At 36.0% G+C, this 128,108-nt stretch overlaps 7 protein-coding genes, 2 long non-coding RNA genes and 6 pseudogenes across 17 annotated transcripts; 12 read left to right on the top strand and 3 right to left on the bottom strand.

Moving 5' to 3' along the window:
• The first annotated feature begins 1,687 nt into the window (after nucleotides 1–1,687).
• LOC145061002 (uncharacterized) lies at nucleotides 1,688–5,482 on the top strand. Of its 7 annotated transcripts, none has more exons than XR_013687082.1 (8): nucleotides 1,690–2,534; nucleotides 2,636–2,734; nucleotides 2,833–2,985; nucleotides 3,077–3,206; nucleotides 3,311–3,435; nucleotides 3,532–3,585; nucleotides 4,406–4,460; nucleotides 4,877–5,482. It is a non-coding gene; the product is annotated as an uncharacterized LOC145061002 (long non-coding RNA). The 7 variants fall into 7 exon arrangements; XR_013687086.1 differs by lacking the exon at nucleotides 3,311–3,435 and having other exon boundaries at nucleotides 1,691–2,157; nucleotides 2,293–2,534; XR_013687085.1 differs by lacking the exon at nucleotides 3,311–3,435 and having other exon boundaries at nucleotides 1,694–2,312; nucleotides 2,470–2,534.
• Nucleotides 5,483–6,305: 823 nt separating this feature from the next.
• On the top strand, nucleotides 6,306–7,551 carry LOC145061001 (xyloglucan endotransglucosylase protein 1-like; annotated as a pseudogene).
• A 24,203-nt stretch (nucleotides 7,552–31,754) lies between these two features.
• LOC145061657 (xyloglucan endotransglucosylase protein 1-like) lies at nucleotides 31,755–33,000 on the top strand (annotated as a pseudogene).
• Nucleotides 33,001–57,201: 24,201 nt separating this feature from the next.
• LOC145061371 (xyloglucan endotransglucosylase protein 1-like) lies at nucleotides 57,202–58,456 on the top strand (annotated as a pseudogene).
• Nucleotides 58,457–63,803: 5,347 nt separating this feature from the next.
• On the bottom strand, nucleotides 63,804–64,996 carry LOC145063016 (uncharacterized). Of its 2 annotated transcripts, XM_079010619.1 has the most exons (6): nucleotides 64,900–64,996; nucleotides 64,705–64,824; nucleotides 64,566–64,623; nucleotides 64,385–64,486; nucleotides 64,172–64,298; nucleotides 63,804–64,055 (listed from the first exon to the last, which is right to left on the bottom strand). In XM_079010619.1, exons 1-5 carry the CDS (start codon nucleotides 64,947–64,949, stop codon nucleotides 64,185–64,187), a joined length of 444 nt encoding a protein of 147 aa, XP_078866745.1. In that variant the 5' UTR covers nucleotides 64,950–64,996; the 3' UTR covers nucleotides 63,804–64,055; nucleotides 64,172–64,184. The 2 variants fall into 2 exon arrangements, with proteins under 2 accessions (XP_078866745.1, XP_078866744.1); XM_079010618.1 differs by having other exon boundaries at nucleotides 64,705–64,985.
• A 530-nt stretch (nucleotides 64,997–65,526) lies between these two features.
• LOC145064437 (uncharacterized) lies at nucleotides 65,527–69,241 on the bottom strand. The gene is made up of 7 exons (XM_079011890.1): nucleotides 69,082–69,241; nucleotides 68,116–68,409; nucleotides 67,820–68,020; nucleotides 67,496–67,738; nucleotides 67,050–67,403; nucleotides 65,644–65,901; nucleotides 65,527–65,538 (listed from the first exon to the last, which is right to left on the bottom strand). The coding sequence occupies exons 2-7, from the start codon at nucleotides 68,368–68,370 to the stop codon at nucleotides 65,527–65,529; spliced, it is 1,323 nt and encodes a 440-aa protein (XP_078868016.1). The 5' UTR covers nucleotides 68,371–68,409; nucleotides 69,082–69,241.
• A 3,646-nt stretch (nucleotides 69,242–72,887) lies between these two features.
• Nucleotides 72,888–74,450, bottom strand: LOC145064436 (uncharacterized). Its single transcript, XM_079011889.1, has one exon. It carries the CDS (start codon nucleotides 74,448–74,450, stop codon nucleotides 72,888–72,890), a length of 1,563 nt encoding a protein of 520 aa, XP_078868015.1.
• Nucleotides 74,451–75,842: 1,392 nt separating this feature from the next.
• On the top strand, nucleotides 75,843–78,696 carry LOC145061155 (uncharacterized). 2 transcript variants are annotated; one of them, XR_013687117.1, is made up of 6 exons: nucleotides 75,843–76,230; nucleotides 76,441–76,831; nucleotides 76,952–77,027; nucleotides 77,123–77,208; nucleotides 77,394–77,464; nucleotides 78,368–78,696. It is a non-coding gene; the product is annotated as an uncharacterized LOC145061155 (long non-coding RNA). The 2 variants fall into 2 exon arrangements; XR_013687116.1 differs by having other exon boundaries at nucleotides 77,123–77,251.
• A 1,447-nt stretch (nucleotides 78,697–80,143) lies between these two features.
• LOC145061154 (xyloglucan endotransglucosylase protein 1-like) lies at nucleotides 80,144–81,393 on the top strand. The gene is made up of 3 exons (XM_079008553.1): nucleotides 80,144–80,444; nucleotides 80,573–80,766; nucleotides 80,858–81,393. The coding sequence occupies exons 1-3, from the start codon at nucleotides 80,172–80,174 to the stop codon at nucleotides 81,252–81,254; spliced, it is 864 nt and encodes a 287-aa protein (XP_078864679.1). The 5' UTR covers nucleotides 80,144–80,171; the 3' UTR covers nucleotides 81,255–81,393.
• A 6,293-nt stretch (nucleotides 81,394–87,686) lies between these two features.
• Nucleotides 87,687–88,942, top strand: LOC145061468 (xyloglucan endotransglucosylase protein 1-like; annotated as a pseudogene).
• A 6,295-nt stretch (nucleotides 88,943–95,237) lies between these two features.
• Nucleotides 95,238–96,493, top strand: LOC145061513 (xyloglucan endotransglucosylase protein 1-like). The gene is made up of 3 exons (XM_079009015.1): nucleotides 95,238–95,544; nucleotides 95,673–95,866; nucleotides 95,958–96,493. The coding sequence occupies exons 1-3, from the start codon at nucleotides 95,272–95,274 to the stop codon at nucleotides 96,352–96,354; spliced, it is 864 nt and encodes a 287-aa protein (XP_078865141.1). The 5' UTR covers nucleotides 95,238–95,271; the 3' UTR covers nucleotides 96,355–96,493.
• A 6,288-nt stretch (nucleotides 96,494–102,781) lies between these two features.
• Nucleotides 102,782–104,035, top strand: LOC145061462 (xyloglucan endotransglucosylase protein 1-like). The gene is made up of 3 exons (XM_079008940.1): nucleotides 102,782–103,086; nucleotides 103,215–103,408; nucleotides 103,500–104,035. Exons 1-3 carry the CDS (start codon nucleotides 102,814–102,816, stop codon nucleotides 103,894–103,896), a joined length of 864 nt encoding a protein of 287 aa, XP_078865066.1. The 5' UTR covers nucleotides 102,782–102,813; the 3' UTR covers nucleotides 103,897–104,035.
• Nucleotides 104,036–110,325: 6,290 nt separating this feature from the next.
• Nucleotides 110,326–111,575, top strand: LOC145061415 (xyloglucan endotransglucosylase protein 1-like). The gene is made up of 3 exons (XM_079008874.1): nucleotides 110,326–110,626; nucleotides 110,755–110,948; nucleotides 111,040–111,575. Exons 1-3 carry the CDS (start codon nucleotides 110,354–110,356, stop codon nucleotides 111,434–111,436), a joined length of 864 nt encoding a protein of 287 aa, XP_078865000.1. The 5' UTR covers nucleotides 110,326–110,353; the 3' UTR covers nucleotides 111,437–111,575.
• A 6,305-nt stretch (nucleotides 111,576–117,880) lies between these two features.
• Nucleotides 117,881–119,135, top strand: LOC145062108 (xyloglucan endotransglucosylase/hydrolase 2-like; annotated as a pseudogene).
• Nucleotides 119,136–125,425: 6,290 nt separating this feature from the next.
• On the top strand, nucleotides 125,426–126,685 carry LOC145062037 (xyloglucan endotransglucosylase/hydrolase 2-like; annotated as a pseudogene).
• The last annotated feature ends 1,423 nt before the right edge of the window (nucleotides 126,686–128,108 follow it).

The following is a 128,108-nucleotide window of genomic DNA, read 5'->3' as shown; positions in this document are numbered from 1 at the left end:
GTAGGTTTCCTTCCTATATTTCTTTCTTCAATACAAGTAGAGTTGCGTTTGATCCATTTCTTATAAATCTCTTATTCGTACAAGTGATGCTTTCATTTAAAGGGAAAACCGAGGAAGGAGAGGGAAATCACAATTTTAGATTAATTGGTTGAATTTAGTAATGAAACTTAATGAAAACGAAGATGTTTGGGGAAATTTGCATCCGGTTTTACCATCATTAAGTGTTACCACCGAAATAGGTAAAAAAGTTGGAAATTTACATAGATTTCATATGTGTTTGTCGATGAGATTGTTACTTGAGGTGTCTGGTGTTCATTTCGACTTCATGGTCGTTATAAAGACAAAGTATGGACTCCTGTTGCGGAGTGGCTACAAGGAAAAACTTCACAATAACTTTAGGTGTAAGTTGTACTAAAACGCTAAACAAGTACTATTTGTGTTAAAACTTTAGTCCAGAATTTTAACTTTGTTACAGAAGATGCGAGCAAATATGAAAACTAAAACAAAATACAATAATTGCATATTGGGCTCAAATAGACATCAACATATAAGTGTTAACACCTAAACAGGTACAAATTTGCTATATTAGTGAGATTTTATATATCTTTGTTTACGATCTTTACTAAATCGTTGATCAATTAGAAGTCTATCATTATTGGTTCCCTTCACCGATGGATATATAGGTATATATTTATAGATACCAGACATATGTAATTACTAGATGTCGGTTTGACACTAAATATCATGTTGTTTTCAGACTAATGTAATGTTTTGTTACGATAATTTCAATCCTCGTGTAGATATCCATTATGTTCGCATGGTAGATAAATGTTCATCCCATTCATGATACCATTTTTTTTCTTGATTTCTTTCAATGAATCCATGAAATTTAAGAAAAAAAAATCTATAAAATATATAAATATTCAATTATCAACATTACAAGGTTATGACTAAGACAAATTGTTTTAACTGCTATTATTTCCCTATAAACATGCATTTTAGATTGCAACACATTTGAGAACTCAAAAAAACCAATAATTGTAAATTTCTAAATTTCCCTCTTTAAGGAGTGTGGTCGACCTCAAATGTCATCTTCGGTTTCACACCTACAGTAAATTATAACATCTATGTACTTGTTCAAGCTTATCACGAATTTACATTCCTTCTAAAAATTGAAGAACTCAACCAAGATCTCAACCTTTCTAAAGAAATCAATATATGACGACATTTAATAAAGTTTAAGAACACTACAAGAAAAGTCATTTTTAGTGACGATTTTTTAGTGACCAACTAAAATCTGGTCACTAACATCATCATTTAATGACCATATATTATGTCGTCACTGAATTTTGGTAATGCTATAAGTTTAGTGACCGGTTCTATATATGTCGTCACTCACCGGTCACTAACGATAAAGTAAAAGCTCTATTGGATGCTTTAATGACCAAAAAAAGTGGTCACTGCATTAGAGGCTTAGTGACAAAAAATAATAGTCATTAATTTTTTTTCTTTATTTGAACCCAACTAAACGTCATGTAGTGATGACACAATATGGTCATTGAAATACAAACTAAAAAAACAATCAGTGACCACAAAATAGTGGTCACTGACCAACATATGTTAGAAGTAGATAAGTTGGATCAAATAAATACATGTCATCAAACCACAAGGGTGAAAATGTGACTTACCCTAAACTATGAGTGATAGAGTAACAAAACACGCTAGACCACATTGTATGCAAACAAACCTCTTCCGTCGTTTCACCACCATCTCCAAGCCCTAAACCTTCCCCAATCTCCAATTCATCAACTCCAAATCCAATTTCTACTGCTTAGGGTTTTTTGTCAGCCGAGAGTTTCAAGGATCTAGGAAATGGCAAGTTCGATGACTACTTCTGTCGATATCCGAGTCATCGACGATGTCATTAACAAAGTCCGAGAAGAATTCGTCCTGGCGAGGGAATTCCTTCATGTCGATGCCGTCGCCACTTTTTACTTGCGGTGAAAGCACAAAAACGACAACATAGCTGCCAGTGGTAAGGTTCGTCCTCCCACTGATTGGCGCCGTCTCCTCCTTCCCTATATCCTTTCGTATCTCTCTCTCTCTCAATCGATCAGCCCTGGTGATTTCATCTACTGGATTAAATTTCGAAAGAAGGTTAGATGGACAATTGAATCTATGTTATTATGAGCAGCATCAATTGACCTAATTTTATTTATTTTGTTCTTGTTATTTTCTTAATTTTGACAATTGAATCCATGTTCTTATGACCAACAAACTTGACGTTCATAGGGAACGGTGGCTTTCTCAAGGTGTTTTATTCTTGCTTTGATTATTTAGATTGTTGATTGTTGATCATTATTTTACACTTAATCAGTAATTACCTTTTGGTTTAGAGTTCCAAATCCATTTGAAGTTGATAATTTAACCATTCACAACTCTTCTGTTGTACTAAAATTTCTACACTAGGTGTCTCTTATGCTGAAGACTGTGAAGCATAGATCACAACTCTTGAAAGTGTCTTGGATTCTCTGGTAGTAATATACTAATATGTCCTTGTTATATTAAGGATTTATTTTAAATTTATTTGGAATATGAAAATTTATTGATTAAAATTCGTTTTGTGAATGTGAAGGTTTACACGGTAATGAACAGGATAAAGCTGGAGAATGTCACCCCATCTAAGGTTTCTCATTCCGAGCTAAAAGCTAAACTGGAATCCTCAAGATTCAAGGTGAACATTATAAAAATACGGATGTTTTTTACAATAAAAACTGAACCTTGAGAATTCAATCATTTCATTTTCTTTTGTTCCCCTGATTTTTTTTATAGTTTGAAGCGCAACTGCTTGAGTTGTAAGTGTCACTGCAAAGTAATTACAAATATACGGATGAAAAGCCTGAGATTCTTAGAAAGAGATTGTTTAATGATTACACTAAGATCATTTATTTTGTTGATGAGTTAGACCTTTTGGGTGCTTGTGAGGTATGTATTTTTTATGCAATTTAAAGAGTAAATTTCTAGTAAGGAATATTGTTCTTATGACTTATATCATCTATGATTTGTTACTTGATAGGCTGTTAAAATTTTTATAGAGCATTCCCCAAAAGCCATTGAAGAATGTGATTTCTTTTAGCAAATCTACTCAAAGTATGTTTATTTTCTTGAGGAAGCGTTGATTATCACCGGGGAATCTTTGCCAAATGGTATATGCTATTTTTGAACCTTTTATTCATTGACTATCATTGTTGGAAAAATTCAATTTTTTTTACAAATATATGTCTGACAATATTGCATTCATCCTTGAAAGGTAGAAAAAATATTTTTTTATCTTGCAAAAACAGATGGTTGCTTAAAGTAGAAAAAATGTTGAAAGTGGTTAACTTAAGGTTTTCATTCAGCACACCTGATATAACAACAATCCTAGATAGATGGGTAAAATAGTCATTTACTGTCTTTTAGATTGTTCATTTAGCACACAAAAAGAAACAACAATTTTCATCTAACAAATCAATTGCCTTGTGTTTGTAGATTTTTGTCTTTTTAGTAGCAGAGTATGAAACCCCATAGAATTCTCTAAATCAGGTAAATTTGTTTTTTCTCCAACCATAATATCTTCATTAAGTTATAATTATATTAAAAAATCTTTACGATTATCACTTTAAGGGTTTTAAATGGTTTTCTAAAATCGAACTACATAATAACTAAAGGACAAAAACGTAATTTACAATTGCAAACTCCTTGTTTCTTTTTGTTTTTCCCACCGATATATGGATAAATGAGGGCAAATTTGTAAATTGTTATGAGTTATGTCTTGTCTCCGTTACAAAGAGAATGAAAATATACTTTATTTGTAACATTTTGTAATTACAAGAGATTTCATCTTGTTGCGTTTGTAAATTTATTGAATCTTTGAAAAAGAACCAAGGTCTTGTTTGCTTTTGACTTAAGTGGGACATGAATTGGGTGGTGTTTGTTTTTTTTGAGAAAGATTTTATTCATCACTTATGTTTTTCTTGTTTGCGTGCGGGCAAAAATGTGAAAAAAATTGTTTGTTTTCTAAATTTTTTACGGAAAATGAATGTTTTCTTAAATTACAAAGAAGTTGGAAATTTTGGAAAAGCAATAATTATTGTTTTCCATATTTTCTAATTCCATATTTACTAATAACATAATTTAAAATGTGAATATATGACAAAATGGTCATTTGTAAACTTGGCTAAAGTTGATGATGAATATTATGAGATTTGTTCTTTTGAATATAAGGGTAAAATGGTCATTTGGTCTCATTTAGACAGTTTTTCATCAAATTATTTTTGTATGTTTTTTATTGTGATACGAGAGTCTCTTCTATTGTTTTTCTCAATGCTATTATGCATTATTCTAATGAGAAATTCTTTTGTAGGTTGGGACATGCCAAGAGATGAACTTAAATAAATGGGCAACTTGAAAGAATCAAGGTTTGTTTTTGAATTTTTTTTTATATATAAATATTTAACATGGTTTAATGAGGACAATAAAGCCTTCTTTATGTTTTTTCCCCTCCATTAAATTTTATCAGTAGAAATGATCTGTGAAAAATATTTTGAGGAAACAAAAAGAAAATCTATGTTAATGTTGAGAGCTTTGTTCCCACTTTCTCAATTAAGCCGTTCTTTCTGTGTTAAGTAAAAAAGAAACATGTACACCAATAGATAAGGTGTATATATGAGTAGTTCTTTTTTCAATTAATACAGATAATAACAACTTTATAAAGAGATTTAGGGAATTGAGTCTTTCCCCATTAAGACCTAAATTTTTACAATTTTTTCGACATTAATAGTTAATAGTCAATACAGAAGCAACTATTTCACTTATCTTTAACTTGTTTTTTCAGGTAAAAAAAAGGGTCCATCTGTTCATGAAGATTCTCAAAGCACTATAATTTGATGGTCGTGAAGACACTTGAGAATGTTTATTTTTATTTTGATGTCTTTTAATTTTAAAATATTTTTTTTTGTAAAAATTCGATATCTATTTGTAAGAAATAGTGACATACTTTTGATGGTATGTTATTTATAGCATTCTACTTCTATCATTAGCTATGAAAATTCTATCCAATTATATCTATGAAAAATGTATAGCAACTCAGTTATAGTGTATTGTCTTTCTCGTAGTTTCTTAAGCAGTGACCACTTTTTTGGTCTCTAACAACATTTATTTAGTGACCACTTTTTGTGGTCATTAATTATATAAATTAGTGACGACCTTCACTGATTAGTGACAAGATTTAGTGACGAAACCGGTTGTCACAGATTTAGTGACCATTATATTTTAGTCACTATTCAGTGACCATATATATATTTGGTCACTAAATCACTTTTGTGACGGACCTATAGTGACGAAAAGTGACGACTAGATATTTGGTCACTAAATCACTTAGTGACGACTCTTTCTCTTGTTAGTGACCATTTCACTATAGTCACTAATTGGCATTTCTTTTGTAGTGGAATGTGATACTTAAGAAATATAATTGTACATAATATAATAATAGAGAGTGTTGAATGGACTAAGAATAAATTAATAATCTCAAAGAACATATTGTAGCTTTCCTTACCATGTTTCTTTTTTCAATGTAAATGAAGTTGAGTTTGACCCATTTCTTATAAATCTCCCATTCCGTACAAGTGATGCTTTCATTTAAAGGGGAAGCCGAGGAGGGAGAAGGAAACCGAAATTTTGGATAAAATGGACGAATTTTGTAATAAAACTAAATGAAAAGGAAAATTTTTGGGGAATTTGCGTACGGATTTATCATCAATAAGTGTTAACACCGAAATGGGTAAAATGTTGATAATTTAGCAAGATTTCATATGTGTTTGTCGACGAAATGTATTAAATGGTTAATCAATTGGTAGTCCGTTGCTGCGGATGGTTCCCTTTACCGACATATATATAATTAGTTTTTTTTTAATAGTGTTAAATGTGATTGATAAATGTTTTAAATGCGTTTTGAAAGATTTGATTTTCCCAGCTTACAAATTATTAAAACAATTTTATTTTACGTATGATGTCAACCACCGGTCCAAATATGACAAATTTGCATATTTTGAGTTGCCAGGCGTATAGAAAAAAAAACCCACCGCTCCTGCCCATGTCCAGAAGAATAATGTGAGTTGGCACGCGTTAATAGATGTTGATGCATCCATTAGCCACCATGACATCCTTCAGTAAGAAGGATGGTTCCTGTTGAAAATTGTCAACGTAGCCACACCTACATATATAAACGATATCAGTACTACTTCCCACAAACATAACATCTCTCTCTCTCTCTCTCTCTCCATACAAACAATAATGGCAAAGTCGAACTCTAATCTTTGTGCAGTTGTTCTTTTAATATCAATTCTAATAGTAGCAGCATCAGCAGGGAGTTTTTACGATGACATGGACATCAGTTTTGGGGGTGAACGTGCTAAAATTCTGAATGGAGGTCAGGATCTTTCACTTTCACTCGACCAATACTCTGGATCGGGTTTCCAGTCGAAGCACGAGTACCTGTTTGGAAGGTTCGACATGCAACTCAAACTAGTACCAGGCAATTCTGCTGGCACCGTCACCACATTCTACGTGAGTACCATCGATCGGTTCCAATCTTGAATTTCATATCTGAATTAAATATATATATTGTGATCACTCATTTGTATTAATCTTTTAAAGGCTGATAATAACCATGTCTTTGTATTAAATCACATTAGTTGTCATCACAAGGTGCGGGTCACGATGAGATCGACTTCGAGTTCTTGGGCAACTCCACGGGAAACCCTTACACAATTCACACCAATGTGTATTCACAAGGGAAAGGAAACAAAGAACAGCAGTTCCACCTTTGGTTTGACCCTACCGCAGCCTTCCACACCTATACCATCGTATGGAACAGTCTAAGAATTATGTAAGTCACGCATCCAACATAAACATTAATTGGTTCTCTTCCTTTCTCATGTTTTTCTGCTGTTCCTATATAAAGCTCTTTGTCTCTTCAGTTTCTTGATAGATAACATACCAGTAAGGGTGTTCAATAACAATGATGCTGCTGGAGTCCCATTTCCCAAGAGCCAACCCATGAGGGTTTATGCCAGCCTGTGGAACGCGGATGACTGGGCAACCCAAGGTGGGCGTGTGAAGACCGACTGGACTAATGCGCCTTTCACTGCGTTATACAGGAAATTCAATGCCAATGCCAAAAAAGTTGGTCCCAATTCAGTATCTACAAGCTCAATAAATGATGACCAGTCATGGAGTACCCAAGGACTTGATGCAGCTGGCCGAAATAGGATCCGATGGGTGCAAACCAAGCACATGATCTACAACTACTGCAACGACCGCAAACGGTTTCCCAATGGTATTTCAGTGGAATGCAAGACCTCTAGATTCCTTTAAGCCTGCTTACTAACTTGATATCCATATTTTTTATTCTTTATTGATCGATTTCTGATCTTCATGATTATTTATTCTTTGATTCATTGTAAACATTCAAATTGAAAATACAAATAAATACACAAGTATAAGATTCCATTTACACTTTAAAAACGCATTGTCTAACAGCACATTACAATAATTGAAATATCTTTTTCGTTCATATCTAATTATATAGTTTAGTTGGTCAAAATCGAAAGTCATTAGTAAAAACATTATAATATCTAAAATCCTTTTTTTTCGACACTACATACAAACTTCATTATGTGTAGAATTAACAACAAAAAATGATCCTAGTGGTCTATCATTGTTTTCGATAGGAAACATTGTATGTGGAAGAAATGGCTAAAGTCTCGTATGCCTTAGTTAACTGTAACTTCATGTATGATACGTTATGCACTAGATCTTAAATTGTAATGTAGTGGGAGGCAGTAGCAGGTTATTGTCAAATACAAGAAAAAAAATTAGGAAGGGATGAAGTGGTCGTTATGCTATTTGAAAAGCACTTATGTGGTTACCTTACCTTTCAGAAGAAAGAAACTAGTCTTAGAAGGCTTCTGTGATGTAGATAAGAGATGTTTTAGATATTTAGGGAAAACCATAACGGTGATGTAGATAAGAGATGTTCTAGATATTTAGGGAAAACCATAACAGGGTTTTTGTATACCATTGCGGGTATAACCATCAGTTGGATATCCACACTTTGGAAAGAGTATTCATCTATTAACCATAGAAGCATAATGAATGGAAATTGAAAAAATTATCCTTAGAACTTATTTGGTTGAAAATATTCATATATTTGGGCAAAAAAAAGATTGTGTCCTACTTTATTAAAACCATAGTGCATTTCACCTTTCAAAGAATCTAATCATTCATGATAGAACAAAATATGTGTAGATGAAGTAACAGTTTATCAAACAATCAATAAGCCATTGGACTCGGAACCCGAAGAAGATCCTTGGTACTAAGAATCTAGTAGACATGTTTTCCAAGGCAATCATGCTACAGAAGTTGAATCTATGTAAAGCTTCAATTGGTTTCCAAATACTTGGAAAGATAGTTGGAAAGAAGGAAGGCCTATAGAGAGATGTGGTTAACAAAGATTAAGTTTAGGTGGCAGAAGATTGGTTGATTATTTTCCACCTGGGATATTGTGAGTTGAGGAGCCTGATCTTTCTTTCAACCACATTGTCGCTATGAAGACAAAGGAAAGGGCTCCTATTACGGAGTTGCTACAACGAAAGACTTCTCGGTAAAAGAGTCATGAAGAATGTAACGAACATCTGCTGTCTCCACATTATTGGATCAAGAACAGGGTCAGAAGGATCAAAAACTGCTAATTCATACAGGGCCATAGAAACCGCCCAACCAGCAACCAAAGCTGTATGCATTATATGAACAGAAAGCAAGCGTCTGGGACCATTCAATACAACGGTATGAACACGATACGAAGGGAAACCCATGAAAATACCCCTTTATGAAAGAAAAAAGACACTACGTAACTTTATTGCATTGGAAATATACTATGGCTATGTTATGGACCCCCTCTTTAGTGGATTATTTCAACGCAAGGGTTCAGCTCTCCCAAAATTTGAAGCATTTAGGAGACACATTTTTGTGTGCCCTAAAATTAATGTCACAAAAAAACATTGAGGGTACCTATCAAAAAAAGTATGTCGTATAAGCGTGTCATTCTGTAAGTTTTCATGAGGAATGACACACGTTTCCCATCCTTTTATAACTAGCGGGGGGGGTTGAAATCCCGAAAATATTAAAAAACCTCGGCGCCTTGTTCTCTAATCATCTCCCATTCGTCATTTTGATGTCTATGATGCGTCTCCTCCTTCTTCTGTACAATCATCTACCGAAGAAAACCTAATGACATTTCGCGGTTGTGCATCTCCCTTTCATCTTTTTGCAGCTCTACAAAATGTTTAGGTTTATAGGGTTCATTAAATCTCGTCCTTTACACACATCATTTCTTATTCTCACTTTCTTATTCATTAACACTCGTTCTCTCATTACTCCTCTGACTTGGCCGCCTAAAATCTTCCCTCCATTGTGCAGCTGTCTTTGCCGAAGTACATGTCGTTACTGGAGACTAGAGTGAGTATTGATGTCGCCTAAGCCTCAACGAGTCTCCAATGTACCCGATCTCTGTCTCTCTCTCTCTCTCTCTCTCTCTCTCTCTCTATATCTTGGTAATAACTTATTCGCTTTATAAGTATATTATTTTTTAAAACTTTTTAGGTTTGAAATATTGATTATGATTGGAAATTGTTTTCATTTGTTACAAAATCCGATTGTTACTTTGTAATTAGTTTGACGATTTTTTTGATGATTTAGTGTTAGTGTTCTTAATTTTCCTTTAGGTTTGTGCTTTCTAATACGAAAAAGACTATAGATAGTTTATTTTCATGGAATGTTTGCTTTTGCTTGCTAAATTTTATGTAGGGGAGTTTGTACATGTATGGTATTACTATGCATTTAGCAAATCGATTCTCCATTTTATTACCATCCTGAAATAGAAGATAAAACTATCTAGGTTGTTATACATGTTATTTGTATTAATAACAGTTGTGATAACTTAGAAGATGAATCCATGAAAGCTAAAATGGTGACTTTTATGTAACCCATTAAAGAAATAAGAAACCTTTTTTTTTTTTTTTAATAATCTTGTTTTATTTAATTTGCAACCATTTGGATTCTTGGTAAATTAAATGAAAGTGGAAAAGAATCTTGGAGCAATGAAGGAGAAACACACGTGACTGTCATTGATGGAATCTCTAGTCGAATCAAACATTTATTCATTTAATATTATATCACTTGCTATTAGTTTTTGAGTATTGTTTTTTTTATAGAGAGGAGGCAACTGGCGTAACTGGATCTCTTGCAATAGGTGTAGCATACTTTGGTGTCATAGAATCGACCAAAAAATGGATTGAAGAAACACATGTGAATCTTAGAGGTCCCTGGGCTAATATGGAAAGATAAAGGACCCAAGGGACTATATAAAGGATCGGTTGGGTCTCATGTTTCAATTGTTGCGTTTGAGGTAGGTGAATTGGTCTGAATACAAGTCTTAATCGGAGATGGTGTATTGTTAGGGGAATTGATAAGATATGATGAAATAGTTTTTGTATTACATTTATTTAAACATTGGAATGATTATTATTATTTGACATACTATATATTTTTAAATGGATTGTCTTTTTTTTTTAATGATATGCTATTTTATATTTTGAGACAATAATTGTCATCTAATTTGGAAATTATTAAATACATTTAAAAAAATATTTTTGTAAAACCTTTAAAATTGTCTTTCTTTATGACACGAGCTTTAATGATACGCATTGTGTGTTGTAAATGCACGTCGTAAGGTTACGACACATAAATGCGTGCGGTCTTCTTTTATGATAGGCCCTTCACTGACACGCATTTGCGTGTCATATGTATCCTTCTATGACACGTAATTCTTGTCATTAAAGGATATTTTTCTATTAGTGTATTTATCTAAAAATTAAGGTCCAGAATTTTAACTTTGTTACAGAAGATGCAAGCACAAATGAAAACTTAATAAAAATACAATAATTGCATATTAGGCTCAAATAGACTGCAACATATAAGTTTTAACACCAAAATGGGTAAAAATGTGCTAAATCAGGAAGATTTCATATATATTTGTCGATGATTTGTATTAAATCCTTAATGAACTGGAAGCCAACGTTGAATAGCTAATATATGCTTGTATGTATTTATACATTTGAGACATGCTTAACTATTAGATGTCGCTTTGAAACTAAATATCATGTTGTTTTGAGACTAATCTAATGTTTTGTTACTATAGTTTCAATCTCTCTTGTAAATATCTATTATGTTCACTGGTAGATACATGTTCATCCCATTCATGATACCATTTTTTTCTTGGTTTTTTTCAATAAATCCATTAAATTTAAGAAAAAAACTATAACAAATATAAATATTCAGTTATCACCATTAAATGGTAATTTCTTATGTAGCCTCTTTAAAGCGGTTCCTCGTCCTCAAACGACATCTTCAATTTCACACCTATAGTAAATTGCAGTCACAACATCAATCCTATGAGGAATTTACTTTCCCTTCCAAATTTCAAGAACTCAATCAAGATCCCAACCTTTTATTTTTATGATAACTTTTAATTAACATTAAGAATGTGATTGCTAAAAATATAATTGTACATAATATAATAATGGATAAAGTATAATGAATTAAGAATAAATAATCTTGAAAAACAAATTGTAGGTTTCCTTCCTATATTTCTTTCTTTAATACAAGTAGAGTTGCATTTGATCCATTTCTTATAAATCTCTTATTCGTACAAGTGATGCTTTCATTTAAAGGGAAAACCGAGGAAGGAGAGGGAAATCACAATTTTAGATTAATTGATTGAATTTAGTAATGAAACTTAATGAAAAGAAGATCTTTGGGGGAATTTGCATCCGGTTTTATCATCATTAAGTGTTACCACCAAAATTGGTAAAAAAGTTGGAAATTTAGTGAGATTTCATATGTTTTTGTCGATGAGATTGTTACTTGAGGAGTCTAGTGTTCCTTTCCATTTCATGGTCGCTATAGAGACAAAGCATGGACTCCTGTTGCGGAGTGGCTACAAGGAAAGACTTCACAATAACCTTAGGTGTAAGTTGTACTAAAAAGATAAACAAGTACTATTTGTGTTAAAACTATAGTCTAGAATTTTAACTTTGTTATAGAACATGCGAGCAAATATGAAAACTAAAACGAAATACAATAATTGCATATTGGGCTCAAATAGACATCAACATATAAGTGTTAACACCTAAACAGGTACAAATTTGCTATATTAGCGGGATTTTATTTATCTTTGTTTATGATCTTTACTAAATCGTTGATCAATTAGAAGTCTATCATTATTGGTTCCCTTCAATGATGGATATATAGGTATATATTTATAGATATAAGACATATGTAACTACTAGATTTCGGTTTGACACTAAATATCATGTGGTTTTCAGACTAATGTAATGTTTTGTTACGATAATTTCAATCCTCGTTTAGATATCCATTATGTTCGCATGGTAGATAAATGGATACATCCACCGATATTAGACATGACCGACTATCTTTGCTTCGTATGGAAAATGTACTGGTAAATGTTTCATGGAGTAAAAAAATACCAGGGACAAAGATGGTCTCTAATTTACATAGTATTATTGGGATCTCGGTTTCAATCATTTCCATGTCTTTTGCTGTGATTGTTGTTGCTGTTAATGTTTTGAAGAAAATACTCAACTCTGTTAATGCTTCCCACACTTGTTTTGGCAACATCTCACGGAATGCAATTGGCATCAATCTTTGCATAAAAACATGACAATCGTGGCTTTTCATTCCGAATAGTCTACACCCTGTTAAAGCAACACACCTCCCCAAATTAGAAACATAACCATCGGGGAAACACAATTTCTCCACCCATTGGCATATGGCCTTCTTTTGATTTTGCTCCAGAGTGTAGTATGCTCTTTCGTTATCTTCGACTCCTTTTCTCTTCCTACAATAGAGCTTCAGATCTCTTCTGGCTGCTACATTGTTCTTCATCTTCCCTTTGACATCCATTACAGTGTAAAAAAAGTTTCAAATAAAATTTTCACAATATGCGTAACATCAAAATTATGTCTAATGAGATTTTTTTTTCCAATATGGTAAATCCCAAAATATGCTTTTCTTTTTCCAACCATGAGCGCCACATATTATGTTTACATCATCAACATTTAGTTCAGCCACTTTTACCAAACATAATTGTTCAATCTTCCTTAAATTTTGTTCACCATTCTTACTTGGAGGAGGACCTTCTATCATTTCACGATTCTTCTTGAACTTATTTTTATCCTTTCTATATGGGTGATTCACCTGTAGAAATCTTCTATGGCAGTCAAACCATGACATCTTATTACCATTCTCTAGTCTGAATGCTTGTGTATGTTTCCCACAATGAGGACATGCTAGCTTACCTACTGTAGCCATCCGGACAACATTGCATATGCTAGAAAATCACTTATTGTCCATATCAAAGCTGCTCTTAGATGGAAATTTTGTTTTAAGGATATATCATATGTTACTACGCCTTCTTCCCATAATTGCTCCAACTCTGCAACAATTGGTTGCAAAAATACATCTATTTTATGCTTAGGGTTTGACGGTCCTGTCACAAGGGCAGTCAAAAACATGTAAGGCTCTTTCATGCATATAGAAGTTGGCAAGTTATAAGGTGTTATAATAATATGCTAAGATGAATATTGCTTTCCAAATGCTCCTTGTGGTGCAAACCCATCTGTACTTAGGCTTGATCTTACATTACGTACTTCTGCTGCAAATGAAGGATGACTTTTGTCAAAGTGCTTCTAAGCTTTTGAACCGGATGGATGACACATTACTCCAGCATCATGTCCATGATTCTCAGAGTGCCATCGCATGGAAGTGGCTGTGGCTTCTGAAGCATATAGTCTCTTCAACCTTGGAGTCAAAGGAAAGTAATGGATTTTCTTGAAGGATACGCGAGAACATCTGGCCAAATTTTTTGACCGTTTGTACCTATCTGCATTGCAGAATTTGCACCGACAAAGATCTTTGTCTTGACTCCAATATATCATACATCCAGACCTGCATCAGTCAATCATCTCCATGAGCAAACCTAGTGCTTGTATTAACTTTTTGCTCTCGTATAAACTACCTACCATATTATTCTCCTCTGGTAACACATCATTTATCAACTGGAAGATACTGTCATAACTATGCTCAGGTATGAGATACTCTGATTTTAAATTCAATAGTCTAGCTACAGCAGATAGTTGTGTCACTTTTTTTACATCCAGGCCATAATTCTTTATCGGCTGCATCTAGCATATTAAAGAATTTTTTTTATCTAGTGCATTTGGCTCCTCTTCAGGATCAATATTATTTAAATCAGGAGCCATTGTATCTATGACCATTTCTCTATAAGAACATGCACCTTCTCTAAAATTTGTGTTTGAATCATCAACCCCTAAAAACGTATTGTCATCATCAATTGATGTTTCGCCATGTTTATCCCAAAACCAATATTCGTCAACAAAACCAAACTTGTACAAATGATGTTTAACAATATCAACTTATGTATATGGTATGTTACGACATTTTATGCATGGGCATTTGATTTATCTTCATCCATGAACCTATGTTGAGTGGTAGCAAAATCTATAAATATTTTCACTCCTTGTATGAAAACAAGCGATATACAACTACTATTATCTTTTCTTTCATACATCCATTTTCTACTTGAATTGTTCTTTGTCTTAAATTTGTAAAGTATAAATTTCAATAACACAATATTAATTTTATGTTCATTAATGTTGATTTGAATTCATATATGACATTTGAAGTAAATATATAGTTACCATACAAACATCGCAAAGGTACCTTAACAACGACTTGTTTCACAAAGCTAATGACCAAATGCTGAACAAATCCTCAAAGTTTTCTAATTTGAATGGTTGAATAACTTTTATTATTGGATAAAGTCTTAGAAAATTAGTAGAATGGTTTAATTGAGATCGACACTTGCAGAACACATATTCAAACAAAGTGTGTATCGATTAAAGAACCTTCGACAACCCTTGATTTCAATGTGTTGGATGGATACTAGGTCATATTAGTGGGTCGATATTATTCAGTACCAGGTTAAAACCCATGTAGTATACGGGTAATTATAAATTTAAATAACATTCATAATAAATATAGATATAGATCTACTTATAATATAAATTCTATATATACAATATTTTCCTTTTAATAACGACTTGATTAATTTTTTTTTTATTTCCATAGCAAAAATGGCGCCTTCACTTTAGAGATTGCAAATAGACCAAAGTGCCCTTGAAATCTATATCAAAACTAGGTCACAATGAACTTTTAGTTAGTAAAATGAAAAAGACAAAAATAACATACATATAAAAACTAACATATATATATATATATATATATATATATATATATATATATATATATATATATATATTAACATTTAATAAAGTTAAAAATATGTATTCCCATTACACCAAAATAAACATAAAATATGCATCACTAATTGTGTGAATCAAACAACAATCATATATGTAACTACTCCAAACTAATGTCAAACATCCTAGCAAACTTAACAAAACATCCATCCCACAAACAACCAACTGCATTGATACATAAAAGTTGAATCATAACTGCTCACATAAGGATGCTTTGCACAGCTTCTATGTAAGCCATGGAATTTTATCTGCTTTGATCTCCTTGCCAAGTGGTTTTGAACCTTGTTACAGGTATGCCTTAGATTCCAACTTCTTCTAGTATTAACGTAGGCATTATTTAACACGATCAGAGCTTCTTGCTTCCTTTCAATACCTTCGGCCATCAACATCATTCCCAGAATGAAGATAGCATCCAACTGCCCATGATCAACTGCATCTTGAAGCAACTGTTTCCCTGCTAGTTCTTCCCCTACCGTAAAATACTTCGCCTGACATACAATAATTAATCATACAATTATAAAAATACAAATATAAAAAACTAATTGAATTCTTAATTATCCGATTGCTTAAAAGAAGAGTACCATTCCATCGTTGAAGAGTATGTGTGGGCTGTTCAACTTTTTGCATTTGCTTATGACTTCATATTGTTGAATACTTAATGGACGAAACCTTAATCGATTTGTGTCTATGATTTTATATATTGCGTCTGATGTTATAGAATCCCTAAAGAGTTTGCAACTATAATTCACAAATCAACAAAATTAATCTATTAAACACTAAATTAAATATGTATATAAGTATAATATAAGTAATGCACATCATACTTACACTAACTGGCACTTAAAAGCATCGATTGGTGAATTTCCTCCAACCGTAGTTACTATTTTTTCGATCAAGTACGACAGCAAAGCAGTAATTCTTTTTCATTGTTGTCTTGTTTGCATTCTTTCTGATGAACATCTCGCTGCCATTATGTTGAAATGCGTCTAGTGTAATTCAAATTATATAACAACAACGATTTTAGGGTTTATTGATCAACGTGCCAGAATTTTGATTGTTGGGAATGGAATGTAGATGATCAATTGCCGATAAACTTAAATGACGGGATAAGTCTGACTACAAATTATGGCGCCTAAGTGTTTAGACTATGAATTGACATAATTGCCCTTTAACATACAAAGGTTACTACGTAAATGGTTAGGGTATTTTTGTCAATACCTACTGGCATTTTTGTAAATAAATTGACATTTTAAATTTAAAAAGATGAAGCTAAATAAAATTATTGATTAAATTTAGAGGGACGAATTTAAATAAAATTACTGACATAAGTAGGATTTGAACCTGCTACTTCAGGTAGGAAGTAAGACGTGTGTGCGAGCTAAACTAAATTAACTTCTGTTTCTTCTAATTAAAAAACCATAATATTATGCTCATTAATATTGCAACCCATATGTTATCCATGGACACCATAAGCCACTACTATGTTGACCAATGACCCATATGTCATCCATGGACACCATAAGCCACTACTATGTTGACCAATGAACCAAATGTCATCCATACGTCATCCATGGACACCATAAGCCACTACCATGTTGACCAATGGCCCATATGTCATACATGGACACCATACGCCACTACCATGTTGACCAATGGCCCATCTGTCATCCATATACACCATAAGCTACTACCATGGTGACTAATGACCCATATGTCATCCATATACACCATAAGCCACTACCATGTTGACCAATGTCCCAAATGTCATCCATATGTCATCCATGGACACCATAAGCCACTGCCATGTTGATCAATGGACCATATGTCATCCATATACACCATAAGTCGCTACCATGTTGACCAATGACCGATATGTCATCCATATACACAATAAGCCACTACCATGTTGACTAATGACCCAAATGTCATCCATGGACACCATAAGCCACTACCATGTTGACCAATGGCCCATATGTCATCCATATACACCATAAGACACTAACATGTTGACCAATAACCTAAATGTCATCCATGGACACCATAAGCCACTGCCATGTTAACTAATGGCCCATATGTCATCCATATATATCATAAGCCAATACCATGTTCACCAATGACCCATATGTCATCCATTTACACCATAAGCCACTACCATGTTGACCAATGACCCATATGTCATCCATATACACCATTAGCCACTACAATGTTGACCAATGGCCCATATGTCATCGATGGACACCATAAGCCACTACCATGTTGACCAATGGCCCATATGTCATACATATACACCATAAGCCACTACCACAGTGACCAATGACCCATATGTCATCCATATACACCATAAGCCACTACTATGTTGACCAATGACCCAAGTGTCATCCATGAACACCATAAGCCACTACCATGTTCACCAATGGCCCATCTATCATCCATGGACACCATAAGCCACTACCATGTTGACCAATGACCCATATATCATCCATATACACCACAAGCCACTACTATGTTGACCAATGATCTATATGTCATTCATATACACCATAAGGCACTACCATGTTGACCAATGGCTCATATGTCATCCATATGTCATCCATGGACACCATAAGCCACTACCATGTTGACCAATGGCCCATATGTCATCCATATACACCATAAGCTACTACTATGATGACCAATGACCAATGACCAATATGTCATCCATATACACCATAAGCCACTACCATGTTGACCAATGACCCATATGTCATCCATATACACCATAAGCCACTACCGTGTTGACCAATATCCCATATGTCATCCATGGACACCATAAAGCCACTACCATGTTGACCAATGGCCCATATGTCATCCATATACACGATAGGCCTCTACCATGTTGACTAATGTCCCATATGTCATCCATATACACCATAAGCCACTATCATGTTGACCAATGACCCATATGTCAGCCATAGACACCATAAGACACTACCATGTTGACCAATGACCCATATGTCATCCATGGACACCATAAGCCACTTCCATGTTTACCGGTTGACCAATGGCCCATATGTCATCCATGGACACCATAAGCCACTTCTACGTTGACTACAATTTTTTGTTAATTTTTAAGCAAGAAAGATGTTGAACTCGAAAGCAAAAGGAGCATCCGGTGTGAAGCCAACTAAATTCATTGCACCACAGGTTATGAAACACAACAGGATATCAGCTGCAAAATCTGTAAACAGACAATTACAAGATGAAGAAATCGACTTCCCAATACCAACAACCACATCCAAAGCACCTATAACATCTACCATCAAAAGCCTTAAACCTATATCATTAACATAAACAATGACTACCACTTACTCGACATCACTTACAACTTCCACTTCGCCCTTAGAAAATACATCTAAAACTTTAGTAACTGGAACAATACAATCCTTAATACTTACATCAATAACCAAAACTTCAACACCTATATCATCTAAACCGTCATCAACACCGACACCCCCTACCACATCATCAACACCTATATCTACTACCACAACCTCAAAACCTGCATCTACACTACCATCCTCTCTACAACTACAGTAACTACCACACCTGTAACAACGCAAATTTTCAAACAAATTTTTCATTTTTAAAATATAATTATTTCCATTCAAAACAAGGCATAAATAGTTTAAGTATTCTGTCAAATATAAATATTCAAAATCCCAAGATCATAAAAGCATTCTTCAGTGTGTATCGATCACGCCGGCGCCTTCCCACGGTCCTCACTAGTACCTGAAATACATACACAACAACTGTAAGCATAAATGCTTAGTGAGTTCCCCAATATACACTTACACACATACGCCTTTCCAGGCCCTGACCTTCCGGTCCTCAACACAATGCCTTCCGGCCCATAACATAATCGCCTTCCGGCCCACATAACATACATAGCTCACAGATAACAAATAACTTATCACATATAGCATACATATCACATATCATATCCGACCTTCCGGTCACACAGTCAAACCCTTCCGGGTACAGTATAGTGAGAAGACTCACCTCGTAGTATGTAAGCTATAAACTCTTGAAACTACTCGCACTCGATCCGCCAAACTGCAGACTCCCTATAATACCATATACCCTTATTAATGATCTTATCGAACAAGACAATGGACCCTACGGAATTACATGCAGGTCAATTCTGATCAACGGTCAACTTGACTGGACTCGTCGAGTGCAAAGGCGACTCGGCGAGTCTAGACGTCCTCCCCAACTTCCCTGTTGCTCCCCTTTCTACCCGTCGAGTATCCCTCCTGACTCGACGAGATCCTCGTGGAAGAATCGCGGGGCCACCCCGACTCCACTCGCTGAGTCTAAGGAACAACTCGGCGAGTCCCAGTGAACCTTCAAGCTACTCGCCGAGTCTGAAGAACAACTCGGCGAGTCCCAGCGGATCTTCAAGCTACTCGCCGAGTCTGATCATTGGACTCGGCGAGTCCATGCCATGCAGTCGATCAACTGCCTCCTGTAATCCGCATGGTTCCGAAATATATAAACATGGGACTTCCTGGACTTCTAAACATACTATTACTGGGACTTAAACGCTCGGGAACAACATTATAATCTATCTAATCACTAAATGGGTTTCATGAACCCTAGATTCGTGCTCACCACCAAAACAACAGAAATGGGCCGAGTATTACCTGAAAACGTGATCTCTGTGTCCCCAACCTTCAGAACTCAATCCTCTTGATCTTCCTTTGACCAAAACCTTGCCTCTTCTTGCCTAACAATCTCCTCAAAGTCCCCAATAGCCTTCCCTTCTCCTCTAGTCGTCCACAGATGCTATGTTCTTCACAATCGGCCAAAAAACGTACAGTGACGGCTCAAGAGGCATTATATACGTTCCAAACTAAACGGCTAGGGTTTCTGCTGAACAGCGTCGACTCGCCGAGTCCGTATCTGGACTCGTCGAGTCCAGTCGCGCATCCGCGACCAAGCCTGCGGTCCTACTCGGCGAGTCAGGCACCAACTCGCCGAGTCCCTCCCTAAAATGTCCCAAAAATAGATTTAAAACAATACCTGAAAATGCCCTCGAAGTCTCACTCTGCGAATAACTCCGGATGTTGCTCCCACATTTCACGCTCCGGCTCCCAGGTCATCTCCGATCCCTTCCGATGTTGCCACTGAACCAACACCAGAGGTATCTCCTTGTTCCGCAGAACCTTGATCTTCCGATCCCTGATTGCTACTGGTCTCTCGGCGTAATTCAGGCTCGCATCCACCTGAATATCCTCTAACGGAACCACTGCCGATTCATCAGCTATGCACTTCCTCAACTGTGAAACGTGAAAGGTATTATGAATCTGTCTCAACTCTGCTGGCAACTCTAGCCGATAAGCTACCCGACCTACTCTTGCAATTACCCGAAATGGACCTATGAACCGGGGCCCTAATTTGCCCCTCTTTCTGAACCGGATCACTCCCTTCCAGGGAGAAACCTTCAGGAGAACGAAGTCACCAACCTGGAATTCCAGCTCGGACCGGCGTCTATCCGCATAACTCTTCTGTCGACTCTGGGCGGTCAATAACCTCTGCCTAACCTGCTGAATCTGCTCGGTCGTCTGAAGTACGATCTCTGTACTGCCCATCACTCTCTGTCCCACCTCTCCCCAGCAAATGGGAGTCCGACACCTCCTACTATACAACAACTCAAAAGGTGGCATACCTATGCTCGAATGATGGCTGTTGTTGTAGGAAAACTCAGCCAAAGGCAAATGCGTATCCCAGCTACCCCCGAAGTCTAACACACACGCTCTAAGCATGTCCTCCAATGTCTGAATCGTCCGCTCGCTCTGACCGTCTGTCTGGGGATGGTATGCGGTACTAAAATGCAGTTTAGTACCCAGCTCCTCATGGAATTTCTTCCAGAACCTGGAAGTGAAACGTACATCGCGGTCTGACACAATCGAGATCGGCACCCCATGCCGAGATACCACTTCTTTCACATATATCTCTGCCAACTTCTCCGCTGAAGAACTCTCACTGATGGAAAGGAAGTGTGCACTCTTTGTCAACCTATCCACAATCACCCAAATTGCATCAACTCCCCTGGCAGTCCTCGGCAATTTGGTGATGAAATCCATAGTGATTTGTTCCCACTTCCACTCGGGGATCTCCAATGGCTGTAACTTGCCATGCGGTCTCTGGTGCTCGGCCTTAACCCTACGACAGGTCAAGCACCTCTCAACGAACCATGCGACATCTCTCTGCATACAAGGCCACCAATATTCCTTCCTCAAGTCCAAATACATCTTCGTAGCACCGGGATGAATCGAGAATTTCGATCTATGAGCCTCCTCCATCAAAGTAGTACGCGTACCGCCCACAAACGGTACCCAAATCCGACCCTGAAACATCATAAGCCCTCGCCCATCCTTAACGAACTCTGAAATTATTCCCACGACCCGCTCTTTCTTCTGCATTTCTGGTCGCACAGCTTCGGCCTGCGCCCCACGAATAGCATCCATTACTGGAGTCATCACAGTCAGTCTCAAGCATACATCTCGCAATGGAGTGCTCTCCGCCCTGCGGCTCAACGCATCAGCTACCACATTAGCCTTGCCTGGGTGGTACAGTATCTCACAATCATAATCCTTGACCACATCCAACCACCTCCTCTGACGCATATTTAGGTTGGGCTGATCCATCAAATACTTCAAGCTCTTATGGTCCGTATATATCATACATCGAACCCCATACAGGTAGTGACGCCAAATCTTGAGAGCGAACACTACTGCCCCCAACTCTAAATCATGCGTGGGATATCTCGCCTCATGAGGCTTCAGCTGCCTCGACGCATACGCTATCACATGACCCCTCTGCATCAACACTGCACCCAGTCCCGAAATCGACGCGTCGCAATACACCACAAAATCCTCTATCCCTTCTGGGAGAGCTAATACCGGGGCTTCGCACAACCTCTGGCGAAGTGTCTCAAAGGAGGTTTGCTGCTCGGGTCCCCATGAGAATGCAACACCCTTCCGGGTCAATCTGGTGAGCGGTACCACGATCTTGGAGAAGTCCCTAATAAACCTCCGATAGTACCCCGCCAACCCAAGGAAACTTCTGATCTCGGAAGGTGACTTCGGTGCCTCCCAACTCATCACTGCTTCCACCTTGGCTGGATCAACCAATATCCCTGCCTGATTAACAACATGTCCTAGAAATTGGACCTCCCGCAGCCAGAAGTCACATTTGGAGAACTTTGCATAAAGCTTCTCCGACCTCCCTCAAATGCTCCGCATGCTGCTCTCTAGATCTAGAATACACCATAATGTCGTCGATAAATACAATCACTGACCAATCCAACATCGGTCTGCATACCCTATTCATGAGATCCATGAACACAGCCGGAGCATTGGTGAGCCCGAAAGGCATCACCACAAACTCATAATGCCCATATCGCGTCCTGAATGCTGTCTTCTGAACGTCCTCATCCCGTACTCTTACCTGATGGTACCCTGATCTCAAATCGATCTTGGAAAACCAAGATGCCCCTTGCAACTGATCGAATAGATCATCGATCCTCGGTAACGGATAGCGGTTCTTGACCGTCACCTTGTTCAACTCCCGGTAGTCAATACACATCCGGTGTGAACCATCCTTCTTCTTGACGAACAGAATAGGTGCTCCCCATGGCGAGCTGCTCGGCCGAATGAATCCCTTCCCCAACAACTCCTGGAGCTGTGAGGACAACTCTTGCATCTCTGGAGGTGCAAGACGATAAGGCACTTTAGCAATAGGCGCGGCCCCCGGAACTAGATCGATACCAAACTCTACTTGCCTCACAGGAGGTACTCCCGGCAACTCCTCGGGGAAAGCATCTGAAAACTCGCGCACCACAGGAACCTCCTCAACTGATTTCGGTCTCTCGGAAACCTCCCGCGTATCCATCACATACGCCACAAAACCCTTACAGCCCTGCTGTAGACACTGCCTCGCCCTAGCGGCCGAACAAAAAGCTGATCCCGAGCGGGTACCCTCGCCGTACACCGAAAGAACTCCCCCGCTAGGGTCTCGTATAGTCACCAGCTGATGCTCACAGTCGATGACAGCGCCGAATCGGCTCAACCAGTCCATGCCCACGATGACACAGACATCACCCATCGCAATAGGAATCAGGTCAATCGGGAATTCAACCCCGAAAATCTCTAGTACACATCCCCGAAGAACCTCCGTAGCACAAATCACTTTCTCGTCAGCTATAGAAACTCTCAAAGGTCGACTCAACGACTCACGACTAACGCTGATATGCTGACTAAAGGCTAAGGACACAAAGGACCTACTCGCACCCGAGTCAAATAACACTAAGGCAGGCATAGAGTTCACAAGGAAAGTACCTACGCATATAATAACATAAGCATAACATCTCGACATTTAAAATAAATACATGAATTACAACATACCTGCCATGACATCGGGCGCAGCGCGGACCTCCTCCGCAGTCAGCTGAAAGGCTCTCCCACGAGCCCTCGGGGCCTCGACCTTCACCGGTCGAGTCTCAGTAGTCCTAGCAATAGGTGCAGATCCCTGACGAAGCTGCGGACACTCGGCCTTTCGATGGCCGGTCTGGTTGCAATGAAAGCAAACCATAAACCCCTTGGGGCACTCCCTAGCAATGTGCCCCTCCTTGCCGCACTTGTAGCAAGCACCGGCTCGACACGCCCCATCGTGACCCTTGCCGCACTTTTCGCAAGTGCGGCTCTCCTCCCGTCCTCGAATCGGCGGACTTGATCCGCTTGGCTGCCGGCTGAGACTGAGCCGGCCGCCGGTCTGCCTGCTGAGACTCGGCCTCCTCCCTGGCCTGAGTCTCCAACTCGATCTCACGCTTCCTGGCATTCGCCTGAAGCTCAGTAAAAGTATGATAAGTGGAGTTTGACACAAACTCCCGGATCTCCCTCCTCAGAACACCCAAGTACCGGCTCATCCGAGCCTGCTCTGTGGCCACCAACTCAGGGCAAAACATCGCCCTCTCATGAAACTTCCGCGTGATCGCCGCCACCGAATCAGTACCCTGCTTGAGGGTTAAGAATTCCTGAACCAATCTTTCCCGTTCCACCGGGGGAACGTACTCATCCCTGAACATGGTAGTAAACCCCTCCCATGTCACCGCTGTAGCCTCTGCCATAGTGAAGTTCGCTGTCACGAACTTCCACCAGTCCTTCGCTCCCAGACGGAGCTGGTTCAAAGCGAACCGTACCCTCAGGTGCTCCGGGCATGAACACGTGTAGAAGCACCCCTCTATGTCCGCGATCCACCTCATCGCAGCAATCGGATCCTGCGTCCCATCGAACTCCGGTGGCTTCGTGTTGCTGAACTCTCGGAATAGCAACGAGTCACCTCCCTGTGGCCTAGCAGCGGCCACAGCTGCGGTAGGTGCAGCGGTTGCAACCTCAGTCAACGCGGCGTACCGCTCATCGAATGTCTCCATCAGGGTGGTCTTAATAGACCCAAACATCTCCGGGATCTCAGCCCGGATCGCGGCCGCCACCTCCTCGTGAATCATCTGACGAATATCCTCGTCACTCACACCGCTCGTACTCGCTCCGTGGCGTGGTCTAACCATGATGTCTCTGAAATACAACATAAAACTATCAGAGACTCCACCGAGTATAATTGTACTCGATACGCAACCCTACTCAGTCCCCGATATCCAGGGATTCTTACTTGGGCCTCCCACTGACCCGGTGTCTTCGGTAGTACGGGCCCAATACTACCGACCACACCGCATCAGCGTTCATCCCAAGTCCTCCTCCCCAAACTCCGGATAGTGAGTACTCTACTTCTGATATGCACTATCTACCCGCATACTAGCAACGCATCTCATATAGGCAAACTTCCCTAGACTAAGGCATCACAAATCAGGCCACTCTAGTCCTATCATGAATACCTAGTCTTCTAGCATGCATAACAATTCATATCATATAATATTGTAAGGTATTTTGGGGATCTTTACCGTTCGGGCGCTGACTGATCGTACACACTGCTTCTTTCTTGCTTACCACAAAACCATTTACAAAAGTTTATGCCTTTATTTAAAAAGTTTCCTCAAATCCTCGGCTTGAGTTCAGTTACGCCCGAAGGTGCACCCGAATCCCTCAAACCAAGGCTCTGATACCAATTGTAACAACGCAAATTTTCAAACAAATTTTTCATTTTTAAAATATAATTATTTCCATTCAAAACAAGGCATAAATAGTTTAAGTATTCTGTCAAATATAAATATTCAAAATCCCAAGATCATAAAAGCATTCTTCAGTGTGTATCGATCACGCCGGCGCCTTCCCACGGTCCTCACTAGTACCTGAAATACATACACAACAACTGTAAGCATAAATGCTTAGTGAGTTCCCCAATATACACTTACACACATACGCCTTTCCAGGCCCTGACCTTCCGGTCCTCAACACAACGCCTTCCGGCCCATAACATAATCGCCTTCCGGCCCACATAACATACATAGCTCACATATAACAAATAACTTATCACATATAGCATACATATCACATATCATATCCGACCTTCCGGTCACACAGTCAAACCCTTCCGGGTACAGTATAGTGAGAAGACTCACCTCGTAGTATGTAAGCTATAAACTCTTGAAACTACTCGCACTCGATCCGCCAAACTGCAGACTCCCTATAATACCATATACCCTTATTAATGATCTTATCGAACAAGACAATGGACCCTACGGAATTACATGCAGGTCAATTCTGATCAACGGTCAACTTGACCGGACTCGTCGAGTGCAAAGGCGACTCGGCGAGTCTAGACGTCCTCCCCAACTTCCCTGTTGCTCCCCTTTCTACCCGTCGAGTATCCCTCCTGACTCGACGAGATCCTCGTGGAAGAATCGCGGGGCCACCCCGACTCCACTCGCCGAGTCTAAGGAACAACTCGGCGAGTCCCAGTGAACCTTCAAGCTACTCGCCGAGTCTGAAGAACAACTCGGCGAGTCCCAGCAGATCTTCAAGCTACTCGCCGAGTCTGATCATTGGACTCGGTGAGTCCATGCCATGCAGTCGATCAACTGCCTCCTGTAATCCGCATGGTTCCGAAATATATAAACATGGGACTTCTTGGACTTCTAAACATACTATTACTGGGACTTAAACGCTCGGGAACAACATTATAATCTATCTAATCACTAAATGGGTTTCATGAACCCTAGATTCGTGCTCACCACCAAAACAACATAAATGGGCCGAGTATTACCTTAAAACGTGATCTTTGTGTCCCCAACCTTCAGAACTCAATCCTCTTGATCTTCCTTTGACCAAAACCTTGCCTCTTCTTGCCTAACAATCTCCTCAAAGTCCCCAATAGCCTTCCCTTTTCCTCTAGTCGTCCACAGATGCTATGTTCTTCACAATCGGCCAAAAAACGTACAGTGACGGCTCAAGAGGCATTATATACGTTCCAAACTAAACGGCTAGGGTTTCTGCTGAACAGCGTCGACTCGCCGAGTCCGTATCTGGACTCGTCGAGTCCAGTCGCGCATCCGCGACCAAGCCTGCGGTCCTACTCGGCGAGTCAGGCACCAACTCGCCGAGTCCCTCCCTAAAATGTCCCAAAAATAGATTTAAAACAATACCTGAAATTCCGGGCTGTTACAACACCCTACTTAAGTAAAGGAACTACCACAGCCTCAACATATACATCTATCCCAACACCTACCCGAAAATATACCCCATCAACAACACCTATCCCAGAATCTACCCCATCACCAACACAACCAACCATGAATGAATATGTAGTGGAAAGTGTAGAAGGTGAAACAATTCTTCTGAAGATTGTGGACCAGATAGATGTTTAACAGTTCATGTTTGGAAAAAAAATGTGAGTTACCAATCAAATCTTAATTACAATTTTTTCTATGTATAACCTTTTGGTTTACACGGACATATCAATTCATAACTAAACACATCACATGATTACTTGCAGGCTAATGCCACCGGGTGCTTGTGCACACTTTATTAGTCAGTCATTTAAACAAAGGGTAAATCCAAAAGGGTACGTTTGGGGACAAGTAAGCAAAGAAATGCGCAAATTATATTGGGAGGAGTTTCCTGTAATTAGCTATATGTGATAAAATTTTGTTTGGTAAACATTTACACTTAAGTTATGTTTGTATTGTTAATGTGTAGAAAAAATGTTGTTGGGATGAAACAATAGACTCGCTAGTGACGCATGCTTGGGCAAGGAAAGAGGCACAAAGTTATGGCCAATATCTCTTCAGCATGCGGAGCCCAAAAAGAAACAAACATGGCTTTAAACCTACTCATATTCCATAGGAATTCTGGAACTCCTGGCAATTAAAATGGAATACAAAAGAATATAAGCTAAAATATGAGCAGAACAAGAAGAATAGGCGTAAAGGTGTGGCTGATGGAGTAGCAAAACCAGCACATAACGTTGGATCCGCAAGTCATTTAAAGATAGCTTCTGATTTTGGTAATTTTTTTTAATGGTACATCGTATCAATGTTTATATATGTTTATTTGTATATTTGATATTTTATATGGTATTTATGCAGAAGAGGAAATTAGTACATAATCCACCCCATAGTGAATTGTTCCTGTATACACACACGAAGAATCACGATGGACTCACTTTCACAAATGAAAAAGATAGACAAATTCATGTAATATTCATTTCAGTGTTAAACTTTTATATTGTAGCTACTCCATAATATCATTCATAAATTTGATATCTTTTAACTTATAATATTTTTATTTTGTAGATGGCCTATACAGAAAAACGGGAAGAGTTGGAAGCTGAAGGTGTTGAATTTGAGGAAAGCTATTTTATGTTGTTGTTGGTGGTCATGATAAAAAAAGAAAGACTTTATGGATTAGGCTCTTTTGCAAAGGCGGTTCCCAATAGGAACGGTAAAACAGATGTATGTTACATTCCGGAAAAAATGATAAAATAGAAGAAACGAGGGAGCTTGTTGCTAAACAAAAACAGGAAAATGAAGAGCTAAAAGAAATGATGAACGCCCAACAAGAGGAAAGCAAAGCAAGGGTCGGGCATCTTGAAAAACAACTTCAAACGACATTGGATCTTATTAATGTCTTTACACAACAACAACAATAGTAGGTTGATATATGTTTATTTGCAGATTATGTATTTTAGAGTAACAACTTTCTTAATTTTTTCCATGTAATAAATAATTATTGTATTATTTTATGACATAATGGTTTTGATTTTTTTGTTTTTCATATATTACTACAAAATAATTAGGATATAATTTATAAATCAGTTATCTATCGGTCCATATGGAATATGGTATATAATATACACCACAAAAATTGCTAGGGATTCATGACCACAGAATTTGCTAGGAAGTCATCAAACGGAATTTACTAGGGATTCATGACCACGAAATTTGCTAGGGATTCAGCACGACGAAATTTGCTACGGAATCACCACCATAGAATTTACTAGGGAATGGCCACCATGGATTTTTCTAGGGAATGACCACCACGAAATTACTAGGGAATCACCACCACCGAATTTGCTAGGGATTCATCACCACATAATTTGCTAGGGAATCACCACCACGGAATTTGCTAGGGAGTCACCACCATGGAATTTGCTAGGGAATCGCCACCACAGAATTTGTGATGGAATAACTACCACGGATTGTGCGATGGAATCCTACTACGGAATAAACGACGGAATACCACCTACCACGAATTTCATTATGTTGTCACATTTGTGACAAAATTATCTTTTCTGTTGCAAACCCTCGCTATGACGTTTTTAGGGACGAAAATAGGTCATTGCAAATTCCGTCGCTATTCGTCTTTTGCAACGGAATTGCAACTTTTCACGACGGATTCCTTCCGTAGCAAAAACGTGTTTTTCTTGTATTGTGATACGTAAAAGTGTTTCCCCTAAAAATAATTTCAACTCTCCCAAAATATGAAGGATTTAGAACACACATTTTTGCATGCCCTAAAATTAGTGTCACAAAAAGAAAAACACGGAGGGCACGTAATCAAAAAAGCATGTCGTACAAGCTTGTCATTTTATAATTTTTCACGAAAGAAAGAAGTGCGTTTTCCATCCTTTAATAACTAGCACGGGGGGGGGGGGGGGGGGGGGGGGGATGAAATCCCCAAAAATTAAAAACCCGGCCGCCTTTTAATTAACATTAATTAACATTAAGAACCCTTGCCAAATTCAAAAACTCAATCAAGATCCCAACCTTTTCTTTTTATGACAACTTTTAATTAACATTAAGAATGTGATTGTTCAAAATATAATTTTAAATAATATAATAATGAATAGAGTATAATGAATTAAGAATAAATAATCTCGAAAAAACAGATTGTACGTTTCCTTCCTATATTTCTTTCTTCAATGCACGTATTTGACCATTTCTTGTAAATCTCTTATTTATACAAGTGATGCTTTCATTTAAAGGGAAAACTGAGGAAGGAGAGGGAAATCACAATTTTAGATTAATTGGTCGAATTTGGTAATGAAACTTAATGAAAAGGAAGATGTTTGGGGAATTTGCATCCGGTTTTATCATCATTAAGTGTTAACACCGAAATAGTAAAAAAAGTTGCAAATTTAGTGAGATTTCATATGTGTTTGTCGATGAGATTGTTAGTTGAGGAGTCTGGTCTTCGTTTTGACCTCATGGCTGATCGCTATAGAGACAAAGCGTGGGCTCATGTTGCAGAGTGTCTACAAGGAAAGAATTCACATTAACTTTAGGTGTAACTTGTACTAAAAAGATAAACAAGTACTATTTGTGTTAAAACTATAGTCTAGAACTTTAACTTTGTTATAGAAGATGCGAGCAAATCTGAAAACTAAAACAAAATACAATAATTGCATATTAGGCTCAAATAGACATCAACATATAAGTGTTAACACCTAAACTTATAAGTGCTAACACCTAAACAGGTACAAATTTGCTATGTTAGCAAGATTTTATATATCTTTGTTTATGATCTTTACTAAATCGTTGATCAGTTAGAAGTCTATCATTATTGGTTCCCTTCACCAATGGATATATAGGTATATATTTATAGATTTGAGACATATATATGTAACTACTAGATGTCGGTTTGACACTAAATATCATGTTGTTTTCAAACTAATGTAATCAACTTTAACAATGTGATAGTTAAGAAATATAATTGTACACAATATAATAATAGAGTTCTGAATGAACCAAGAATAAATAATCTCAAAGAACATATTGTAGCTATCCTTCCCATATTTCTCTATTCAATGTACATAGAGTTGAGTATGATCCATTTCATATAAATCTCTCATCCCGTACAAGTGATGCTTTCATTTAAAGGGGAAGCTGAACAGGAAGAGGGAAACAAATATTTTCGATAAATTGGACGAATTTGGTAATAAAACTAAATGAAAAGGAAGATGTTAGGGGTATTTGCGTACAATTGTATCATCAATAAGTGTTAACACCGAAATGAGCAAAACGTTGATAATTTAGCGAGATTTCATATGTTTATCGACGATATGTATATGTATTAAATCGTTAATTAGTTGGTAATCCGTAGGTGCTGATGGTTCCCTTTACCAACATATATATAACTAGGTGTGAGACCCGTGTATATATATATATATATATATATATATATATATATATATATATATGATATTTAATACTTTACATATATAAGTATATTACTTTAATTTTAAAAAATAAAACAAACCAAAAATTGACTATTGAATAATATTTATTTCAAAAATACCACAAAATGACAAGTGCCAAAACTTATGAGAGATTGACATGTGGCAAAAAAAAAAACTTTATTTATTAAGGAGGATTAGTTTTAATAGTGTTAAATGCGATTGATAAATGTTTTAAATGCGTTTTTAAAGATTTGATTTTCCCAACTTATTAACAATAGAAACAATTTTATTTTACGTATGATGTCAACCACCGGTCCAAATATGACAAATTTGCAAATTTTGAGTTGCCAGGCGTATAGAAAAAAAAAACCCACCGCTCCTGCCCATGTCCAGAAGAATAATGTGAGTTGGCACGCGTTAATAGATGTTGATGCATCCATTAGCCACCATGACATCCTTCAGTAAGAAGGATGGTTCCTGTTGAAAATTGTCAACGTAGCCACACCTACATATATAAACGATATCAGTACTACTTCCCACAAACATAACATCTCTCTCTCTCTCTCTCTCTCTCTCCATACAAACAATAATGGCAAAGTCGAACTCTAATCTTTGTGCAGTTGTTCTTTTAATATCAATTCTAATAGTAGCAGCATCAGCAGGGAGTTTTTACGATGACATGGACATCAGTTTTGGGGGTGAACGTGCTAAAATTCTGAATGGAGGTCAGGATCTTTCACTTTCACTCGACCAATACTCTGGATCGGGTTTCCAGTCGAAGCACGAGTACCTGTTTGGAAGGTTCGACATGCAACTCAAACTAGTACCAGGCAATTCTGCTGGCACCGTCACCACATTCTACGTGAGTACCATCGATCGGTTCCAATCTTGAATTTCATATCTGAATTAAATATATATATTGTGATCACTCATTTGTATTAATCTTTTAAAGGCTGATAATAACCATGTCTTTGTATTAAATCACATTAGTTGTCATCACAAGGTGCGGGTCACGATGAGATCGACTTCGAGTTCTTGGGCAACTCCACGGGAAACCCTTACACAATTCACACCAATGTGTATTCACAAGGGAAAGGAAACAAAGAACAGCAGTTCCACCTTTGGTTTGACCCTACCGCAGCCTTCCACACCTATACCATCGTATGGAACAGTCTAAGAATTATGTAAGTCACGCATCCAACATAAACATTAATTGGTTCTCTTCCTTTCTCATGTTTTTCTGCTGTTCCTATATAAAGCTCTTTGTCTCTTCAGTTTCTTGATAGATAACATACCAGTAAGGGTGTTCAATAACAATGATGCTGCTGGAGTCCCATTTCCCAAGAGCCAACCCATGAGGGTTTATGCCAGCCTGTGGAACGCGGATGACTGGGCAACCCAAGGTGGGCGTGTGAAGACCGACTGGACTAATGCGCCTTTCACCGCGTTATACAGGAAATTCAATGCCAATGCCAAAAAAGTTGGTCCCAATTCAGTATCTACAAGCTCAATAAATGATGACCAGTCATGGAGTACCCAAGGACTTGATGCAGCTGGCCGAAATAGGATCCGATGGGTGCAAACCAAGCACATGATCTACAACTACTGCAACGACCGCAAACGGTTTCCCAATGGTATTTCAGTGGAATGCAAGACCTCTAGATTCCTTTAAGCCTGCTTACTAACTTGATATCCATATTTTTTATTCTTTATTGATCGATTTCTGATCTTCATGATTATTTATTCTTTGATTCATTGTAAACATTCAAATTGAAAATACAAATAAATACACAAGTATAAGATTCCATTTACACTTTAAAAACGCATTGTCTAACAGCACATTACAATAATTGAAATATCTTTTTCGTTCATATCTAATTATATAGTTTAGTTGGTCAAAATCGAAAGTCATTAGTAAAAACATTATAATATCTAAAATCCTTTTTTTTCGACACTACATACAAACTTCATTATGTGTAGAATTAACAACAAAAAATGATCCTAGTGGTCTATCATTGTTTTCGATAGGAAACATTGTATGTGGAAGAAATGGCTAAAGTCTCGTATGCCTTAGTTAACTGTAACTTCATGTATGATACGTTATGCACTAGATCTTAAATTGTAATGTAGTGGGAGGCAGTAGCAGGTTATTGTCAAATACAAGAAAAAAAATTAGGAAGGGATGAAGTGGTCGTTATGCTATTTGAAAAGCACTTATGTGGTTACCTTACCTTTCAGAAGAAAGAAACTAGTCTTAGAAGGCTTCTGTGATGTAGATAAGAGATGTTTTAGATATTTAGGGAAAACCATAACAGTGATGTAGATAAGAGATGTTCTAGATATTTAGGGAAAACCATAACAGGGTTTTTGTATACCATTGCGGGTATAACCATCAGTTGGATATCCACACTTTGGAAAGAGTATTCATCTATTAACCATAGAAGCATAATGAATGGAAATTGAAAAAATTATCCTTAGAACTTATTTGGTTGAAAATATTCATATATTTGGGCAAAAAAAAGATTGTGTCCTACTTTATTAAAACCATAGTGCATTTCACCTTTCAAAGAATCTAATCATTCATGATAGAACAAAATATGTGTAGATGAAGTAACAGTTTATCAAACAATCAATAAGCCATTGGACTCGGAACCCGAAGAAGATCCTTGGTACTAAGAATCTAGTAGACATGTTTTCCAAGGCAATCATGCTACAGAAGTTGAATCTATGTAAAGCTTCAATTGGTTTCCAAATACTTGGAAAGATAGTTGGAAAGAAGGAAGGCCTATAGAGAGATGTGGTTAACAAAGATTAAGTTTAGGTGGCAGAAGATTGGTTGATTATTTTCCACCTGGGATATTGTGAGTTGAGGAGCCTGATCTTTCTTTCAACCACATTGTCGCTATGAAGACAAAGGAAAGGGCTCCTATTACGGAGTTGCTACAACGAAAGACTTCTCGGTAAAAGAGTCATGAAGAATGTAACGAACATCTGCTGTCTCCACATTATTGGATCAAGAACAGGGTCAGAAGGATCAAAAACTGCTAATTCATACAGGGCCATAGAAACCGCCCAACCAGCAACCAAAGCTGTATGCATTATATGAACAGAAAGCAAGCGTCTGGGACCATTCAATACAACGGTATGAACACGATACGAAGGGAAACCCATGAAAATACCCCTTTATGAAAGAAAAAAGACACTACGTAACTTTATTGCATTGGAAATATACTATGGCTATGTTATGGACCCCCTCTTTAGTGGATTATTTCAACGCAAGGGTTCAGCTCTCCCAAAATTTGAAGCATTTAGGAGACACATTTTTGTGTGCCCTAAAATTAATGTCACAAAACAACATTGAGGGTACCTATCAAAAAAAGTATGTCGTATAAGCGTGTCATTCTGTAAGTTTTCATGAGGAATGACACACGTTTCCCATCCTTTTATAACTAGCGGGGGGGTTGAAATCCCGAAAATATTAAAAAACCTCGGCGCCTTGTTCTCTAATCATCTCCCATTCGTCATTTTGATGTCTATGATGCGTCTCCTCCTTCTTCTGTACAATCATCTACCGAAGAAAACCTAATGACATTTCGCGGTTGTGCATCTCCCTTTCATCTTTTTGCAGCTCTACAAAATGTTTAGGTTTATAGGGTTCATTAAATCTCGTCCTTTACACACATCATTTCTTATTCTCACTTTCTTATTCATTAACACTCGTTCTCTCATTACTCCTCTGACTTGGCCGCCTAAAATCTTCCCTCCATTGTGCAGCTGTCTTTGCCGAAGTACATGTCGTTACTGGAGACTAGAGTGAGTATTGATGTCGCCTAAGCCTCAACGAGTCTCCAATGTACCCGATCTCTGTCTCTCTCTCTCTCTCTCTCTCTCTCTCTATATATATCTTGGTAATAACTTATTCGCTTTATAAGTATATTATTTTTTAAAACTTTTTAGGTTTGAAATATTGATTATGATTGGAAATTGTTTTCATTTGTTACAAAATCCGATTGTTACTTTGTAATTAGTTTGACGATTTTTTTGATGATTTAGTGTTAGTGTTCTTAATTTTCCTTTAGGTTTGTGCTTTCTAATACGAAAAAGACTATAGATAGTTTATTTTCATGGAATGTTTGCTTTTGCTTGCTAAATTTTATGTAGGGGAGTTTGTACATGTATGGTATTACTATGCATTTAGCAAATCGATTCTCCATTTTATTACCATCCTGAAATAGAAGATAAAACTATCTAGGTTGTTATACATGTTATTTGTATTAATAACAGTTGTGATAACTTAGAAGATGAATCCATGAAAGCTAAAATGGTGACTTTTATGTAACCCATTAAAGAAATAAGAAACCTTTTTTTTTTTTTTTTTAATAATCTTGTTTTATTTAATTTGCAACCATTTGGATTCTTGGTAAATTAAATGAAAGTGGAAAAGAATCTTGGAGCAATGAAGGAGAAACACACGTGACTGTCATTGATGGAATCTCTAGTCGAATCAAACATTTATTCATTTAATATTATATCACTTGCTATTAGTTTTTGAGTATTGTTTTTTTTATAGAGAGGAGGCAACTGGCGTAACTGGATCTCTTGCAATAGGTGTAGCATACTTTGGTGTCATAGAATCGACCAAAAAATGGATTGAAGAAACACATGTGAATCTTAGAGGTCCCTGGGCTAATATGGAAAGATAAAGGACCCAAGGGACTATATAAAGGATCGGTTGGGTCTCATGTTTCAATTGTTGCGTTTGAGGTAGGTGAATTGGTCTGAATACAAGTCTTAATCGGAGATGGTGTATTGTTAGGGGAATTGATAAGATATGATGAAATAGTTTTTGTATTACATTTATTTAAACATTGGAATGATTATTATTATTTGACATACTATATATTTTTAAATGGATTGTCTTTTTTTTTTTTAATGATATGCTATTTTATATTTTGAGACAATAATTGTCATCTAATTTGGAAATTATTAAATACATTTAAAAAAATATTTTTGTAAAACCTTTAAAATTGTCTTTCTTTATGACACGAGCTTTAATGATACGCATTGTGTGTTGTAAATGCACGTCGTAAGGTTACGACACATAAATGCGTGCGGTCTTCTTTTATGATAGGCCCTTCACTGACACGCATTTGCGTGTCATATGTATCCTTCTATGACACGTAATTCTTGTCATTAAAGGATATTTTCTATTAGTGTATTTATCTAAAAATTAAGGTCCAGAATTTTAACTTTGTTACAGAAGATGCAAGCACAAATGAAAACTTAATAAAAATACAATAATTGCATATTAGGCTCAAATAGACTGCAACATATAAGTTTTAACACCAAAATGGGTAAAAATGTGCTAAATCAGGAAGATTTCATATATATTTGTCGATGATTTGTATTAAATCCTTAATGAACTGGAAGCCAACGTTGAATAGCTAATATATGCTTGTATGTATTTATACATTTGAGACATGCTTAACTATTAGATGTCGCTTTGAAACTAAATATCATGTTGTTTTGAGACTAATCTAATGTTTTGTTACTATAGTTTCAATCTCTCTTGTAAATATCTATTATGTTCACTGGTAGATACATGTTCATCCCATTCATGATACCATTTTTTTCTTGGTTTTTTTCAATAAATCCATTAAATTTAAGAAAAAAACTATAACAAATATAAATATTCAGTTATCACCATTAAATGGTAATTTCTTATGTAGCCTCTTTAAAGCGGTTCCTCGTCCTCAAACGACATCTTCAATTTCACACCTATAGTAAATTGCAGTCACAACATCAATCCTATGAGGAATTTACTTTCCCTTCCAAATTTCAAGAACTCAATCAAGATCCCAACCTTTTATTTTTATGATAACTTTTAATTAACATTAAGAATGTGATTGCTAAAAATATAATTGTACATAATATAATAATGGATAAAGTATAATGAATTAAGAATAAATAATCTTGAAAAACAAATTGTAGGTTTCCTTCCTATATTTCTTTCTTTAATACAAGTAGAGTTGCATTTGATCCATTTCTTATAAATCTCTTATTCGTACAAGTGATGCTTTCATTTAAAGGGAAAACCGAGGAAGGAGAGGGAAATCACAATTTTAGATTAATTGATTGAATTTAGTAATGAAACTTAATGAAAAGAAGATCTTTGGGGAAATTTGCATCCGGTTTTATCATCATTAAGTGTTACCACCAAAATTGGTAAAAAAGTTGGAAATTTAGTGAGATTTCATATGTTTTTGTCGATGAGATTGTTACTTGAGGAGTCTGGTGTTCCTTTCCATTTCATGGTCGCTATAGAGACAAAGCATGGACTCCTGTTGCGGAGTGGCTACAAGGAAATACTTCACAATAACCTTAGGTGTAAGTTGTACTAAAAAGATAAACAAGTACTATTTGTGTTAAAACTATAGTCTAGAATTTTAACTTTGTTATAGAACATGCGAGCAAATATGAAAACTAAAACGAAATACAATAATTGCATATTGGGCTCAAATAGACATCAACATATAAGTGTTAACACCTAAACAGGTACAAATTTGCTATATTAGCGGGATTTTATTTATCTTTGTTTATGATCTTTACTAAATCGTTGATCAATTAGAAGTCTATCATTATTGGTTCCCTTCAATGATGGATATATAGGTATATATTTATAGATATAAGACATATGTAACTACTAGATTTCGGTTTGACACTAAATATCATGTTGTTTTCAGACTAATGTAATGTTTTGTTACGATAATTTCAATCCTCGTTTAGATATCCATTATGTTCGCATGGTAGATAAATGGATACATCCACCGATATTAGACATGACCGACTATCTTTGCTTCGTATGGAAAATGTACTGGTAAATGTTTCATGGAGTAAAAAAATACCAGGGACAAAGATGGTCTCTAATTTACATAGTATTATTGGGATCTCGGTTTCAATCATTTCCATGTCTTTTGCTGTGATTGTTGTTGCTGTTAATGTTTTGAAGAAAATACTCAACTCTGTTAATGCTTCCCACACTTGTTTTGGCAACATCTCACGGAATGCAATTGGCATCAATCTTTGCATAAAAACATGACAATCGTGGCTTTTCATTCCGAATAGTCTACACCCTGTTAAAGCAACACACCTCCCCAAATTAGAAACATAACCATCGGGGAAACACAATTTCTCCACCCATTGGCATATGGCCTTCTTTTGATTTTGCTCCAGAGTGTAGTATGCTCTTTCGTTATCTTCGACTCCTTTTCTCTTCCTACAATAGAGCTTCAGATCTCTTCTGGCTGCTACATTGTTCTTCATCTTCCCTTTGACATCCATTACAGTGTAAAAAAAGTTTCAAATAAAATTTTCACAATATGCGTAACATCAAAATTATGTCTAATGAGATTTTTTTTTCCAATATGGTAAATCCCAAAATATGCTTTTCTTTTTCCAACCATGAGCGCCACATATTATGTTTACATCATCAACATTTAGTTCAGCCACTTTTACCAAACATAATTGTTCAATCTTCCTTAAATTTTGTTCACCATTCTTACTTGGAGGAGGACCTTCTATCATTTCACGATTCTTCTTGAACTTATTTTTATCCTTTCTATATGGGTGATTCACCTGTAGAAATCTTCTATGGCAGTCAAACCATGACATCTTATTACCATTCTCTAGTCTGAATGCTTGTGTATGTTTCCCACAATGAGGACATGCTAGCTTACCTACTGTAGCCATCCGGACAACATTGCATATGCTAGAAAATCACTTATTGTCCATATCAAAGCTGCTCTTAGATGGAAATTTTGTTTTAAGGATATATCATATGTTACTACGCCTTCTTCCCATAATTGCTCCAACTCTGCAACAATTGGTTGCAAAAATACATCTATTTTATGCTTAGGGTTTGACGGTCCTGTCACAAGGGCAGTCAAAAACATGTAAGGCTCTTTCATGCATATAGAAGTTGGCAAGTTATAAGGTGTTATAATAATATGCTAAGATGAATATTGCTTTCCAAATGCTCCTTGTGGTGCAAACCCATCTGTACTTAGGCTTGATCTTACATTACGTACTTCTGCTGCAAATGAAGGATGACTTTTGTCAAAGTGCTTCTAAGCTTTTGAACCGGATGGATGACACATTACTCCAGCATCATGTCCATGATTCTCAGAGTGCCATCGCATGGAAGTGGCTGTGGCTTCTGAAGCATACAGTCTCTTCAACCTTGGAGTCAAAGGAAAGTAATGGATTTTCTTGAAGGATACGCGAGAACATCTGGCCAAATTTTTTGACCGTTTGTACCTATCTGCATTGCAGAATTTGCACCGACAAAGATCTTTGTCTTGACTCCAATATATCATACATCCAGACCTGCATCAGTCAATCATCTCCATGAGCAAACCTAGTGCTTGTATTAACTTTTTGCTCTCGTATAAACTACCTACCATATTATTCTCCTCTGGTAACACATCATTTATCAACTGGAAGATACTGTCATAACTATGCTCAGGTATGAGATACTCTGATTTTAAATTCAATAGTCTAGCTACAGCAGATAGTTGTGTCACTTTTTTTACATCCAGGCCATAATTCTTTATCGGCTGCATCTAGCATATTAAAGAATTTTTTTTATCTAGTGCATTTGGCTCCTCTTCAGGATCAATATTATTTAAATCAGGAGCCATTGTATCTATGACCATTTCTCTATAAGAACATGCACCTTCTCTAAAATTTGTGTTTGAATCATCAACCCCTAAAAACGTATTGTCATCATCAATTGATGTTTCGCCATGTTTATCCCAAAACCAATATTCGTCAACAAAACCAAACTTGTACAAATGATGTTTAACAATATCAACTTATGTATATGGTATGTTACGACATTTTATGCATGGGCATTTGATTTATCTTCATCCATGAACCTATGTTGAGTGGTAGCAAAATCTATAAATATTTTCACTCCTTGTATGAAAACAAGCGATATACAACTACTATTATCTTTTCTTTCATACATCCATTTTCTACTTGAATTGTTCTTTGTCTTAAATTTGTAAAGTATAAATTTCAATAACACAATATTAATTTTATGTTCATTAATGTTGATTTGAATTCATATATGACATTTGAAGTAAATATATAGTTACCATACAAACATCGCAAAGGTACCTTAACAACGACTTGTTTCACAAAGCTAATGACCAAATGCTGAACAAATCCTCAAAGTTTTCTAATTTGAATGGTTGAATAACTTTTATTATTGGATAAAGTCTTAGAAAATTAGTAGAATGGTTTAATTGAGATCGACACTTGCAGAACACATATTCAAACAAAGTGTGTATCGATTAAAGAACCTTCGACAACCCTTGATTTCAATGTGTTGGATGGATACTAGGTCATATTAGTGGGTCGATATTATTCAGTACCAGGTTAAAACCCATGTAGTATACGGGTAATTATAAATTTAAATAACATTCATAATAAATATAGATATAGATCTACTTATAATATAAATTCTATATATACAATATTTTCCTTTTAATAACGACTTGATTAATTTTTTTTTATTTCCATAGCAAAAATGGCGCCTTCACTTTAGAGATTGCAAATAGACCAAAGTGCCCTTGAAATCTATATCAAAACTAGGTCACAATGAACTTTTAGTTAGTAAAATGAAAAAGACAAAAATAACATACATATAAAAACTAACATATATATATATATATATATATATATATATATATATATATATATATTAACATTTAATAAAGTTAAAAATATGTATTCCCATTACACCAAAATAAACATAAAATATGCATCACTAATTGTGTGAATCAAACAACAATCATATATGTAACTACTCCAAACTAATGTCAAACATCCTAGCAAACTTAACAAAACATCCATCCCACAAACAACCAACTGCATTGATACATAAAAGCTGAATCATAACTGCTCACATAAGGATGCTTTGCACAGCTTCTATGTAAGCCATGGAATTTTATCTGCTTTGATCTCCTTGCCAAGTGGTTTTGAACCTTGTTACAGGTATGCCTTAGATTCCAACTTCTTCTAGTGTTAACGTAGGCATTATTTAACACGATCAGAGCTTCTTGCTTCCTTTCAATACCTTCGGCCATCAACATCATTCCCAGAATGAAGATAGCATCCAACTGCCCATGATCAACTGCATCTTGAAGCAACTGTTTCCCTGCTAGTTCTTCCCCTACCGTAAAATACTTCGCCTGACATACAATAATTAATCATACAATTATAAAAATACAAATATAAAAAACTAATTGAATTCTTAATTATCCGATTGCTTAAAAGAAGAGTACCATTCCATCGTTGAAGAGTATGTGTGGGCTGTTCAACTTTTTGCATTTGCTTATGACTTCATATTGTTGAATACTTAATGGACGAAACCTTAATCGATTTGTGTCTATGATTTTATATATTGCGTCTGATGTTATAGAATCCCTAAAGAGTTTGCAACTATAATTCACAAATCAACAAAATTAATCTATTAAACACTAAATTAAATATGTATATAAGTATAATATAAGTAATGCACATCATACTTACACTAACTGGCACTTAAAAGCATCGATTGGTGAATTTCCTCCAACCGTAGTTACTATTTTTTCGATCAAGTACGACAGCAAAGCAGTAATTCTTTTTCATTGTTGTCTTGTTTGCATTCTTTCTGATGAACATCTCGCTGCCATTATGTTGAAATGCGTCTAGTGTAATTCAAATTATATAACAACAACGATTTTAGGGTTTATTGATCAACGTGCCAGAATTTTGATTGTTGGGAATGGAATGTAGATGATCAATTGCCGATAAACTTAAATGACGGGATAAGTCTGACTACAAATTATGGCGCCTAAGTGTTTAGACTATGAATTGACATAATTGCCCTTTAACATACAAAGGTTACTACGTAAATGGTTAGGGTATTTTTGTCAATACCTACTGGCATTTTTGTAAATAAATTGACATTTTAAATTTAAAAAGATGAAGCTAAATAAAATTATTGATTAAATTTAGAGGGACGAATTTAAATAAAATTACTGACATAAGTAGGATTTGAACCTGCTACTTCAGGTAGGAAGTAAGACGTGTGTGCGAGCTAAACTAAATTAACTTCTGTTTCTTCTAATTAAAAAACCATAATATTATGCTCATTAATATTGCAACCCATATGTTATCCATGGACACCATAAGCCACTACTATGTTGACCAATGACCCATATGTCATCCATGGACACCATAAGCCACTACTATGTTGACCAATGAACCAAATGTCATCCATACGTCATCCATGGACACCATAAGCCACTACCATGTTGACCAATGGCCCATATGTCATACATGGACACCATACGCCACTAACATGTTGACCAATGGCCCATCTGTCATCCATATACACCATAAGCTACTACCATGGTGACTAATGACCCATATGTCATCCATATACACCATAAGCCACTACCATGTTGACCAATGTCCCAAATGTCATCCATATGTCATCCATGGACACCATAAGCCACTGCCATGTTGATCAATGGACCATATGTCATCCATATACACCATAAGTCGCTACCATGTTGACCAATGACCGATATGTCATCCATATACACAATAAGCCACTACCATGTTGACTAATGACCCAAATGTCATCCATGGACACCATAAGCCACTACCATGTTGACCAATGGCCTATATGTCATCCATATACACCATAAGACACTAACATGTTGACCAATAACCTAAATGTCATCCATGGACACCATAAGCCACTGCCATGTTGACTAATGGCCCATATGTCATCCATATATATCATAAGCCAATACCATGTTCACCAATGACCCATATGTCATCCATTTACACCATAAGCCACTACCATGTTGACCAATGACCCATATGTCATCCATATACACCATTAGCCACTACAATGTTGACCAATGGCCCATATGTCATCGATGGACACCATAAGCCACTACCATGTTGACCAATGGCCCATATGTCATACATATACACCATAAGCCACTACCACAGTGACCAATGACCCATATGTCATCCATATACACCATAAGCCACTACTATGTTGACCAATGACCCAAGTGTCATCCATGAACACCATAAGCCACTACCATGTTCACCAATGGCCCATCTATCATCCATGGACACCATAAGCCACTACCATGTTGACCAATGACCCATATATCATCCATATACACCACAAGCCACTACTATGTTGACCAATGATCTATATGTCATTCATATACACCATAAGGCACTACCATGTTGACCAATGGCTCATATGTCATCCATATGTCATCCATGGACACCATAAGCCACTACCATGTTGACCAATGGCCCATATGTCATCCATATACACCATAAGCTACTACTATGATGACCAATGACCAATGACCAATATGTCATCCATATACACCATAAGCCACTACCATGTTGACCAATGACCCATATGTCATCCATATACACCATAAGCCACTACCGTGTTGACCAATATCCCATATGTCATCCATGGACACCATAAAGTCACTACCATGTTGACCAATGGCCCATATGTCATCCATATACACGATAGGCCTCTACCATGTTGAATAATGTCCCATATGTCATCCATATACACCATAAGCCACTATCATGTTGACCAATGACCCATATGTCAGCCATAGACACCATAAGACACTACCATGTTGACCAATGACCCATATGTCATCCATGGACACCATAAGCCACTTCCATGTTTACCGGTTGACCAATGGCCCATATGTCATCCATGGACACCATAAGCCACTTCTACGTTGACTACAATTTTTTGTTAATTTTTAAGCAAGAAAGATGTTGAACTCGAAAGCAAAAGGAGCATCCGGTGTGAAGCCAACTAAATTCATTGCACCACAGGTTATGAAACACAACAGGATATCAGCTGCAAAATCTGTAAACAGACAATTACAAGATGAAGAAATCGACTTCCCAATACCAACAACCACATCCAAAGCACCTATAACATCTACCATCAAAAGCCTTAAACCTATATCATTAACATAAACAATGACTACCACTTACTCGACATCACTTACAACTTCCACTTCGCCCTTAGAAAATACATCTAAAACTTTAGTAACTGGAACAATACAATCCTTAATACTTACATCAATAACCAAAACTTCAACACCTATATCATCTAAACCGTCATCAACACCGACACCCCCTACCACATCATCAACACCTATATCTACTACCACAACCTCAAAACCTGCATCTACACTACCATCCTCTCTACAACTACAGTAACTACCACACCTGTAACAACGCAAATTTTCAAACAAATTTTTCATTTTTAAAATATAATTATTTCCATTCAAAACAAGGCATAAATAGTTTAAGTATTCTGTCAAATATAAATATTCAAAATCCCAAGATCATAAAAGCATTCTTCAGTGTGTATCGATCACGCCGGCGCCTTCCCACGGTCCTCACTAGTACCTGAAATACATACACAACAACTGTAAGCATAAATGCTTAGTGAGTTCCCCAATATACACTTACACACATACGCCTTTCCAGGCCCTGACCTTCCGGTCCTCAACACAATGCCTTCCGGCCCATAACATAATCGCCTTCCGGCCCACATAACATACATAGCTCACAGATAACAAATAACTTATCACATATAGCATACATATCACATATCATATCCGACCTTCCGGTCACACAGTCAAACCCTTCCGGGTACAGTATAGTGAGAAGACTCACCTCGTAGTATGTAAGCTATAAACTCTTGAAACTACTCGCACTCGATCCGCCAAACTGCAGACTCCCTATAATACCATATACCCTTATTAATGATCTTATCGAACAAGACAATGGACCCTACGGAATTACATGCAGGTCAATTCTGATCAACGGTCAACTTGACTGGACTCGTCGAGTGCAAAGGCGACTCGGCGAGTCTAGACGTCCTCCCCAACTTCCCTGTTGCTCCCCTTTCTACCCGTCGAGTATCCCTCCTGACTCGACGAGATCCTCGTGGAAGAATCGCGGGGCCACCCCGACTCCACTCGCTGAGTCTAAGGAACAACTCGGCGAGTCCCAGTGAACCTTCAAGCTACTCGCCGAGTCTGAAGAACAACTCGGCGAGTCCCAGCGGATCTTCAAGCTACTCGCCGAGTCTGATCATTGGACTCGGCGAGTCCATGCCATGCAGTCGATCAACTGCCTCCTGTAATCCGCATGGTTCCGAAATATATAAACATGGGACTTCCTGGACTTCTAAACATACTATTACTGGGACTTAAACGCCCGGGAACAACATTATAATCTATCTAATCACTAAATGGGTTTCATGAACCCTAGATTCGTGCTCACCACCAAAACAACAGAAATGGGCCGAGTATTACCTGAAAACGTGATCTCTGTGTCCCCAACCTTCAGAACTCAATCCTCTTGATCTTCCTTTGACCAAAACCTTGCCTCTTCTTGCCTAACAATCTCCTCAAAGTCCCCAATAGCCTTCCCTTCTCCTCTAGTCGTCCACAGATGCTATGTTCTTCACAATCGGCCAAAAAACGTACAGTGACGGCTCAAGAGGCATTATATACGTTCCAAACTAAACGGCTAGGGTTTCTGCTGAACAGCGTCGACTCGCCGAGTCCGTATCTGGACTCGTCGAGTCCAGTCGCGCATCCGCGACCAAGCCTGCGGTCCTACTCGGCGAGTCAGGCACCAACTCGCCGAGTCCCTCCCTAAAATGTCCCAAAAATAGATTTAAAACAATACCTGAAAATGCCCTCGAAGTCTCACTCTGCGAATAACTCCGGATGTTGCTCCCACATTTCACGCTCCGGCTCCCAGGTCATCTCCGATCCCTTCCGATGTTGCCACTGAACCAACACCAGAGGTATCTCCTTGTTCCGCAGAACCTTGATCTTCCGATCCCTGATTGCTACTGGTCTCTCGGCGTAATTCAGGCTCGCATCCACCTGAATATCCTCTAACGGAACCACTGCCGATTCATCAGCTATGCACTTCCTCAACTGTGAAACGTGAAAGGTATTATGAATCTGTCTCAACTCTGCTGGCAACTCTAGCCGATAAGCTACCCGACCTACTCTTGCAATTACCCGAAATGGACCTATGAACCGGGGCCCTAATTTGCCCCTCTTTCTGAACCGGATCACTCCCTTCCAGGGAGAAACCTTCAGGAGAACGAAGTCACCAACCTGGAATTCCAGCTCGGACCGGCGTCTATCCGCATAACTCTTCTGTCGACTCTGGGCGGTCAATAACCTCTGCCTAACCTGCTGAATCTGCTCGGTCGTCTGAAGTACGATCTCTGTACTGCCCATCACTCTCTGTCCCACCTCTCCCCAGCAAATGGGAGTCCGACACCTCCTACTATACAACAACTCAAAAGGTGGCATACCTATGCTCGAATGATGGCTGTTGTTGTAGGAAAACTCAGCCAAAGGCAAATGCGTATCCCAGCTACCCCCGAAGTCTAACACACACGCTCTAAGCATGTCCTCCAATGTCTGAATCGTCCGCTCGCTCTGACCGTCTGTCTGGGGATGGTATGCGGTACTAAAATGCAGTTTAGTACCCAGCTCCTCATGGAATTTCTTCCAGAACCTGGAAGTGAAACGTACATCGCGGTCTGACACAATCGAGATCGGCACCCCATGCCGAGATACCACTTCTTTCACATATATCTCTGCCAACTTCTCCGCTGAAGAACTCTCACTGATGGAAAGGAAGTGTGCACTCTTTGTCAACCTATCCACAATCACCCAAATTGCATCAACTCCCCTGGCAGTCCTCGGCAATTTGGTGATGAAATCCATAGTGATTTGTTCCCACTTCCACTCGGGGATCTCCAATGGCTGTAACTTGCCATGCGGTCTCTGGTGCTCGGCCTTAACCCTACGACAGGTCAAGCACCTCTCAACGAACCATGCGACATCTCTCTGCATACAAGGCCACCAATATTCCTTCCTCAAGTCCAAATACATCTTCGTAGCACCGGGATGAATCGAGAATTTCGATCTATGAGCCTCCTCCATCAAAGTAGTACGCGTACCGCCCACAAACGGTACCCAAATCCGACCCTGAAACATCATAAGCCCTCGCCCATCCTTAACGAACTCTGAAATTATTCCCACGACCCGCTCTTTCTTCTGCATTTCTGGTCGCACAGCTTCGGCCTGCGCCCCACGAATAGCATCCATTACTGGAGTCATCACAGTCAGTCTCAAGCATACATCTCGCAATGGAGTGCTCTCCGCCCTGCGGCTCAACGCATCAGCTACCACATTAGCCTTGCCTGGGTGGTACAGTATCTCACAATCATAATCCTTGACCACATCCAACCACCTCCTCTGACGCATATTTAGGTTGGGCTGATCCATCAAATACTTCAAGCTCTTATGGTCCGTATATATCATACATCGAACCCCATACAGGTAGTGACGCCAAATCTTGAGAGCGAACACTACTGCCCCCAACTCTAAATCATGCGTGGGATATCTCGCCTCATGAGGCTTCAGCTGCCTCGACGCATACGCTATCACATGACCCCTCTGCATCAACACTGCACCCAGTCCCGAAATCGACGCGTCGCAATACACCACAAAATCCTCTATCCCTTCTGGGAGAGCTAATACCGGGGCTTCGCACAACCTCTGGCGAAGTGTCTCAAAGGAGGTTTGCTGCTCGGGTCCCCATGAGAATGCAACACCCTTCCGGGTCAATCTGGTGAGCGGTACCACGATCTTGGAGAAGTCCCTAATAAACCTCCGATAGTACCCCGCCAACCCAAGGAAACTTCTGATCTCGGAAGGTGACTTCGGTGCCTCCCAACTCATCACTGCTTCCACCTTGGCTGGATCAACCAATATCCCTGCCTGATTAACAACATGTCCTAGAAATTGGACCTCCCGCAGCCAGAAGTCACATTTGGAGAACTTTGCATAAAGCTTCTCCGACCTCCCTCAAATGCTCCGCATGCTGCTCTCTAGATCTAGAATACACCATAATGTCGTCGATAAATACAATCACTGACCGATCCAACATCGGTCTGCATACCCTATTCATGAGATCCATGAACACAGCCGGAGCATTGGTGAGCCCGAAAGGCATCACCACAAACTCATAATGCCCATATCGCGTCCTGAATGCTGTCTTCTGAACGTCCTCATCCCGTACTCTTACCTGATGGTACCCTGATCTCAAATCGATCTTGGAAAACCAAGATGCCCCTTGCAACTGATCGAATAGATCATCGATCCTCGGTAACGGATAGCGGTTCTTGACCGTCACCTTGTTCAACTCCCGGTAGTCAATACACATCCGGTGTGAACCATCCTTCTTCTTGACGAACAGAATAGGTGCTCCCCATGGCGAGCTGCTCGGCCGAATGAATCCCTTCCCCAGCAACTCCTGGAGCTGCGAGGACAACTCTTGCATCTCTGGAGGTGCAAGACGATAAGGCACTTTAGCAATAGGCGCGGCCCCCGGAACTAGATCGATACCAAACTCTACTTGCCTCACAGGAGGTACTCCCGGCAACTCCTCGGGGAAAACATCTGAAAACTCGCGCACCACAGGAACCTCCTCAACTGATTTCGGTCTCTCGGAAACCTCCCGCGTATCCATCACATACGCCACAAAACCCTTACAGCCCTGCTGTAGACACTGCCTCGCCCTAGCGGCCGAACAAAAAGCTGATCCCGAGCGGGTACCCTCGCCGTACACCGAAAGAACTCCCCCGCTAGGGTCTCGTATAGTCACCAGCTGATGCTCACAGTCGATGACAGCGCCGAATCGGCTCAACCAGTCCATTCCCACGATGACACAGACATCACCCATCGCAATAGGAATCAGGTCAATCGGGAATTCAACCCCGAAAATCTCTAGTACACATCCCCGAAGAACCTCCGTAGCACAAATCACTTTCTCGTCAGCTATAGAAACTCTCAAAGGTCGACTCAACGACTCACGACTAACGCTGATATGCTGACTAAAGGCTAAGGACACAAAGGACCTACTCGCACCCGAGTCAAATAACACTAAGGCAGGCATAGAGTTCACAAGGAAAGTACCTACGCATATAATAACATAAGCATAACATCTCGACATTTAAAATAAATACATGAATTACAACATACCTGCCACGACATCGGGCGCAGCGCGGACCTCCTCCGCAGTCAGCTGAAAGGCTCTCCCACGAGCCCTCGGGGCCTCGACCTTCACCGGTCGAGTCTCAGTAGTCCTAGCAATAGGTGCAGATCCCTGACGAAGCTGCGGACACTCGGCCTTTCGATGGCCGGTCTGGTTGCAATGAAAGCAAACCATAAACCCCTTGGGGCACTCCCTAGCAATGTGCCCCTCCTTGCCGCACTTGTAGCAAGCACCGGCTCGACACGCCCCATCGTGACCCTTGCCGCACTTTCCGCAAGTGCGGCTCTCCTCCCGTCCTCGAATCGGCGGACTTGATCCGCTTGGCTGCCGGCTGAGACTGAGCCGGCCGCCGGTCTGCCTGCTGAGACTCGGCCTCCTCCCTGGCCTGAGTCTCCAACTCGATCTCACGCTTCCTGGCATTCGCCTGAAGCTCAGTAAAAGTATGATAAGTGGAGTTTGACACAAACTCCCGGATCTCCCTCCTCAGAACACCCAAGTACCGGCTCATCCGAGCCTGCTCTGTGGCCACCAACTCGGGGCAAAACATCGCCCTCTCATGAAACTTCCGCGTGATCGCCGCCACCGAATCAGTACCCTGCTTGAGGGTTAAGAATTCCTGAACCAATCTTTCCCGTTCCACCGGGGGAACGTACTCATCCCTGAACATGGTAGTAAACCCCTCCCATGTCACCGCTGTAGCCTCTGCCATAGTGAAGTTCGCTGTCACGAACTTCCACCAGTCCTTCGCTCCCAGACGGAGCTGGTTCAAAGCGAACCGTACCCTCAGGTGCTCCGGGCATGAACACGTGTAGAAGCACCCCTCTATGTCCGCGATCCACCTCATCGCAGCAATCGGATCCTGCGTCCCATCGAACTCCGGTGGCTTCGTGTTGCTGAACTCTCGGAACAGCAACGAGTCACCTCCCTGTGGCCTAGCAGCGGCCACAGCTGCGGTAGCTGCAGCGGTTGCAACCTCAGTCAACGCGGCGTACCGCTCATCGAATGTCTCCATCAGGGTGGTCTTAATAGACCCAAACATCTCCGGGATCTCAGCCCGGATCGCGGCCGCCACCTCCTCGTGAATCATCTGACGAATATCCTCGTCACTCACACCGCTCGTACTCGCTCCGTGGCGTGGTCTAACCATGATGTCTCTGAAATACAACATAAAACTATCAGAGACTCCACCGAGTATAATTGTACTCGATACGCAACCCTACTCAGTCCCCGATATCCAGGGATTCTTACTTGGGCCTCCCACTGACCCGGTGTCTTCGGTAGTACGGGCCCAATACTACCGACCACACCGCATCAGCGTTCATCCCAAGTCCTCCTCCCCAAACTCCGGATAGTGAGTACTCTACTTCTGATATGCACTATCTACCCGCATACTAGCAACGCATCTCATATAGGCAAACTTCCCTAGACTAAGGCATCACAAATCAGGCCACTCTAGTCCTATCATGAATACCTAGTCTTCTAGCATGCATAACAATTCATATCATATAATATTGTAAGGTATTTTGGGGATCTTTACCGTTCGGGCGCTGACTGATCGTACACACTGCTTCTTTCTTGCTTACCACAAAACCATTTACAAAAGTTTATGCCTTTATTTAAAAAGTTTCCTCAAATCCTCGGCTTGAGTTCAGTTACGCCCGAAGGTGCACCCGAATCCCTCAAACCAAGGCTCTGATACCAATTGTAACAACGCAAATTTTCAAACAAATTTTTCATTTTTAAAATATAATTATTTCCATTCAAAACAAGGCATAAATAGTTTAAGTATTCTGTCAAATATAAATATTCAAAATCCCAAGATCATAAAAGCATTCTTCAGTGTGTATCGATCACGCCGGCGCCTTCCCACGGTCCTCACTAGTACCTGAAATACATACACAACAACTGTAAGCATAAATGCTTAGTGAGTTCCCCAATATACACTTACACACATACGCCTTTCCAGGCCCTGACCTTCCGGTCCTCAACACAACGCCTTCCGGCCCATAACATAATCGCCTTCCGGCCCACATAACATACATAGCTCACATATAACAAATAACTTATCACATATAGCATACATATCACATATCATATCCGACCTTCCGGTCACACAGTCAAACCCTTCCGGGTACAGTATAGTGAGAAGACTCACCTCGTAGTATGTAAGCTATAAACTCTTGAAACTACTCGCACTCGATCCGCCAAACTGCAGACTCCCTATAATACCATATACCCTTATTAATGATCTTATCGAACAAGACAATGGACCCTACGGAATTACATGCAGGTCAATTCTGATCAACGGTCAACTTGACCGGACTCGTCGAGTGCAAAGGCGACTCGGCGAGTCTAGACGTCCTCCCCAACTTCCCTGTTGCTCCCCTTTCTACCCGTCGAGTATCCCTCCTGACTCGACGAGATCCTCGTGGAAGAATCGCGGGGCCACCCCGACTCCACTCGCCGAGTCTAAGGAACAACTCGGCGAGTCCCAGTGAACCTTCAAGCTACTCGCCGAGTCTGAAGAACAACTCGGCGAGTCCCAGCGGATCTTCAAGCTACTCGCCGAGTCTGATCATTGGACTCGGTGAGTCCATGCCATGCAGTCGATCAACTGCCTCCTGTAATCCGCATGGTTCCGAAATATATAAACATGGGACTTCCTGGACTTCTAAACATACTATTACTGGGACTTAAACGCTCGGGAACAACATTATAATCTATCTAATCACTAAATGGGTTTCATGAACCCTAGATTCGTGCTCACCACCAAAACAACATAAATGGGCCGAGTATTACCTTAAAACGTGATCTTTGTGTCCCCAACCTTCAGAACTCAATCCTCTTGATCTTCCTTTGACCAAAACCTTGCCTCTTCTTGCCTAACAATCTCCTCAAAGTCCCCAATAGCCTTCCCTTCTCCTCTAGTCGTCCACAGATGCTATGTTCTTCACAATCGGCCAAAAAACGTACAGTGACGGCTCAAGAGGCATTATATACGTTCCAAACTAAACGGCTAGGGTTTCTGCTGAACAGCGTCGACTCGCCGAGTCCGTATCTGGACTCGTCGAGTCCAGTCGCGCATCCGCGACCAAGCCTGCGGTCCTACTCGGCGAGTCAGGCACCAACTCGCCGAGTCCCTCCCTAAAATGTCCCAAAAATAGATTTAAAACAATACCTGAAATTCCGGGCTGTTACAACACCCTACTTAAGTAAAGGAACTACCACAGCCTCAACATATACATCTATCCCAACACCTACCCGAAAATATACCCCATCAACAACACCTATCCCAGAATCTACCCCATCACCAACACAACCAACCATGAATGAATATGTAGTGGAAAGTGTAGAAGGTGAAACAATTCTTCTGAAGATTGTGGACCAGATAGATGTTTAACAGTTCATGTTTGGAAAAAAATGTGAGTTACCAATCAAATCTTAATTACAATTTTTTCTATGTATAACCTTTTGGTTTACACGGACATATCAATTCATAACTAAACACATCACATGATTACTTGCAGGCTAATGCCACCGGGTGCTTGTGCACACTTTATTAGTCAGTCATTTAAACAAAGGGTAAATCCAAAAGGGTACGTTTGGGGACAAGTAAGCAAAGAAATGCGCAAATTATATTGGGAGGAGTTTCATGTAATTAGCTATATGTGATAAAATTTTGTTTGGTAAACATTTACACTTAAGTTATGTTTGTATTGTTAATGTGTAGAAAAAATGTTGTTGGGATGAAACAATAGACTCGCTAGTGACGCATGCTTGGGCAAGGAAAGAGGCACAAAGTTATGGCCAATATCTCTTCAGCATGCGGAGCCCAAAAAGAAACAAACATGGCTTTAAACCTACTCATATTCCATAGGAATTCTGGAACTCCTGGCAATTAAAATGGAATACAAAAGAATATAAGCTAAAATATGAGCAGAACAAGAAGAATAGGCGTAAAGGTGTGGCTGATGGAGTAGCAAAACCAGCACATAACGTTGGATCCGCAAGTCATTTAAAGATAGCTTCTGATTTTGGTAATTTTTTTTAATGGTACATCGTATCAATGTTTATATATGTTTATTTGTATATTTGATATTTTATATGGTATTTATGCAGAAGAGGAAATTAGTACATAATCCACCCCATAGTGAATTGTTCCTGTATACACACACGAAGAATCACGATGGACTCACTTTCACAAATGAAAAAGATAGACAAATTCATGTAATATTCATTTCAGTGTTAAACTTTTATATTGTAGCTACTCCATAATATCATTCATAAATTTGATATCTTTTAACTTATAATATTTTTATTTTGTAGATGGCCTATACAGAAAAACGGGAAGAGTTGGAAGCTGAAGGTGTTGAATTTGAGGAAAGCTATTTTATGTTGTTGTTGGTGGTCATGATAAAAAAAGAAAGACTTTATGGATTAGGCTCTTTTGCAAAGGCGGTTCCCAATAGGAACGGTAAAACAGATGTATGTTACATTCCGGAAAAAATGATAAAATAGAAGAAACGAGGGAGCTTGTTGCTAAACAAAAACAGGAAAATGAAGAGCTAAAAGAAATGATGAACGCCCAACAAGAGGAAAGCAAAGCAAGGGTCGGGCATCTTGAAAAACAACTTCAAACGACATTGGATCTTATTAATGTCTTTACACAACAACAACAATAGTAGGTTGATATATGTTTATTTGCAGATTATGTATTTTAGAGTAACAACTTTCTTAATTTTTTCCATGTAATAAATAATTATTGTATTATTTTATGACATAATGGTTTTGATTTTTTTGTTTTTCATATATTACTACAAAATAATTAGGATATAATTTATAAATCAGTTATCTATCGGTCCATATGGAATATGGTATATAATATACACCACAAAAATTGCTAGGGATTCATGACCACAGAATTTGCTAGGAAGTCATCAAACGGAATTTACTAGGGATTCATGACCACGAAATTTGCTAGGGATTCAGCACGACGAAATTTGCTACGGAATCACCACCATAGAATTTACTAGGGAATGGCCACCATGGATTTTTCTAGGGAATGACCACCACGAAATTACTAGGGAATCACCACCACCGAATTTGCTAGGGATTCATCACCACATAATTTGCTAGGGAATCACCACCACGGAATTTGCTAGGGAGTCACCACCATGGAATTTGCTAGGGAATCGCCACCACAGAATTTGTGATGGAATAACTACCACGGATTGTGCGATGGAATCCTACTACGGAATAAACGACGGAATACCACCTACCACGAATTTCATTATGTTGTCACATTTGTGACAAAATTATCTTTTCTGTTGCAAACCCTCGCTATGACGTTTTTAGGGACGAAAATAGGTCATTGCAAATTCCGTCGCTATTCGTCTTTTGCAACGGAATTGCAACTTTTCACGACGGATTCCTTCCGTAGCAAAAACGTGTTTTTCTTGTATTGTGATACGTAAAAGTGTTTCCCCTAAAAATAATTTCAACTCTCCCAAAATATGAAGGATTTAGAACACACATTTTTGCATGCCCTAAAATTAGTGTCACAAAAAGAAAAACACGGAGGGCACGTAATCAAAAAAGCATGTCGTACAAGCTTGTCATTTTATAATTTTTCACGAAAGAAAGAAGTGCGTTTTCCATCCTTTAATAACTAGCACGGGGGGGGGGGGGGGGGGGGGGATGAAATCCCCAAAAATTAAAAACCCGGCCGCCTTTTAATTAACATTAATTAACATTAAGAACCCTTGCCAAATTCAAAAACTCAATCAAGATCCCAACCTTTTCTTTTTATGACAACTTTTAATTAACATTAAGAATGTGATTGTTCAAAATATAATTTTAAATAATATAATAATGAATAGAGTATAATGAATTAAGAATAAATAATCTCGAAAAAACAGATTGTACGTTTCCTTCCTATATTTCTTTCTTCAATGCACGTATTTGACCATTTCTTGTAAATCTCTTATTTATACAAGTGATGCTTTCATTTAAAGGGAAAACTGAGGAAGGAGAGGGAAATCACAATTTTAGATTAATTGGTCGAATTTGGTAATGAAACTTAATGAAAAGGAAGATGTTTGGGGAATTTGCATCCGGTTTTATCATCATTAAGTGTTAACACCGAAATAGTAAAAAAAGTTGCAAATTTAGTGAGATTTCATATGTGTTTGTCGATGAGATTGTTAGTTGAGGAGTCTGGTCTTCGTTTTGACCTCATGGCTGATCGCTATAGAGACAAAGCGTGGGCTCATGTTGCAGAGTGTCTACAAGGAAAGAATTCACATTAACTTTAGGTGTAACTTGTACTAAAAAGATAAACAAGTACTATTTGTGTTAAAACTATAGTCTAGAACTTTAACTTTGTTATAGAAGATGCGAGCAAATCTGAAAACTAAAACAAAATACAATAATTGCATATTAGGCTCAAATAGACATCAACATATAAGTGTTAACACCTAAACTTATAAGTGCTAACACCTAAACAGGTACAAATTTGCTATGTTAGCAAGATTTTATATATCTTTGTTTATGATCTTTACTAAATCGTTGATCAGTTAGAAGTCTATCATTATTGGTTCCCTTCACCAATGGATATATAGGTATATATTTATAGATTTGAGACATATATATGTAACTACTAGATGTCGGTTTGACACTAAATATCATGTTGTTTTCAAACTAATGTAATCAACTTTAACAATGTGATAGTTAAGAAATATAATTGTACACAATATAATAATAGAGTTCTGAATGAACCAAGAATAAATAATCTCAAAGAACATATTGTAGCTATCCTTCCCATATTTCTCTATTCAATGTACATAGAGTTGAGTATGATCCATTTCATATAAATCTCTCATCCCGTACAAGTGATGCTTTCATTTAAAGGGGAAGCTGAACAGGAAGAGGGAAACAAATATTTTCGATAAATTGGACGAATTTGGTAATAAAACTAAATGAAAAGGAAGATGTTAGGGGTATTTGCGTACAATTGTATCATCAATAAGTGTTAACACCGAAATGAGCAAAACGTTGATAATTTAGCGAGATTTCATATGTTTATCGACGATATGTATATGTATTAAATCGTTAATTAGTTGGTAATCCGTAGGTGCTGATGGTTCCCTTTACCAACATATATATAAATAGGTGTGAGACCCGTGTATATATATATATATATATATATATATATATATATATATATATATATATATATATATGATATTTAATACTTTACATATATAAGTATATTACTTTAATTTTAAAAAATAAAACAAACCAAAAATTGACTATTGAATAATATTTATTTCAAAAATACCACAAAATGACAAGTGCCAAAACTTATGAGAGATTGACATGTGGCAAAAAAAAAAACTTTATTTATTAAGGAGGATTAGTTTTAATAGTGTTAAATGCGATTGATAAATGTTTTAAATGCGTTTTTAAAGATTTGATTTTCCCAACTTATTAACAATAGAAACAATTTTATTTTACGTATGATGTCAACCACCGGTCCAAATATGACAAATTTGCAAATTTTGAGTTGCCAGGCGTATAGAAAAAAAAAACCCACCGCTCCTGCCCATGTCCAGAAGAATAATGTGAGTTGGCACGCGTTAATAGATGTTGATGCATCCATTAGCCACCATGACATCCTTCAGTAAGAAGGATGGTTCCTGTTGAAAATTGTCAACGTAGCCACACCTACATATATAAACGATATCAGTACTACTTCCCACAAACATAACATCTCTCTCTCTCTCTCTCTCTCTCTCTCTCCATACAAACAATAATGGCAAAGTCGAACTCTAATCTTTGTGCAGTTGTTCTTTTAATATCAATTCTAATAGTAGCAGCATCAGCAGGGAGTTTTTACGATGACATGGACATCACTTTTGGGGGTGAACGTGCTAAAATTCTGAATGGAGGTCAGGATCTTTCACTTTCACTCGACCAATACTCTGGATCGGGTTTCCAGTCGAAGCACGAGTACCTGTTTGGAAGGTTCGACATGCAACTCAAACTAGTACCAGGCAATTCTGCTGGCACCGTCACCACATTCTACGTGAGTACCATCGATCGGTTCCAATCTTGAATTTCATATCTGAATTAAATATATATATTGTGATCACTCATTTGTATTAATCTTTTAAAGGCTGATAATAACCATGTCTTTGTATTAAATCACATTAGTTGTCATCACAAGGTGCGGGTCACGATGAGATCGACTTCGAGTTCTTGGGCAACTCCACGGGAAACCCTTACACAATTCACACCAATGTGTATTCACAAGGGAAAGGAAACAAAGAACAGCAGTTCCACCTTTGGTTTGACCCTACCGCAGCCTTCCACACCTATACCATCGTATGGAACAGTCTAAGAATTATGTAAGTCACGCATCCAACATAAACATTAATTGGTTCTCTTCCTTTCTCATGTTTTTCTGCTGTTCCTATATAAAGTTCTTTGTCTCTGCAGTTTCTTGATAGATAACATACCAGTAAGGGTGTTCAATAACAATGATGCTGCTGGAGTCCCATTTCCCAAGAGCCAACCCATGAGGGTTTATGCCAGCCTGTGGAACGCGGATGACTGGGCAACCCAAGGTGGGCGTGTGAAGACCGACTGGACTAATGCGCCTTTCACCGCGTTATACAGGAAATTCAATGCCAATGCCAAAAAAGTTGGTCCCAATTCAGTATCTACAAGCTCAATAAATGATAACCAGTCATGGAGTACCCAAGGACTTGATGCAGCTGGCCGAAATAGGATCCGATGGGTGCAAACCAAGCACATGATCTACAACTACTGCAACGACCGCAAACGGTTTCCCAATGGTATTTCAGCGGAATGCAAGACCTCTAGATTCCTTTAAGCCTGCTTACTAACTTGATATCCATATTTTTTATTCTTTATTGATCGATTTCTGATCTTCATGATTATTTATTCTTTGATTCATTGTAAACATTCAAATTGAAAATACAAATAAATACACAAGTATAAGATTCCATGTACACTTTAAAAACGCATTGTCTAACAGCACACTACAATAATTGAAATATCTTTTTCGTTCATATCTAATTATATAGTTTAGTTGGTCAAAATCGAAAGTTATTAGTAAAAACATAATAATTTCTAAAATCCTTTTTTTTCGACACTACATACAAACTTCATTATGTGCAAAATTAACAACAAAAAATGATCCTAGTGGTCTATCATTGTTTTCGATAGGAAACATTGTATGTGGAAGAAATGACTAAAGTCTCGTACGCCTTAGTTAATTGTAACTTCATGTATGATACGTTATGCACTAGATCTTAAATTGTAATGTAGTGGGAGGCAGTAGCAGGTTATTGTCAAATACAAGAAAAAAAATTAGGAAGGGATGAAGTGGTCGTTATGCTATTTGAAAAGCACTTATGTGGTTACCTTACCTTTCAGAAGAAAGAAACTAGTCTTAGAAGGCTTCAGTGATGTAGATAAGAGAGGTTCTAGATATTTAGGGAAAACCATAACAGGGTTTTTGTATACCATTGCGGGTATAACCATCAGTTGGATATCCACACTTTGGAAAGAGTATTCATCTATTAACCATAGAAGCATAATGAATGGAAATTGAAAAAATTATTCTTAGAACTTATTTGGTTGAAAATTTTCATATATTTGGGCAAAAAAAAGACTGTGTCCTACTTTATTAAAAGCACAGTGCATTTCACCTTTCAAAGAATCTAATCATTCATGATAGAACAAAATATGTGTAGATGAAGAAACGGTTTATCAAACAATCAATAAGCCATTGGACTCAGAACCCGAAGAAGATCCTTGGTACTAAGAATCTAGTAGACATGTTTTCCAAGGCAATCATGCTACAGAAGTTGAATCTATGTAAAGCTTCAATTGGTTTCCAAATACTTGGAAAGATAGTTGGAAAGAAGGAAGGCCTATAGAGAGATGTGGTTAACAAAGATTAAGTTTAGGTGGCAGAAGATTGGTTGATTATTTTCCACCTGGGATATTGTGAGTTGAGGAGCCTGATCTTTCTTTCAACCACATTGTCGCTATGAAGACAAAGGAAAGGGCTCCTATTACGGAGTTGCTACAACGAAAGACTTCTCGGTAACTTTAGGTGTAAGTTGTACTAAAAAGATTAAAAAGTACTATCACTACTAAAAAACAGCCCTTTAATGGCATGCGAACCATGACACACACTGATTTATGATACATAAAACTCCCCGTGATACTCCAACCACCCCATAAATTGGTTATTCCTAAACGAGTCATGAAGGGTATAACGAACATACGCTGTCTCCACATTGGATCAAGAACAGGGTCAGAAGGATCAAAAACTGCTAATTCATACTGGGCCATAGAACCGGCCCAACCAGCGACCAAAGCTGTATGCATTATATGAACAGAAAGCAAGCGTCCGAATCATTCAATACAACGGTATGGACACGATACGAAGGCAAACCCATGGAAATACCCCTTTATGAAAGAAAAATGACACTACGTAACTTTAGTGCATTGGAAATATACTATGGCTATGTTATGGACCCCCTCTTTAGTGGATTATTTTAACGCAAGGGTTCAGCTCTCCCAAAATTTGAAGCATTTAGGAGACACATTTTTGCGTGCCCTAAAATTAATGTCACAAAAAAACATGGAGGGTACCTATCAAAAAAAGCATGTCATATAAGCATGTCATTTTGTAAGTTTTCATGAAGAATGACACACATTTCCCATCCTTTAATAATTAGTAGGGGGGGGGGGTTGAAATCCCGAAAATATTAAAAAACCTCGGCGCCTTGTTCTCTAATCATCTCCCATTCGTCATTTTGATGTCTATGATGCGTCTCCTCCTTCTTCTATACAATCATCTACCGAAGAAACCTAATGACATTTCGCGGTTGTGCATCTCTCTTTCATCTTTTTGCAGCTCTACAAAATGTTTAGGTTTATAGGGTTCATTAAATCTCGTCCTTTACACACATCATTTCTTATTCTCTCTTTCTTATTCATTAACACTCGTTCTCTCATGACTCCTCTGACTTGGCCGCCTAAAATCTTCCCTCCATTGTGCAGTTGTCTTTGTCGGAGTACATGTCGTTACTAGAGACTAGAGTGAACATTGATGTCGCCTAAGCCTCAGCAAGCCTCCAATGTACCCGATCTCTCTCTCTCTCTCTCTCTCTCTCTAACTTGGTAATAACTTATTCGCTTTATAAGTATATTATTTTTTGAATCTTTTTAGGTTTGAAATATTGATTATGATTGGAAATTGTTTTCATTTGTTACAAAATCCGATTGTTACTTTGTAATTAGTTTGACGATTTTTTTTGATGATTTAGTGTTAGCGTTCTTAATTTTCCTTTAGGTTTGTGCTTTCTAATACGAAAAAGACTATAGATAGTTTATTTTCATGGAATGTTTGCTTTTGCTTGCTAAATTTTCTGTAGGGGAGTTTGTAAATGTATGGTATTACTATGCATTTAGCAAATCGATTCTCCATTTTATTACCATCCTAAAATAGAAGATAAAACTATGTAGGTTGTTATACATGTTATTTGTATTAATAACAGTTGTGATAACTTAGAAGATGAATCCATGAAAGCTAAAATGGTGACTTTTATGTAAACCATTAAAGAAATAAGAAACCTTTTTTTTTTAATAATCTTGTTTTATTTAATTTGCAACCATTTGGATTCTTGGTAAATTAAATGAAAGTGGAAAAGAATCCTGGAGCAATGAAGGAGAAACACACGTGTGACTGTCATTGATGGAATCTCTAGTCGAATCAAACATTTATTCATTTAATATTATATCACTTGCTATTAGTTTTTGAGTATTGTTTTTTTTATAGAGAGGAGGCAACTGGCGTAACTGGATCTCTTGCAATAGGTGTAGCATACTTTGGTGTCATAGAATCGACCAAAAAATGGATTGAAGAAACACATGTGAATCTTAGAGGTCCCTGGGCTAATATGGAAAGATAAAGGACCAAAGGGACTATATAAAGGATCGGTTGGGTCTCATGTTTCAATTGTTGCGTTTGAGGTAGGTGAATTGGTCTGAATACAAGTCTTAATCTGAGATGGTGTATTGTTAGGGGAATTGATAAGATATGATGAAATAGTTTTTGTATTACATTTATTTAAACATTGGAATGATTATTATTATTTGACATACTATATATTTTTAAATGGATTATCTTTTTTTTTTTTTAATGATATGCTATTTTATATTTTGAGACAATAATTGTCATCTAATTTGGAAATTATTAAATCCATTTAAAAAAATATGTTTTTAAAACCTTTAAAATTGTCTTTCTTTATGACACAAGCTTTAATGATACGCATTGTGTGTCGTAAATGCGTGTCGTAAGGTTACGACACATAAATGCGTGCGGTCTTCCTTTATGATAGGCCCTTTATTGACACGCATTTGCGTGTCATATGTATCCTTCTATGACACGCAATTCTTGTCATTAAAGGATATTTTTCTATTAGTGTATTTATCTAAAAAATAAGGTCCAGAATTTTAACATTGTTACAGAAGATGCAAGCACAAATGAAAACTTAATAAAAATACAATAATTGCATATTAGGCTCAAATAGACTGCAACATATAAGTTTTAACACCAAAATGGGTAAAAATGTGCTAAATCAGGAAGATTTCATATATATTTGTCAATGATTTGTATTAAATCCTTAATGAACTGGAAGCCAACGTTGAATAGCTAATAATGCTTGTATGTATTTATACATTTGAGACATGCATAACTATTAGATGTCGGTTTGAAACTAAATATCATGTTGTTTTGAGACTAATCTAATGTTTTGTTACTATAGTTTCAATCTCTCGTGTAAATATGTGTTATGTTCACTGGTAGATACATGTTCATCCCATTCATGATACCATTTTTTTCTTGGTTTTTTTAAATAAATTCGTTAAATTTAAGAAAAAAAACTATAACAAATATAAATATTCAGTTATCACCATTAAATGGTAATTTCTTATGTAGCCTCTTTAAAGAGGTTCCTCGTCCTCAAACGACATCTTCAATTTCACACCTATAGTAAATTGCAGTCACAACATCAATCCTATGATGAATTTACTTTCCCTTCCAAATTTCAAGAAATCAGTCAAGATCCCAACCTTTTCTTTTTATGATAACTTTTAATTAACATTAAGAATGTGATTGCTAAAAATATAATTGTACATAATATAATAATGGATAAAGTATAATGAATTAAGAATAAATAATCTTGAAAAACAAATTGTAGGTTTCCTTCCTATATTTCTTTATTTAATACAAGTAGAGTTGCATTTGATCCATTTCTTATAAATCTCTTATTCGTACAAGTGATGCTTTCATTTAAAGGGAAAACCGAGGAAGGAGAGGGAAATCACAATTTTAGATTAATTGATTGAATTTAGTAATGAAACTTAATGAAAAGAAGATCTTTGGGGGAATTTGCATCCGGTTTTATCATCATTAAGTGTTACCACCGAAATAGGTAAAAAAGTTGGTAATTTAGTGAGATTTCATATGTGTTTGTCGATGAGATTGTTACTTGAGGAGTCTGGTGTTCCTTTCCATTTCATGGTCGCTATAGAGACAAAGCATGGACTCCTGTTGCGGAGTGGCTACAAGGAAAGACTTCACAATAACTTTAGGTGTAAGTTGTACTAAAAAGATAAACAAGTACTATTTGTGTTAAAACTATAGTCTAGAATTTTAACTTTGTTATAGAACATGCGAGCAAATATGAAAACTAAAACGAAATACAATAATTGCATATTGGGCTCAAATAGACATCAACATATAAGTGTTAACACCTAAACAGGTACAAATTTGCTATATTAGCGGGATTTTATATACTACTACAAAAAAGCTTATAGGACCCGGTTATTTCAATTAAATAACCCGGTTTTGAACTGGGTCCTAAAGCCAGCGAGACCTATGTGAAAAAACGAATAGAACCCGGTTTTAAAACCGGCTCCTATCCAACACAAAAGAAACCGGTTGTTCATAAAACCGGGACATATAAGTGGAACATAACGCCCAATCTTTGGTCAAATATGAAGATTAGGACACGGTCTAAGCATACAAAACCGGGTCATATATGGCTAAAAGAGCCCGGTTCCAATCCTCAAACCGGGTCATATAAAGATTAAATATGGACCGGTTCCATGAATATAACCGGGTCTTTTTTCAGCCTTGCAAAAACCACCTACCCACAGTACCACCAGAAAGCATGGTTATAAGGATTAAATTGTTGACAAATTTATTCAAATAACCATATAAAAAACACAAATTGATACTTGCTTTCAAAGCACACATTCAAAACAAAACAAAAATTATGAATTGATGAACAAATTATATTAATATAAACATGCTAAATAACCAATCATTATGGTCATCGATAAAAACATGCTTAAGTGTTTCTAAAAACTCCATGATTTGGTCATTTCGAAGTACATCAAACTTACATAAATAAATTCAAAAATAAAATTGTTTTCCCATGCAGAGGTATTGTCCAATAATCAAATGTTGCAGCTATCCTCCAACCTCACTTAAAAGCAAAACACAACAGCTACCCTTCATCCTCACTAAAAAAACAAAACACAACAAATAATTAGTTTTTTTGTCTATCATTTTAACAGAGTTGAATTTAGCAAACAATCATTAAACTAAAAGTAGGATGTTATAAAGATTAACAACTAACCTTATATGCACTTTTAGACAACCACATCATTCATAAAATTTTTCAGAAATTCTCTGGCCCATGTAGCAACAGTTGTAACCAACGCCTTTTCCTCAAATGCAATTTTGTCATTCCAAAGGGTACCAAACTATATGAAAATAAAATTAAAACTACTAAATAATGAAACACTTTGTTTCTTGCTTTAAAAGAAAAGATTATTTTAAAATTACTTACTCTACTCGGAAATCCATGTTGTCTGTTCAACACGAAATCAAAGATCCAATTCATTACATAATGTCCACTTAGCTCACGTTCCAATACACCAGCTTGGTTGCACTAAAATTGTGATAAAAGGTAAACATAAATCACAAACGAAACTACATCTAACTAGTGGATACGTAATAAGATAAATTACCTCAGTGAGCTTCCATACAATTGGAATTGATGTGTTCTTTTCATACCTCTCAAAAGCCCTAAAAATAAACAAGCAGCAGAGTTGTATTCAAACTTATAGAAAGAATGTTATTTTCATGTCATATTAAAAAATTTCTTACTTTTCCAAAAGTTTGAGAAGGTAGTAGTTGTCAACCGGATTTTTCATAGGCTTCATCAGAGAATCCAAAATGTATACAATATGATTTGAAGGGCAAATCACCAAGAGGACCCAATGCATACTAGTAATGTTTTGAAATTTTAGTATAAAAACACACAAAAAAATAACTATTAATATAGATAGCAACATATGATACTTTTGCAGGTATGGTGCGATAAGAAACGATTTTCCATGATGAAGTTGCATCGCATCAACGAGATAATTGACGACATCAATCGGAGTTTCCTGACAGGCTTTCCTAAGAATCTTATACGGGTTTAGGAAAGCACACTTTCCCATACGTTTTTGAAGCATTAATTGTAAAAGGCTACAAACAATATTACAAAAAATTTCCAATCAAGTCATATCTTATAAGCAACCTAAAAAGAAAATATCATGGAAACAAATAATAGTAAAATTTAAATGCACTTACATCTGCCAAGTTGTTATGATGGACAAATCAGCTGTTTGTTTTTTCAACAAACGATAATAATCTTCATATGTAACTGAAAAATCAAACGCCCCAGCTTCTAGATGTCCAGCATCGGCTACCACATGAACCACTAGGTTGGTCTTCAAAAGGTCACGAAGTGATTCTATTGGCCTTGGTTTGTTGATCTTTTGGTTAGGCATGTTTTTTTCCATAACAGCCTTTGCGGTTGATGGTCGTGCACTTGTGGTCTGAATTTGTTGTTGTGATGACGCCTTGCTTTGTTGTTCCTATTAATAACTCATTTTAATTAGCGAGAATGTCGTATATGCCATTCTTAAACATCAAAATATTTTATTTTTCGGCCTAAATATAATAATTTGATGTTTAATAGGAGCATATAGGGAATTCTCTCACTTTCAGAAAATTTATATATGGTAGATAAAAAATTAAAGGATAATGAAGATGTACCTTACTAAGAACAATTGCGATCTGCGGCCATTGAATTACAGTGCCAACTGCATCTTCTAGGGTACCAACTTCATTTGTCATCACAGGAACATGAATACCTTTATATCTTTCATCTATGTTGTCTATCATAACCTTCAAGTGATTTTCGCGTAAAGGAAGTGAGTGAATTAACCCATCATTATAAGGAAAGACCATCCCTCTGGCACATTTTTGGTTCATATCACCATAAGGTAACACCAAATCACAACAAGTAATAGTCTGCAATCATATAACATGTAGTTATTTAATGTGTCAACATGTTAGAAAATTTGATATAAAATATAATTTGACATCAAAGATCAAAGTAAAATGATATCAAGAAATTCAAAAAACATAAGCCGAACACATTAAAATAGTAAAATATTCTAAATACAAAAGTTTGGAACTATTTTAGTATATTTTCTATCACACATGGACCATAATTGTACATTTGTATAACATAGTGACCAATTCTGCATTTCTATACACTTTTGGTTCATATCACCATAAGATAACACCAAATCACAATGAGTAATAGTATGCAATCATATAGCATGTAGTGTATTTCATGTGTCAATATGTTAGAAAATACGATGTAAAACATAATTTGACAGCAAAGTTCAAAGTAATATGATATCAAGAAATTCAAAAAACATAAACCTAACACATTAAAACAATATATATGTTAAAGTTTGCATTTCTATACAATAGAGGTAAGTTTTTTGTAATTTTTTTCTGCTATATATATATATATATATATATATATATATATATATATATATATATATATGTGTGTGTGTGTGTGTGTGTGTGTGTTAAAGTTTGCATTTCTATACATTAAAGGTACGTTTTTTGTAATTTTTTCTGCAAAGTGCCTTCTTTTGTAAATTCAGGGATTCATAGTTGTTTCTTATAGGGACCGTTTCTGTAAAAAAAACTTATAGGGACCATTTCTGTAAAAAAAAAACTTACAGGGACAATTTCTGTAGAAAAATTGTAGAAAAATTACAGGGACCATTTCTATAATTTTTGTAACATAAAGACCATTCTATAATTTTTAAACAAGTTTTATTTATCTAGTTTTATTGTTTGATCAACAGATACATAACACATACATGGGAATATTTTATAGCTTTTTTAAAACACTTGGACATTATAAAAGACTATGATTGGTCATTAACTCTAACTCAAGTATGTATCTATTTTCATACTTTGTTTTGCCCGAAACAAGAAACAAGTGAATTTTATTACTATTTTCCCAACTTGTACCACATAATGATAATAAATTTATGTAATCAACTAGAATTAATGATAAAAATAAATAAACTGACTCATTGAGTTGTGGATTTTATTAATTGTTAAAGGTTGATGATATAATAAAGAATTACCTTTATCGTATCTAAAGCATCCAATGTCGACGTCGAGCAAGAACTATTGTTTTGAACAGCGAAGCATACATTATTCGGGACTTGGTTCCTACACTCTTGTTTCGCAAGCATTGCTCTTAACTCTGCCAATTGGGTTTTTGTTTCATCTAACTGCGCCTGCATCTTACTAACAACATCTTTGTCCACGACTTTCCTCTTCTTTTTGTCAAGTCCTTGCATCCCCTTTCTTAAGCCAATATCATGCCCCACCGCCCTGGTACGACCAGGGTGCTCCGGTCCTATTGCCTTAGTCAACAAATCCTCTCCGGGACCCAGCAACAGATCACCTTCGGATATTTCTTTTTGGACATCTATCTGTTAATGCAAACAACATTACAGTCATACAATTACTTGGACAAAAAAACTAAAAACAAAATCTTAAAAAACAAAATTAAGAGCAATCTTACAAGCTTTTTTACTATGGGTTCCATGTTAGGTGGTATTATTTTTGACCCTGACTCATTTTTAGATCTTCTCCCCAACACATAATCTAATGAACGCTCGCTTTTTATCTCATACAACTGTGACGGCAACTGACCCGATGCCTTCTCTTGTTCCCACTTAGCTTTGTTGCCCCGATAACCATGTGGGCCTACTCGGGCTGGATTCGTATTACACATTGAACTCATCCTTGCTTTCTCACTTATATCCTGCCGAAAAAAACAACAACCACAATTATAAAACTGGAACATAATGATTAATATTATCAAGAGACATTATATCCTACTAACCTGGAATTCCGTTGATGATATTCTTTCCTTAAACTTTTGCAATGCAGTCTTTTCCAGATATGAGTAGCTTTCAAGTGGATTTCTCTCATTCTCATTGACCAAGAAATTCTTTTTAAGCCTCTTTTTGTATGATCTCCACTTGTGGTTGCAAGTCATAAGCACATATGATTTGCGGTTTTCATCATGGATTTTCCAACGTTTCTGTTTTTGTTTTTTTTTTTAAAAAAAAAAAAAAAACTATTAGTAACATATATTAATTAAATGAAAGCACATGTAATGTGTATTAGATTAAAAACCTTGATGGTCAACCATAAGTTCTCCTTTTCATTTGCTGGCACTTTCTTCCAAGTCGGATATTCGATAGAAATTAACGTTCTCGTAACAACCCCGCAGTCATTGGCGAACTTATTTTGATTATTGCCACAATGCTGACCAAGACTGTTAAATTCAACTTCTTGTGGCTCTGTTATATCCCTTAGACGTGTGGCTGTTCTTTTTTTCCTCGGTTGTGGTTGTGGCACCGGTTGTTGTTGTGGCTGATCATTCATCATCTTTATTGTAGATGATTTGCAAATAGCTCAACCACCTACCTGAACAGATTACAAAAACAATTCACATGATATCACAATAGTTTTAGTTATTTTTGGTTGTTACCCTCATTTGAAACAATTCGACATCAAGCAAAGGCAAAATCTATGACTGCATCAAAAGGCAGCAAAATCACAAATTTACAAAAGAAAAACAAAATGGTTTGCTAATGCTAGGAACCTGTGATGACAAGATATTGTATCATTCAAGCATTTTGGGTACTCCGTACCTCATCACTTGGAAAGAAAATGAGTTACATTGTAATTTTGGATGTAACATTGGTTATGTTTAAGCCTCAAACCTTTACCTGTACATGAAGTGATCCAAGACAAGCACTATTGACCTAAAATTTGCAGCAATCCAAATTTACTTACTGATTAGGGAAACATCCAAAAATTACTTAACCCCAAACCAACAAATTAATCATCGGAATAAAATTACGATTCACCACAAAATTAAAATTGATTCAACCAAAAACCATTAGAAATACGTCTCACAGCCTAAGAGGAAAGAATTGGTAATAATAATCAAATCGACAGAGATCATATTCATGAAAGGTTAAATTTGATACAGTATCTAACAGTAAAGAAGATCAATCGAACCATCTAGTTTTTGTATTTAGACGACACTGATAACGAAACTGTTAGAGATACAAAATACTATGATATTGTTACCTCGATCGAACCGAGAACGATGGTATCTGGAATCGGAATCACGACCCTCGCGACGAGATCAGGAGTTTGAAACGCCGGTTGCTTGATGCAGTGAAGAAGAACGGGAGGTGTAGGAGTAACAACGTGATTGGGTTTTGATTTTACCAAAATTTGTGGCGGGTTATGGCGGGATATCCAAAAAATTTACCAAAGGGAGCTGATAATGCCGCTGTTACTTTTGATTCATCCACATACTTTTAAAGACAATGGACAATTATGCCCTTCTAAGCAATTCTTTTGTAATAAATAAAAAGCATAAATTAACTCGCTGCTTTCTTTCCTTCCTTTTCTTCATATACGTCTTTTGCACCACCAAATGAATCGTTATTAGGAATCTATTGTTTCATATGAGTACTCAATAAGCTTCGATAATAATCAATAAGCTTTGCTGAATCGATAGAACATTGTGTTTAACTGAATATTTGATGAGGGGCCAAAGACCTGGAATGAAGATGACGAATAGACCCTAGAAGGTGTAATAACCGGCAGTAGAAAACTCGAGGGTTGTGAAAGACTAAATCTAAAAAGTAAATGATTGATTTGTTTTCTATCGTATACATTTGATTTCATTACCTTAAATAGCTTGAAATTTTCAAGCTTAGTCCTTTATATTTGTATATAAGTTTCAATTAATACCTTTTGCTTATTGAACTTTTAATATATATCCTTATAAAAATAATGTATTGATTTAACAAAAAAATATGTATTTTTTTTTTTGAAACCGGTCCATTGAGTAAAAAACTTGGTTTGATCTAACGTCGGTACGGTACGGTATAGGGTTGGTTCGGTGGATCCAAATCTTCATTTCTAATATATAATAAATATGAAATTCAGCTTGATTAGCTGTAAACGAGTCAGGTTTCAATTTAGGACCTTTTTGTATAAAATGGACGTTGAAAATATTAAGATTTTTTTTAAACATCATTAAAAGTAGGTTGTGTAATCGAGTCATGTTCGGGTTGGCATGTCAAAATATACCAACCCGGTCAAACCCAGTTAACTATACATAGGTCACGGATTGGAAGGTCACGGGTTGACGAGTTTGGAATAAAGGTTTGAGATGACGGTGAGGTGGTAAAATTCGTTGGTTGTTGCAACGGAGAAGAAGAGCAGGGTAAGGAGTGACAACGTGGTATGGGGTCTGATTCTACCTCAAATTTAGTGGTGGTATATTGAATTTTGATATGGGTTAACTCAAAAAGTTTCAGGCAAAACCACTTTAATTTTTATATATTTCTGGCATAAAATTATGTTTTTGTTTTAGGGGTGACTGATAACCGGTTACCAATTTAGAGCCCATGCTTTTTTTTTTTTCTAGTTATTGTGTATTATTTTTTTTTTCTAACTCTAAATATTAGTATAATATGAATTCAAAAGGAAACTCTAACATAAAGATAGAATATTTATTTATACAAGAAGAAAAATATATTGACAACATATTTAATTTCAATCTTATAAAGATTTTCTCAAAGATTCGTTATTAATAAGAACTTTTAACTATACTATAATTTTATAACATACGACATGTTGAAGTTAATTAACGAATCTTGCAAGACTTAGGATACCCATCATTATAAGGAAAGATCCCTCAGACACATTTTTTGTTCATATCACCATAAGGTAACACCAAATCACAATAAGTAATAGTCTGCAATCATATAACATGTAGTGTATTTCATGTGTCAACATGTTAGAAAATTTGATATAACATTATATCCTACATTATGATTAATATTAACATGAGACATTATATCCTATAAACCTGGAATTCGTTTGATGATATCCTTTCCTTAAATTTTAATAGTGACATGCGAAACAACCCTAGATAAGATCCTGTAAATTAAAATTATGAATAAGTATCCTAGTACCATCTTCATTACCACCACTGCTACCACTGCCACCAGTCGCCACTACCACTGCCACCGGTCGCCACTACCACCAGCAACACCATCATCACTGTCATCACCGCCACCATCACCACTACCACCACCGTCACTATCACCATCACTGCCACCCAACATTGTTGCCGCTACCACCGCCACCGTCCCCCACCACCACTGCCACGACTGCCAGATTTCTATTGTTTTTATAATTTATATAGTGTATCTTTACATATAAGTTATAAAACAATGTAAATTTTAGCAAAATAGACCAAAAAAATGTAATTTTGTCATTTTACATGAATTCCAGTTGTATTTCCTACAAACCAAACAAAATTTGGAATTAAGTCAAATTCCATGTCATGCCAACCAAACAACATATGGAATTGGATTCAAATTCCTGACATATTCCTTTTCCAATTCGAGTTCAAATTCCATTAGCGACATTTTATGAACCAAACAGCGCCTAAGTTTTCTTTTCCTAAACAACACCATATGATTAAAAGTAGACCTGACAATCGTGTCGTGATCGAGTTGATGGGTTGCGAGTTAGCGAGTCAAAATATACCAACCCGAACACGACCCATTTAAATATAAAGGTCATGGGTTGGCGGGTTTAGAATATAAACTCATATATGACATGTCAACCCACATATTTATATAAGTTCACGGGTTGGCGAGTTCCTGTGTCAGATTTGGGTTCATAAGTTAGTGGGTCAGATTTGGGTTCATAGGTTTGTGGGCCATATTTGGGTTCGTGGGTCAGATTTCATAAATAAAATTGATAATTAAACATGAATAAGTTCTTGATGCAAACATATCCGAATTTTAGAAACGTAAGTCTTAAACATCCAAATGAAAATAAAAAACATTCATGGAAACATGTTCAAACTAAAACATTAATACAAACATAAATAATTAAAATTCAAACGACATTAAAACATATTATATAATGACACGTCTCATCGCCAATCATATCTTTGTCTGAGACCTCACTCAAATCCTCTTCATTTTTTCCCCAGGTGTGGGTTATGATATCCATATTCCTTCATTGTGATCTGACCGTAAGTAAGTGGTGTCATCAACATCATCATTTGAAGATGGAATGCCGATAGAAAATGGGGGTAGTTCATCAAACTGGTCGTACTCTTCCTCGTCCACAACATCATCAACACCAAGTATATGTCGTTTGCTATGCATAACGATGTGCTTTCCCGATTCCTTTGGGTCCTCAACATAGAATACCTGGGTAGCCTGTTTAGCTAGGATGAATGGTTCAGATACATATCCGTTTGTGGAAAGGTCAACAACTGTAAAACCATCATTATCAACTTTAACACCTCGTTGGTTGTCAACCCATTTGCATTTTAACATAGGTATAATGATGGAATCATATTTCAATTCCCATATTTCCTGAATGACGCCATAGTATGATTCTTTGGCGATCCTCACCCTTGTATCATGACTATCTCCATATACTTCAGTTGAGGCTATTACTGTTACACCACTATTTTGAAGTGTACTTTTTCCATCTTGTTGATTAGTGTAAAATGTATAACCATTAATGTCGTATCCTTGGTACGTTGCCACAAGATCTTCAGGACCATTCCCTAGATGTACTACAGCTTGATCGACACTATCGATGCCATAACTTGCTCTCACTTTGTCTTTTAACCATTGTGAGAACGTTTTGTTATGTTCCTTAACCAACCATCTATTGCCCCTACCACGATTTGACAATTCCAGTGTTCTTTTGTGCTCATTTATATATGGAGCAATGATTGTCATATGTTGTAGGACTGTAAAATGTGCAAGTTGTAAGTCTTCTCGATTTGGAATGATCTTTTTCAATCCAATTGTCCCACTCCCTACAAGTCTACCCTCATGTCAAGATTTTGGAATGCCAATACTATTGACACCTTGTAGATAGTCAGTACAATATTCAACTACCTCTTCTGTTGCGTATCCTTCAACAATACTACCCTCTGGTCGATGTCTATTCCTTACATACCCTTTTAAGACGCCCATATATCTCTCAAATGGATACATGTATCGTAAGAATACCGGCCCACAATACTTTATCTCTCTAACGATATGAGATGTCAGATGAACCATGACATCAAAAAATGAAGGTGGGAAATACATCTCGAGTTGGCATAACGTCAAGATAATATCACTTTCCCATGAATCTAACACCTCGGGATCAATAACTTTAGAATGAATCATGTTGAAAAACAAGCATAGCTTTGTGATTGTGTGTCGGATGCGGTCTGGTAGTATTCCACGAATTGCAATGGGAATCATATGTGCCATTAAAACATGGCAATCATGGGACTTCATACCAAATAGTTTTAGTTCTTTCATTGACACTAACTTCTTAATGTTAGCCGAATAGCCCGATGGAACCTTTACACCATGTAAGCATTTACAAAATTTTGTTTTCTCATCCTTTGACATGGTATAACAAGCTACTGGCAGATACGTACGCTTTCCAGGATTCCTAATAGGAGCAAGCTCGGGGCGAATTCCCATTTCAATCATGTCTTCTCGAACATTAATCCCGTCTTTTGACTTTCCCTTGATGTTCAACAATAAGGCTATCAAGCTTTCACAAACATTTTTTTCAATATGCATAATGTCAAGACAATGGCGAACCTGCAAGTGTTTCCAGTATGGTAACTCCCAAAATATAGATCTTTTCTTCCAAATAATTTTGGGAGGAGTTATACCAGTACGTTTACGTTTTCCTTTGCCATTACCTTTGAATTTTCCGAATGTAACGTTTAGATTTTCAACACGAGAAAATACAGTTTCTCCTCGTAATGGTTTCCTTGCTGTCCTCTCCTCGGTTTTACCATTGAACACCTTTTTTTTCTTGCGATATGGGTGATTTTTTGGAAGATATCTTCGATGATCCATATATACATTTTTCTTGCAATTTGTCAACCAGAACGACTGTGTGTCATCTTCACAAATTGGACATGCATTTGCTCCTTTTGTGCTATATCCAGACAAATTCCCATATGCTGGAAAATCATTTATCGTGCAATAAATCATGGCCCGAAGTTGGAAATTTTCCCCACTATATGCATCATACACTTCGACACCCGGACTCCACAATTTTTTCATGTCCTCAATTAATGGAGCTATATAAACATCGATATCATTTCCCGGTTGTTTTGGACCTTGAATTAGTAACGACATCATGATGTATCTTCTTTTCATGCATAACCAAGGCGGAAGATTGTAGATGCAAAGAAGAACCGGCCATGTACTATGGCGACTGCTTAAGCTTCCAAATGGATTAATGCCGTCAGAACTAAGTCCAAACCTAATATTTCTAATATCCTGACCAAACTCTTCAAAATTAGAATTGATATTTCTCCATTGAGGAGAATCTGCAACATGCCTTATTTTGTTGTCTATTGTACGCTCAGCATGCCATCGCATTAACTTTGCATCTTTACCGTTTGCAAATAAACCGTTTTAATCTTGGAATGATAGGCAAATACCATAAGACTTTAGCAGGCGGTCCACTCGCTCTCATATTATTGTTTTCTTCTGTAGGAATTTTCCTTTTGTATCGTGATGTACCACATGTAATACAACTATGTAGATCTGCATATTCGTTTCGATACAACATACAATCATTTGGGCAAGCATGTATTCTTTCAATTTCCATTCCCATTGGACACATCAATTTTTTGCTTGGTAAGTGGACATAGGTAACTCGTTATCATCCGGAAGCATCTCATGCAAAATCTTTAGAAGACTTGTGAAGCTTGTATCACTCCAACCATTGTTTGCTTTTAAGTTAATCAATTTCAACACAGCGGATAGTTTGGTAAACTTTGTACACCCAGTGTATAACGGTTTTTCTGATTCATCAAATAATTGTTGAAATTTTTCATAATCATCTTCAGCAACACTGTCTTCACAATCATGTAACATTCCAGATAAGTTATCATAGTTGTTATCGTTTGTATCATCAATATCATCGTTATACTCAGAAGGGGCTACATTATGATCAACCAATATCTCACCATGTCGTGACCAACACGTATAATCTCTCATAAACCCACGAATTATCAAATGCTCTTCTATTTTGGCAGAATCAGTGTACATACAACAATTCTGACAATCTACACAAGGACACCATATGTAGTTTTCTCCTTTATTCACCCGATTCTCCTCTGCAACTTTAAGAAAACCACTCAAACACGCCAAATATTCATCGCATGAACGTTTAATTCCATACATCCAGTAACTACGATCCATCTGTCATTACACGTAGTATATATTAGTAGCATGCATGTAGGACAACCAATGGATCCAAAGGCATATGTAACATACCTAATACAATATTCCTATTAAAAAATAGTATCGAGTGCTTGTCAGTAATAAAAATATATTATTTCCTAAGTTAGATTAATATTCTTGTAATGTTAAAACGAACAATAAATCAAGTAATATAACAAATTAGGTAGTAAAATAAATTATTATTATCATTATTATTGGATTAAATATGATGATAAAAAAACACGATTAATCAATTAACATAAATAAGATAATTAAACAACTTGTTACTATTTATTATTTCGATTTAGTTTTAATAATAAAACAAATTATTTACTCATATTTTTGGTATGTTAGACTTAATAATAATTCATAAAAATTGATAGAGAGATAAAAATACCTTTAGAAAATAGAATGCATATAAATAAAAAAATACCCTTAAAAAATAGAATGCATAAATAAAAAATAAAATATTTAGCGGGAATACTTTCTTTGTTTTCCCGCGTCTTTCTCATCTCTGTTAAATGTCCGAAACAAACACATATCTCATCTTCATCTTCAGATCTCTTCCCCAACTTCAAAACCTCCCACAGTAATGATCTCGTGGGGGATTTTTCCCCCAAAACAGCCGATTCCCTGTTACTTTGTATAACTAGAACTTAACCTATTCATATTTACTACTTTTCCTCCTCAAACAAAAACAAAAGTGTGGGAAAATTAGAGCGTGAGAGGGGAGGCCGCCATTGCTGAAGAGATCTCGACCTTGGGGAGAGAAATAACAACTATCTCTCTTTGTTTTTTGTTTCCTATCAGCTGATTTATGTTTTGTTGTATGTATGCGTGTAAAATCAGTATTCCAGCCGACCCAGGCGAGTCAAAGATGTTGCTCACCAAGATGTTCCGAGTCCTCACCAAGACGCTCGAGACCGCAAATGTAAAAGCCGCTTGTATTATTCAAAAAATATTTTTAGTGTTTTCTATTTCAATTTCGAGAGAATTTTCGATCTATCTATCCATGACTTTCAAACGTGGTCATTTCAACTCGAAATTGATATTAGTTTTCTCATCTATTGCGCTATTGAAACTAAAAATCCAAGATTTTTCATGATCTCTGTTATTGAGTTGAGTTGATTTGTTGGTGCAGTGTCCACACATGCTTTTTAATGACATACCTGGAACCGGCAAAACTACCACTGCCCTCGCCATTGTTAAGCAGCACTATATATTTGAACTTTTTTTTTTGTTTGTTTTAGTTTCTTTCTGGTAATTTTCTTGTTAGCTAGTTTGACTGATGAACATTAGTAAAAGAATGTCATGAAAAAATCCGCCCTAAATTTAATAAGATCTGCTTGGGAATTTTAGGTATTGTTAATTGTCATTTAGTGCTGTTTATTTGGTTTTACAGTCAGGAACTGTACAAATGCAGGGTTCTTGAGCTGAATGATAGTTATGAGTGTGGAATCAGTGTATACAATATCTAAAATTAAGAATTTTGTTGCAGTTGCTGTTGGTTCTGGGCATCAAGGGTATACAAGGTGTAACTCAAATATAGTTTACCTTCTTTTATTACTTTCTGAGTACCTCTCTCATATGAGTTTTATTTGACTTTTATTCTATCATATCATAGCCACAGTTTGATTAATATTGTGATGCAGGTGTTATGGTTATCCTTGCCCACCTTTTAAGATTATCATCCTTGATGATGCAAATTCAATGACTGAAGATGCACAGGCAACTCTCTCTCCCTATTTTTTTTTTTTTAATTTTATAATTATTTGGCAGTGATATACAAGTAGTAATATAAGTATCTTGTTTTTGTGTTGCAGAATGCCTTGTGTCATACAATGAAAACCTACTCTGATACAGATGGGAAATACTAGCACAAAAAGTTCCCAAACCAAGAGTAATGCGGGTATACTCAAGCCACTTTTGGAAGAAAATATGAACACTATAGTGTAATGCATATCTGCAATCTTAACTTCGGACTCAGAGTTCACTATGAATCTTTTGCTTTCTAATGTTGTTAAAGTAGCTTCTTGAATTAGTATTATGTACATGTTCTTATCTGTATTTGTTGTGTGATTGGTTATATTATAGGCTCTCTTAACCTTAAGTTCCATATCACAAGGAGATTTTCGTCCTACTATCATACTATCACCTTTTTGCAGGTAATAAGGATTACTACTTTTTTTGCTTCCCTTTACTTCTCATAAATTTATGTTTATTGAAAACAATATTTATATTTCCAAAACCAACTAATCACATATTATACAGAAAATGGTAAAGCTAATAAAAGCAAACAATAGGATTACGAATACATACCAAGACTTAAAAAAAGAATAGTAATTGTATCGTAGTTTACACTTTCCCACCATTCATGATCTGAGGTCTCAACTTTTCTGCATACATAAACAAATTTTTATTTTTGTGTCCAAATATGCTATTTTTAATTCATTGGAATTTCAACAAATCAACAAATGTAAAGCTGTTGATAAACACTACAATTAGAAATACGTACCAATAACTAAGGAATAAGAATACTTCTGTTGTAGCTTACAATCCCCTTCTCGTTTATGTGGCTTGTCTTGTTTTTCTACCTGTTATAAGTTAACAATAAAATCTGTGTCAACATATGTCATCTTTAATGTAGTGGAATTGCAGATGAAGTGTAATACTATTAAAAGTAACAGATACATACAAAACAGATTCTAGTTTCTTCTCGTCCTCTGAGCTTCTTTATGGGTGTATGGGTTCATGGTGGAATAACTATGATATATAGCAATAAACTAACCAATTCCCTAAAGTAATGAAAATTATGTTATCATTATTTGATAAAGTTAAAAAATATAGATTTTGTTTCATGATTTGTCTAACGTGATAATCTTGTTTGTTATTTTTATTATTATCTTTTTCAGAAAGTGGTTTTCATCTGATAATCTTATTTGCTTTTTAGTGATAATCTTAAAAGTTAGCTTTAAAATTAATATATGATCGATAGTTTTATCTGGTTTTTACCTGTTTGATAAGGTTTAACCTTTAAATCTCCTAATTAATTTTCTTTGGTGTTGCAGATAAGGAATAGGTTCAAAAGGTGCCAAGTTTTGCTAAGCTACAAAAAAACCCGGTTGCTGAAAAACGGGTTTAGATTTTTTAGTTTCACAATAGATCCCGGTTTCTTAATGAAAAACGGGTCTTATAAAGTTTATCCTTTTAATTCCGGTTTTTGTATTTTAGAACCCGGTTTTTTAAACAACCGGATCTTATGGTGTGCCTTCGCGCTCATTTGTAATAGCGAACATATAACCCGGTTCTTTACTATAAACCGTGACATACCATGATTTTCAATATAAAGCCCGGTTTTTGCACTATATAACCCGGTTTTTTCAAAAACCGGGTCCTATATGGCGAGTCTTATGTGCTGTTTTGTAGTAGTTTGTTTATGATCTTTACTAAATCGTTGATCAATTAGAAGTCTATCATTATTGGTTCCCTTCACTGATGGATATATAGGTATATATTTATAGATATAAGACATATGTAACTACTAGATTTCGGTTTGACACTAAATATCATGTTGTTTTCAGACTAATGTAATGTTTTGTTACGATAATTTCAATCCTCATTTATATATCCATTATGTTCGCATGGTAGATAAATGTTCATCCCATTCATGATACCATTTTTTTCTTGATTTCTTTCAATGAATCCGTTAAATTAAGAAACAAAAATCTATAACATATATAAATATTCAATTATCAACATTACAAGGTTATGACTAAGACAAATTGTTTTAACTGCTGTTATTCCCTATAAACATGCATTTTAGATTGCAACACATTTAAGAACTCAAAAAAACAAATAATGGTAAATTTCTTAGTTACCCTCTTTAAGGAGTGTCCTCGTCCTCAAACGTCATCTTCGGTTTCACACCTACAGTAAATTATAACATCTATGTACTTGTTCAAGCCTATCACAAATTTACTTTCCCTATTAAATTTCAAGAACTCAATCAAGATCCCAACCACTCCGAAGAAATCAATATTTGCCGACTTTTAATCAACTTTAAGAATGTGATAGTTAAGAAATATAATTGTACATGATATAATAATAATGTTCTGAATGAACCAAAAATAAATAATCTCAAACAACATATTGTAGCTATCCTTCCCATATTTTTCTATTCAATGTACATAGAGTTGAGTTTGATCCATTTCATATAAATCTCCATTCCGTACAAGTGATGTTTTCATTTAAAGGGGAAGCCGAGGAGGGAGAGGGAAACCAATCTTTTGGATAAATTGGACGAATTTGGTAATAAAACTAAATGAAAAGGAAGATGTTAGGGGAATTTGCATACAGTTGTATCATCAATAAGTTTTAACACCGAAATGGGCAAAACGTTGATAATTTAGCGAGATTTCATATATATTTGTCGACGATATGTATTAAATCGTTAATCAGTTGGTAGTCCGCCGGTGCTGATGGTTCCCTTTACCGACAGATATATAATTAGTTTTAGTTTTAATTAGTTTTAAGGATTTTATTTTCCCTTATTAACAATTAAAACAAATTTATATTAGGTATGATGTCAACCACCGGTCCAAATATGACAAATTTGCTACTTTTGATTTGCCAGACGTATAGAAAAAAAAACCCACCGCTCCTGCCCTTGTCCAGAAGAATAATGTTAGTTGGCACGCGTCAATAGATATTGGTGCATCCATTAGCCATCATGACATCCTTCAGTAACAAGGATGGTTCCTATTGAAAACTGTCAACGCAGCCACACCTCTCTATATAAACGATATCAGTACTACTTCTCACAAACATAACATCTCTCTCTCTCTCTCTCTCTCTCTCTCCATACAAACAATAATGGCAAAGTCGAACTCTAATCTTTGTGCAGTTGTTCTTTTAATATCAATTCTAATAGTAGCAGTATCAGCAGGGAGTTTTTACGATGACATGGACATCAGTTTTGGGGGTGAACGTGCTAAAATTCTGAATGGAGGTCAGGATCTTTCACTTTCACTCGACCAATACTCTGGATCGGGTTTCCAGTCGAAGCACGAGTACCTGTTTGGAAGGTTCGACATGCAACTCAAACTAGTACCAGGCAATTCTGCTGGCACCGTCACCACATTCTACGTGAGTACCATCGATCGGTTCCAATCTTGAATTTCATATCTGAATTAAATATATATATTGTGATCACTCATTTGTATTAATCTTTTAAAGGCTGATAATAACCATGTCTTTGTATTAAATCACATTAGTTGTCATCACAAGGTGCGGGTCACGATGAGATCGACTTCGAGTTCTTGGGCAACTCCACGGGAAACCCTTACACAATTCACACCAATGTGTATTCACAAGGGAAAGGAAACAAAGAACAGCAGTTCCACCTTTGGTTTGACCCTACCGCAGCCTTCCACACCTATACCATCGTATGGAACAGTCTAAGAATTATGTAAGTCACGCATCCAACATAAACATTAATTGGTTCTCTTCCTTTCTCATGTTTTTCTGCTGTTCCTATATAAAGCTCTTTGTCTCTTCAGTTTCTTGATAGATAACATACCAGTAAGGGTGTTCAATAACAATGATGCTGCTGGAGTCCCATTTCCCAAGAGCCAACCCATGAGGGTTTATGCCAGCCTGTGGAACGCGGATGACTGGGCAACCCAAGGTGGGCGTGTGAAGACCGACTGGACTAATGCGCCTTTCACCGCGTTATACAGGAAATTCAATGCCAATGCCAAAAAAGTTGGTCCCAATTCAGTATCTACAAGCTCAATAAATGATGACCAGTCATGGAGTACCCAAGGACTTGATGCAGCTGGCCGAAATAGGATCCGATGGGTGCAAACCAAGCACATGATCTACAACTACTGCAACGACCGCAAACGGTTTCCCAATGGTATTTCAGCGGAATGCAAGACCTCTAGATTCCTTTAAGCCTGCTTACTAACTTGATATCCATATTTTTTATTCTTTATTGATCGATTTCTGATCTTCATGATTATTTATTCTTTGATTCATTGTAAACATTCAAATTGAAAATACAAATAAATACACAAGTATAAGATTCCATGTACACTTTAAAAACGCATTGTCTAACAGCACACTACAATAATTGAAATATCTTTTTCGTTCATATCTAATTATATAGTTTAGTTGGTCAAAATCGAAAGTCATTAGTAAAAACATTATAATTTCTAAAATCCTTTTTTTTTCGACACTACATACAAACTTCATTATGTGTAGAATTAACAACAAAAAATGATCCTAGAGGTCTATCATTGTTTTCGATAGGAAACATTGTATGTGGAAGAAATGGCTAAAGTCTCGTATGCCTTAGTTAATTGTAACTTCATGTATATATGATACGTTATGCACTAGATCTTAAATTGTAATGTAGTGGGAGGCGGTAGCAGGTTTATGTCAAATACAAGAAAAAAATTAGGAAGGGATGAAGTGGTCGTTATGCTATTTGAAAAGCACTTATGTGGTTACCTTACCTTTCAGAAGAAAGAAACTAGTCATAGAAGGCTTCAGTGATGTAGATAAGAGATGTTCTAGATATTTAGGGAAAACCATAACAGGGTTTTTGTATACCATTGCGGGTATAACCATCAGTTGGATATCCACACTTTGGAAAGAGTATTCATCTATTAACCATAGAAGCATAATGAATGGAAATTGAAAAAATTATCCTTAGAACTTATTTGGTTGAAAATTTTCATATATTTGGGCAAAAAAAGACTGTGTCCTACTTTATTAAAACCATAGTGCATTTCACCTTTCAAAGAATCTAATCATTCATGATAGAACAAAGTATGTGTAGATGAAGTAACGGTTTATCAAACAATCAATTAGCCATTGGACTCGGAACCCAAAGAAGATCCTTGGTACTAAGAATCTAGTAGACATGTTTTCCAAGGCAATCATGATACAGAAGTTGAATCTATGTAAAGCGTCAATTGGTTTCTAGATACTTGGAAAGATAGTTGGAAAGAAGGAAGGCCTATAGAGAGATGTGGTTAACAAAGATTAAGTTTAGGTGGCAGAAGATTGGTTGATTATTTTCCACCTGGGATATTGTGAGTTGAGGAGCCTGATCTTTCTTTCAACCACATTGTCGCTATGAAGACAAAGGAAAGGGCTCCTATTACTGAGTTGCTACAACGAAAGACTTCTCGGTAACTTTAGGTGTAAGTTGTACTAAAAAGATTAAAAAGTACTATCACTACTAAAAAACAGCACTTTAATGGCATGCGAACCATGGCACACAATGATTTATGATACATAAAACTCCCCGTGATACTCCAACTACCCGATGAATTGGTTATTCCTAAACGAGTCATGAAGGGTGTAACGAACATATTCTGTCTCCACATTGGATCAAGAACAGGGTCAGAAGGATCAAAAACTGCTAATTCATACAGGGCCATAGAACCGGCCCAACCAGCAACCAAAGCTGTATGCATTATATGAAAAGAAAGCAAGCATCCGGGATCATTCAATACAACGGTATGAACACGATACGAAGGCAAACCCATGAAAATACCCCTTGATGAAAGAAAAAAGACACTACATAACTTTATTGCATTGGAAATATACTATGGCTATGTGATGGACCCCCTCTTTAGTGGATTATTTCAACGCAAGGGTTCAGCTCTCCCAAAATTTGAAGCATTTAGGAGACAAACTTTTGCGTGCCCTAAAATTAATGTCACAAAACAACATTGAGGGTACCTATCAAAAAAAGTATGTCGTATAAGCATGTCATTTTGTAAGTTTTCATGAGGAATGACACACGTTTCCCATCCTTTAATAACTAGCGGGGGGGGGGGGGGGGTGGGTTGAAAACCCGAAAATATTAAAAAACCTCGGCGCCTTGTTCTCTAATCACCTCCCATTCGTCATTTTGATGTCTATGATGCGTCTCCTCCTTCTTCTGTACAAACATCATCCGAAGAAAACCCAATGACATTTCGCGGTTGTGCATCTCCCTTTCTTCTTTTTGCAGCTCTACAAAATGTTTAGGTTTATAGGGTTCATTAAATCTCGTCCTTTACACACATCATTTATTATTCTCTCTTTCTTATTCATTAACACTCGTTCTCTCATGACTCCTGTGACTTGGCCGCCTAAAATCTTTCCTCCATTGTGCAGCTGTCTTTGCCGGAGTCCAGGTCGTTACTGGAGACTAGAGTGAACATTGATGTCGCCTAAGCCTCAGCGAGCCTCCAATGTACCGGATCTCTCTCTCTCTCTCTCTCTAACTTGGTAATAACTTATTCGTTTTATAAGTATATTATTTTTTTAAACTTTTTAGGTTTGAAATATTGATTATGATTGGAAATTGTTTTCATTTGTTACAAAATCCAATTGTTACTTTGTAATTAGATTGATGATTTTTTTTTGATGATTTAGTGTTAGCGTTCTTAATTTTCCTTTTGGTTTGTGCTTTCTAATACGAAAAAGATTATAGATAGTTTATTTTCATGGAATGTTTGCTTTTGCTTGCTAAATTTTCTGTAGGGGAGTTTGTAAATGTATGGTATTACTATGCATTTAGCAAATCGATTCTCCATTTTATTACCATCCTGAAATAGAAGATAAAACTATGTAGGTTGTTATACATGTTATTTGTATTAATAAAAGTTGTGATAACTTAGAAGATGAATCCATGAAAGCTAAAATGGTGACTTTTATGTAACCCATTAAAGAAATAAGAAACCTTTTTTTTAATAATCTTGCTTTATTTAATTTGCAACCATTTGGACTCTTGGTAAATTAAATGAAAGTGGAAAAGAATCTTGGAGCAATGAAGGAGAAACACACGTGACTGTCATTGATGGAATCTCTAGTCGAATCAAACATTTATTCATTTAGTATTATATCACTTGCTATTAGTTTTTGAGTATTGTTTTTTTTATAGAGAGGAGGCAACTGGGGTAACTGGATCTCTTGCAATAGGTGTAGCATACTTTGGTGTCATCAAATCGACCAAAAAATGGATTGAAGAAACACATGTGAATCTTAGAGGTCCCTAGGCTAATATGGAAAGATAATGGACCAAAGGGACTATATAAAGGATCGGTTGGGTCTCATGTTTCAATTGTTGCGTTTGAGGTAGGTGAATTGGTCTGAATACAAGTCTTAATCGGAGATGGTGTATTGTTAGGGGAATTGATAAGATATGATGAAATAGTTTTTGTATTACATTTATTTAAACATGGGAATGATTATTATTATTTGACATACTATATCTTTTTAAATGGATTGTCTTTTTTTTTTTTTTTTTTTAATGATATGCTATTTTATATTTTGAGACAATAATTGTCATCTAATTTGGAAATTATTAAATCCATTTAAAAAAATATTTTTTTAAAACCTTTAAAATTGTCTTTCTTTATGACACGAGCTTTAATGATACGCACTGTGTGCGTAAATGCGCGTCGTAAGGTTACGACACATAAATGCGTGCGGTCTTCCTTTATGATAGGCCCTTCATTGACACGCATTTGCGTGTCATATGTATCCTTCTATGACACGCAATTCTTGTCATTAAAGGATATTTTTCTATTAGTGTATTTATCTAAAAATTAAGGTCCAGAATTTTAACTTTGTTACAGAAGATGCAAGCACAAATGAAAACTTAATAAAAATACAATAATTGCATATTAGGCTCAAATAGACTGCAACATATAAGTTTTAACACCAAAATGGGTAAAAATGTGCTAAATCAGGAAGATTTCATATATATTTGTCGATGATTTGTATTAAATCCTTAATGAACTGGAAGCCAACGTTGAATAGCTAATAATGCTTGTATGTATTTATACATTTGAGACATGCATAACTATTAGATGTCGGTTTGAAACTAAATATCATGTTGTTTTGAGACTAATCTAATGTTTTGTTACTATAGTTTCAATCTCTCGTGTAAATATGTGTTATGTTCACTGGTAGATACATGTTCATCCCATTCATGATACCATTTTTTTCTTGGTTTTTTTCAATAAATCCGTTAAATTTAAGAAAAAAACTATAACAAATATAAATATTCAGTTATCACCATTAAATGGTAATTTCTTATGTAGCCTCTTTAAAGAGGTTCCTCGTCCTCAAACGACATCTTCAATTTCACACCTATAGTAAATTGCAGTCACAACATCAATCCTATGATGAATTTACTTTCCCTTCCAAATTTCAAGAAATCAGTCAAGATCCCAACCTTTTCTTTTTATGATAACTTTTAATTAACATTAAGAATGTGATTGCTAAAAATATAATTGTACATAATATAATAATGGATAAAGTATAATGAATTAAGAATAAATAATCTTGAAAAACAAATTGTAGGTTTCCTTCCTATATTTCTTTATTTAATACAAGTAGAGTTGCATTTGATCCATTTCTTATAAATCTCTTATTCGTGCAAGTGATGCTTTCATTTAAAGGGAAAACCGAGGAAGGAGAGGGAAATCACAATTTTAGATTAACTGATTGAATTTAGTAATGAAACTTAATGAAAAGAAGATCTTTGGGGGAATTTGCATCCGGTTTTATCATCATTAAGTGTTACCACCGAAATAGGTAAAAAAGTTGGTAATTTAGTGAGATTTCATATGTGTTTGTCGATGAGATTGTTACTTGAGGAGTCTGGTGTTCCTTTCCATTTCATGGTCGCTATAGAGACAAAGCATGGACTCCTGTTGCGGAGTGGCTTCAAGGAAAGACTTCATAATAACTTTAGGTGTAAGTTGTACTAAAAAGATAAACAAGTACTATTTGTGTTAAAACTATAGTCTAGAATTTAACTTTGTTATAGAACATGCGAGCAAATATGAAAACTAAAACGAAATACAATAATTGCATATTGGGCTCAAATAGACATCAACATATAAGTGTTAACACCTAAACAGGTACAAATTTGCTATATTAGCGGGATTTTATATATCTTTGTTTATGATCTTTACTAAATCGTTGATCAATTAGAAGTCTATCATTATTGGTTCCCTTCACAAATGGATATATAGGTATATATTTATATATATGAGACATATGTAACTACTATATTTTGGTTTGACACTAAATATCATGTTGTTTTCAGACTAATGTAATGTTTTGTTACGATAATTTCAATCCTCGTGTAGATATCCATTATGTTCGCATGGTAGATAAATGTTCATCCCATTGATGATACCATTTTTTTCTTGATTTCTTTCAATGAATCCGTTAAATTAAGAAACAAAAATCTATAACATATATAAATATTCAATTATCAACATTACAAGGTTATGACTAAGACAAATTGTTTTAACTGCTGTTATTCCCTATAAACATGCATTTTAGATTGCAACACATTTGAGAACTCAAAAAAACAAATAATGGTAAATTTCTTAGTTACCCTCTTTAAGGAGTGTCCTCGTCCTCAAACGTCATCTTCGGTTTCACACCTACAGTAAATTATAACATCTATGTACTTGTTCAAGCCTATCACAAATTTACTTTCCCTATTAAATTTCAAGAACTCAATCAAGATCCCAACCACTCCGAAGAAATCAATATTTGCCGACTTTTAATCAACTTTAAGAATGTGATAGTTAAGAAATATAATTGTACATGATATAATAATAATGTTCTGAATGAACCAAAAATAAATAATCTCAAACAACATATTGTAGCTATCCTTCCCATATTTTTCTATTCAATGTACATAGAGTTGAGTTTGATCCATTTCATATAAATCTCCATTCCGTACAAGTGATGTTTTCATTTAAAGGGGAAGCCGAGGAGGGAGAGGGAAACCAATCTTTTGGATAAATTGGACGAATTTGGTAATAAAACTAAATGAAAAGGAAGATGTTAGGGGAATTTGCATACAGTTGTATCATCAATAAGTTTTAACACCGAAATGGGCAAAACGTTGATAATTTAGCGAGATTTCATATATATTTGTCGACGATATGTATTAAATCGTTAATCAGTTGGTAGTCCGCCGGTGCTGATGGTTCCCTTTACCGACAGATATATAATTAGTTTTAGTTTTAATTAGTTTTAAGGATTTTATTTTCCCTTATTAACAATTAAAACAAATTTATATTAGGTATGATGTCAACCACCGGTCCAAATATGACAAATTTGCTACTTTTGATTTGCCAGACGTATAGAAAAAAAAACCCACCGCTCCTGCCCTTGTCCAGAAGAATAATGTTAGTTGGCACGCGTCAATAGATATTGGTGCATCCATTAGCCATCATGACATCCTTCAGTAACAAGGATGGTTCCTATTGAAAACTGTCAACGCAGCCACACCTCTCTATATAAACGATATCAGTACTACTTCTCACAAACATAACATCTCTCTCTCTCTCTCTCTCTCTCTCTCTCTCTCTCCATACAAACAATAATGGCAAAGTCGAACTCTAATCTTTGTGCAGTTGTTCTTTTAATATCAATTCTAATAGTAGCAGCATCAGCAGGGAGTTTTTACGATGACATGGACATCAGTTTTGGGGGTGAACGTGCTAAAATTCTGAATGGAGGTCAGGATCTTTCACTTTCACTCGACCAATACTCTGGATCGGGTTTCCAGTCGAAGCACGAGTACCTGTTTGGAAGGTTCGACATGCAACTCAAACTAGTACCAGGCAATTCTGCTGGCACCGTCACCACATTCTACGTGAGTACCATCGATCGGTTCCAATCTTGAATTTCATATCTGAATTAAATATATATATTGTGATCACTCATTTGTATTAATCTTTTAAAGGCTGATAATAACCATGTCTTTGTATTAAATCACATTAGTTGTCATCACAAGGTGCGGGTCACGATGAGATCGACTTCGAGTTCTTGGGCAACTCCACGGGAAACCCTTACACAATTCACACCAATGTGTATTCACAAGGGAAAGGAAACAAAGAACAGCAGTTCCACCTTTGGTTTGACCCTACCGCAGCCTTCCACACCTATACCATCGTATGGAACAGTCTAAGAATTATGTAAGTCACGCATCCAACATAAACATTAATTGGTTCTCTTCCTTTCTCATGTTTTTCTGCTGTTCCTATATAAAGCTCTTTGTCTCTTCAGTTTCTTGATAGATAACATACCAGTAAGGGTGTTCAATAACAATGATGCTGCTGGAGTCCCATTTCCCAAGAGCCAACCCATGAGGGTTTATGCCAGCCTGTGGAACGCGGATGACTGGGCAACCCAAGGTGGGCGTGTGAAGACCGACTGGACTAATGCGCCTTTCACCGCGTTATACAGGAAATTCAATGCCAATGCCAAAAAAGTTGGTCCCAATTCAGTATCTACAAGCTCAATAAATGATGACCAGTCATGGAGTACCCAAGGACTTGATGCAGCTGGCCGAAATAGGATCCGATGGGTGCAAACCAAGCACATGATCTACAACTACTGCAACGACCGCAAACGGTTTCCCAATGGTATTTCAGCGGAATGCAAGACCTCTAGATTCCTTTAAGCCTGCTTACTAACTTGATATCCATATTTTTTATTCTTTATTGATCGATTTCTGATCTTCATGATTATTTATTCTTTGATTCATTGTAAACATTCAAATTGAAAATACAAATAAATACACAAGTATAAGATTCCATGTACACTTTAAAAACGCATTGTCTAACAGCACACTACAATAATTGAAATATCTTTTTCGTTCATATCTAATTATATAGTTTAGTTGGTCAAAATCGAAAGTCATTAGTAAAAACATTATAATTTCTAAAATCCTTTTTTTTTCGACACTACATACAAACTTCATTATGTGTAGAATTAACAACAAAAAATGATCCTAGAGGTCTATCATTGTTTTCGATAGGAAACATTGTATGTGGAAGAAATGGCTAAAGTCTCGTATGCCTTAGTTAATTGTAACTTCATGTATATATGATACGTTATGCACTAGATCTTAAATTGTAATGTAGTGGGAGGCGGTAGCAGGTTTATGTCAAATACAAGAAAAAAATTAGGAAGGGATGAAGTGGTCGTTATGCTATTTGAAAAGCACTTATGTGGTTACCTTACCTTTCAGAAGAAAGAAACTAGTCATAGAAGGCTTCAGTGATGTAGATAAGAGATGTTCTAGATATTTAGGGAAAACCATAACAGGGTTTTTGTATACCATTGCGGGTATAACCATCAGTTGGATATCCACACTTTGGAAAGAGTATTCATCTATTAACCATAGAAGCATAATGAATGGAAATTGAAAAAATTATCCTTAGAACTTATTTGGTTGAAAATTTTCATATATTTGGGCAAAAAAAGACTGTGTCCTACTTTATTAAAACCATAGTGCATTTCACCTTTCAAAGAATCTAATCATTCATGATAGAACAAAGTATGTGTAGATGAAGTAACGGTTTATCAAACAATCAATTAGCCATTGGACTCGGAACCCAAAGAAGATCCTTGGTACTAAGAATCTAGTAGACATGTTTTCCAAGGCAATCATGATACAGAAGTTGAATCTATGTAAAGCGTCAATTGGTTTCTAGATACTTGGAAAGATAGTTGGAAAGAAGGAAGGCCTATAGAGAGATGTGGTTAACAAAGATTAAGTTTAGGTGGCAGAAGATTGGTTGATTATTTTCCACCTGGGATATTGTGAGTTGAGGAGCCTGATCTTTCTTTCAACCACATTGTCGCTATGAAGACAAAGGAAAGGGCTCCTATTACTGAGTTGCTACAACGAAAGACTTCTCGGTAACTTTAGGTGTAAGTTGTACTAAAAAGATTAAAAAGTACTATCACTACTAAAAAACAGCACTTTAATGGCATGCGAACCATGGCACACAATGATTTATGATACATAAAACTCCCCGTGATACTCCAACTACCCGATGAATTGGTTATTCCTAAACGAGTCATGAAGGGTGTAACGAACATATTCTGTCTCCACATTGGATCAAGAACAGGGTCAGAAGGATCAAAAACTGCTAATTCATACAGGGCCATAGAACCGGCCCAACCAGCAACCAAAGCTGTATGCATTATATGAAAAGAAAGCAAGCATCCGGGATCATTCAATACAACGGTATGAACACGATACGAAGGCAAACCCATGAAAATACCCCTTGATGAAAGAAAAAAGACACTACATAACTTTATTGCATTGGAAATATACTATGGCTATGTGATGGACCCCCTCTTTAGTGGATTATTTCAACGCAAGGGTTCAGCTCTCCCAAAATTTGAAGCATTTAGGAGACAAACTTTTGCGTGCCCTAAAATTAATGTCACAAAACAACATTGAGGGTACCTATCAAAAAAAGTATGTCGTATAAGCATGTCATTTTGTAAGTTTTCATGAGGAATGACACACGTTTCCCATCCTTTAATAACTAGCGGGGGGGGGGGGGGGGTGGGTTGAAAACCCGAAAATATTAAAAAACCTCGGCGCCTTGTTCTCTAATCACCTCCCATTCGTCATTTTGATGTCTATGATGCGTCTCCTCCTTCTTCTGTACAAACATCATCCGAAGAAAACCCAATGACATTTCGCGGTTGTGCATCTCCCTTTCTTCTTTTTGCAGCTCTACAAAATGTTTAGGTTTATAGGGTTCATTAAATCTCGTCCTTTACACACATCATTTATTATTCTCTCTTTCTTATTCATTAACACTCGTTCTCTCATGACTCCTGTGACTTGGCCGCCTAAAATCTTTCCTCCATTGTGCAGCTGTCTTTGCCGGAGTCCAGGTCGTTACTGGAGACTAGAGTGAACATTGATGTCGCCTAAGCCTCAGCGAGCCTCCAATGTACCGGATCTCTCTCTCTCTCTCTCTCTCTAACTTGGTAATAACTTATTCGTTTTATAAGTATATTATTTTTTTAAACTTTTTAGGTTTGAAATATTGATTATGATTGGAAATTGTTTTCATTTGTTACAAAATCCAATTGTTACTTTGTAATTAGATTGATGATTTTTTTTTGATGATTTAGTGTTAGCGTTCTTAATTTTCCTTTTGGTTTGTGCTTTCTAATACGAAAAAGATTATAGATAGTTTATTTTCATGGAATGTTTGCTTTTGCTTGCTAAATTTTCTGTAGGGGAGTTTGTAAATGTATGGTATTACTATGCATTTAGCAAATCGATTCTCCATTTTATTACCATCCTGAAATAGAAGATAAAACTATGTAGGTTGTTATACATGTTATTTGTATTAATAAAAGTTGTGATAACTTAGAAGATGAATCCATGAAAGCTAAAATGGTGACTTTTATGTAACCCATTAAAGAAATAAGAAACCTTTTTTTTAATAATCTTGCTTTATTTAATTTGCAACCATTTGGACTCTTGGTAAATTAAATGAAAGTGGAAAAGAATCTTGGAGCAATGAAGGAGAAACACACGTGACTGTCATTGATGGAATCTCTAGTCGAATCAAACATTTATTCATTTAGTATTATATCACTTGCTATTAGTTTTTGAGTATTGTTTTTTTATAGAGAGGAGGCAACTGGGGTAACTGGATCTCTTGCAATAGGTGTAGCATACTTTGGTGTCATCAAATCGACCAAAAAATGGATTGAAGAAACACATGTGAATCTTAGAGGTCCCTAGGCTAATATGGAAAGATAATGGACCAAAGGGACTATATAAAGGATCGGTTGGGTCTCATGTTTCAATTGTTGCGTTTGAGGTAGGTGAATTGGTCTGAATACAAGTCTTAATCGGAGATGGTGTATTGTTAGGGGAATTGATAAGATATGATGAAATAGTTTTTGTATTACATTTATTTAAACATGGGAATGATTATTATTATTTGACATACTATATCTTTTTAAATGGATTGTCTTTTTTTTTTTTTTTTTTTTAATGATATGCTATTTTATATTTTGAGACAATAATTGTCATCTAATTTGGAAATTATTAAATCCATTTAAAAAAATATTTTTTTAAAACCTTTAAAATTGTCTTTCTTTATGACACGAGCTTTAATGATACGCACTGTGTGCGTAAATGCGCGTCGTAAGGTTACGACACATAAATGCGTGCGGTCTTCCTTTATGATAGGCCCTTCATTGACACGCATTTGCGTGTCATATGTATCCTTCTATGACACGCAATTCTTGTCATTAAAGGATATTTTTCTATTAGTGTATTTATCTAAAAATTAAGGTCCAGAATTTTAACTTTGTTACAGAAGATGCAAGCACAAATGAAAACTTAATAAAAATACAATAATTGCATATTAGGCTCAAATAGACTGCAACATATAAGTTTTAACACCAAAATGGGTAAAAATGTGCTAAATCAGGAAGATTTCATATATATTTGTCGATGATTTGTATTAAATCCTTAATGAACTGGAAGCCAACGTTGAATAGCTAATAATGCTTGTATGTATTTATACATTTGAGACATGCATAACTATTAGATGTCGGTTTGAAACTAAATATCATGTTGTTTTGAGACTAATCTAATGTTTTGTTACTATAGTTTCAATCTCTCGTGTAAATATGTGTTATGTTCACTGGTAGATACATGTTCATCCCATTCATGATACCATTTTTTTCTTGGTTTTTTTCAATAAATCCGTTAAATTTAAGAAAAAAACTATAACAAATATAAATATTCAGTTATCACCATTAAATGGTAATTTCTTATGTAGCCTCTTTAAAGAGGTTCCTCGTCCTCAAACGACATCTTCAATTTCACACCTATAGTAAATTGCAGTCACAACATCAATCCTATGATGAATTTACTTTCCCTTCCAAATTTCAAGAAATCAGTCAAGATCCCAACCTTTTCTTTTTATGATAACTTTTAATTAACATTAAGAATGTGATTGCTAAAAATATAATTGTACATAATATAATAATGGATAAAGTATAATGAATTAAGAATAAATAATCTTGAAAAACAAATTGTAGGTTTCCTTCCTATATTTCTTTATTTAATACAAGTAGAGTTGCATTTGATCCATTTCTTATAAATCTCTTATTCGTGCAAGTGATGCTTTCATTTAAAGGGAAAACCGAGGAAGGAGAGGGAAATCACAATTTTAGATTAACTGATTGAATTTAGTAATGAAACTTAATGAAAAGAAGATCTTTGGGGGAATTTGCATCCGGTTTTATCATCATTAAGTGTTACCACCGAAATAGGTAAAAAAGTTGGTAATTTAGTGAGATTTCATATGTGTTTGTCGATGAGATTGTTACTTGAGGAGTCTGGTGTTCCTTTCCATTTCATGGTCGCTATAGAGACAAAGCATGGACTCCTGTTGCGGAGTGGCTTCAAGGAAAGACTTCATAATAACTTTAGGTGTAAGTTGTACTAAAAAGATAAACAAGTACTATTTGTGTTAAAACTATAGTCTAGAATTTAACTTTGTTATAGAACATGCGAGCAAATATGAAAACTAAAACGAAATACAATAATTGCATATTGGGCTCAAATAGACATCAACATATAAGTGTTAACACCTAAACAGGTACAAATTTGCTATATTAGCGGGATTTTATATATCTTTGTTTATGATCTTTACTAAATCGTTGATCAATTAGAAGTCTATCATTATTGGTTCCCTTCACAAATGGATATATAGGTATATATTTATATATATGAGACATATGTAACTACTATATTTTGGTTTGACACTAAATATCATGTTGTTTTCAGACTAATGTAATGTTTTGTTACGATAATTTCAATCCTCGTGTAGATATCCATTATGTTCGCATGGTAGATAAATGTTCATCCCATTGATGATACCATTTTTTTCTTGATTTCTTTCAATGAATCCGTTAAATTAAGAAACAAAAATCTATAACATATATAAATATTCAATTATCAACATTACAAGGTTATGACTAAGACAAATTGTTTTAACTGCTGTTATTCCCTATAAACATGCATTTTAGATTGCAACACATTTGAGAACTCAAAAAAACAAATAATGGTAAATTTCTTAGTTACCCTCTTTAAGGAGTGTCCTCGTCCTCAAACGTCATCTTCGGTTTCACACCTACAGTAAATTATAACATCTATGTACTTGTTCAAGCCTATCACAAATTTACTTTCCCTATTAAATTTCAAGAACTCAATCAAGATCCCAACCACTCCGAAGAAATCAATATTTGCCGACTTTTAATCAACTTTAAGAATGTGATAGTTAAGAAATATAATTGTACATGATATAATAATAATGTTCTGAATGAACCAAAAATAAATAATCTCAAACAACATATTGTAGCTATCCTTCCCATATTTTTCTATTCAATGTACATAGAGTTGAGTTTGATCCATTTCATATAAATCTCCATTCCGTACAAGTGATGTTTTCATTTAAAGGGGAAGCCGAGGAGGGAGAGGGAAACCAATCTTTTGGATAAATTGGACGAATTTGGTAATAAAACTAAATGAAAAGGAAGATGTTAGGGGAATTTGCATACAGTTGTATCATCAATAAGTTTTAACACCGAAATGGGCAAAACGTTGATAATTTAGCGAGATTTCATATATATTTGTCGACGATATGTATTAAATCGTTAATCAGTTGGTAGTCCGCCGGTGCTGATGGTTCCCTTTACCGACAGATATATAATTAGTTTTAGTTTTAATTAGTTTTAAGGATTTTATTTTCCCTTATTAACAATTAAAACAAATTTATATTAGGTATGATGTCAACCACCGGTCCAAATATGACAAATTTGCTACTTTTGATTTGCCAGACGTATAGAAAAAAAAACCCACCGCTCCTGCCCTTGTCCAGAAGAATAATGTTAGTTGGCACGCGTCAATAGATATTGGTGCATCCATTAGCCATCATGACATCCTTCAGTAACAAGGATGGTTCCTATTGAAAACTGTCAACGCAGCCACACCTCTCTATATAAACGATATCAGTACTACTTCTCACAAACATAACATCTCTCTCTCTCTCTCTCTCTCTCTCTCTCTCTCTCCATACAAACAATAATGGCAAAGTCGAACTCTAATCTTTGTGCAGTTGTTCTTTTAATATCAATTCTAATAGTAGCAGTATCAGCAGGGAGTTTTTACGATGACATGGACATCAGTTTTGGGGGTGAACGTGCTAAAATTCTGAATGGAGGTCAGGATCTTTCACTTTCACTCGACCAATACTCTGGATCGGGTTTCCAGTCGAAGCACGAGTACCTGTTTGGAAGGTTCGACATGCAACTCAAACTAGTACCAGGCAATTCTGCTGGCACCGTCACCACATTCTACGTGAGTACCATCGATCGGTTCCAATCTTGAATTTCATATCTGAATTAAATATATATATTGTGATCACTCATTTGTATTAATCTTTTAAAGGCTGATAATAACCATGTCTTTGTATTAAATCACATTAGTTGTCATCACAAGGTGCGGGTCACGATGAGATCGACTTCGAGTTCTTGGGCAACTCCACGGGAAACCCTTACACAATTCACACCAATGTGTATTCACAAGGGAAAGGAAACAAAGAACAGCAGTTCCACCTTTGGTTTGACCCTACCGCAGCCTTCCACACCTATACCATCGTATGGAACAGTCTAAGAATTATGTAAGTCACGCATCCAACATAAACATTAATTGGTTCTCTTCCTTTCTCATGTTTTTCTGCTGTTCCTATATAAAGCTCTTTGTCTCTTCAGTTTCTTGATAGATAACATACCAGTAAGGGTGTTCAATAACAATGATGCTGCTGGAGTCCCATTTCCCAAGAGCCAACCCATGAGGGTTTATGCCAGCCTGTGGAACGCGGATGACTGGGCAACCCAAGGTGGGCGTGTGAAGACCGACTGGACTAATGCGCCTTTCACCGCGTTATACAGGAAATTCAATGCCAATGCCAAAAAAGTTGGTCCCAATTCAGTATCTACAAGCTCAATAAATGATGACCAGTCATGGAGTACCCAAGGACTTGATGCAGCTGGCCGAAATAGGATCCGATGGGTGCAAACCAAGCACATGATCTACAACTACTGCAACGACCGCAAACGGTTTCCCAATGGTATTTCAGCGGAATGCAAGACCTCTAGATTCCTTTAAGCCTGCTTACTAACTTGATATCCATATTTTTTATTCTTTATTGATCGATTTCTGATCTTCATGATTATTTATTCTTTGATTCATTGTAAACATTCAAATTGAAAATACAAATAAATACACAAGTATAAGATTCCATGTACACTTTAAAAACGCATTGTCTAACAGCACACTACAATAATTGAAATATCTTTTTCGTTCATATCTAATTATATAGTTTAGTTGGTCAAAATCGAAAGTCATTAGTAAAAACATTATAATTTCTAAAATCCTTTTTTTTTCGACACTACATACAAACTTCATTATGTGTAGAATTAACAACAAAAAATGATCCTAGAGGTCTATCATTGTTTTCGATAGGAAACATTGTATGTGGAAGAAATGGCTAAAGTCTCGTATGCCTTAGTTAATTGTAACTTCATGTATATATGATACGTTATGCACTAGATCTTAAATTGTAATGTAGTGGGAGGCGGTAGCAGGTTTATGTCAAATACAAGAAAAAAATTAGGAAGGGATGAAGTGGTCGTTATGCTATTTGAAAAGCACTTATGTGGTTACCTTACCTTTCAGAAGAAAGAAACTAGTCATAGAAGGCTTCAGTGATGTAGATAAGAGATGTTCTAGATATTTAGGGAAAACCATAACAGGGTTTTTGTATACCATTGCGGGTATAACCATCAGTTGGATATCCACACTTTGGAAAGAGTATTCATCTATTAACCATAGAAGCATAATGAATGGAAATTGAAAAAATTATCCTTAGAACTTATTTGGTTGAAAATTTTCATATATTTGGGCAAAAAAAGACTGTGTCCTACTTTATTAAAACCATAGTGCATTTCACCTTTCAAAGAATCTAATCATTCATGATAGAACAAAGTATGTGTAGATGAAGTAACGGTTTATCAAACAATCAATTAGCCATTGGACTCGGAACCCAAAGAAGATCCTTGGTACTAAGAATCTAGTAGACATGTTTTCCAAGGCAATCATGATACAGAAGTTGAATCTATGTAAAGCGTCAATTGGTTTCTAGATACTTGGAAAGATAGTTGGAAAGAAGGAAGGCCTATAGAGAGATGTGGTTAACAAAGATTAAGTTTAGGTGGCAGAAGATTGGTTGATTATTTTCCACCTGGGATATTGTGAGTTGAGGAGCCTGATCTTTCTTTCAACCACATTGTCGCTATGAAGACAAAGGAAAGGGCTCCTATTACTGAGTTGCTACAACGAAAGACTTCTCGGTAACTTTAGGTGTAAGTTGTACTAAAAAGATTAAAAAGTACTATCACTACTAAAAAACAGCACTTTAATGGCATGCGAACCATGGCACACAATGATTTATGATACATAAAACTCCCCGTGATACTCCAACTACCCGATGAATTGGTTATTCCTAAACGAGTCATGAAGGGTGTAACGAACATATTCTGTCTCCACATTGGATCAAGAACAGGGTCAGAAGGATCAAAAACTGCTAATTCATACAGGGCCATAGAACCGGCCCAACCAGCAACCAAAGCTGTATGCATTATATGAAAAGAAAGCAAGCATCCGGGATCATTCAATACAACGGTATGAACACGATACGAAGGCAAACCCATGAAAATACCCCTTGATGAAAGAAAAAAGACACTACATAACTTTATTGCATTGGAAATATACTATGGCTATGTGATGGACCCCCTCTTTAGTGGATTATTTCAACGCAAGGGTTCAGCTCTCCCAAAATTTGAAGCATTTAGGAGACAAACTTTTGCGTGCCCTAAAATTAATGTCACAAAACAACATTGAGGGTACCTATCAAAAAAAGTATGTCGTATAAGCATGTCATTTTGTAAGTTTTCATGAGGAATGACACACGTTTTCCATCCTTTAATAACTAGCGGGGGGGGGGGGGGGGGTGGGTTGAAAACCCGAAAATATTAAAAAACCTCGGCGCCTTGTTCTCTAATCACCTCCCATTCGTCATTTTGATGTCTATGATGCGTCTCCTCCTTCTTCTGTACAAACATCATCCGAAGAAAACCCAATGACATTTCGCGGTTGTGCATCTCCCTTTCTTCTTTTTGCAGCTCTACAAAATGTTTAGGTTTATAGGGTTCATTAAATCTCGTCCTTTACACACATCATTTATTATTCTCTCTTTCTTATTCATTAACACTCGTTCTCTCATGACTCTTGTGACTTGGCCGCCTAAAATCTTTCCTCCATTGTGCAGCTGTCTTTGCCGGAGTCCAGGTCGTTACTGGAGACTAGAGTGAACATTGATGTCGCCTAAGCCTCAGCGAGCCTCCAATGTACCGGATCTCTCTCTCTCTCTCTCTAACTTGGTAATAACTTATTCGTTTTATAAGTATATTATTTTTTTAAACTTTTTAGGTTTGAAATATTGATTATGATTGGAAATTGTTTTCATTTGTTACAAAATCCAATTGTTACTTTGTAATTAGATTGATGATTTTTTTTTGATGATTTAGTGTTAGCGTTCTTAATTTTCCTTTTGGTTTGTGCTTTCTAATACGAAAAAGATTATAGATAGTTTATTTTCATGGAATGTTTGCTTTTGCTTGCTAAATTTTCTGTAGGGGAGTTTGTAAATGTATGGTATTACTATGCATTTAGCAAATCGATTCTCCATTTTATTACCATCCTGAAATAGAAGATAAAACTATGTAGGTTGTTATACATGTTATTTGTATTAATAAAAGTTGTGATAACTTAGAAGATGAATCCATGAAAGCTAAAATGGTGACTTTTATGTAACCCATTAAAGAAATAAGAAACCTTTTTTTTAATAATCTTGCTTTATTTAATTTGCAACCATTTGGACTCTTGGTAAATTAAATGAAAGTGGAAAAGAATCTTGGAGCAATGAAGGAGAAACACACGTGACTGTCATTGATGGAATCTCTAGTCGAATCAAACATTTATTCATTTAGTATTATATCACTTGCTATTAGTTTTTGAGTATTGTTTTTTTTATAGAGAGGAGGCAACTGGGGTAACTGGATCTCTTGCAATAGGTGTAGCATACTTTGGTGTCATCAAATCGACCAAAAAATGGATTGAAGAAACACATGTGAATCTTAGAGGTCCCTAGGCTAATATGGAAAGATAATGGACCAAAGGGACTATATAAAGGATCGGTTGGGTCTCATGTTTCAATTGTTGCGTTTGAGGTAGGTGAATTGGTCTGAATACAAGTCTTAATCGGAGATGGTGTATTGTTAGGGGAATTGATAAGATATGATGAAATAGTTTTTGTATTACATTTATTTAAACATGGGAATGATTATTATTATTTGACATACTATATCTTTTTAAATGGATTGTCTTTTTTTTTTTTTTTTTAATGATATGCTATTTTATATTTTGAGACAATAATTGTCATCTAATTTGGAAATTATTAAATCCATTTAAAAAAATATTTTTTTAAAACCTTTAAAATTGTCTTTCTTTATGACACGAGCTTTAATGATACGCACTATGTGCGTAAATGCGCGTCGTAAGGTTACGACACATAAATGCGTGCGGTCTTCCTTTATGATAGGCCCTTCATTGACACGCATTTGCGTGTCATATGTATCCTTCTATGACACGCAATTCTTGTCATTAAAGGATATTTTTCTATTAGTGTATTTATCTAAAAATTAAGGTCCAGAATTTTAACTTTGTTACAGAAGATGCAAGCACAAATGAAAACTTAATAAAAATACAATAATTGCATATTAGGCTCAAATAGACTGCAACATATAAGTTTTAACACCAAAATGGGTAAAAATGTGCTAAATCAGGAAGATTTCATATATATTTGTCGATGATTTGTATTAAATCCTTAATGAACTGGAAGCCAACGTTGAATAGCTAATAATGCTTGTATGTATTTATACATTTGAGACATGCATAACTATTAGATGTCGGTTTGAAACTAAATATCATGTTGTTTTGAGACTAATCTAATGTTTTGTTACTATAGTTTCAATCTCTCGTGTAAATATGTGTTATGTTCACTGGTAGATACATGTTCATCCCATTCATGATACCATTTTTTTCTTGGTTTTTTTCAATAAATCCGTTAAATTTAAGAAAAAAACTATAACAAATATAAATATTCAGTTATCACCATTAAATGGTAATTTCTTATGTAGCCTCTTTAAAGAGGTTCCTCGTCCTCAAACGACATCTTCAATTTCACACCTATAGTAAATTGCAGTCACAACATCAATCCTATGATGAATTTACTTTCCCTTCCAAATTTCAAGAAATCAGTCAAGATCCCAACCTTTTCTTTTTATGATAACTTTTAATTAACATTAAGAATGTGATTGCTAAAAATATAATTGTACATAATATAATAATGGATAAAGTATAATGAATTAAGAATAAATAATCTTGAAAAACAAATTGTAGGTTTCCTTCCTATATTTCTTTATTTAATACAAGTAGAGTTGCATTTGATCCATTTCTTATAAATCTCTTATTCGTGCAAGTGATGCTTTCATTTAAAGGGAAAACCGAGGAAGGAGAGGGAAATCACAATTTTAGATTAACTGATTGAATTTAGTAATGAAACTTAATGAAAAGAAGATCTTTGGGGGAATTTGCATCCGGTTTTATCATCATTAAGTGTTACCACCGAAATAGGTAAAAAAGTTGGTAATTTAGTGAGATTTCATATGTGTTTGTCGATGAGATTGTTACTTGAGGAGTCTGGTGTTCCTTTCCATTTCATGGTCGCTATAGAGACAAAGCATGGACTCCTGTTGCGGAGTGGCTTCAAGGAAAGACTTCATAATAACTTTAGGTGTAAGTTGTACTAAAAAGATAAACAAGTACTATTTGTGTTAAAACTATAGTCTAGAATTTAACTTTGTTATAGAACATGCGAGCAAATATGAAAACTAAAACGAAATACAATAATTGCATATTGGGCTCAAATAGACATCAACATATAAGTGTTAACACCTAAACAGGTACAAATTTGCTATATTAGCGGGATTTTATATATCTTTGTTTATGATCTTTACTAAATCGTTGATCAATTAGAAGTCTATCATTATTGGTTCCCTTCACAAATGGATATATAGGTATATATTTATATATATGAGACATATGTAACTACTATATTTTGGTTTGACACTAAATATCATGTTGTTTTCAGACTAATGTAATGTTTTGTTACGATAATTTCAATCCTCGTGTAGATATCCATTATGTTCGCATGGTAGATAAATGTTCATCCCATTGATGATACCATTTTTTTCTTGATTTCTTTCAATGAATCCGTTAAATTAAGAAACAAAAATCTATAACATATATAAATATTCAATTATCAACATTACAAGGTTATGACTAAGACAAATTGTTTTAACTGCTGTTATTCCCTATAAACATGCATTTTAGATTGCAACACATTTGAGAACTCAAAAAAACAAATAATGGTAAATTTCTTAGTTACCCTCTTTAAGGAGTGTCCTCGTCCTCAAACGTCATCTTCGGTTTCACACCTACAGTAAATTATAACATCTATGTACTTGTTCAAGCCTATCACAAATTTACTTTCCCTATTAAATTTCAAGAACTCAATCAAGATCCCAACCACTCCGAAGAAATCAATATTTGCCGACTTTTAATCAACTTTAAGAATGTGATAGTTAAGAAATATAATTGTACATGATATAATAATAATGTTCTGAATGAACCAAAAATAAATAATCTCAAACAACATATTGTAGCTATCCTTCCCATATTTTTCTATTCAATGTACATAGAGTTGAGTTTGATCCATTTCATATAAATCTCCATTCCGTACAAGTGATGTTTTCATTTAAAGGGGAAGCCGAGGAGGGAGAGGGAAACCAATCTTTTGGATAAATTGGACGAATTTGGTAATAAAACTAAATGAAAAGGAAGATGTTAGGGGAATTTGCATACAGTTGTATCATCAATAAGTTTTAACACCGAAATGGGCAAAACGTTGATAATTTAGCGAGATTTCATATATATTTGTCGACGATATGTATTAAATCGTTAATCAGTTGGTAGTCCGCCGGTGCTGATGGTTCCCTTTACCGACAGATATATAATTAGTTTTAGTTTTAATTAGTTTTAAGGATTTTATTTTCCCTTATTAACAATTAAAACAAATTTATATTAGGTATGATGTCAACCACCGGTCCAAATATGACAAATTTGCTACTTTTGATTTGCCAGACGTATAGAAAAAAAAACCCACCGCTCCTGCCCTTGTCCAGAAGAATAATGTTAGTTGGCACGCGTCAATAGATATTGGTGCATCCATTAGCCATCATGACATCCTTCAGTAACAAGGATGGTTCCTATTGAAAACTGTCAACGCAGCCACACCTCTCTATATAAACGATATCAGTACTACTTCTCACAAACATAACATCTCTCTCTCTCTCTCTCTCTCTCTCTCTCTCCATACAAACAATAATGGCAAAGTCGAACTCTAATCTTTGTGCAGTTGTTCTTTTAATATCAATTCTAATAGTAGCAGTATCAGCAGGGAGTTTTTACGATGACATGGACATCAGTTTTGGGGGTGAACGTGCTAAAATTCTGAATGGAGGTCAGGATCTTTCACTTTCACTCGACCAATACTCTGGATCGGGTTTCCAGTCGAAGCACGAGTACCTGTTTGGAAGGTTCGACATGCAACTCAAACTAGTACCAGGCAATTCTGCTGGCACCGTCACCACATTCTACGTGAGTACCATCGATCGGTTCCAATCTTGAATTTCATATCTGAATTAAATATATATATTGTGATCACTCATTTGTATTAATCTTTTAAAGGCTGATAATAACCATGTCTTTGTATTAAATCACATTAGTTGTCATCACAAGGTGCGGGTCACGATGAGATCGACTTCGAGTTCTTGGGCAACTCCACGGGAAACCCTTACACAATTCACACCAATGTGTATTCACAAGGGAAAGGAAACAAAGAACAGCAGTTCCACCTTTGGTTTGACCCTACCGCAGCCTTCCACACCTATACCATCGTATGGAACAGTCTAAGAATTATGTAAGTCACGCATCCAACATAAACATTAATTGGTTCTCTTCCTTTCTCATGTTTTTCTGCTGTTCCTATATAAAGCTCTTTGTCTCTTCAGTTTCTTGATAGATAACATACCAGTAAGGGTGTTCAATAACAATGATGCTGCTGGAGTCCCATTTCCCAAGAGCCAACCCATGAGGGTTTATGCCAGCCTGTGGAACGCGGATGACTGGGCAACCCAAGGTGGGCGTGTGAAGACCGACTGGACTAATGCGCCTTTCACCGCGTTATACAGGAAATTCAATGCCAATGCCAAAAAAGTTGGTCCCAATTCAGTATCTACAAGCTCAATAAATGATGACCAGTCATGGAGTACCCAAGGACTTGATGCAGCTGGCCGAAATAGGATCCGATGGGTGCAAACCAAGCACATGATCTACAACTACTGCAACGACCGCAAACGGTTTCCCAATGGTATTTCAGCGGAATGCAAGACCTCTAGATTCCTTTAAGCCTGCTTACTAACTTGATATCCATATTTTTTATTCTTTATTGATCGATTTCTGATCTTCATGATTATTTATTCTTTGATTCATTGTAAACATTCAAATTGAAAATACAAATAAATACACAAGTATAAGATTCCATGTACACTTTAAAAACGCATTGTCTAACAGCACACTACAATAATTGAAATATCTTTTTCGTTCATATCTAATTATATAGTTTAGTTGGTCAAAATCGAAAGTCATTAGTAAAAACATTATAATTTCTAAAATCCTTTTTTTTTCGACACTACATACAAACTTCATTATGTGTAGAATTAACAACAAAAAATGATCCTAGAGGTCTATCATTGTTTTCGATAGGAAACATTGTATGTGGAAGAAATGGCTAAAGTCTCGTATGCCTTAGTTAATTGTAACTTCATGTATATATGATATGTTATGCACTAGATCTTAAATTGTAATGTAGTGGGAGGCGGTAGCAGGTTTATGTCAAATACAAGAAAAAAATTAGGAAGGGATGAAGTGGTCGTTATGCTATTTGAAAAGCACTTATGTGGTTACCTTACCTTTCAGAAGAAAGAAACTAGTCATAGAAGGCTTCAGTGATGTAGATAAGAGATGTTCTAGATATTTAGGGAAAACCATAACAGGGTTTTTGTATACCATTGCGGGTATAACCATCAGTTGGATATCCACACTTTGGAAAGAGTATTCATCTATTAACCATAGAAGCATAATGAATGGAAATTGAAAAAATTATCCTTAGAACTTATTTGGTTGAAAATTTTCATATATTTGGGCAAAAAAAGACTGTGTCCTACTTTATTAAAACCATAGTGCATTTCACCTTTCAAAGAATCTAATCATTCATGATAGAACAAAGTATGTGTAGATGAAGTAACGGTTTATCAAACAATCAATTAGCCATTGGACTCGGAACCCAAAGAAGATCCTTGGTACTAAGAATCTAGTAGACATGTTTTCCAAGGCAATCATGATACAGAAGTTGAATCTATGTAAAGCGTCAATTGGTTTCTAGATACTTGGAAAGATAGTTGGAAAGAAGGAAGGCCTATAGAGAGATGTGGTTAACAAAGATTAAGTTTAGGTGGCAGAAGATTGGTTGATTATTTTCCACCTGGGATATTGTGAGTTGAGGAGCCTGATCTTTCTTTCAACCACATTGTCGCTATGAAGACAAAGGAAAGGGCTCCTATTACTGAGTTGCTACAACGAAAGACTTCTCGGTAACTTTAGGTGTAAGTTGTACTAAAAAGATTAAAAAGTACTATCACTACTAAAAAACAGCACTTTAATGGCATGCGAACCATGGCACACAATGATTTATGATACATAAAACTCCCCGTGATACTCCAACTACCCGATGAATTGGTTATTCCTAAACGAGTCATGAAGGGTGTAACGAACATATTCTGTCTCCACATTGGATCAAGAACAGGGTCAGAAGGATCAAAAACTGCTAATTCATACAGGGCCATAGAACCGGCCCAACCAGCAACCAAAGCTGTATGCATTATATGAAAAGAAAGCAAGCATCCGGGATCATTCAATACAACGGTATGAACACGATACGAAGGCAAACCCATGAAAATACCCCTTGATGAAAGAAAAAAGACACTACATAACTTTATTGCATTGGAAATATACTATGGCTATGTGATGGACCCCCTCTTTAGTGGATTATTTCAACGCAAGGGTTCAGCTCTCCCAAAATTTGAAGCATTTAGGAGACAAACTTTTGCGTGCCCTAAAATTAATGTCACAAAACAACATTGAGGGTACCTATCAAAAAAAGTATGTCGTATAAGCATGTCATTTTGTAAGTTTTCATGAGGAATGACACACGTTTCCCATCCTTTAATAACTAGCGGGGGGGGGGGGGTGGGTTGAAAACCCGAAAATATTAAAAAACCTCGGCGCCTTGTTCTCTAATCACCTCCCATTCGTCATTTTGATGTCTATGATGCGTCTCCTCCTTCTTCTGTACAAACATCATCCGAAGAAAACCCAATGACATTTCGCGGTTGTGCATCTCCCTTTCTTCTTTTTGCAGCTCTACAAAATGTTTAGGTTTATAGGGTTCATTAAATCTCGTCCTTTACACACATCATTTATTATTCTCTCTTTCTTATTCATTAACACTCGTTCTCTCATGACTCCTGTGACTTGGCCGCCTAAAATCTTTCCTCCATTGTGCAGCTGTCTTTGCCGGAGTCCAGGTCGTTACTGGAGACTAGAGTGAACATTGATGTCGCCTAAGCCTCAGCGAGCCTCCAATGTACCAGATCTCTCTCTCTCTCTCTCTCTCTCTCTCTAACTTGGTAATAACTTATTCGTTTTATAAGTATATTATTTTTTTAAACTTTTTAGGTTTGAAATATTGATTATGATTGGAAATTGTTTTCATTTGTTACAAAATCCAATTGTTACTTTGTAATTAGATTGATGATTTTTTTTGATGATTTAGTGTTAGCGTTCTTAATTTTCCTTTTGGTTTGTGCTTTCTAATACGAAAAAGATTATAGATAGTTTATTTTCATGGAATGTTTGCTTTTGCTTGCTAAATTTTCTGTAGGGGAGTTTGTAAATGTATGGTATTACTATGCATTTAGCAAATCGATTCTCCATTTTATTACCATCCTGAAATAGAAGATAAAACTATGTAGGTTGTTATACATGTTATTTGTATTAATAAAAGTTGTGATAACTTAGAAGATGAATCCATGAAAGCTAAAATGGTGACTTTTATGTAACCCATTAAAGAAATAAGAAACCTTTTTTTTAATAATCTTGCTTTATTTAATTTGCAACCATTTGGACTCTTGGTAAATTAAATGAAAGTGGAAAAGAATCTTGGAGCAATGAAGGAGAAACACACGTGACTGTCATTGATGGAATCTCTAGTCGAATCAAACATTTATTCATTTAGTATTATATCACTTGCTATTAGTTTTTGAGTATTGTTTTTTTTATAGAGAGGAGGCAACTGGGGTAACTGGATCTCTTGCAATAGGTGTAGCATACTTTGGTGTCATCAAATCGACCAAAAAATGGATTGAAGAAACACATGTGAATCTTAGAGGTCCCTAGGCTAATATGGAAAGATAATGGACCAAAGGGACTATATAAAGGATCGGTTGGGTCTCATGTTTCAATTGTTGCGTTTGAGGTAGGTGAATTGGTCTGAATACAAGTCTTAATCGGAGATGGTGTATTGTTAGGGGAATTGATAAGATATGATGAAATAGTTTTTGTATTACATTTATTTAAACATGGGAATGATTATTATTATTTGACATACTATATCTTTTTAAATGGATTGTCTTTTTTTTTTTTTTAATGATATGCTATTTTATATTTTGAGACAATAATTGTCATCTAATTTGGAAATTATTAAATCCATTTAAAAAAATATTTTTTTAAAACCTTTAAAATTGTCTTTCTTTATGACACGAGCTTTAATGATACGCACTGTGTGCGTAAATGCGCGTCGTAAGGTTACGACACATAAATGCGTGCGGTCTTCCTTTATGATAGGCCCTTCATTGACACGCATTTGCGTGTCATATGTATCCTTCTATGACACGCAATTCTTGTCATTAAAGGATATTTTTCTATTAGTGTATTTATCTAAAAATTAAGGTCCAGAATTTTAACTTTGTTACAGAAGATGCAAGCACAAATGAAAACTTAATAAAAATACAATAATTGCATATTAGGCTCAAATAGACTGCAACATATAAGTTTTAACACCAAAATGGGTAAAAATGTGCTAAATCAGGAAGATTTCATATATATTTGTCGATGATTTGTATTAAATCCTTAATGAACTGGAAGCCAACGTTGAATAGCTAATAATGCTTGTATGTATTTATACATTTGAGACATGCATAACTATTAGATGTCGGTTTGAAACTAAATATCATGTTGTTTTGAGACTAATCTAATGTTTTGTTACTATAGTTTCAATCTCTCGTGTAAATATGTGTTATGTTCACTGGTAGATACATGTTCATCCCATTCATGATACCATTTTTTTCTTGGTTTTTTTCAATAAATCCGTTAAATTTAAGAAAAAAACTATAACAAATATAAATATTCAGTTATCACCATTAAATGGTAATTTCTTATGTAGCCTCTTTAAAGAGGTTCCTCGTCCTCAAACGACATCTTCAATTTCACACCTATAGTAAATTGCAGTCACAACATCAATCCTATGATGAATTTACTTTCCCTTCCAAATTTCAAGAAATCAGTCAAGATCCCAACCTTTTCTTTTTATGATAACTTTTAATTAACATTAAGAATGTGATTGCTAAAAATATAATTGTACATAATATAATAATGGATAAAGTATAATGAATTAAGAATAAATAATCTTGAAAAACAAATTGTAGGTTTCCTTCCTATATTTCTTTATTTAATACAAGTAGAGTTGCATTTGATCCATTTCTTATAAATCTCTTATTCGTGCAAGTGATGCTTTCATTTAAAGGGAAAACCGAGGAAGGAGAGGGAAATCACAATTTTAGATTAACTGATTGAATTTAGTAATGAAACTTAATGAAAAGAAGATCTTTGGGGGAATTTGCATCCGGTTTTATCATCATTAAGTGTTACCACCGAAATAGGTAAAAAAGTTGGTAATTTAGTGAGATTTCATATGTGTTTGTCGATGAGATTGTTACTTGAGGAGTCTGGTGTTCCTTTCCATTTCATGGTCGCTATAGAGACAAAGCATGGACTCCTGTTGCGGAGTGGCTTCAAGGAAAGACTTCATAATAACTTTAGGTGTAAGTTGTACTAAAAAGATAAACAAGTACTATTTGTGTTAAAACTATAGTCTAGAATTTAACTTTGTTATAGAACATGCGAGCAAATATGAAAACTAAAACGAAATACAATAATTGCATATTGGGCTCAAATAGACATCAACATATAAGTGTTAACACCTAAACAGGTACAAATTTGCTATATTAGCGGGATTTTATATATCTTTGTTTATGATCTTTACTAAATCGTTGATCAATTAGAAGTCTATCATTATTGGTTCCCTTCACAAATGGATATATAGGTATATATTTATATATATGAGACATATGTAACTACTATATTTTGGTTTGACACTAAATATCATGTTGTTTTCAGACTAATGTAATGTTTTGTTACGATAATTTCAATCCTCGTGTAGATATCCATTATGTTCGCATGGTAGATAAATGTTCATCCCATTGATGATACCATTTTTTTCTTGATTTCTTTCAATGAATCCGTTAAATTAAGAAACAAAAATCTATAACATATATAAATATTCAATTATCAACATTACAAGGTTATGACTAAGACAAATTGTTTTAACTGCTGTTATTCCCTATAAACATGCATTTTAGATTGCAACACATTTGAGAACTCAAAAAAACAAATAATGGTAAATTTCTTAGTTACCCTCTTTAAGGAGTGTCCTCGTCCTCAAACGTCATCTTCGGTTTCACACCTACAGTAAATTATAACATCTATGTACTTGTTCAAGCCTATCACAAATTTACTTTCCCTATTAAATTTCAAGAACTCAATCAAGATCCCAACCACTCCGAAGAAATCAATATTTGCCGACTTTTAATCAACTTTAAGAATGTGATAGTTAAGAAATATAATTGTACATGATATAATAATAATGTTCTGAATGAACCAAAAATAAATAATCTCAAACAACATATTGTAGCTATCCTTCCCATATTTTTCTATTCAATGTACATAGAGTTGAGTTTGATCCATTTCATATAAATCTCCATTCCGTACAAGTGATGTTTTCATTTAAAGGGGAAGCCGAGGAGGGAGAGGGAAACCAATCTTTTGGATAAATTGGACGAATTTGGTAATAAAACTAAATGAAAAGGAAGATGTTAGGGGAATTTGCATACAGTTGTATCATCAATAAGTTTTAACACCGAAATGGGCAAAACGTTGATAATTTAGCGAGATTTCATATATATTTGTCGACGATATGTATTAAATCGTTAATCAGTTGGTAGTCCGCCGGTGCTGATGGTTCCCTTTACCGACAGATATATAATTAGTTTTAGTTTTAATTAGTTTTAAGGATTTTATTTTCCCTTATTAACAATTAAAACAAATTTATATTAGGTATGATGTCAACCACCGGTCCAAATATGACAAATTTGCTACTTTTGATTTGCCAGACGTATAGAAAAAAAAACCCACCGCTCCTGCCCTTGTCCAGAAGAATAATGTTAGTTGGCACGCGTCAATAGATATTGGTGCATCCATTAGCCATCATGACATCCTTCAGTAACAAGGATGGTTCCTATTGAAAACTGTCAACGCAGCCACACCTCTCTATATAAACGATATCAGTACTACTTCTCACAAACATAACATCTCTCTCTCTCTCTCTCTCTCTCTCTCCATACAAACAATAATGGCAAAGTCGAACTCTAATCTTTGTGCAGTTGTTCTTTTAATATCAATTCTAATAGTAGCAGTATCAGCAGGGAGTTTTTACGATGACATGGACATCAGTTTTGGGGGTGAACGTGCTAAAATTCTGAATGGAGGTCAGGATCTTTCACTTTCACTCGACCAATACTCTGGATCGGGTTTCCAGTCGAAGCACGAGTACCTGTTTGGAAGGTTCGACATGCAACTCAAACTAGTACCAGGCAATTCTGCTGGCACCGTCACCACATTCTACGTGAGTACCATCGATCGGTTCCAATCTTGAATTTCATATCTGAATTAAATATATATATTGTGATCACTCATTTGTATTAATCTTTTAAAGGCTGATAATAACCATGTCTTTGTATTAAATCACATTAGTTGTCATCACAAGGTGCGGGTCACGATGAGATCGACTTCGAGTTCTTGGGCAACTCCACGGGAAACCCTTACACAATTCACACCAATGTGTATTCACAAGGGAAAGGAAACAAAGAACAGCAGTTCCACCTTTGGTTTGACCCTACCGCAGCCTTCCACACCTATACCATCGTATGGAACAGTCTAAGAATTATGTAAGTCACGCATCCAACATAAACATTAATTGGTTCTCTTCCTTTCTCATGTTTTTCTGCTGTTCCTATATAAAGCTCTTTGTCTCTTCAGTTTCTTGATAGATAACATACCAGTAAGGGTGTTCAATAACAATGATGCTGCTGGAGTCCCATTTCCCAAGAGCCAACCCATGAGGGTTTATGCCAGCCTGTGGAACGCGGATGACTGGGCAACCCAAGGTGGGCGTGTGAAGACCGACTGGACTAATGCGCCTTTCACCGCGTTATACAGGAAATTCAATGCCAATGCCAAAAAAGTTGGTCCCAATTCAGTATCTACAAGCTCAATAAATGATGACCAGTCATGGAGTACCCAAGGACTTGATGCAGCTGGCCGAAATAGGATCCGATGGGTGCAAACCAAGCACATGATCTACAACTACTGCAACGACCGCAAACGGTTTCCCAATGGTATTTCAGCGGAATGCAAGACCTCTAGATTCCTTTAAGCCTGCTTACTAACTTGATATCCATATTTTTTATTCTTTATTGATCGATTTCTGATCTTCATGATTATTTATTCTTTGATTCATTGTAAACATTCAAATTGAAAATACAAATAAATACACAAGTATAAGATTCCATGTACACTTTAAAAACGCATTGTCTAACAGCACACTACAATAATTGAAATATCTTTTTCGTTCATATCTAATTATATAGTTTAGTTGGTCAAAATCGAAAGTCATTAGTAAAAACATTATAATTTCTAAAATCCTTTTTTTTTCGACACTACATACAAACTTCATTATGTGTAGAATTAACAACAAAAAATGATCCTAGAGGTCTATCATTGTTTTCGATAGGAAACATTGTATGTGGAAGAAATGGCTAAAGTCTCGTATGCCTTAGTTAATTGTAACTTCATGTATATATGATATGTTATGCACTAGATCTTAAATTGTAATGTAGTGGGAGGCGGTAGCAGGTTTATGTCAAATACAAGAAAAAAATTAGGAAGGGATGAAGTGGTCGTTATGCTATTTGAAAAGCACTTATGTGGTTACCTTACCTTTCAGAAGAAAGAAACTAGTCATAGAAGGCTTCAGTGATGTAGATAAGAGATGTTCTAGATATTTAGGGAAAACCATAACAGGGTTTTTGTATACCATTGCGGGTATAACCATCAGTTGGATATCCACACTTTGGAAAGAGTATTCATCTATTAACCATAGAAGCATAATGAATGGAAATTGAAAAAATTATCCTTAGAACTTATTTGGTTGAAAATTTTCATATATTTGGGCAAAAAAAGACTGTGTCCTACTTTATTAAAACCATAGTGCATTTCACCTTTCAAAGAATCTAATCATTCATGATAGAACAAAGTATGTGTAGATGAAGTAACGGTTTATCAAACAATCAATTAGCCATTGGACTCGGAACCCAAAGAAGATCCTTGGTACTAAGAATCTAGTAGACATGTTTTCCAAGGCAATCATGATACAGAAGTTGAATCTATGTAAAGCGTCAATTGGTTTCTAGATACTTGGAAAGATAGTTGGAAAGAAGGAAGGCCTATAGAGAGATGTGGTTAACAAAGATTAAGTTTAGGTGGCAGAAGATTGGTTGATTATTTTCCACCTGGGATATTGTGAGTTGAGGAGCCTGATCTTTCTTTCAACCACATTGTCGCTATGAAGACAAAGGAAAGGGCTCCTATTACTGAGTTGCTACAACGAAAGACTTCTCGGTAACTTTAGGTGTAAGTTGTACTAAAAAGATTAAAAAGTACTATCACTACTAAAAAACAGCACTTTAATGGCATGCGAACCATGGCACACAATGATTTATGATACATAAAACTCCCCGTGATACTCCAACTACCCGATGAATTGGTTATTCCTAAACGAGTCATGAAGGGTGTAACGAACATATTCTGTCTCCACATTGGATCAAGAACAGGGTCAGAAGGATCAAAAACTGCTAATTCATACAGGGCCATAGAACCGGCCCAACCAGCAACCAAAGCTGTATGCATTATATGAAAAGAAAGCAAGCATCCGGGATCATTCAATACAACGGTATGAACACGATACGAAGGCAAACCCATGAAAATACCCCTTGATGAAAGAAAAAAGACACTACATAACTTTATTGCATTGGAATTATACTATGGCTATGTGATGGACCCCCTCTTTAGTGGATTATTTCAACGCAAGGGTTCAGCTCTCCCAAAATTTGAAGCATTTAGGAGACAAACTTTTGCGTGCCCTAAAATTAATGTCACAAAACAACATTGAGGGTACCTATCAAAAAAAGTATGTCGTATAAGCATGTCATTTTGTAAGTTTTCATGAGGAATGACACACGTTTCCCATCCTTTAATAACTAGCGGGGGGGGGGGGGGGGTGGGTTGAAAACCCGAAAATATTAAAAAACCTCGGCGCCTTGTTCTCTAATCACCTCCCATTCGTCATTTTGATGTCTATGATGCGTCTCCTCCTTCTTCTGTACAAACATCATCCGAAGAAAACCCAATGACATTTCGCGGTTGTGCATCTCCCTTTCTTCTTTTTGCAGCTCTACAAAATGTTTAGGTTTATAGGGTTCATTAAATCTCGTCCTTTACACACATCATTTATTATTCTCTCTTTCTTATTCATTAACACTCGTTCTCTCATGACTCCTGTGACTTGGCCGCCTAAAATCTTTCCTCCATTGTGCAGCTGTCTTTGCCGGAGTCCAGGTCGTTACTGGAGACTAGAGTGAACATTGATGTCGCCTAAGCCTCAGCGAGCCTCCAATGTACCGGATCTCTCTCTCTCTCTCTCTCTCTCTCTCTCTAACTTGGTAATAACTTATTCGTTTTATAAGTATATTATTTTTTTAAACTTTTTAGGTTTGAAATATTGATTATGATTGGAAATTGTTTTCATTTGTTACAAAATCCAATTGTTACTTTGTAATTAGATTGATGATTTTTTTTGATGATTTAGTGTTAGCGTTCTTAATTTTCCTTTTGGTTTGTGCTTTCTAATACGAAAAAGATTATAGATAGTTTATTTTCATGGAATGTTTGCTTTTGCTTGCTAAATTTTCTGTAGGGGAGTTTGTAAATGTATGGTATTACTATGCATTTAGCAAATCGATTCTCCATTTTATTACCATCCTGAAATAGAAGATAAAACTATGTAGGTTGTTATACATGTTATTTGTATTAATAAAAGTTGTGATAACTTAGAAGATGAATCCATGAAAGCTAAAATGGTGACTTTTATGTAACCCATTAAAGAAATAAGAAACCTTTTTTTTAATAATCTTGCTTTATTTAATTTGCAACCATTTGGACTCTTGGTAAATTAAATGAAAGTGGAAAAGAATCTTGGAGCAATGAAGGAGAAACACACGTGACTGTCATTGATGGAATCTCTAGTCGAATCAAACATTTATTCATTTAGTATTATATCACTTGCTATTAGTTTTTGAGTATTGTTTTTTTTATAGAGAGGAGGCAACTGGGGTAACTGGATCTCTTGCAATAGGTGTAGCATACTTTGGTGTCATCAAATCGACCAAAAAATGGATTGAAGAAACACATGTGAATCTTAGAGGTCCCTAGGCTAATATGGAAAGATAATGGACCAAAGGGACTATATAAAGGATCGGTTGGGTCTCATGTTTCAATTGTTGCGTTTGAGGTAGGTGAATTGGTCTGAATACAAGTCTTAATCGGAGATGGTGTATTGTTAGGGGAATTGATAAGATATGATGAAATAGTTTTTGTATTACATTTATTTAAACATGGGAATGATTATTATTATTTGACATACTATATCTTTTTAAATGGATTGTCTTTTTTTTTTTTTTTAATGATATGCTATTTTATATTTTGAGACAATAATTGTCATCTAATTTGGAAATTATTAAATCCATTTAAAAAAATATTTTTTTAAAACCTTTAAAATTGTCTTTCTTTATGACACGAGCTTTAATGATACGCACTGTGTGCGTAAATGCGCGTCGTAAGGTTACGACACATAAATGCGTGCGGTCTTCCTTTATGATAGGCCCTTCATTGACACGCATTTGCGTGTCATATGTATCCTTCTATGACACGCAATTCTTGTCATTAAAGGATATTTTTCTATTAGTGTATTTATCTAAAAATTAAGGTCCAGAATTTTAACTTTGTTACAGAAGATGCAAGCACAAATGAAAACTTAATAAAAATACAATAATTGCATATTAGGCTCAAATAGACTGCAACATATAAGTTTTAACACCAAAATGGGTAAAAATGTGCTAAATCAGGAAGATTTCATATATATTTGTCGATGATTTGTATTAAATCCTTAATGAACTGGAAGCCAACGTTGAATAGCTAATAATGCTTGTATGTATTTATACATTTGAGACATGCATAACTATTAGATGTCGGTTTGAAACTAAATATCATGTTGTTTTGAGACTAATCTAATGTTTTGTTACTATAGTTTCAATCTCTCGTGTAAATATGTGTTATGTTCACTGGTAGATACATGTTCATCCCATTCATGATACCATTTTTTTCTTGGTTTTTTTCAATAAATCCGTTAAATTTAAGAAAAAAACTATAACAAATATAAATATTCAGTTATCACCATTAAATGGTAATTTCTTATGTAGCCTCTTTAAAGAGGTTCCTCGTCCTCAAACGACATCTTCAATTTCACACCTATAGTAAATTGCAGTCACAACATCAATCCTATGATGAATTTACTTTCCCTTCCAAATTTCAAGAAATCAGTCAAGATCCCAACCTTTTCTTTTTATGATAACTTTTAATTAACATTAAGAATGTGATTGCTAAAAATATAATTGTACATAATATAATAATGGATAAAGTATAATGAATTAAGAATAAATAATCTTGAAAAACAAATTGTAGGTTTCCTTCCTATATTTCTTTATTTAATACAAGTAGAGTTGCATTTGATCCATTTCTTATAAATCTCTTATTCGTGCAAGTGATGCTTTCATTTAAAGGGAAAACCGAGGAAGGAGAGGGAAATCACAATTTTAGATTAACTGATTGAATTTAGTAATGAAACTTAATGAAAAGAAGATCTTTGGGGGAATTTGCATCCGGTTTTATCATCATTAAGTGTTACCACCGAAATAGGTAAAAAAGTTGGTAATTTAGTGAGATTTCATATGTGTTTGTCGATGAGATTGTTACTTGAGGAGTCTGGTGTTCCTTTCCATTTCATGGTCGCTATAGAGACAAAGCATGGACTCCTGTTGCGGAGTGGCTTCAAGGAAAGACTTCATAATAACTTTAGGTGTAAGTTGTACTAAAAAGATAAACAAGTACTATTTGTGTTAAAACTATAGTCTAGAATTTAACTTTGTTATAGAACATGCGAGCAAATATGAAAACTAAAACGAAATACAATAATTGCATATTGGGCTCAAATAGACATCAACATATAAGTGTTAACACCTAAACAGGTACAAATTTGCTATATTAGCGGGATTTTATATATCTTTGTTTATGATCTTTACTAAATCGTTGATCAATTAGAAGTCTATCATTATTGGTTCCCTTCACAAATGGATATATAGGTATATATTTATATATATGAGACATATGTAACTACTATATTTTGGTTTGACACTAAATATCATGTTGTTTTCAGACTAATGTAATGTTTTGTTACGATAATTTCAATCCTCGTGTAGATATCCATTATGTTCGCATGGTAGATAAATGTTCATCCCATTGATGATACCATTTTTTTCTTGATTTCTTTCAATGAATCCGTTAAATTAAGAAACAAAAATCTATAACATATATAAATATTCAATTATCAACATTACAAGGTTATGACTAAGACAAATTGTTTTAACTGCTGTTATTCCCTATAAACATGCATTTTAGATTGCAACACATTTGAGAACTCAAAAAAACAAATAATGGTAAATTTCTTAGTTACCCTCTTTAAGGAGTGTCCTCGTCCTCAAACGTCATCTTCGGTTTCACACCTACAGTAAATTATAACATCTATGTACTTGTTCAAGCCTATCACAAATTTACTTTCCCTATTAAATTTCAAGAACTCAATCAAGATCCCAACCACTCCGAAGAAATCAATATTTGCCGACTTTTAATCAACTTTAAGAATGTGATAGTTAAGAAATATAATTGTACATGATATAATAATAATGTTCTGAATGAACCAAAAATAAATAATCTCAAACAACATATTGTAGCTATCCTTCCCATATTTTTCTATTCAATGTACATAGAGTTGAGTTTGATCCATTTCATATAAATCTCCATTCCGTACAAGTGATGTTTTCATTTAAAGGGGAAGCCGAGGAGGGAGAGGGAAACCAATCTTTTGGATAAATTGGACGAATTTGGTAATAAAACTAAATGAAAAGGAAGATGTTAGGGGAATTTGCATACAGTTGTATCATCAATAAGTTTTAACACCGAAATGGGCAAAACGTTGATAATTTAGCGAGATTTCATATATATTTGTCGACGATATGTATTAAATCGTTAATCAGTTGGTAGTCCGCCGGTGCTGATGGTTCCCTTTACCGACAGATATATAATTAGTTTTAGTTTTAATTAGTTTTAAGGATTTTATTTTCCCTTATTAACAATTAAAACAAATTTATATTAGGTATGATGTCAACCACCGGTCCAAATATGACAAATTTGCTACTTTTGATTTGCCAGACGTATAGAAAAAAAAACCCACCGCTCCTGCCCTTGTCCAGAAGAATAATGTTAGTTGGCACGCGTCAATAGATATTGGTGCATCCATTAGCCATCATGACATCCTTCAGTAACAAGGATGGTTCCTATTGAAAACTGTCAACGCAGCCACACCTCTCTATATAAACGATATCAGTACTACTTCTCACAAACATAACATCTCTCTCTCTCTCTCTCTCTCTCTCTCTCTCTCTCTCTCTCCATACAAACAATAATGGCAAAGTCGAACTCTAATCTTTGTGCAGTTGTTCTTTTAATATCAATTCTAATAGTAGCAGTATCAGCAGGGAGTTTTTACGATGACATGGACATCAGTTTTGGGGGTGAACGTGCTAAAATTCTGAATGGAGGTCAGGATCTTTCACTTTCACTCGACCAATACTCTGGATCGGGTTTCCAGTCGAAGCACGAGTACCTGTTTGGAAGGTTCGACATGCAACTCAAACTAGTACCAGGCAATTCTGCTGGCACCGTCACCACATTCTACGTGAGTACCATCGATCGGTTCCAATCTTGAATTTCATATCTGAATTAAATATATATATTGTGATCACTCATTTGTATTAATCTTTTAAAGGCTGATAATAACCATGTCTTTGTATTAAATCACATTAGTTGTCATCACAAGGTGCGGGTCACGATGAGATCGACTTCGAGTTCTTGGGCAACTCCACGGGAAACCCTTACACAATTCACACCAATGTGTATTCACAAGGGAAAGGAAACAAAGAACAGCAGTTCCACCTTTGGTTTGACCCTACCGCAGCCTTCCACACCTATACCATCGTATGGAACAGTCTAAGAATTATGTAAGTCACGCATCCAACATAAACATTAATTGGTTCTCTTCCTTTCTCATGTTTTTCTGCTGTTCCTATATAAAGCTCTTTGTCTCTTCAGTTTCTTGATAGATAACATACCAGTAAGGGTGTTCAATAACAATGATGCTGCTGGAGTCCCATTTCCCAAGAGCCAACCCATGGGGGTTTATGCCAGCCTGTGGAACGCGGATGACTGGGCAACCCAAGGTGGGCGTGTGAAGACCGACTGGACTAATGCGCCTTTCACCGCGTTATACAGGAAATTCAATGCCAATGCCAAAAAAGTTGGTCCCAATTCAGTATCTACAAGCTCAATAAATGATGACCAGTCATGGAGTACCCAAGGACTTGATGCAGCTGGCCGAAATAGGATCCGATGGGTGCAAACCAAGCACATGATCTACAACTACTGCAACGACCGCAAACGGTTTCCCAATGGTATTTCAGCGGAATGCAAGACCTCTAGATTCCTTTAAGCCTGCTTACTAACTTGATATCCATATTTTTTATTCTTTATTGATCGATTTCTGATCTTCATGATTATTTATTCTTTGATTCATTGTAAACATTCAAATTGAAAATACAAATAAATACACAAGTATAAGATTCCATGTACACTTTAAAAACGCATTGTCTAACAGCACACTACAATAATTGAAATATCTTTTTCGTTCATATCTAATTATATAGTTTAGTTGGTCAAAATCGAAAGTCATTAGTAAAAACATTATAATTTCTAAAATCCTTTTTTTTTCGACACTACATACAAACTTCATTATGTGTAGAATTAACAACAAAAAATGATCCTAGAGGTCTATCATTGTTTTCGATAGGAAACATTGTATGTGGAAGAAATGGCTAAAGTCTCGTATGCCTTAGTTAATTGTAACTTCATGTATATATGATACGTTATGCACTAGATCTTAAATTGTAATGTAGTGGGAGGCGGTAGCAGGTTTATGTCAAATACAAGAAAAAAATTAGGAAGGGATGAAGTGGTCGTTATGCTATTTGAAAAGCACTTATGTGGTTACCTTACCTTTCAGAAGAAAGAAACTAGTCATAGAAGGCTTCAGTGATGTAGATAAGAGATGTTCTAGATATTTAGGGAAAACCATAACAGGGTTTTTGTATACCATTGCGGGTATAACCATCAGTTGGATATCCACACTTTGGAAAGAGTATTCATCTATTAACCATAGAAGCATAATGAATGGAAATTGAAAAAATTATCCTTAGAACTTATTTGGTTGAAAATTTTCATATATTTGGGCAAAAAAAGACTGTGTCCTACTTTATTAAAACCATAGTGCATTTCACCTTTCAAAGAATCTAATCATTCATGATAGAACAAAGTATGTGTAGATGAAGTAACGGTTTATCAAACAATCAATTAGCCATTGGACTCGGAACCCAAAGAAGATCCTTGGTACTAAGAATCTAGTAGACATGTTTTCCAAGGCAATCATGATACAGAAGTTGAATCTATGTAAAGCGTCAATTGGTTTCTAGATACTTGGAAAGATAGTTGGAAAGAAGGAAGGCCTATAGAGAGATGTGGTTAACAAAGATTAAGTTTAGGTGGCAGAAGATTGGTTGATTATTTTCCACCTGGGATATTGTGAGTTGAGGAGCCTGATCTTTCTTTCAACCACATTGTCGCTATGAAGACAAAGGAAAGGGCTCCTATTACTGAGTTGCTACAACGAAAGACTTCTCGGTAACTTTAGGTGTAAGTTGTACTAAAAAGATTAAAAAGTACTATCACTACTAAAAAACAGCACTTTAATGGCATGCGAACCATGGCACACAATGATTTATGATACATAAAACTCCCCGTGATACTCCAACTACCCGATGAATTGGTTATTCCTAAACGAGTCATGAAGGGTGTAACGAACATATTCTGTCTCCACATTGGATCAAGAACAGGGTCAGAAGGATCAAAAACTGCTAATTCATACAGGGCCATAGAACCGGCCCAACCAGCAACCAAAGCTGTATGCATTATATGAAAAGAAAGCAAGCATCCGGGATCATTCAATACAACGGTATGAACACGATACGAAGGCAAACCCATGAAAATACCCCTTGATGAAAGAAAAAAGACACTACATAACTTTATTGCATTGGAAATATACTATGGCTATGTGATGGACCCCCTCTTTAGTGGATTATTTCAACGCAAGGGTTCAGCTCTCCCAAAATTTGAAGCATTTAGGAGACAAACTTTTGCGTGCCCTAAAATTAATGTCACAAAACAACATTGAGGGTACCTATCAAAAAAAGTATGTCGTATAAGCATGTCATTTTGTAAGTTTTCATGAGGAATGACACACGTTTTCCATCCTTTAATAACTAGCGGGGGGGGGGGGGTGGGTTGAAAACCCGAAAATATTAAAAAACCTCGGCGCCTGCCTTGTTCTCTAATCACCTCCCATTCGTCATTTTGATGTCTATGATGCGTCTCCTCCTTCTTCTGTACAAACATCATCCGAAGAAAACCCAATGACATTTCGCGGTTGTGCATCTCCCTTTCTTCTTTTTGCAGCTCTACAAAATGTTTAGGTTTATAGGGTTCATTAAATCTCGTCCTTTACACACATCATTTATTATTCTCTCTTTCTTATTCATTAACACTCGTTCTCTCATGACTCTTGTGACTTGGCCGCCTAAAATCTTTCCTCCATTGTGCAGCTGTCTTTGCCGGAGTCCAGGTCGTTACTGGAGACTAGAGTGAACATTGATGTCGCCTAAGCCTCAGCGAGCCTCCAATGTACCGGATCTCTCTCTCTCTCTCTCTAACTTGGTAATAACTTATTCGTTTTATAAGTATATTATTTTTTTAAACTTTTTAGGTTTGAAATATTGATTATGATTGGAAATTGTTTTCATTTGTTACAAAATCCAATTGTTACTTTGTAATTAGATTGATGATTTTTTTTTGATGATTTAGTGTTAGCGTTCTTAATTTTCCTTTTGGTTTGTGCTTTCTAATACGAAAAAGATTATAGATAGTTTATTTTCATGGAATGTTTGCTTTTGCTTGCTAAATTTTCTGTAGGGGAGTTTGTAAATGTATGGTATTACTATGCATTTAGCAAATCGATTCTCCATTTTATTACCATCCTGAAATAGAAGATAAAACTATGTAGGTTGTTATACATGTTATTTGTATTAATAAAAGTTGTGATAACTTAGAAGATGAATCCATGAAAGCTAAAATGGTGACTTTTATGTAACCCATTAAAGAAATAAGAAACCTTTTTTTTAATAATCTTGCTTTATTTAATTTGCAACCATTTGGACTCTTGGTAAATTAAATGAAAGTGGAAAAGAATCTTGGAGCAATGAAGGAGAAACACACGTGACTGTCATTGATGGAATCTCTAGTCGAATCAAACATTTATTCATTTAGTATTATATCACTTGCTATTAGTTTTTGAGTATTGTTTTTTTTATAGAGAGGAGGCAACTGGGGTAACTGGATCTCTTGCAATAGGTGTAGCATACTTTGGTGTCATCAAATCGACCAAAAAATGGATTGAAGAAACACATGTGAATCTTAGAGGTCCCTAGGCTAATATGGAAAGATAATGGACCAAAGGGACTATATAAAGGATCGGTTGGGTCTCATGTTTCAATTGTTGCGTTTGAGGTAGGTGAATTGGTCTGAATACAAGTCTTAATCGGAGATGGTGTATTGTTAGGGGAATTGATAAGATATGATGAAATAGTTTTTGTATTACATTTATTTAAACATGGGAATGATTATTATTATTTGACATACTATATCTTTTTAAATGGATTGTCTTTTTTTTTTTTTTTTTAATGATATGCTATTTTATATTTTGAGACAATAATTGTCATCTAATTTGGAAATTATTAAATCCATTTAAAAAAATATTTTTTTAAAACCTTTAAAATTGTCTTTCTTTATGACACGAGCTTTAATGATACGCACTATGTGCGTAAATGCGCGTCGTAAGGTTACGACACATAAATGCGTGCGGTCTTCCTTTATGATAGGCCCTTCATTGACACGCATTTGCGTGTCATATGTATCCTTCTATGACACGCAATTCTTGTCATTAAAGGATATTTTTCTATTAGTGTATTTATCTAAAAATTAAGGTCCAGAATTTTAACTTTGTTACAGAAGATGCAAGCACAAATGAAAACTTAATAAAAATACAATAATTGCATATTAGGCTCAAATAGACTGCAACATATAAGTTTTAACACCAAAATGGGTAAAAATGTGCTAAATCAGGAAGATTTCATATATATTTGTCGATGATTTGTATTAAATCCTTAATGAACTGGAAGCCAACGTTGAATAGCTAATAATGCTTGTATGTATTTATACATTTGAGACATGCATAACTATTAGATGTCGGTTTGAAACTAAATATCATGTTGTTTTGAGACTAATCTAATGTTTTGTTACTATAGTTTCAATCTCTCGTGTAAATATGTGTTATGTTCACTGGTAGATACATGTTCATCCCATTCATGATACCATTTTTTTCTTGGTTTTTTTCAATAAATCCGTTAAATTTAAGAAAAAAACTATAACAAATATAAATATTCAGTTATCACCATTAAATGGTAATTTCTTATGTAGCCTCTTTAAAGAGGTTCCTCGTCCTCAAACGACATCTTCAATTTCACACCTATAGTAAATTGCAGTCACAACATCAATCCTATGATGAATTTACTTTCCCTTCCAAATTTCAAGAAATCAGTCAAGATCCCAACCTTTTCTTTTTATGATAACTTTTAATTAACATTAAGAATGTGATTGCTAAAAATATAATTGTACATAATATAATAATGGATAAAGTATAATGAATTAAGAATAAATAATCTTGAAAAACAAATTGTAGGTTTCCTTCCTATATTTCTTTATTTAATACAAGTAGAGTTGCATTTGATCCATTTCTTATAAATCTCTTATTCGTGCAAGTGATGCTTTCATTTAAAGGGAAAACCGAGGAAGGAGAGGGAAATCACAATTTTAGATTAACTGATTGAATTTAGTAATGAAACTTAATGAAAAGAAGATCTTTGGGGGAATTTGCATCCGGTTTTATCATCATTAAGTGTTACCACCGAAATAGGTAAAAAAGTTGGTAATTTAGTGAGATTTCATATGTGTTTGTCGATGAGATTGTTACTTGAGGAGTCTGGTGTTCCTTTCCATTTCATGGTCGCTATAGAGACAAAGCATGGACTCCTGTTGCGGAGTGGCTTCAAGGAAAGACTTCATAATAACTTTAGGTGTAAGTTGTACTAAAAAGATAAACAAGTACTATTTGTGTTAAAACTATAGTCTAGAATTTAACTTTGTTATAGAACATGCGAGCAAATATGAAAACTAAAACGAAATACAATAATTGCATATTGGGCTCAAATAGACATCAACATATAAGTGTTAACACCTAAACAGGTACAAATTTGCTATATTAGCGGGATTTTATATATCTTTGTTTATGATCTTTACTAAATCGTTGATCAATTAGAAGTCTATCATTATTGGTTCCCTTCACAAATGGATATATAGGTATATATTTATATATATGAGACATATGTAACTACTATATTTTGGTTTGACACTAAATATCATGTTGTTTTCAGACTAATGTAATGTTTTGTTACGATAATTTCAATCCTCGTGTAGATATCCATTATGTTCGCATGGTAGATAAATGTTCATCCCATTGATGATACCATTTTTTTCTTGATTTCTTTCAATGAATCCGTTAAATTAAGAAACAAAAATCTATAACATATATAAATATTCAATTATCAACATTACAAGGTTATGACTAAGACAAATTGTTTTAACTGCTGTTATTCCCTATAAACATGCATTTTAGATTGCAACACATTTGAGAACTCAAAAAAACAAATAATGGTAAATTTCTTAGTTACCCTCTTTAAGGAGTGTCCTCGTCCTCAAACGTCATCTTCGGTTTCACACCTACAGTAAATTATAACATCTATGTACTTGTTCAAGCCTATCACAAATTTACTTTCCCTATTAAATTTCAAGAACTCAATCAAGATCCCAACCACTCCGAAGAAATCAATATTTGCCGACTTTTAATCAACTTTAAGAATGTGATAGTTAAGAAATATAATTGTACATGATATAATAATAATGTTCTGAATGAACCAAAAATAAATAATCTCAAACAACATATTGTAGCTATCCTTCCCATATTTTTCTATTCAATGTACATAGAGTTGAGTTTGATCCATTTCATATAAATCTCCATTCCGTACAAGTGATGTTTTCATTTAAAGGGGAAGCCGAGGAGGGAGAGGGAAACCAATCTTTTGGATAAATTGGACGAATTTGGTAATAAAACTAAATGAAAAGGAAGATGTTAGGGGAATTTGCATACAGTTGTATCATCAATAAGTTTTAACACCGAAATGGGCAAAACGTTGATAATTTAGCGAGATTTCATATATATTTGTCGACGATATGTATTAAATCGTTAATCAGTTGGTAGTCCGCCGGTGCTGATGGTTCCCTTTACCGACAGATATATAATTAGTTTTAGTTTTAATTAGTTTTAAGGATTTTATTTTCCCTTATTAACAATTAAAACAAATTTATATTAGGTATGATGTCAACCACCGGTCCAAATATGACAAATTTGCTACTTTTGATTTGCCAGACGTATAGAAAAAAAAACCCACCGCTCCTGCCCTTGTCCAGAAGAATAATGTTAGTTGGCACGCGTCAATAGATATTGGTGCATCCATTAGCCATCATGACATCCTTCAGTAACAAGGATGGTTCCTATTGAAAACTGTCAACGCAGCCACACCTCTCTATATAAACGATATCAGTACTACTTCTCACAAACATAACATCTCTCTCTCTCTCTCTCTCTCTCTCTCTCTCTCTCCATACAAACAATAATGGCAAAGTCGAACTCTAATCTTTGTGCAGTTGTTCTTTTAATATCAATTCTAATAGTAGCAGTATCAGCAGGGAGTTTTTACGATGACATGGACATCAGTTTTGGGGGTGAACGTGCTAAAATTCTGAATGGAGGTCAGGATCTTTCACTTTCACTCGACCAATACTCTGGATCGGGTTTCCAGTCGAAGCACGAGTACCTGTTTGGAAGGTTCGACATGCAACTCAAACTAGTACCAGGCAATTCTGCTGGCACCGTCACCACATTCTACGTGAGTACCATCGATCGGTTCCAATCTTGAATTTCATATCTGAATTAAATATATATATTGTGATCACTCATTTGTATTAATCTTTTAAAGGCTGATAATAACCATGTCTTTGTATTAAATCACATTAGTTGTCATCACAAGGTGCGGGTCACGATGAGATCGACTTCGAGTTCTTGGGCAACTCCACGGGAAACCCTTACACAATTCACACCAATGTGTATTCACAAGGGAAAGGAAACAAAGAACAGCAGTTCCACCTTTGGTTTGACCCTACCGCAGCCTTCCACACCTATACCATCGTATGGAACAGTCTAAGAATTATGTAAGTCACGCATCCAACATAAACATTAATTGGTTCTCTTCCTTTCTCATGTTTTTCTGCTGTTCCTATATAAAGCTCTTTGTCTCTTCAGTTTCTTGATAGATAACATACCAGTAAGGGTGTTCAATAACAATGATGCTGCTGGAGTCCCATTTCCCAAGAGCCAACCCATGGGGGTTTATGCCAGCCTGTGGAACGCGGATGACTGGGCAACCCAAGGTGGGCGTGTGTGTGAAGACCGACTGGACTAATGCGCCTTTCACCGCGTTATACAGGAAATTCAATGCCAATGCCAAAAAAGTTGGTCCCAATTCAGTATCTACAAGCTCAATAAATGATGACCAGTCATGGAGTACCCAAGGACTTGATGCAGCTGGCCGAAATAGGATCCGATGGGTGCAAACCAAGCACATGATCTACAACTACTGCAACGACCGCAAACGGTTTCCCAATGGTATTTCAGCGGAATGCAAGACCTCTAGATTCCTTTAAGCCTGCTTACTAACTTGATATCCATATTTTTTATTCTTTATTGATCGATTTCTGATCTTCATGATTATTTATTCTTTGATTCATTGTAAACATTCAAATTGAAAATACAAATAAATACACAAGTATAAGATTCCATGTACACTTTAAAAACGCATTGTCTAACAGCACACTACAATAATTGAAATATCTTTTTCGTTCATATCTAATTATATAGTTTAGTTGGTCAAAATCGAAAGTCATTAGTAAAAACATTATAATTTCTAAAATCCTTTTTTTTTCGACACTACATACAAACTTCATTATGTGTAGAATTAACAACAAAAAATGATCCTAGAGGTCTATCATTGTTTTCGATAGGAAACATTGTATGTGGAAGAAATGGCTAAAGTCTCGTATGCCTTAGTTAATTGTAACTTCATGTATATATGATACGTTATGCACTAGATCTTAAATTGTAATGTAGTGGGAGGCGGTAGCAGGTTTATGTCAAATACAAGAAAAAAATTAGGAAGGGATGAAGTGGTCGTTATGCTATTTGAAAAGCACTTATGTGGTTACCTTACCTTTCAGAAGAAAGAAACTAGTCATAGAAGGCTTCAGTGATGTAGATAAGAGATGTTCTAGATATTTAGGGAAAACCATAACAGGGTTTTTGTATACCATTGCGGGTATAACCATCAGTTGGATATCCACACTTTGGAAAGAGTATTCATCTATTAACCATAGAAGCATAATGAATGGAAATTGAAAAAATTATCCTTAGAACTTATTTGGTTGAAAATTTTCATATATTTGGGCAAAAAAAGACTGTGTCCTACTTTATTAAAACCATAGTGCATTTCACCTTTCAAAGAATCTAATCATTCATGATAGAACAAAGTATGTGTAGATGAAGTAACGGTTTATCAAACAATCAATTAGCCATTGGACTCGGAACCCAAAGAAGATCCTTGGTACTAAGAATCTAGTAGACATGTTTTCCAAGGCAATCATGATACAGAAGTTGAATCTATGTAAAGCGTCAATTGGTTTCTAGATACTTGGAAAGATAGTTGGAAAGAAGGAAGGCCTATAGAGAGATGTGGTTAACAAAGATTAAGTTTAGGTGGCAGAAGATTGGTTGATTATTTTCCACCTGGGATATTGTGAGTTGAGGAGCCTGATCTTTCTTTCAACCACATTGTCGCTATGAAGACAAAGGAAAGGGCTCCTATTACTGAGTTGCTACAACGAAAGACTTCTCGGTAACTTTAGGTGTAAGTTGTACTAAAAAGATTAAAAAGTACTATCACTACTAAAAAACAGCACTTTAATGGCATGCGAACCATGGCACACAATGATTTATGATACATAAAACTCCCCGTGATACTCCAACTACCCGATGAATTGGTTATTCCTAAACGAGTCATGAAGGGTGTAACGAACATATTCTGTCTCCACATTGGATCAAGAACAGGGTCAGAAGGATCAAAAACTGCTAATTCATACAGGGCCATAGAACCGGCCCAACCAGCAACCAAAGCTGTATGCATTATATGAAAAGAAAGCAAGCATCCGGGATC

Source organism: Lactuca serriola, chromosome 7 (genome assembly GCF_051521515.1).
Source record: "Lactuca serriola cultivar US96UC23 chromosome 7, Lser_US96UC23_V15, whole genome shotgun sequence".
NCBI classification, from domain to species: domain Eukaryota; kingdom Viridiplantae; phylum Streptophyta; class Magnoliopsida; order Asterales; family Asteraceae; genus Lactuca; species Lactuca serriola.
Note: the sequence above shows the minus strand (reverse complement) of the source record. Positions and strands in the feature narration are given on the sequence as shown.

Bases quoted from the DNA above. Each gene is read 5' to 3' on its own strand.
- LOC145063016 (XM_079010618.1), bottom strand. From the start codon at position 64,949: ATGCAACTTCATCATGGAAAATCGTTTCTTATCGCACCATACCTGCAA. The intron at 64,487-64,565 runs GTAATTTATCTT...TCACAATTTTAG, and splicing joins TTGTATGGAAGCTCACTGAG to TGCAACCAAGCTGGTGTATT. The intron at 64,299-64,384 runs GTAAGTAATTTT...ATTTTCATATAG, and splicing joins AACATGGATTTCCGAGTAGA to TTTGGTACCCTTTGGAATGA.
- LOC145064437 (XM_079011890.1), bottom strand. From the start codon at position 68,370: ATGATGAATGATCAGCCACAACAACAACCGGTGCCACAACCACAACCG. The intron at 67,739-67,819 runs GTTAGTAGGATA...TTTTTTCGGCAG, and splicing joins TATCATCAACGGAATTCCAG to GATATAAGTGAGAAAGCAAG. The intron at 65,902-67,049 runs GTAATTCTTTAT...ATATGATTGCAG, and splicing joins ATGCTTTAGATACGATAAAG to ACTATTACTTGTTGTGATTT.
- LOC145064436 (XM_079011889.1), bottom strand. From the start codon at position 74,450: ATGCGATGGCATGCTGAGCGTACAATAGACAACAAAATAAGGCATGTT.
- LOC145061154 (XM_079008553.1), top strand. From the start codon at position 80,172: ATGGCAAAGTCGAACTCTAATCTTTGTGCAGTTGTTCTTTTAATATCA. The intron at 80,445-80,572 runs GTGAGTACCATC...AAATCACATTAG, and splicing joins GCACCGTCACCACATTCTAC to TTGTCATCACAAGGTGCGGG. The intron at 80,767-80,857 runs GTAAGTCACGCA...TTGTCTCTTCAG, and splicing joins TGGAACAGTCTAAGAATTAT to TTTCTTGATAGATAACATAC.
- LOC145061513 (XM_079009015.1), top strand. From the start codon at position 95,272: ATGGCAAAGTCGAACTCTAATCTTTGTGCAGTTGTTCTTTTAATATCA. The intron at 95,545-95,672 runs GTGAGTACCATC...AAATCACATTAG, and splicing joins GCACCGTCACCACATTCTAC to TTGTCATCACAAGGTGCGGG. The intron at 95,867-95,957 runs GTAAGTCACGCA...TTGTCTCTTCAG, and splicing joins TGGAACAGTCTAAGAATTAT to TTTCTTGATAGATAACATAC.
- LOC145061462 (XM_079008940.1), top strand. From the start codon at position 102,814: ATGGCAAAGTCGAACTCTAATCTTTGTGCAGTTGTTCTTTTAATATCA. The intron at 103,087-103,214 runs GTGAGTACCATC...AAATCACATTAG, and splicing joins GCACCGTCACCACATTCTAC to TTGTCATCACAAGGTGCGGG. The intron at 103,409-103,499 runs GTAAGTCACGCA...TTGTCTCTTCAG, and splicing joins TGGAACAGTCTAAGAATTAT to TTTCTTGATAGATAACATAC.
- LOC145061415 (XM_079008874.1), top strand. From the start codon at position 110,354: ATGGCAAAGTCGAACTCTAATCTTTGTGCAGTTGTTCTTTTAATATCA. The intron at 110,627-110,754 runs GTGAGTACCATC...AAATCACATTAG, and splicing joins GCACCGTCACCACATTCTAC to TTGTCATCACAAGGTGCGGG. The intron at 110,949-111,039 runs GTAAGTCACGCA...TTGTCTCTTCAG, and splicing joins TGGAACAGTCTAAGAATTAT to TTTCTTGATAGATAACATAC.